Source organism: Carcharodon carcharias, chromosome 7 (genome assembly GCF_017639515.1).
Source record: "Carcharodon carcharias isolate sCarCar2 chromosome 7, sCarCar2.pri, whole genome shotgun sequence".
NCBI lineage: Eukaryota > Metazoa > Chordata > Chondrichthyes > Lamniformes > Lamnidae > Carcharodon > Carcharodon carcharias.
This window is the reverse complement of record NC_054473.1, coordinates 185,755,157-185,877,052: the sequence shown is the minus strand read 5'-3', so window position 1 is coordinate 185,877,052 and position 121,896 is coordinate 185,755,157. Positions and strand designations below refer to the sequence as shown.

The following is a 121,896-nucleotide window of genomic DNA, read 5'->3' as shown; positions in this document are numbered from 1 at the left end:
CTCTGAAGGTCCCCAGCATCACTGATGCGTGTCTTCTGCCAATTCGATTCACTCCACATTATATCAAGAAACGGCTGAAGGCACTGGTACTACAAAGGCTATGGGCCCTGACAATATTCCGACAATAGTACTGAAGATTTGTGCCCCAGAACCTGCCACGCCCCTAGCCAAGCTGTTCCAGTACAGCTACAACATCTACCGGGCTATGTGGAAAATTGCCCAGGTATGTCCTGTACACAAAAAGCAGGACAAATCCAACCCAGCCAATTACCACCTCATCAGTCTACTCTTCGTCATCAGTAAAGTAATGAAGGGATCATCAACAGTGCTATCAAGCAACGCTTACTCAGCAATAACCTGCTCACTGACGCTCAGTTTGGGTTCCGCTGGGGCCACTCAGATCCTGACTTCATTAAAGCCTTAGCACAAACATGGACAAAAGAGCTGAACTCATTAGGTGAGAGTGGCTGTCTTTGACATCAAGGCCGCATTTGACCAAGTGTGGCATCACGGAGCCTGAGTAAAATTGGAGTCCATGGGAATCGGGGGGAAAACTCTCCACTGGTTAGACTCATACCTAGCACAAAGGAAAATGGTTGTGGTTGTTGGAGGTCAATTATCTCAGCCTAAGGAGATCACTTCAGGAGTTCATCAGGGTAGTGTCCTAGGTCCAACCATCTTCAGCTACTTCATCAAAGACCTTTACTCCATCATAAGGTCAGATGTGAGGATGTTCACTAATGATTGCACAATGTTCAGCACCATTCATGACTCCTCAGATACTGAAGTAGTTTATGTCCATATGCAGCAAGACCTGGACAACATTTAGACTCGGAGTGACAAGTGGTAAGTAACATTCGAGCCACACAAGTGTCAGGCAATGACCATCTCCAACAAGAGAGAATCCAACCATCACCCCATGACATTCAATGGCATTACCATCACTGAATCCCCCACTATCAACATCCTGGGGGAGTGACCATTGACCAGAAGCTGAACTGGACCGGCCATATAAACACTATGGCCACAAGAACCAGTCAGAGGCTGGGAATCCTGCGGCGAGTAACTCACCTCCTGATTCCCTAGAGCCTGTCCATCATCTCCAAGGCACAAGTCAGGAATGTGATGGAGTAATCTCCACATGCCTGGATGAGTGCAGATCCAACAACACTCAAGGAACTCAACACCTTCCAGGACAAAGCAGCCCACTTGATTGGCACCCCATCTGCTAACTTCAACATCCACTCCCCGCACCACTGATGCACAGTGACAGCAGTGTGTGCCATCTACAAGATGCACTGCAGCAACTCACCAAGGCTCCTTCAACAGAATCTTCCAAATTTGTGACCTCTGCCATCTGGAAGGACAAGGGCAGCAGATAGATGGGAACACCATCACCTGCAAGTTTTCCTCTAAGCCACACACCCTCCTCAGTTCGAACTACATCGCTGTTCCTTCACTGTCGCTGGATCAAACTACCCCCCCCCCCCCCCCCCCCCCCCCACTAACAGTGCTGTGAGTGTTCATGCACCACATGGACTGCAGCAGTTCAAGAAGACAACTCACCATCACCTTCTCAAGGGCAATTAGGGATGGGCAATAAAAATTCTGGCCTAGCCAGTGACATCCCTGTCCCGTGAAAGATTAAAAAAATGTTGGTGATCCTCCAGCCAAACAGAAGGTACTCCTTTCTTCAGAAGTTCCTGAAGAGATCGGACTTTCTGGGCAAAGTTAAGTATATAGGATGAAGGGAAATTAAACAAACCGAAGGCAACATTGCAGATCATTTTTGTCTTGCGGAGTGGGCATTGCACTGATGTCTGCTCAGGTCAGGATAGATCCCTGTGTTGGAATAGATGGATCCAGAAAAGTTGATCCATGTAGCGTTGAACTGTTGAACACAAGCCCTTCTCTTCATGCGGCTTCCACCAGAAGATGCACGTTTCACTTATACTCCTGTTTCGTTCTGTCAACAATACTATACTATGCAGATGCAACTTTGGATCTCGCAAGTGATCCTGTCCATATATTGTTGGAAAATACCCTGGCTTATGGAAAGCCCAAACAATAACCTTTGAAAATAGTATCTTTCAAAAGATGTATGGAACATCATTAGCTTCTGGGATGTCTTCGTCAGATGCACCAACCAGTCGCCATTTTTAGTGCCGAGTTTAGAGAAAAATTTGGCATTCACAAACTTGGGGTTCAGTGTGAGAATTTTGTGAGGACATTGTTTTAGATATCTTAGGTCTAAACAAATGTGTATAGACCCATCTTTCTTAATGATGTTCATGATAGAGCTGCATCAATCTGTGCCATGTTGGACTTTTTGGACTATGCCATCTCTCTCCATCCTATCTAGTTCGGCTGTCATCTTTTTCTAGATGTAAAGTGATGTGATGGTTTAATAGACCGAGTAGCATCTGCATGTAGATGCAGTCTTGCATCACCCTTGAAACTTCCAATCCTATTGAGCCTGCCTGGGATGTAGGGATGCTAGGTCAGTTGCTGAGGTGAATGGAGTGTCCTTGTGTTCTGTTGCCTTCATCATTGAGTTGTGGACGCTATGGATGGCAACCAGAGTTAGATCCTTGCCTGTTGGTGGGCCTGCGAACATTGGACCCTTGGAGTCCATAAAATGGAATATCTGGGATGACCAGAATGAGTTTTTGCAGTAACACTCGAATGCAATGGATCCTAGAGATGGAATTTCTGAGCTATTATACATGCTGAGTTGGTTGAGTCATTGTTTGTCACTCCTGTGGGTAGACAGATTTCAGTATGCAGAGTGGAAAGATGTTTGCACCTGCAGCAGCATCCAGTTCTGTGTATAGAATATGCTGAGCTTGCACCTGTGGGCATATAATCTGGATGGTTGCAAAGGCTTCTGTTGGCACTACTGTGCCAAGATATTCTTTGATGGTCTGGTCATCCTCATCATCAGAATGTGTAAGTTGGCTAGCTATTTTGTGGATCTTGTCTTGACGCTGTTTGGCATGTGCTCTTGGTTGGTTGGAATGCCGTACCTGCCTGACCTCTGCTTGTGTCTTCCCATGATGTCAGACCACTTACTTTGGCCTTTGCTTTCTGCACTGGCACTGCCAATGTCCTCTGGTGCCTCATGCCTTGCATAGAACGTTAAACGCTGGGCACTTTCTGGGTGCATGTCTGAGACCAACCGCACTGCTTACCAGGCTTGTCTGCATTGGTTATCATGCCAATGATGGATAAATTACGCATACCCTGTAGACTCTGTCCAACCATTTTTATGATATTGAACTTGTGTCCATTTTGTAGTAGTTCTTTCATGATGTAAACCTTGGGTTGGTCCAAGAGGACTTTTTGGGATGCTTCCATTGGAGTAGATGCTATTACAAGCTTGATTATTCTGTCGGCTAGCTCAGTTGTCATGAAGTCTCAATCACATCCCTTTTCTCTGCGTCGACTTACGAATTGGTCAATATCTCTGTTGGCTGTTCCTGAAAGACATGAATTCCAGACTGTGTATTCTGAAGTTGAGCTTCACTTGTAATTGATCGTTGACCATATTTTATTTGGATTTTTAAGATGGTTGTCAGACAGCCTGATGTGTCCAGCTTCATTTGCTATAGCAATTTTAATTTTAATTGCTTGTTTACCTGGTTTGGAAATATTGAGGTCCAGAAAACGCAGCTCAATGCGTTTTCAGAACAAAGTAAACTCAGATAGGAAATCTGTTGCCTTCCAATTGAGAGTTGGAAACTTTGTGGTCATCTTTTAGCTTTATGCAGGATTTTTAATGTTATCTGGAGCTTTTTTCAGCTATTTCATTTTCTGGTTGGGGTAGACGGGGTTTGGGGATGGTCCATTCTCCCAAAGTATACTGTTTGCGTCTATAGTTTCCCAAAACCTTTACTCTCTATTTACAGCATGTATTTTCATTCATGGATCTCTACATGAGGTTGGAACTTCTCCTCCTTCCAGATCAATCTTACTTCTTAGTCATGTGCTCTGACGTTATTATTGCATCAGCATTATGTATGCTTCTGATGTTAACCCTTTGCTCTACAACAGCTATTCAAGTTTCCTCCAGTTCTTTTAGAATTAATTTAGCTCTGAGTTGCAGTAAATTCAGTGGCCACCGTGTTAGCTGTGTTATGATATGGTAGATAATGTGTGCCAGGCGGGTCAAATCCACAAGGGAAACTTGATCACACAGTCACACCAATTTTGCAATTCGTATATTTTGAGATGTGTGCCCTGAATTCAGTAGTAATAAATCTACCACGACTACAGAGATTTTTAGAAAACTAAATTAAACATTTATTAACAAAAGAAAAGATTTCAAGCACATACATAGGTCTACAAGTTACTACTATAATAACTCCTAAAACTCCTAATTAATCTGGCTTCCAGTTACACCCCTGTTAAGGCAACAGTAAAAAACAAATAGATTTTAAATAGATCCAGGCAAATCACCCCAATACCCTCGTCAGCAGAATTCAAAGTGGCTTTTCCCAGCTTTGGTTTCTGTAGACAGCAGCTTAATGCACAAATACTGGAGGCTTTTCACACTTCTGATAGATCTTGCAATGCCTTCCCCTCTGACACATAGCCTCTTCTCCTTTATACATGTTTCTCCCTGTTAATACAAACTCCATTGTTCCCATATGTCTTTGCAACTTTACCTTTCTCATAATATAGATCATTGCATGGTGCAAATACTGTCAGTAACCTTTGGGAAAAGTAAACACACTGCTTGGCCTGGCTTCTCTGGCTAGGTGTAACACCCTACCATCTCTTTGAAATCCAAACTACCCTGATTTATCTAGAAATGCAAATTCTCCTCACCTGACATTCTAAAACTTCAGTCATGTTAACGTATTTAGTATGTCAAACCTAACTTGTTTTAATGAATCAAAAGATTCCAGGTAAGTTGTCTCCAATTCAACTAAGTCCCCCACAAACGGACACACACAGAGAAATGATCCAAACCCCACTATTAACCTACCTTTACAATGAATCACAATAACATTATGGGAGTTATTATACTTTCATGACAGCTGGTAATAGGTTACTGCTTGACTGCGATGGTGATGCTGTGGATTTATTTATAATGTTTCCTGGTTGACTCTAAGCTCCACATATAAAGCAGTAGTTTAGGCCCCAAAATGGCTGCAGGGCTTCAGAAATGAAAGCCAACAGTGTAAAAAGCTTATTTAACAGGCTTCTTTTAGCAGTAATGGAGACTCTCCTGTCTGTGAGTCCTGCTTAAAGTGAGACCACCTGAAGTCTGAGGTTGAATTCCTGTTTCTGCTTTAGCTTTGCAGGAGGTAGACATTGGCTGGGATTTCCTGGCCCCCTCCTGGGCAGGGCCTGTCGTGCTGTGGGTGAGGCGGTGCCCCAGCCAGAAGCCCACTGACTTGTGGCGGGACTGAAAGGTCCCGGTGGTGGGTGGTTGTGGAAAGAAAATCCCGCCCCTTTAACTATTTAAGCAGATTTGAACAATCTTCCTGGGACCCAATGCCTGTGGCGTGGAGTGAGTTGTGACCCCAGAAGATACGGATGGTCAGTGTAGGAGTCTTGCAGAGCTGCAGTATCACTTACACACAATGAATTTTGATAGTTGTTTCACTTTCCCACCAGTTCCTTTCTTCTGTAGGGTGCAAAAGTGTTGAGGCTCGTATTCTGCTCAGCCAAATCGTCGCAACCACCCTGCCACCATGTTCTGTTCTTCTTTTCCTTGTACCGATCATACACAAAGATTGGTGAAACAATAAGGTGGGTGTTTTATTTGAAGATAAGATGATATCCAGATGGAGTTAACTGACAGGCTAACCATAGTACATCTAATCTCTACTGCTGCTGCTTGCAGTCATGAGGCTACTAGATCCTGCCCTGTCTTAGTGGTAGTACAGTCAACTCCCGTCATTCACAACCCCCTCTGTTGCAAATTTATTTACCCATGCGAACGTGCATGTACACCAAATTATGGTTTGCGGCCCTGTCATAAAGAGATATGAATGTGTATAATATTATTGGAAATCATTTTTTAAAATCTAGGTGTGTTTCTGTGTGTGTCTTAATTGGATTAAAGCCAGCTAGTCTGGGGGGGTTTTGATGCATAGTAGTTTTGAGATGTTAATTGGGTGAATAGTAAGGAGACAGTAAGGTAAAGTGTTCATTTGCATTTGTTGAATAAATCATTCAAGACTGTGGGTAAAATCTTGTACCTAGCTACCAGAAGCCAAACAGTGTGTTCATTTTTTCAGCTTACTAATAGGACTGGTGCTATGAAAGGGGTTTTATTGTTAGAAGAACTGAAGTTCAAAAGGCTAGTGAGACAATGGAAAATTTACATTCAAAGGGAAAGCTTGGTATATAAAGAAAGGAGTTGTGTGTGTAAGGGAGAGGCAGTTAAGCACTAACCAGCCTGTACGCCTCCAACTAACTTACAACGGAACCTCATTTGGAATTCGTAAGGTTAAATGTGCTTTACCTGGTATCTATTTAAAGTCTATGTGTTACTGTTGCCTTAGTGGAGATTTATCTGGGGGTGATTAAATTAGGGATTTGCTAAAAAGTTATTATAGTAGTAATTTGTAGCTATGTGAATGTGTTTAATTTGTTGTTAATTTAATAAATGTTTAATTTAGCTTTATATATAAACCATGAGACTCAGTGGTCTTATTCCTACTGAATTCAAGGTCTGTATCTCAAAATTACAAATTGCAAAACATTGGGTTATAACAGTTGTTTCAAGTTTCCATCTGGGATTTGAACAACTCAGCCTTTACCATCAGCTGTGTCATAATAGGCCCTAAAACTTTGCTTAGGCCCCAAAACCTTACTTATCCACAATTTAGAATGTTAAACTCTCACCTTTCCCACATCTTTCCCATGAAGAAAGCGTGCACTGTGCATGTGCCCTCTCTGTGTATACACAAGTTCACCATTCACAATTTCACCCTTCATGAGATTTTGCGGGAACGGAACACCCATGAGTGCTCAGACATGACTATCAGGATTTTTAAAAAGAACATTCTTTCATGGGATGTAGATGTTGTTGGCAAGGCCAGCATTTGTTGCCCATCCCCTAAACTGAGTGGCCTGTTGGGCCATTTCAGACGAGTGGGTCTAGAGTCACATGTAGGCCAGACCATGTAAGGACAATAAATTTCCTTCCCTAGAAGAAATCAATGAACCAGATAGGTTTAACAATCATGATGGTTTTCATGGTCACTATTACTATAACCTGTTTTCCTTTCCAAATTTATTAATTAACTTCAAATTCTACCAGCTGCTGCATTGGGAATTGAACCCATGCCCCCAGAGCATGGAATACTGGAGTACTAGCTAGTGATATTGCCACTACACCACCACCTTCTTCCAACAGTTGACTATGCTCCATTAAAGGTACATGTACCTCATATCACAACAGGTGGTGGTGAGTCATTATAGGGTGGTATACGGACACTTGGGCAAAAGCTTGGCAAGAAAGATTTTTAAGGAACATCTTAAAGAAAGGTAGAGGGCCAGAGAAGTTTAGAGAGGCTACTCCAGAGATCCATGTGAACTGAAGCCTCTTATAGAACATGTTGCTAAGATTCTCTTTAACTAAATTACATGCGTGAACCAGTTGGGGGGTTTTAAGACAATCCAACAGCTTCTCATGAACCCATACCCTTCTAGCCTAGAGGGTGAGAATGCTGCCCACTGAATCATGGCTGCTACCGAAAAAGAATCATTCGAGCTGTGGGGTTTTGTATAGAATAGGATGTGGTCACATGCTTCTATATGAGGTGGTTATGTTGCTGGGCAGCAGAAGCTGGCTTGGCCCCATGTGGTGTATTGTATATGGTTCTGATCACTTAATAACAGGAAGGCAATCCTTCAGAAGGGATGGACTGGGAGATGGCATGCTTCTGTGTGTCAGAAACATACGTTCTCCTTATCCTATTGCACAACTGACGCAATTATTATTGAACTTTTATAAACTTTTTATTAATAAACTTTATCTAGAAGCTAGAAGGCCTAGGTAAAAACAAAGAACCTCCAACAACAAGGTACATATTATATCACAGTTACACTGGCCACTGAACAATTATGACCTATCTTAAATGAAAAATGAATAAAATTATTACAAACACACTTTCCTCATGGGACAGGTACACATGTGAAAACCCTGTCGCTACTTGTTTCAGAATTTTTTGAAGCTACATTTAAAAATAATTTTATTTCACACATTAAAAAAAGTTGTGATAAGATCCTTTCCCTGCAAAGAGGCATAACTCTTTACATACTGCTATAGCGTATAAAATCAAACTAAAAGATAAAACGTTTAAAATGCAACTAAACATTCTAATTGCTTTGAACAAGATCTGTGAGTACAATGCGGACCAATGAGACCTGAGAGTTTCCATGGTTACAGAACAAAAGGTATGCAGAGTTGCCCACTTCATTTCTGATTGGCTGGGGTTTGAAGATTTGTAACTGGAAATCCATCCCGAACTTTAGAAACGTTCCATCATAAAAGGAGTTTTATTAAAGTAGAGCTCATCATAGCAAAGCTTATTTCACCGTTCCCCTTTTTGTGTGTTCAGATATTTTGGTGCTATTTGATCACTTTTGCAGTGGGTTTACAAGGGTTTACAAATCCAATGGGAAATTCAGGTGAAAATCCTTTATCTAGAGAGTAGTGAGAGCATGGCACTCATGACCACAGGGAGTGGTTGAGGTGAATGGCATAGATGCATTTAAGGGGAAGCAAGATTAGCACTTGAGGTCGAAAGGAATAGAAGGTTGAACTGATAGGAAGTTGGGTGAATTAGGATGGAGGGGGCTCATGTGTGACATAGACACCAACATAAACACCAACATGGACTAGTTGGGCTGAATGGCCTGTTTCTGTGCTGGAAATTCTATGTCATTCAATGTTACTGCCCCCTCAGTGCAATATCTTAGAAGGCTATGAGTACATTTCTGACTTCATCTCTGATTTTCTTTTCATGCCATCCCTATGGGAACAGTGTGAAAACATCTGTAAGCAATATTCTGTTTGTCACTTGGAAAACTGCGCTCTAATTCCCCAATGGAGAGCCTTTCATTTCATGTGGAGATGGTGGAGTGGCAGCAATGTCACTGGACTAGTAATTGAGTGACCCAAGCTAATGCTCATGGGGCACAGGTTCAAATCCCAGGTGGTGCAACTTAAAAAAAAATCAATTAATAAATCTGAAATGCAAAGCTATTCATGACTGTGCCAATTAGCAGTTGATTGTTGTTAAAAACCCATTAGGTTCACTAATGCTAATTTAGGGAAGGAAACCCCTTACATTGACTGGCTGACTTTTGAATGCCCTTGGAAATGGTCCATTAAGCCAGTCAGTTCAAGGGCAATTAGGGTCTTGCCAGCAACCCCCACATCCGATAAAAAATTATCCCACAATAAAATATAACCCTTCCCAACCCTGGGACTGCCCTGCTGAGATGAAAGGTCAGATCAAAATAACATACCTCATCCCTCCTCAACTACCTCCCTGCTCCACTGCAACCCTGCCCCTGCCCCCCAACTACCATTCTGTAGTTCAGTGCATTGATACATTGAGTAATGAAACCAAACCATGGGGCTTATCTGCATGCAATGTTCTTTATTGTATTGCAAGACAAAGTTAATGAATTTGGATGCCTACCCAGTGTTTGCCTCTCATCTTTATAATTGTGATGAATTTGGTCCTTCAGAATAGATGTTACAATGAGGTGCTGAGCATTCCTGTTCGACGCAGAGATTAAGGATTATGAAATAAAGGCAGGTTAAGATGGGGTTAAGGTACAGGTCAACCATGATCCATTTGAATAGTGGAACAGATTCAAGGGGCTGAATGGCCTCCTTCCATTCCGGCATTCCTCTGCTGTATCAACTAATAATCCAGGTAAACTTCATAGCTTCACTCCCTTCCTCCATCCACCGCTCCCCCTCCCCACCCCCCAAAAAAAACACATCTCTCTTTTGCTTTAATAATCTGAGATCTCCCTGCAAGGGTCTGATCCATAAAGCTCAGCCAACATGTGGAACCGGGGTCCCCAGTCGTTAAGGAAGTCGTAATCCTGTTCGGAGTCAATGGAGGAGACGTCCAGGGTACTCAGCGAATCAGCGACTGAATCGGCACCCTCATAGCCGTAGACGTGGAGCGTGTCATAGGGCAGTCCATCTCTGTCACCATCCGCTTCGTCCTTCTTCATCTTGACCACTGTGCCCATGTCATTGTTGGGCTTTCTGACTTGGGCGTAAACTGGGGGGCAGTTCACAGCTTTTGCCAGCCGCGGCCCATTTGTCCGGAGGGAGTTCAGCACCGTAATGTCGAAGCTGTTGGTGTCCATTTCTCCGCCTCCTTCTTCATCGTATCTCACCAGCTGCTCTCGTATCTCACCCGGGGGTTTCACCAGGCCCACAAAGGCATTCTTCTTCTGCATTTTCTGATGGACAATTAGCACGGCCAGGACTGAGATTAGAGAAAGAAAACAAATAATGCATCTTGGAAGGAAGGACAAGAAGAGGGCATATACTACAACAACTTGCATTTATCTAGCAGCTTATAACAGAAGGAACACAGAAAACAGGAGCAGGAGTAGGTCACTCGGCCCTTCGAGCCTGCTCTGCCATTCACAATGATCATGGCTGATCCTCTATCTCAGTGCCGTACTCCAGCACTCTCCCCACACTCCTTGATGACTTTAGAGTCTAGAAATCTATCAATTTCCTTCTTACATATATTCAGTGACTTGGCCTCCACAGCCTTCTGTGGTAGAGAATTCCACAGGTTCACCACCCTTTGAATGAAGACGTTTCTCCTCATCTCAGTCCTAAATGGTCTACCCCGTATCCTGAGACTGTGACCCCTTGCTCCAGACCCCCCATCCAGAGGAAACATCATCCCTGCATCCTGTCTTTCCCTGTTAGAATTTTATATGTTTCAATGAGATCTTCTCTCATTCTTCTAAACTCCAGTGAATACAGGCCTAGTTGGCCCAATCTCTCCTCATACAACAATCCTGCCATCCCAGGAATCAGTCTGGTGAACCTTCACTGCATTCCATCTATGGCAAGTATATTCTTTCTTAGGCAAGGAGACAAAAACTGCACACAATACTCCAGGTGTGGTCTCACCAAGGCCCTGTACAGCTGCAGTAAGACATCCTTGCTCCTGTACTCAAACCCTCATTCAATGAAAGCCAATATACCTTGTGCCTTCTTAAGTGCTTGCTGCACCTGCATACTTGCTTTCAGCGATAACTTCATAGTTATCCACGTTATACTGCATCTGCCATGTATTTGCCCACACACACAACCTGTCCAAATCATCTTGAAGCCTCTTAACACCCTTCCCATTGCTCACATTCCCACCAAATCTCATGTCATCAGCAAACTTGGAAATATTACATTTGGTTCCTCATCCACATCATTGATATATATTGTGAATAGCTGGGGTCCAAGCACTAATCACCTGCTACTCAGAAAAGGACCCATTTATTCCCACTCTCTGTTTCCTGTCTGCTAACCAATTCTCAATCCACGCCAACATATCCCATGTGCTTTAATTTTACACACTAACCTCTTATGTGGGACTTTACCAAAAGCTTTCTGAAAAACCAAATATACCACATCCACTGGCTCTTCATTATCTATTCTGCTAGCTACATCCTCAATAAACTCCAGTAGGTTTGTCAAACATGATTTCCCTTTCATAAATCCATGTTGACTTTGTCTAATCCCACTGATATTTTCTAAGTGTCCTGTTATCACATCCTTTATAATTGACTCTAGCATTTTCCCTACTACTGATGTTAGGCTAACTGGTCTGTAATTCACTGTTTTCTTCCCCCCTCCTTTTTTAAACAGAGGGGTTACATTTACAGTACCCTCCAATCTGCTAGTACTGTTCCATTATCTACAGAATTTTGGAAGGTGACAACCAACGCATCCACTATTTCCATGGCCACCTCCTTTTGCACCCTAGGATATAATTAGGGCCCTGGGGATTTATTGGTTTTCAGTCCTATTAATTTTTCCAGCACTTTTGTTTTAGTAATACTAATTTCCTTCATTTCCTCCTTCTCACTAGACCCCTGGTTCCTTAGTATTTCTGGGAAGTCATTTGTTTCTTCCTCAAAGAAGACAGAACTGAAGTAGTAGTTTAAATGCTGTGCCATTTCCTTGTTCTCTATTATAAATTCTCCTGTTTCAGACTGTAAGGGACCTACATTTGTCTTCACTAATCTTTTTTACTTTTTACATACTTATGGAAGCTTTTACAGTCTGCTTTTATGTTCCTTGCGAGTTTACCCTTATACTCTATTTTTCTCCTCAATCAATCTTTGTCCTCCTTTGCTGAATTCTAAACTGCACCCAATCCTCAGGCCTGCTACTTTTTCTAGCAACTTTATATGGCTCCTCTTTGGATCTAATATTATCCTTAATGTCTTTTGTTAGCTGTGGTTGGGCCACTTTTCCTGTTGTGTTTTTGCACCAGAAAGGAATGTGCAGTGCATACATTCGTTCCTTAAATATTCGACATTGTCTATCCACTGTCATGCCTTTTAATGAACTAAGAGCTATACAGCACTTTGGGATATCCTGAGATTGTGAAAGGATCTACATAAATGCAAACCTTTTTTTAACAACTATTGCTTCAGATGACTCACTTCACTAAGGGTTGTGTATTTGCCGATTTGTTCTATATTTTATATATCTCTGAGCCATGCAGAGATGACACTTGTTTTTAAGTCTGTAGCAGGTTTATTGACAGTGCTTTAAAATATCTCTGTAGTCACAAAATGTTTGTCGCCATTCTTAGCCTACCTCCAGCTTCTTGGTCATTCTCTTTACTCAAGCGCTGGGTCATCACCCAGGCTTAAACAATCAAGCACAGTGAGAATAGATCAGTTATCAGACTAACATGGTTGAACACAGAATAATTAAACCACTGAACACTACATTGACCAGTTTACTTTGATGTGAAGCTTTCCTTTTGCTGTGTCACCAACATGAAAATTAGATGTGGGAAGAGGAAAGAGTGGGAAAAATGGCAGAAGGTCCTAGTGGCATGGCTGATCGAGCTGACTCACCTATAGCAATGATGATACAAAGGAAGACAATTAGCAGAACGGTGACTGTTACTCCCGAGGTGAGTGGAGCAAAGTGCCGGCAGTTAATCGGCTTTCTCTCTCGGTCGCACGAGCACACGTTTATTTCCAGGGTATCGTTGCTGCTCAGGGATGGATGCCCATTGTCAGAGATGATGATCGGCACCAAGAACTTGCTGACCTCATTTTGATCGAAGCCTGCCTGCTTAATGGTGATGTTGGCAGTGTTATCTAGGGAGGAATGAAGGGAATACAAAAAGAGCATGTGTGAAAGAGAGAGAGAGAGAGAGAGACAGAACAAAATAAAGATACAGAAGATGGATGTGGGCTCCTCCCCAATGACCTGTGCCATTGGCATCATTCTTCCATCTCACAACAAGGCTTCCATCATATTCCACAGAGAATGTACAGAGTAGGTTTATCCTTTGCAAAATTTTCCTTTGTAAATTCCCATTTTGAAAGCTACTATTGGATCTGCTTGCACCGCCCTTCATTCCAGATCATAACAACTCATTGCTGAAAAATATTCTCCATGGATAAGGGCATTCAATTAATGTGAGGAGACTGGAGAAGCCGGGATTGTTCTCCTTAGAGCAGAGAAGGTCAAGAGGAGATTTGCTAGAGGTGTCCAAAATGATATGGGGTTTTGATAGAGAGTAGATAAGGTTTTGATAGACTGGAACTGTAGTGGCAGGAGTGTCGGTAACCAGAGGGTACAGATTTGAAAGAGTTAGCAAAAGAACATGAGGGAAGAGGGGGAGAATATTTTTATGCCATGATGTGTAATGATCTGGAATACGCTGGAAGGGCAGAGGAGGTGGATTCAATCGTCACTTTCAAATATTTGTAAAAGAAAAATTTGCAGGGCTTTGTGGAAAGAGCAGGGAGAGTGTGAGCAGAGCTGTGATACTCAAATGGCCTCCTCCTGTACTATGTGACTCTCTATAAACATCTATGTGGTCCAGGGATGCCATCAATAACAAAACAAAAACAGAATTACCTGGAAAAACTCAGCAGGTCTGGCAGCATCGGCGGAGAAGAAAAGAGTTGACGTTTCGAGTCCTCATGACCCTTCGAGTCATGAGGACTCGAAACGTCAACTCTTTTCTTCTCCGCCGATGCTGCCAGACCTGCTGAGTTTTTCCAGGTAATTCTGTTTTTGTTTTGGATTTCCAGCATCTGCAGTTTTTTTGTTTTTATGCCATCAATAATGTTGCTTGGCAACTTCACTTGCAGTTATCAAACAAAAATTAACACCAAGGCGATAAAGGAGGTGTGGGGAGTGGTGGAGTGTGGAGGGGATGGAGGATACATAAACCATGGTCAAAAAGTTGGTTTTAAGGAACATCTTAACAGTGGAACCACGTCGACCAACCACCGACCTCCCACCACCGACGCACAGTAGCAGCAGTGTGTGTACCATTTACAAGATGCACTGCAGCAACTCACCAACCTCCTTCGAAAGCACCTTCCAAACCCATGGCCTCTACCTCCTAGAAGGACAGCAGATACATGGGAACCCCGCCACCTGCAAGTCCCCTCCAACTCACACACCATCCTGACTTGGACTTTATCGACGTTCCTACTGTCATTGGGTCAAAATCCTGGAACTCCTTCCCCAAAAGCATTGTGGGAGACCATGGACCAGACGGACTGCAGTGGTTCAGGAAGGAGGCTTAACACCCAACTTCTCAAGGGCGATTAAGGATGTGCAAGAAATGCTGGCCTAGCCACACTGTGACTCCCACATTCTGTGGAAGAATAAAAAAGATGGCTGAATGGGTTCTCTGGTTATCAACTTCTGCCCAGGGAAACACTTCTGCCAAGAGAACTCTATCATTCCCTCCCAAGTTGAAGTCTTCTCTTAAACTTCCTTCTCTGGGAGATTGCTCATTGGAGAACAATCCCAGCTACACTGCTGATCACTAATGGGGGTGAATCTGTGCTATCTCATTACATTCTTTTTTCACTACTTTAACAAAGGCGTTCATCTCTTTATATTTAATGGTGAAAACTTCTAAAATCAGGCAGCTGAATTTGTTCAACATCCATTCCACTGGCGTTGCACAGTACGATTCCTAATCTTTTTCTCTTCGTGTTACTCTAATGAATTCACTTACTGCCATTGTCTTTGACAGAGAAATTGCTGTCCTTCACTGCTATACTGAAGTGAAATCTGACGGTTGGAGTCGTTTCATCGAGGTCGACAGCCGAGATGACCTGGATTACCTGGAAGAAATTAAAATTTATAAGGGGAGTGTTATATCCAGTGACACATGGTGTGATATTATATAACATGTAAAGTGTTATACCCAGTAACAAATGATATGATATATAATATATGCTGTGTTACATCCAGGATCAAAGAGTGTGATATTATATAATATATACAGTGTTATACCCAGTAACAGATGGTGTAATATCATATAATATATGCTGTTATGACCACAGAGGGTGTTAATTGCTGCGTAAACCAAATCCCAGGGGGAAACCTGGCTTATGGGCCACAAACTTGTTTTTGTTTCCTGATAACATGAGGATGGACCAATCTCAACAGTAAGAGGGTCCAGTAACACTTATGGGTTTCTAAAAATTAAAAGTAAAAGTTTTATTAACAAAAATAAATGAAAACGTAAGTACACAAGATTACAGTTATACAATTAAGGTTAGTCTTACGAAACATTCCCACAAAACTCTCTATTTGGTAATACTCACAAGTAACCACTTTCCAGGCAATACTCCCTTATAGATGTTTGAATATGAAATCCAGTAATATTACACAAGGCTGTCATTTCAATAAAGGTCTACCACATAACCTCTACCCTCTTCCACTCTGTGGTGGAATCCACTTCAGAATAAAACTGCTTCCTGCAGCCCAAGACTTTTCTGGCTTGACTGGATGGGTGATTCAAATTGTATCCTCCCCTAGCCCAGAGCTCAAGCTATCTCAACAACTCAAAACAGCTCCAGCTATCTCTAGCCATCTCTAGCTCACTCTCCAGCTCTATAGCTATCCACAATAATTCTAATATATCTTTATTCCCTTTCATCTTTGTTCCATTGTTCTCACACACCTCTTTGTCACACAAACCCTTCCAACTATAATATCTTTCATGTTTCCATCTTGTCTTTGCTTTTGGGTCAACAAAATATCATATCCCTACTACTATTTACCTGTGGGACTCCTGCAAGATATAAACATGTTTCTTTTTCCATCTGACTCCCCTTTGATATTCAAACAAACTCTCAACTTTTCTAAAAATGCAAATGTTAGATCTAACCTATTTACTTGTACCTCAACTTAGCACCTCTATCCTTTTCATATTTCCAAATCCCCAGATAACCTAACTCCTACCAAACTCTTGCCCAGCTTAATTAAATCATACACACCCAGCCTTCTTCACACACAGTAATCCCCCAAAATATAAAAAAAATTAACATCCATCCGCACAATACAGTGGCATTATACCCAGTAACACATGGTGTGATATTATATAATATTTGCAGTTTTACATCCCAAAGACTGCTGGATAGTATCAAACAGCATGTTCCAGCTGCTATTTGCAACAGGCAGTGTACAGACCATACCCAACTAGTCCGTGCTTGCAAAACTCAAAACACAGACCAGACACAGCCCTGTTGTGGCAGGGATGGGACTGTAAAATGCAGCGAGCAGTCCTAAACTGTATTGACTTTGGCGGGACCGTAAAATCCACATGTCATAAAATTCCACCCGCAGTGTCCGACATTAGATGTGATTCCACGATTGGACAACATTTGCTAAATAATCCTCAGGGTGCTAAGAATTACCCTGACAACCAATTTAAGATTGTCAGTTGGGCTCGCAGCGTGATGCATTTGCATGTACTGGGAGCTGCATATATTAATACACGGGGCCCTGTTCTTTGTAGACAGAAAGGACATGTACACACATTGTGCCTATTATAGCTAAACAAAATAAGTGACAGCCATTTGTTGGTTCATTCCTCAGGAAATGCCTTAATCAATCAGGGTCAAGCTGCCTGGTTTAAATTTCAACAATGTTTGGCAGTTTACTGTCAGTTACTATCACTGGTGCATTCTCCATGGCAATGCCACTTGCCAACCAATTAGCACTCTCTTCTCATACAGTGTAAATTGTTGTTTTCCCCTTGGTATTCTTGCAAAGTGTCTTGATGAGTGCAAGACAAAAAGCTTAGACATGTCTCTTTCTCAGCAATACTCAAGTTCTGTACTACCAAACAACTATATGCAGTTTTATATCCAGTAGCACATGGAATGATGTTGTATAATATATACAGAGGCATTATAACCAGGAATACATGGGCACAAATCTTCTGATCAGTGTCAGAGACGCTGCGTCCGACACTGATCAGTTGGAAAACTGACCAGTTACCTGGTTATGTTTAAAAAACATCCGACTTTCGATGCAGCATCCTGAAGAACTCACTCAGTGCACGAATCTAAGCAGAGGCCCACGAGGAGAATCAGCACAAAGACATGACCCCTTTTTACAGCGCTATTTCTAAAGTATGGTAAGTTTAAAAGTTCACTGTGAATGCTAGTGAATGGGTGATGGGCGAATGGGTTAATGTTCATGAATGGGTAGGGTGGAAGGGTGGGTAGGTGGGTGAGGTGGAAGGTGGGTGGGGGTGGCAGGTGGATGAGATGGAAGGTGGGTGAGGTGGAAGATGGGTAGGGTGGTAGGTGGGTAGGGTGGTAGGTGGGTAGGGTGGCAGGTGGGTAGGTTGGCAGGTGGGTAGGTTGGCAGGTGAGTAGGGTGGCAAGTAGGTGAGGTGGGACATGGGTAGGGTGGCAGGTGGGTAGGGTGGTAGGTGGGTAGGGTGGTAGGTGGGTAGGGTGGTAGGTGGGTGAGTAGGGTGGTAGGTGAGTAGGGTGGTAGGTGGGTAGGGTGGTAGGTGGGTAGGGTGGTAGGTGGGTGAGTAGGGTGGTAGGTGAGTAGGGTGGCAGGTGGGAAGGGTGGTAGGTGGGTAGGGTGGTAGGTGAGTAGGGTGGTAGGTGGGAAGGGTGGTAGGTGAGTAGGGTGGTAGGTGGGTAGGGTGGTAGGTGAGTAGGGTGGTAGGTGGGTAGGGTGGTAGGTGAGTAGGGTGGTAGCTGGGTGAGTAGGGTGGTGGGTGAGTAGGGTGGTAGGTGGGTAGGGTGGTAGGTGAGTAGGGTGGTAGGTGGGTGAGTAGGGTGGTAGGTGAGTAGGGTGGTAGGTGGGTAGGGTGGTAGGTGAGTAGGGTGGTAGGGGGGTGAGTAGAGTGGTAGGTGGGTAGGGTGGCAGGTGGGAAGGGTGGTAGGTGGGTAGGGTGGTAGGTGAGTAGGGTGGTAGGTGGGTGAGTAGGGTGGTAGGTGAGTAGGGTGGCAGGTGGGTAGGGTGGCAGGTGGGAAGGGTGGTAGGTGGGTAGGGTGGTAGGTGGGTGAGTAGGGTGGTAGGTGGGTGAGTAGGGTGGTAGCTGGGTGAGTAGGGTGGTAGGTGGGTAGGGTGGTAGGTGGGTGAGTAGGGTGGTAGGTGAGTAGGGTGGTAGGTGGGTAGGGTGGTAGGTGGGTGAGTAGGGTGGTAGGTGAGTAGGGTGGTAGGTGGGTGAGTAGGGTGGTAGGTGAGTAGGGTGGTAGGTGGGTAGGGTGGTAGGTGGGTGAGTAGGGTGGTAGGTGAGTAGGGTGGTAGGTGGGTGAGTAGGGTGGTAGGTGAGTAGGGTGGTAGGTGAGTAGGGTAGTAGGTGAGTAGGGTGGTAGGTGGGTAGGGTGGTAGGTGGGTAGGGTGGTAGCTGGGTGAGTAGGGTGGTAGGTGGGTGAGTAGGGTGGTAGGTGGGTAGGGTGGTGGGTGAGTAGGGTGGTAGGTGAGTAGGGTGGTAGGTGGGTGAGTAGGGTGGTAGGTGAGTAGGGTGGTAGGTGGGTAGGGTGGTAGGTGAGTAGGGTGGTAGGTGGGTGAGTAGGGTGGTAGGTGGGTAGGGTGGCAGGTGGGTAGGGTGGTAGGTGAGTAGGGTGGTAGGTGGGTGAGTAGGGTGGTAGGTGGGTAGGGTGGTAGGTGAGTAGGGTGGTAGGTGGGTGAGTAGGGTGGTAGGTGGGTGAGTAGGGTGGTAGGTGGGTAGGGTGGTAGGTGAGTAGGGTGGTAGGTGGGTGAGTAGGGTGGTAGGTGGGTAGGGTGGCAGGTGAGTAGGGTGGTAGGTGAGTAGGGTGGTAGGTGGGTGAGTAGGGTGGTAGGTGGGTAGGGTGGCAGGTGAGTAGGGTGGTAGGTGAGTAGGGTGGTAGGTGGGTGAGTAGGGTGGTAGGTGGGTAGGGTGGCAGGTGGGAAGGGTGGTAGGTGGGTGAGTAGGGTGGTAGGTGGGTGGGTAGGGTGGTAGGTGAGCAGGGTGGTAGGTGGGTAGGGTGGTAGGTGAGTAGGGTGGTAGGTGGGTAGGGTGGTAGGTGGGTAGGGTGGTAGGTGAGTAGGGTGGTAGGTGGGTAGGGTGGTAGGTGAGTAGGGTGGTAGGTGAGTAGGGTGGTAGGTGGGTAGGGTGTCAGGTGGGAAGGGTGGTAGGTGGGTAGGGTGGTAGGTGAGTAGGGTGGTAGGTGGGTGGGTAGGGTGGCAGGTGAGTAGGGTGGCAGGTGGGAAGGGTGGTAGGTGGGTAGGGTGGTAGGTGGGTGAGTAGGGTGGTAGGTGAGTAGGGTGGTAGGTGGGTGAGTAGGGTGGTAGGTGGGTAGGGTGGTAGCTGGGTGAGTAGGGTAGTAGGTGGGTAGGGTGGCAGGTGGGAAGGGTGGTAGGTGGGTAGGGTGGTAGGTGGGTGAGTAGGGTGGTAGGTGGGTGAGTAGGGTGGTAGGTGGGTAGGGTGGCAGGTGGGTAGGGTGGCAGGTGGGAAGGGTGGTAGGTGGGTAGGGTGGTAGGTGAGTAGGGTGGTAGGTGGGTGAGTAGGGTGGTAGGTGGGTAGGGTGGCAGGTGGGTGAGGTCAGAAGTTAGGTAATGGGGGTAGGCTGGGTAGTGAGTAGGTGGGTCAGGAAGAGAAGTCAGTTTGGGAGATAGTTAGGTTGGGTGGGGGTTAGTAGGGTGGTGGGGGTTAATCATGTTGTGTCAGGGGACTAGTCAGGGTGTTCAGGGATAGGGAGCAGTTGGGGGTGTCGGGGGGTAGTCAAGAGGTAGACGGGGAGTTGAAGGAGGTCAGTTGTATAGTTAACCAGGTGTTAGATTAGAGTTTTTCTGCCTAATATTTTCTGGGTACCTATTCAGGTGAGTAAATCAGGACTGTCTGAAGTCTCTGCCTCTAAATCAGAGTTGGAGACCTTCTCGAAGGGCCCCGGGGAGAAGGGGAATTGCCCATCAGTAGCTCAAATTTCCCAGGCAGTTTCCTTGGCAGTTTGTGTGTCAGCATCTTGGGCCACATGATCTCCGGTGATCCAGAGACCAGAAGATCTGGGCCATGGTGTGGTATTGTATAATATGTACAGAGGCATGGAATCCAGTAATGGGGCGGGGGCGGGGGGGGGGGGGGGGGGGGGGGGGGGGGGGGGGGGGGGGGGTGGGGGGGGGGGGGGGGGGGGGGGGGGGGGGGGGGGGGGGGTGGCGGGGGAGGCAGTGGTTTGGTGGTAACATCACTGGTAATCCAGAGGCCAAGGCAAATGATCTGGGGACATGAGTTCAATACCCACCATAGCAGTTCGTGGAATTTAAATTCAGATAATAAATCTGAAATTGAAAGGTCGTCCCAGTAGTGGTGACCATGAAACGATCATTGATTGTTGTACAAGCCCATCTGGTTCACTAATGTCCTTTAGGGAATGAAATCTGCCATCCTTACCTGGTCTGGTCTACACGTGATTACAGACCCACAACAAGGTGGTTGACTCTCAACAGCCTTCTGAAATGGCCAAGCATGTGACTTACTTCAAAGGCAATTAGGGATGGGCAACTATTTCTGACCAAACCAGTGTTGCCCACATCCCGTGAAAGAATAAGTCATAAGTTATGGATTCATACCTAGCACAAAAGAAGATGTTGGTGGTTGTTGAAGGTCCATCATTTCAGTTCCAGGATATAACTGCAGGAACTCCTTAGAGTAGTATCCTAGGCCCAGCCATCATCAGCTGCTTCATCAATGACCTTCCTTCCACCATAAGGTCAGAAGTGGGAATGTTCACTGATGATTGCACAATGTTCAGCACCATTCACGACTCCTCAAATACTGAAGCAGTCTGTGTCCAAATGCAGCAAGACCTGGACAATTTCCAGGCTTGGGCTGACAAGTGGCAAGTAACATTCATGCCACATAAGTGCCAGGCAATGACAATTTCCAACAAGAGAGAATCTAATCATCGCCCCTTGACATTCAATGGCATTAAAATCCATGAATTTCCCACTATCAACATCCTGGGGGTTACCATTGACCAGAAACTGTAGACATATAAATATTGTGGCTACAAGAACAGGTTAGAGGCTAGGAATCGTGCGACAAGTAACTCACCTCCTGACTCCCCAAACCCTGTTCAACATCTACAAGGCACAAATCAGGGGTGTGATGGAATACTCTCCGCTTGCCTGGATGAGTGCAGTTCCCACAACACTCAAGAACCTGACACCATCCAAGACAGCCATCTAGAGGAACTCACCAAGGCTCCTTCGACAGCACGTTCCAAACCCATGACCACTACCATCTAGAAGGACAAGGGCAGCAGATAGATGGGAACACCACCACCTGGAAGTTTCCTTCCAAGACACTCACCAGCTTGACTTGGAAATATATCGCCATTCCTTCATTGTCACTGGGTCAAGATCCTGGAACTCCCTCCCTAATGCACTGTGGTTGTATCTACACCACATGGACTGTAGCAGTTCTAGAAGGCAGCTCACCACCACCTTCTCAAGGGCAATTAGGGATGGACAATAAGTGCTGGCCTTGGTAGCAATGCTCCCATTCCATGAAAGAATTTTGAAAAATGTCCAGTAACATATGGGTCTGTTATTTTATAATATATAAAGTGTTATACCTAGTAGCTAACAGCGTGTTGGTATATAAGATATAGAGGAGTGTTATACTCAGTAATGTATCAGGGTCATTCTGTCTTTTTGCAAGTCTAAAATGAATTATAGAGTATCAACCTGTTTTACAATTTTCTATTTTTATTTCCATTGAGGATAGAGAGGGAAAGACAAAGAGGCAAAGAGAGAGAGAGAAAGAGAGAGACAAAGTTACAGAGAGAGTCAGTTAAACATGTAGTGAGACAGGTATAGGGAGACAGAAAGGGAGAGAGGAGAGGGAGACAGAGAAAGAGGGGGGGGAGAGAGAGAGGTGAATGTATTTGTGTGTGTTTGAGAGAGAGACATGAGGGAGTACAAGGTGTTAAGAGATATATAGTGAGTGTGAGAGAGAGAGAGAGGGAAGAAGGGCAGTGTGTCCTTGCAGATATACCATTATTCAAATTAACTGAATAAACTGCACTCACTGTTCCAGCTACATCATCTTCACAGACATGAGGATTATAATTTTCAGCCAAAGTTGGAGCATTATCATTTTTATCCAGCACTTTAATCGTTACTTGAGCAATGGATGTGGAATCTGTAAAACAAGAAATGGCATAGCGATAATAAAAGAGCGAAGGCTGACAGGTTTTGAAACACAAAACCCCTCATTTTACAGATGCAGACTGAGCTGATGGGTGTTTCTGTTATTGTGAACTAAAGAGGGTGAATGATGAGAAATGGGCAATGTGTGAGCTTTGCAGTAGGAGAGAGGTTATGGGTCGCAAGTCCCCACATCCAGTGTAGAGCTCCGTTCACTTGACCAGGAGGTGTGACACAACCAACACTTACACTCAATCCCTTGTAAACAAGCATGTAAAAAAAGTAAAGATTTCATTTATATGGTTTAGGGAGGGAATTCCAGAGCTTAGGGCCCAGGCAGCTGTAGGTATATAGTCAAGATGGAGATATGTAAATCAGAGGTACTCAAGGAATGGAGAGATTTCAGAGGTTTGGAGATGGAGGAGATTGCAGGGGTTGGGAGGGTTGAGGCCATGGAGAGATCTGAAAAGCAGATTGAGAATTTTGAAATCATGGCTTGCTGGACTGGGCCTCAATGTCATTCAGCGAGCACAGGGACGAGTGATGAACAGGAATTGATGTGAGTTAGAATGCCAGCAGCTGAGTTTTGGATGAGTTGAATGTTACAGAGGGTACAAGGTAGGAAACTGATAGGAGAATATTGGAATAATTGAGTCTGGAGGTAATAAAGCCTGAATGAAGGTTTCAGCAGCAGGTGAGTTGAGGCAGGAGTGGAGACTTACTGCTTTTACCGACTTCATGGGCTTCCACTGTGATGTTGTGCCAAGCAATAGCTTCTCGATCCAGCTTCATTCTTGTTGTAATAATTCCATTGTCTTTCCCAATTTTAAAATGGTTCACCCCATCTCTTAATGAATAGCTGGAAGAACAGAATGCATGTTAGAACAGCAAGTAATCACAATGCAGGGCACAAAATGCTTATTTAACTACCATAAATTATTCTTGAACTTTTGAAATTACATATTTCATAGACAATAACATTAAGCATTAAGAGTACAAGTAGAAATTATACAATAACAGATACCCGGGAGTGAGTTACAGACTGGATTCTAATCGAGTGTTTTGGGGTGGTTTTTATTTAGAATAACATATACCCGGGAGTGAGTCACGGTCTGGAATCTAATTGCGGGGTTCGGGGTGGTTTATATATAGAATAACAGATACCCGGGAGTGAGTTACAGACTGGAATCTAATTGCGGGGTTCGGGGTGGTTTATGTAGAGAATAACAGATACCCGGGAGTGAGTTACAGACTGGAATCTAATTGAGGGGTTCGGAGTGGCTTATATCTAGAATAACAGATACCCAGGAGTGAGTTACAGACTGGAATCTAATCGAGGCATTGGGGGGGGTTTATATATAGAATAACAGATACCCGTGAGTGAGTTACAGACTGGAATCTAATCGAGGCATTCGGGGGGGTTTATATATAGAATAACAGATACCCAGGAGTGATTTACAGACTGGAATCTAATCGAGGGGTTCGGGTGGTTTATATATAGAATAACAGATACCCGGGAGTGAGTTACAGACTGGATTCTAATCGAGGTGTTCAGGGGGGTTGTGAGGGAGCTGCTGACTAATTCCAGAATTCTCTGTTTTCGTTTCAGATTTCCAGCATCCACAGTTTGATTTTATTTTCGTTTAATTTATTTTCCGTGTGTATCCATGTGGATTGATTACATTTGAGCTCTTACCCGATTTTATTTTTTGTCTGGTCAGGGTCCTTTGCCAAAACCGTCCCCACCGATGTGTCAGCGGGAAGGTTCTCGGAGACACGAAAGGTGTAGTGGTCTCGGCTGAACAATGGAGGCTCATCCACATCTAGTACTTCAAATATGAGAACCGTCTTGGTCTTGTACTTCCTCCCCTTCACGAGTGTGGGATTCTCTGCTTCCACTTCAAGCCGGTGCAATCGCTGCTTCTCAAAGTCCAGGGGCTGTTAGAATATAAAGCAGAGAGTGACCAGCGGAATAAGTTGCAGCACTGGTTTACCAGTTGGTAGAAGCAAACTCAGAAGATGAGGAACAATTCAAAATGCTAACGCAGACGGCATGGAAGTTCTCGAGGGCAGAGGGAGACACACATCAGACAAGGGTGTAAAGGAAGAGAATTGGGGACACATTTCTTTTTGTGGACTGAGGGGAAATTCAGCTGAGAGGAATGTTAATGATGGGAAATGGAAGGGTCTTTCGTGCTTTTTGCACCCAATGTCGACATCAAACATCTCAGGGCATCAATAGTACAGGCGAAATACACAGTAAAGCTTCCCCAACACTATTCCACCAAACATTCCCAGGCCTGGATGAGTGCAGCTCCAACAACACTCAAGAAGCTTGACACCATCCAGGACAAAGCAGCCCCACTTGATTGGCAATCCATTCACCGCCTTCCACATTCACTCCATCCACCACTGATGCACAGTGACAGCAGTGTGTATAATAATAATAGTATTTTGTTCAAGAAATGTGTAAAATTAAAGTGTATGGGATTGGGCTAGTGTATTGAGATGGATAGAAAACTGGCTGGCAGACAGGAAACAAAGACTAGGAATAAACGAGTCTTTTTCCGAATGGCAGGCAGTGACTAGTGGGGTACTGCAGGGATCGGTGCTGGGACCCCAGTTATTCACATTATATATGAATGATTTAGATGAGGGGATTAAATGTAATATCTCCAAATTAGCAGATGACACAAAGCTGGGTGGGAGGGTGAGCTGTGAGGAGGATGCAGAGATGCTTCAGTGTGATTTGGACAAGCTGAGTGTGTGGGCAAATGCATGGCAGATGCAGTATAATGTGGATAAATGTGAGGTTATCCATTTTGGTAGCAAAAACAGGAAGGCAGATTATTATCTGAATGGCTATAAATTGAGAGGGGGGAGTGTGCAACGAGACCTGGGTGTCCTCATATACCAGTCGCTGAAGGTAAGCATGCAGGTGCAGCAGGCGGTAAAGAAGGCAAATGGTAGTCTTGCTGCAATTGTACAGGGCCTTAGTGAGACCACACCTGGAATATTGTGTGCAGTTTTGGTCTCCTTATCTGGGGAAGGATGTACTTGCTATGGAGGGAGTGCAGTGAAGGTTTACTGATGGTGGGGGAAGTCCAGAACCAGGGGTCACAGTCTGAGGGTATGGGGTAGACCATTTAGGACTGAAATGAGGAGAAATTTCTTCACCCAGAGAGTGGTGAGTCTGTGGAATTTGTTACCACAGAAAGTGGTTGAGATCAAAACATTGTGTGTTTTCAAGAAGGAGTTAGATATAGCTGTTGGGGTGAAAGGGATCAAAGGATATGGGGAGAAAGTGGGAGCAGGCTATTGAGTTGGATGATCAGCCATGATCATAATGAATGGCGGAGCAGGCTCGAAGGGCCGAATGGCCTCCTCCTGCTCCTATTTTCTATGTTTCTATGTTAAATGCATTCGCAAGCAAAAGGTTGAATTGTAGTGTAACTTATATTAAAAAATTCACATATAGTCTAAGTAATCAGGTTAGAAACATGGTAAGATGTAACAGTCATTTAGTATCAAAAATAGACAAATAAATTCAGAAGTAAAGAGGGGAATGGAGAACAGGATATTAAAAGAAGGAATATTGAATTAATATTATATTAAAATTACAAACCAATACTCCATTTCCACATTACAGACACTGAACTACATATAGATTTCATTATTTAATAACTTCATCAGGACCTGATCCATGTAAGCCTTGGGGCTACATTAATACCTTTCCATCCTGTATCCTTTGCAGATGAATTTAGTCGACGTTCTGAGGTGCCTTGATTGCTCTGTGTGCGGTGGTGGTAATCAGTTCTGAAATTGGGTAGATCGTGTAAGGGATTTTCTGAGCTTAGTGCAGATATTAACTTCTCTGTTTGGTAGAGTTTCGGGCTTTGTGACATGATATGCATTGTCATTCGTCTGGTACAGAGTGCCTAAGATCAATCTCAGTGTGTGTTTCTGTATCCTTTCAATCTGGGCGGTGTGTGCGTGTGTAAACCAGGGTACCTTATGTGAACAGCATACTCGACCAAGGGACAGATGTAGCCAGTGTACATCAACAATAGGTTGTGGGCAGGGAGTCTGACAGGGATGAGGAATCTGAGGATGAACATCTGTTTAATTGACATTTTGGTGTCATGCCCCTCCAAGTCACTCACCATCCTGACTTGGAAATATATCGCCGTTCCTTCACTGTCGCTGGGTCAAAATCCTGGAACTCCCTCCTTAACAGGCACGGTGGGTGTACCTACACCACATGGACTGCAGCGGTTCAAGAAGGCAGCTCACCCACCACCTTCTCAAGGGTAATCGGAGATGGGCAGTAAACACTGGCCCAGCCAGGGAAGCCCACATCCCGTAAAATGAATAATAAAAAAAATACGCTGCAGCAACTCTCCAAGCCTTTTACAAAATCCTTTCATGGGATGTGGGTATTGCTGGCAAGGCCAGCATTTGTTGCCCATCCCTAAGTTCCCTTGAACTGAGGAGCTTGCTAGACCTTTTCAGAAGGCGTTTAAGAGGCAACCACATTGCTGTGGGCCTGGAGTCACATACAGGACAGACCAAGTAAGGATGGCAGAGTTCCTTCCCTAAATTAGCATTAGTGAACCAAATGTGTTCTTATAACAATTGTTGTTAGCTTAATGGTCATTATTACTGTAACTAGCCTTTAATTCCAGATGTTTTTAAAATTAATTAATTCCACCAGCTGCCATGATGGGATTTGAACCTGTGGGCCCAGAAGCCTGGGCCTCTGGATTGCTAATCCAGTGACATTATATTACACCCTCAACAGCACCTTCCAAACCTGTGATCCCTACCACCTAGGAGGACAAGGGCAGCAGATACATGGGAACACCGTCACCTGGAAGTTCCCCTCCAGGTCACTCACCACCCATTCCTTCACTGTCGCTGGTCAAAATCCTGGAACTCCCTCCCTAACAGCACTGTGGGTGTACCTACACCACATGGACTGCAGCCGTTCAAGAAGGCAGCTCGCAACCACCTTCTCAAGGGCAATTAAGGATGGGCAATTAATTGTGACCTAGCCAGCAAGGCCCACATCCTGTGAAAGAATAAAAAGTACAGCTATATGTCAATTTACCTCCTTTATTGTTATAAGACCCTCTTGTGTGCGTGGATCTGTTTTGATACGAAACAAACTGTTGGGACTGACAACTGTGTACAATATTTTCGCATTCTCTCCTTCATCCAGGTCCTCTGCTTTCACTCGCCCTATCGTAGCTCCAATCCTGGCAGCCTCTGACACAGAATAGTTGTACTGACCTGCAGATTTAATGAAATTCACATTCATATGGGGTGGGGGCTTCCTGGAAAAATAACAGTATGTTGACACATGACATTAATAATGTGCAAATTGGCCAGCAGTTCACAGGAATAAGCGGTATTTCCTGAGTTGGAAAACTCCAGAATTTGCTGTGCATGCAATCCACGCACCCTCACGGTGCACTTCACATCAACCCCATCTCACCCTTAGCCTTCCAGGATCTGTTGGATTTGCCAATGAAAATTGGCTTCAAGTTTTGAGCTTGACCACTCAAGACCTATTTCATCTCTCTCTTCTCGAAGCTGGTTAATTTGGTTTGGGAATCCCTCAACAGGTAGTCATGGTGCTCATACATTGAGAGAGAACCAGAAAGATTGAGTCTAGAGTTTAGAAGAATGAAATTTGATCTCATTGGCCAGGATTTTGCCCGCGTTGGGCGGGCTTGGCGGGGGGGTGAGCGGGAGCAGCCGCAGAAGCGACTGACACCCGTGATCGGGTCCTGAGCACGATTGCATGCTGTGGTGGGTGGGGGGGGGGGGCCAATTCAGGTCCGCCCAGCGTGAAAGGCGCACTGCAGTGCTCAGCGCTGCCTGGATTGGGGTGGGAGGAGGGCAAGCCCGTGAGTTGGCGCATGCGCGGAATTGTGCGCAATGAACGCTCCCTGAGGTACAACACTGCCTTAGAGAGCTGAAGATTTAAAAAACTGAAAAATAGAGAATTTTAAAATGTTAAAAAGGACACATGGGAACACCGACATGGAACATGAGGTTTCCAACAGCAATTGAAAATTAAATTAAAATTTTAACATTTCATTCATAACATGTCCCTGCTCATGTGACTCTGTCACATGAGCAGGGACATGTTATAAATGAAATGTTAAAATTTTTATTAAATTATCAATTGCTGTCAGAAACCTCATCCCACCCGTGGATGAGGTTTCCTAAAAAATCCAAAGGCCGCTTGGCCTTTCCACCTGCCCGCCAACCCTGCATGAGTGCGGAATGATGGATGTTGGGATGCTTGCCTGACATCATTGTGCATCATTTCATGCTTGTTTTGGGCTGGGTGTGTACCTGCCCGACGAGCGGAAAATTCTGCCCATCTTCGAGCATTTTGACAGGATGGAACGCTGAGAGGCTGTTTCCTCCGGCTGGAGTGTCCAGAACCAGAGGTCATAATCTCAGGATAAGGGAAAGTCCACTTAGCGACTGAGATGAAGAGAAATTCCTTCACTCAGAGGTTTGTGAATCTTTGGAATTCTCCACCCTCAGAGGTCGGTGGATTTCGGCTGGTCGGTTATATTCAAGACCAAGATTGAAATGTTTGTGAACACTGAGTGAATCAAAGGATATGGGGATAAGGCGGGAAGGTGGAGTTCAAGAAGATTGGTCATTATCTTGCTGAATGGTGGAGCAGGCTAGATGGGTGCAATATAACTTGCTTCTATCACTTACATTCCTTTGTGTTTATAACCCTTAAATTAAGTTGTGAGCTATATACCTGATATTATGGTAGCTTAAGATACATTTTGCAGCATTGATACAGCTAAGCAGAATGATGAATTATACCATGAAAATTCACAGTTATAATTGATACTGTTAGTAGCAACTAAACATTATGGGCGAGATTTTCTGCATCCACCCGCTCGGTCCAGCCGCAATCAGTGGTCTTCTGGCTGGGGCACCACCTCACCCTCGATGGGGCAGGAAAACCCCGGCCTATATGTCCATATTTGGGTTGACTGGGGGTGGAGGGGAAGAGTGTGAAGAAAATACAATTAGAAGGGGAGGTGTTGAGCGAAATAAAGACCTTTGGCTATTTGAACCCATTGGTAACAAAATTCTAGCTTCCAGCAGTACTTTTTACATCTTGTCAATTTCCTTCACTCAAGAAGGTGGGGACATAGAATAACATCAAGCCTACAGAGATGAAACAGTCCTTTCCGCTCAATTGCTCTGTGTTTGCGCTAATGTTTTACACAAGCCTCTTTCCACCCTACTTCACCTCAGCCTATCAGTATTGTTATGATCCCTGTGGAAACAGTCAGCTGTTTAGCATGCCTGAGCTATTCACTCCACTTTTCGGATTCAGTCCCTTTTAGTTTTCTTGTACATCGCTCCCTAAGAGCTTCTGAAATTCTACTATCCTTTTAATTGCCAAACAGAAAACTGATTTTTTTTGTAGAGAGCTCAGCTTAGTCCTAAACACACCAGTAGTTTGATAACTGTGTCCGGCTCAGTACTTCTTTGTCTCTGCATCTGTTCTGACTGCCTTCTGCCTCCAGCTCTCCTTTGTATCTGCAGCTCTCCTTTATGTCTGCAGATCTCCTTTATGTCTGCCAGCCATTCAGCTTCTGGTCTTATTGCTTCCTATTGGTACTGCTTCCAGGTCAAAGTTTTCCAGGTGACATGGACCAATATTTCTTATTATACAAGAGGATTTCAATTGATCCCTTTACAGTTGATGCAAATTATTAAAAGCCCTTTTCACACATTTTTAAAAACAATGAGAGATTCCACAGACATTTTTAAGAAATTACAGTTTCCTTGCTGTACTCTTTCCAAGTTAAAGATTGTCATGGTATATCCTTCTATCCTTTTCTCTCCTCATGTGCTTATCTAGCTTCCCCTTAAACACATCTATATCTTCCTAAGATTGGAGGAAGATCATTTAGGTGGAAAATGAGGAATCCAATTTTGCACACAAAGGGCAGTTGAAATCTACAGTTCTCTTTCTGCATTACTTGGGGGGGGGTCAATTGTATTTTTCAAGACTGAGATCGATACATTTTTGTTGGGTTAAGATGTCAGGATTTAGTAATTAAGGCGTGCAAATGGGCTTGTGATACAAATCAGCCATGATCAAATTGAATGGCAGAGTGGGCACAAGGTCTTCAATGGTTTACTCCTGTTTTTATGTCCATGTGTTAGTCACCAGTAAGTTTGAAGGGATCTTACGGTGTGGGAAGTAGGGTGCGTTGTCATTGATATCAGTCAGAGAGATGTACACAGTAGCAGTTGAGCTCATTCCTCCAGGATCAAGGCCCATGTCCTTAGCTTGGACAATGATGTGATAGTCTTTTTTCCTTTCCCTGTCCAGGTCAGGGTTCTTAACTCGTAGGAGTCCTAGGAAAATAAGAAGAAAAACATTTTCAATCAATCGTGTCCTTTTCGACTACTGTGAGTTTTATATCACAGGCAAACTCTGTAAAGAAATCAGGACTTGCAACGATGTCCTGTCCTTCTCATATCTCCGCGAAATGTCCCATGAAATGTGTCAGGTTAAAGTGCGGTGACTGTTACACACAACAAAGCGCCACAGATACTCCATTTCGGTAAGGTTGGTCGAGAGGCCAGGGCACTGTGGAGAACTCCTCTGCTCTGTTTCAAAAAGTGACCCTGGGATCTTAAACATCCTACCCTGCGAGGGTAGATGGAGCATCACTTTGGTGCCTAATCTGAAAGATAGCGCCTTGAACAGTGCAGCACTCCCTCTGTCCTGCACTGGGAGTGCCAGCCTGGATTAGGTACTCAAACCTCTGGAGCGAGATTCAATGTGAGCATAGTGTCATTAATGCGTTATTGCTGTCTCATTAATGTCCTGTTATTGATTATTATTGTACGGTTATATGGACCTGAGCAGTCTCCTGGCACAGTGGGTAGCATCCCTGCCTCTGAGTCAGAATATCTGGGTTTGGGTTCCTCCCCAGGGCTTGGTGGCCAAGGACATAATGCAGCTTCAACCTGCAAATCCTTCCAGCACACACCAATGGCAGACAGTAAGAGCAGGAGAGATAATGTTGGAGCCTCTCCCATCACTGCTCATAACTCCAGACCACAACCAGCATCTAAAGGGTGCATGTTGCCATGGCAACTTGGACTCTCCAGGTGAACTATATCCACCTTATGGATCTGAGCTAGGCTGCAACTGACAGTGAGAAGAGTGGAAAATCAGAGGGTGTGCTCTCTGTGGCATTCTCACATGCTAAGGTGGCGTTCCCATGAGGGTCTTCGATTCAGGCCATTCAAACTTTGAGTCTTAAGAATCAGTGACTCAGTAACCAAAGTGTGCACAGTAATGCCCAACAGATCACAAAGGGGTAAATGATTAGGTTATTTTCTTTGCAGGGGCTTGCTGAGAGTTTAAATATTTGACCCGAGGATATTGGGGAGAATTCTCCTGCCCTTCTTCGAAATAGTGGCTGCGGGATCTTTTATATCCACCCGAGAGGTGAGGTGGTGGGTTCTCGGTTTAATGTCTCGTCTAAAAGGCAGAAAATAAAAACAGCCAAGCCAACAAAAAAAAAGAAAATGGAATGAGAGGCTGAGAAAGTGAGGGGGAAATTGTTTTTTTTTAAGCAGAATGTTGATTGCTCTTTGCTGGAATGTTTTAAACCTTTGCCTCTTCGTTACTCCAATCCAAACTGGCCCGGAGTACACACCGGCTGCTGACTTGCTCGGGAGCCTGGCTGGAGTTTCATAGCCTCCTTCGCAGCGGGGGAGGGGCTGGAAAACATGACGAAGCCGCATTGACTTCGGGCGGGATCAGAAAATCCCGCTGGCGGGAGGGGCTGTAAAATCCACCCCCCCCCCCCCCCAATGTCTCACGCTTCGAAAGAAGGCTTACTTCATCCTGACGGCTTGGGCGGGGTGAGGTTGGAGTAGATGATGAACTCTGCTTACCTGTTTCCTGCTCAATGAAGAAATTCTCCAGGTTGTTCAGGAGCTTGTAGGTTACGTTCGTGTGCTTGCCCACGGTAGGGTCATCTGGGTCGTGAGCACTCACGGTGAGAATGGATGTCCCTGAGGTGGGGGTGGGGGGGGGGGGGGTGAAAATAACAGACACGTTATCATGTGGGGCATTCAAATCCCACTCTGTCCGCAATATTAACAAATATTAATACCCTGTGCTTTTGTGCGACATTCCTCTCGCCTCCACTTTTGGTGGAAAGGCTAAACCATTCAGGTGAAAGAGGTTAAAACATGCCTCAGACCGCACAGGAATGTCACAGGAAAGATGTGAAGCATCTGTCCCTTGGTATCCCAGGCAACATCAGTCCGTTGCTTGCACTCAAACACAGAGAGTCGCCTGTTGTCCCCAACTTGGTTTTATTGTTACTCCATCTGTGCACAGTGAGGCTGAAACAAAGGCCAATATTACAGCACAAACATCAAAAATAACTAATTCCTATTAACGCTAAACACTAACTGTTTGAAATGCTGTGAGGGCCACTTTGCCTTAAAGGTAAAGTGGTGGAGTAGGACATGCTAACCCTAGCAGAAATACTCCAATCCCAGACAGTAGGGGGAGGGGGCAATTCACATGTTCAGAGGGGGTTTGGGGGAAACTGGGATTTGTGAGCGAGCTTTAGTAGTAGGTACTCATATTTAATCCCATCCTGGACCTGTTCTGGGTGTGTTTGATGGGGGCAGTGTAGAGGGAAATTTACTCTATACCTAACCCCGTGCTGTACCTGTCCTAGGAGTGTTTGATGGGGACAGTGTAGAGGAGGCTTTACTCTGTATCTAACCCCGTGCTGTACCTGTCCTGGGAGTGTTTGATGGGGACAGTGTAGAGGGAGCTTTACTCTGTATCTAACCCCGTGCTGTACCTGTCCTGGGAGTGTTTGATGGGGACAGTGTAGTGGGGGGGGGGGGGGGGGGGGCGGAAAGCTTTGCAGTACATCTAACCCTCTTTGACCCCATTGGCTCAAATTGCCTTGTTCTTACCTCTGTCAGACATCTCAGGAACAGTTCCATTAAATGGGTCTTTTGTAAATATGGGTGCATTGTCATTCAGGTCCAGTACCTGAACGCTAAAGTTGGTTGAAGGACCCATTTGTTTCCTAGTCTTTATGTCAATCACAAGTCCTTCTAGGTTATAACGAGCCTTCTTCTCTCGGTCCAATGGCCTGTAGACACCGATATTTCCATTGTCTGCATCCACCTTAAAAATAGTTCCCACTCCCTCACCACGTAACTCATATTTAGTAACGCCCTTCTTGTGCCACATTGAGTTAATCTGGAAAGGACAATAGACATATTTCACCATTAAATATTTGGATATTCACAGTTCTTTTCTCCAGCTGTGAGATTCAACATTTGGTGCTGGGAAATCCCTGCCCACCCACCAAATCTCACTCACACATCATCACCCCCACCCTCGCTGCCCCTGTGTTCACTGAAAACTCTCAATCCAGCGTAATGCTATGTTAAAATTCTCATCCTTGTTTTCAAATACCTCCATGGTGAGTAAGGTTAAGGGCAGTGTGGATACAATGTGATTAGTTTCATTGCTCGAACAAAGAGCCAGCACAGATGCAATGGGCTGAAAGGTCCATCTCTATAATGAATCTGTATTCCTCTAGGAAGAGGATAAAGTCTGCCTATTTTGAGATTTATTCCTCCACTCCATTTTTTTTATGAAGCTGCGTCTGTCATTGGCGTACAAATCAATTTCAGTGTTGTGTAGTTTCCTCTTTCTGTGCCAGCCATGCCTTCGTTGTCAGCACTCTTGCTTCTAAAAAACAGGATTCCAGGTTCAAGTCTCACTCCAGGGCTGACACTCCAATGCAGTACTGAGGGAACTGGAGGTGCCATCTTTCAGATGAGATGTCAAACTGAGGCACCTGCTTGGGTAGATGTAAAAGATCCCAAGGCACGATTACAAAGAGTAGCAGGTGAGTTACCCCTGGTGTCCTGGCCAATATTTATCCTTCAACCAACATCACAAAAAATAAATTTTCTGGCCATTATCACGTTGCTTTTTGTGGGAGCTTGCTGTGTGTAAATTGGCTGTTGCAGTTCCTTTGTTACATCAGTGACTACACTTTAAAAAGTACTTCATTGGCTGTAAAGTGCTTTGAGACATGTGGTGGTTGTGAAAAGTGTTATTTAAATAAAAGTCTTTATTTTCCCCTTGAGATCCTGCCAACTATCAAGTTTGAGGTTTATAGGGTATCTCCAGTATATGCACCATTGCTGGGTTCTTCTGGCACGAGAAAGGAACTCCGCACTGCACATATTTAAAAGCTTTATCCTTATTGCTATTTTTAATTTTTATCCTGGACTTTCCCTCCAGAACAAAAGCATTCTCTTCTCAGTTTCTGGAAGGTCACACCCCATGAAAGCCACAAAGTAGCTGGCTCAGTTCAAGCAACAGGAACCCAACAACAGAGCCTATAATGGAGATACCCTAGAAAACTCAAAGCATCCGGCAACTGATCCATTTAGTCTGACTTTCCTGGGAGATGTTGCACCTTTGCCTGCAGAACAGATTCAATCTCTACATGCCTTTTTCATCTTGCGACATCAACACCACCTGAAAAGCGGATCATACAACACCGCTCTCCAGCCAGATGAACTGTAAACGCCTGCGTGAAAGAATTCCTCATTAGACTCTGACCATGGGTCTCTGGAAATCAAATGAACCAATTTTCAGTTTTCCCGTGGTCCTTGTACTGCAAACCTCCTTTTCGATATCCCCCATTTACTGTGTGAATGCGGAGTGGGAATTTGCGGTCAATCCGTTCACAGGTTTTGGATGAGTGAGTTAAACAAACCTCCTGAGTTAATCCTAACTTGAGTTTGCTGTGGATTAATATTAAATTGGAACATATCAAAACCGAGGAGTTGGGAAAAAAATATACCACCACTTATTCATTAAAACAAACTAAATCAAAACCCATTCTGTTTATGGAGAGGTGGTAAGTGGAAATCAGTGTTGTTTGAACTGACCATACCCCACCACCATCCTGTCTGTAACACTCCAACATTGGCCCCCCCCCCCACTCCAACATTTCTCCAAATTCTTATCCCCAGATCCCAGGGCTTAACCATGTTTATTATAGAAGTTCCATGTTCCTGGAATGTTGCTCAACTCGTACCCTCCAACCCCACCAAAACTCTCCCACCAACTCAGTCCTTGGGACTCGGACCCTCCAGTAAAATTGTTGGATCCTGAGACCCCCATCACAGTAAAGCCAGATGTCGTAATCCCTTCCCACTGCTTTCAGGTCCCACAGTCATTTACCAAGGCTTGTGAGTCAGTGTCACAGTAATACTGTTTGGCAATAGACCGATATTCCAAGAAAACCTCTTCCTCAATAGGAGGCTCAACGCCATCTAGAACTACCAGCTAGAGGACAAAGGCTGACATAGGGATTTCTATCCATGGGTTCACATGCTGTGAATTTGGACCTCATTTATGATGTCAGTACGTCTATTTAAAGAGAGGCTGGAATTTATATTGTGCCTTTCATAACCTGAGGGTGCACCAAAGTCCTTTACAGCTAGCGAAGTATTTATTTGATGTGTAGTCACAGTTGTAATGTAGAAAATGTTGCAGCTAATTTGTACACAGCAAGATCCCCAAAACAGCAACTGAATAATGGCCAGATAATCTGTCCCAGCTAAATTGGGTGAGGGATAAGTATTGGCCCAGGACTCAGTGGTCAACTTCCCTGCTCTTCTTCAAATAGTAGTCATGAGATCTTTCACATCCACCTAAGAGGGAAGGCATTTAATGTCCCATTTGAAAGACAGCACCCCCAATAGTACAGCACACCCTCGGTACTGCACCAGGATTGTCAACCTGAATTGTGTGGTCAAGACTCTGGAGTGAAACTTGAACCTACAATCTTCTGACTCATAGGCTATATCTGATACCAGAATTAATGAGAGAGAGGAGCCCTCAATATATATGTAGCTGCTGGCTTCAAACTAGCACCATACCCAGTGCAGACATGTCGTATTATGAACTTTCAGTCAATATTTTTAAAAATTGGACACAAGCAAGCTGTTGAGATGGGCTGTGAGTTCTGGCATTTGAATTACTGACAGTATCAAGCCTCCAGCAAACACCTAATTAAGTAAGGACATAGGTGAGGGTACCTCACAGCCATTTGTGGAATTCACACATCTCATTGTTTAAGGAAGGATCAACATCTAAATACTATGGAGTTTCCAGACTGCCTGTATCCATGTTTCATACTGGACAAAATGAAGATTGAAATTCAATGGCCAATATCAACTTCCCATTGTCTCACAATGGCCTGCCCTATCCAAATAAGACTGGCTGGTCCTCAGAATTGTTAACCCACAATAAAGGATGTGGAATCAACATGAACATGGAAAAGAACTTGAACCTGTGAAAAGCCACATGGTGACACAGCTAAGATCAGCTAAGAGCGGTTTGCAGGCAAATCCAGTAGATCCAAAAGTCACCAGCCAGTCTGAGGACCAGACTCTGAAACTAGCTGCAAGTTATCAAGCAGACAAAACACTTAATCTGTTCCAGAACCAACCACCTTGATATTTGACTACAAGAAATCTCGCAACCTGCTGTTGAGCTCTTCACTTTACAAGACCCTCACTTCAATTTTAAATCATTGAACCAATTCAATAAAGTCAGAGGCCTGCCACATGGGAGACTAGAAATCGTAAATCAGAGACCGAATTAACATAAAAATATACAAATTAGGAGCAGGAGTGGGCCACTTGGTCTTTTGGCCCTGCTCTGCCGTTTAATAAGTTCATGGCTGATCTGATCATAACCCCAATTCCACATTCCCACCTACCCCCCGATAACTTTCACCCCCTTGTTTATCAAGAATCTATCTACCTCTGCCTTCAAAATATTCAAAGACCCTGCTTCCACCGCCTTTTGAGGAAGAGAGATCCAAAGACTCACAACCCTCTGAGAGAAAAAAATTCTCCTCATCTCTGTCTTAACTGGGTGACTCTTTATTTTTAAACAGTGGCCCCTAGTTCTGGATTCCCCCACAAGAGGAAACGTCCATTAGTGTTAGGGTATTGGTTATGGTTAGGGTTAACTGTAACCTGTAAAAGTGCAGTATCTTTATCTGTATCCAATCTTTGTGTGTGTTTGTGTGTGTGTGTGTGTGTGTGTGTGTGAGTGTGTGTGTCATTTGTTAATTTAGGGCAATTGCGTGAGAATAAATAACCTTCTTTACTATTAATCTCACAAAAGCTTGCTGCTGAATTATTTAAGTGGAATACACACTCCAAGGGTAAGGTAATACACCCCTCTTTCCATGCAAAATATACAGATTACAGGCAGTAAGAGAGCACGTACATTTTTGCTGTAAGGCCAGCTAAAGCTCAGAAACAGGAAGGAGAATGTGAAAACTTTAAGCAATCTTACCGGTCCGATTTGTACAGGCTCTGATTTGCTCTCCCAGCAGGTAAGCTGGTTCCAGATCCAGTCCGATTGGAGGTCACTGCTGTTGCCTTTCATGCTCCGCCCAGGTTGTGCTGAGCAACTCACAATGTAGCTCACCAGCATTAGGAAGAGCATTGTTCTGGGCATGTTGGTGTCCAGACCTGTAACCCAAAGCAAAGCCTATTTCATTTCATCCTGTTGGTTTAGCAGATGCAGTATACAACACAGAGTCTGGGTCATATTATGACTATTCCAATGCTCTCCTGGATGACCTCCCATCTTCCACTCACTGTAAACTTGAGCTGATCCAAAACTCAGCTGCCCATACCCTAACTTATACCAAATCCCATTTATCCCTCACCCCTGCGCTAACTGACTGCCATTAGTCCCAGTCCAGCGATGTCTCGATTTTAAAACTCTTACCCTTGTTTTCAAATCCCTCCATGGCCTCTCCCTTCCCCTCCCCCCCACCTCTGTAACCCCCTTCAGTCCCACAACGCTCCGAGATAACAGAACTCATCTAATTTGTTGAAAGCAGAGATGATGAATGATTTCAAAAGGAAATTGGATAGGTACTTGGGAGGGGGGGGAATAAACTTACAGGGGTATGAGGGTAGAGCAGGGGAATGGGGCTGGCTGAATTGCTCTACATAGAGCCAGCATGGACTTGGTGGGCTGAATGGCTTCCATCTGTGCCGAATGGCAACGATCATTGCATTAATTGTACCCTGAAATATATGTATGGGTAACTGAGAAAGAAGGTACATTTATGTATAGCGCCTTTCGCAACTTCAGGGGTTCCAAAAGACTTCTGTTGTCACTGTTGCAAATTAGAAAATGTAGCAACCAATTGTCACAGCAAGGTAGCCCAAACAGGTATGCGATAATGATCAGGCAATCTGTTTGAGTGATATTGATTTAGGAATTATAGAATAGAATCACAGAATGGTTACAGCAAAGAAGGAGGCCATTTGGCCCATTGTGTCCATGCTGGCTCTCTGAAAGAGCAACTCACCATTGCTGTGTAAAATAAAAAACTCCTCACCCCCTCCTTTTGATGTTTTGATGCAGATTAATTAAGTTACCAATGCCAGGACCTTTTGTTAGACTTTATTCTCCTCTCTCCTTCCTACAGGGATATTAAAAACACAGCTTTGGAAACAGACCATATGAATCCGCAATGAATCACACTTATGGCCTCTTGCATTCAGCTGCCTGAGCTTTAGTGGAATGCAGCAGCTTAAAAGCAGGTCTGAACTTTATATAGGCTCCTCTAACACACCCTTCCTGTCATTTAACAGGAGAAAATATCTGCTGCGCTGCTTATCAGGCATTCCTTCCCACTGGAATTGTTTGTGTATTTGGGTAAAAAGCACCATCTTTTTCCACTGAGATAGCAAAGTGAAGGGTGGATGTTCACAATGCAGGATCCAGTCCCTTAAACGTTTTCAGTGTGGATTTATTGTTGAGCAGGATAGTATGTGACTAGAGAAAAAGATTTCATTCATCGAGTGTCCTTCAGAAAACTTTCAAAATACTTTCCTTCCAGCTAGGAAATTCCCTGAACGTAAGTGAATGTAAGATTATTTTGTACACAGGAGTATAATTTTGTATATTGCCTTTCCATATCTGAGTCAAAAGGCTGTTGGTTCAAGTCCCACTCCAGACTTGATCTAGGCTGATACTCCAGTGCAGTACTGAGGGAGTGCTGTACTGTCTGAACACTGTTTTTCATACGAGACATTAAACTGACAACTCAGCTGCCCTCTTGGCTGGATGTAAACAATTTTGTGACATTACCTTGAAGAGGAGTGGAGATCGCCCTGAGGCATGAAGATTTGTTTCAGTGTTAAACTTTTAAACAAAGGTTTTTTTAAAACTTTTAAAACATGTCCCCCCATGTGACACTATCACATGAGCTGGGATATGTTCAAGAATAAATGTATAAATTTTTATTAGATTTTAAAACACTTCATGAAACCTCATCCCGCCTGTGGATGAGGTTTCATGGAAAATACAAAGGTCACCTGGGCTCTTCACCTGCCCCCCCACCATCAACCTTAAGGTTGGATGGGCAGCTCATTAATTGAGTTAATTAGGTTTTAAATGGCCTTAATAAGCCTTTGACAGGGTGTGCAGCTGACTCGGCTGCGCGTCCTCCGAACTGAATATCTAAATGATGCGCGGTGATGTCCTGCCTGACATCACCCCACGTCATTTTAGGTGTTGGCGAGCGGGACCTGCCCCCTGCTTGCCAATGGGAAAATGCTGCCCCATGTTTCTTCCATGTTTCTCACACTCCCTCAGTACTGCACTAGATATGAAACACAGCTTTGGAAACAGACCATTTGAATCTACAATGAATCACACTTATGGCCTCTTGCATTTAGCTGCCTGAGTTGACTGGGAGTCTGTGTCTCTGTGTGTGTGTGTGTATGTGTGTGTGTGTGTGTGTGTGTGTGTGTGTATGGGGGTTTAATTAATCTGGGCAAGAGGTTTACAGGCTATCTGGGTGTTTGGAAACATGAAAAGGTTAGGCATGTTAAGTTTGAGGCACAAGCCAATAGGTTAGATCTGATATTTGCATTTTTAGATAAGTTGAGAGAGTTTGTTTGAATATCAAAAGAGTGTCAGAGGTCACAAGAAACATGTTCACGTCTTGCAAGAGTCCATAGGCAAATAGTAGAGGGGATATGATTTTTTTATTGACCCAAAAACAAAAACAAAGAGAGATGGATGCCTGAAAGATCTTATATTTGGAAGGGTTTGAGTTTCAAAGGGGCGTGAGAATGATGGGATGGAGATGAAAGGGGAAAAAGGTAAATTGGAGTTACTGTGGATAGCTGTTGATATAAAGATGGCTGTATAGTTGTTGAGCTAGCGATGGCTGGAGCTGTCTGAGCTGTTGAGACATCTGGAGCTCTGGGCTGGGTGAGGATGCAGTTTGAATCACCCATCCCATCAAGCCAGAAAAGTCTTGGGCTGCAGCAAGCAGTTTTATTCTGAAGTGGATTCCACCACAGAGTGGAAGAGGGTGAGGGTCATATGGTACACCTTTATTGAAGCTACACCAGTTTGCCTTGCGTAATATTACTGGATTTCATATTTAAACATCTATAAGGGAATGTTAAAAGCAAAAAACTGCGGATGCTAGAAATCCAAAACAAAAATAAAAATACCTGGAAAAACTCAGCAGGTCTGACAGCCTCTGCAGAGAGGAACACAGTTAACGTTTCGAGTCCGAATGACCCTTCAACAGAACTAAGTAAAAATAGAAAAGAGGTTAAGTATAAGCAGGTTTAAGGGGGGTGGGACAGGTAGAGCTGGATAGAGGGTCAGTGATAGGTGTGGATAGCCAAAAGATGTCACAGACAAAAGGACAAAGAGTTGTTGAAGGTGATGATATTATCTAAGGAAAGTGCTAATTAAGAGTAGAAAGCAGGACGAGCAAGGGACAGATAGCCCTAGTGGGGGTGGGGTGGGGTGAAGGAATCAAAAAAGGCTAAAAGGTAGAGATAAAACAATGGATGGAAATACATTTAAAAATAATGGAAATAGGTGGGAAAAGAAAAATCTATATAAATTATTGGAAAAAAAGACGGGGACGATCGGAAAGGGGGTGGGGATGGAGGAGAGAGTTCATGATCTAAAATTGTTGAACTCAATATTCAGTCCGGAAGGCTGTAAAGTGCCTAGTCGGAAGATGAGGTGCTGTTCCTCCAGTTTGTGTTGAGCTTCACTGGAACAATGTAGCAGGCCAAAGACAGACATGTGGGCATGAGAGCAGGGTGGGGTGTTGAAATGGCAAGCGACAGGGAGGTCTGGGTCATGCTTGCGGACAGACCGAAGGTGTTCTGCAAAGCGGTCACCCAGTCTGCGTTTGGTCTCTCCAATGTAGAGGAAACTGCAATGGGAGCAGCGAATGCATTAGACTAAGTTGAGGGAAGTGCAAGTGAAATGCTGTTTCACTTGAAAGGAGTGTTTGGGCCCTTGGACGGTGAGGAGAGAGGAAGTAAAGGGGCAGGTGTTGCACCTTCTATGGTTGCATGGGAAGGTACCGTGGGAGGGGGTTGAGCAGTAGGGGGTGATGGAGGAGTGGACCAGGGTGTCCCAGAGGGAACGATCCCTGCGGAATGCTGCCGGTGGGGGGGGTGAAGGGAAGATGTGTTTGGTGGTGGCATCATGCTGGAGTCGGCAGAAATGGTGGAGGATGATCCTTTGAATGCGGAGGCTGGTGGGGTGATAAGTGAGGACAAGGGGGACCCTATCATGGTTCTGGGAGGGAGAGGAAGGCGTGAGGGTGGATGCGTGGGAGATGGGTTGGACACGGTTGAGGGCCCTGTCAAGCACTGTGGATGGAAAACCTCGGTTAAGGAAGAAGGAGGACATGTCAGAGGAACTGTTTTTGAAAGTGGCATCATCAGAACAGATGCACTGGAGGCAAAGGAACAGAGAGAATGGTATGGAGTCCTTACAGGAAGCGGGGTGTGAGGAGCTGTAGTCGAAGTAGCTGTGGGAGTCGGTAGGCTTGTAATGGATATTGGTGGACAGTCTATCACCAGAAATTGAGACAGAGAGGTCAAGGAAGGGAAGGGAAGTGTCAGAGATGGACCATGTGAAAATGATGGAGGGGTGGAAATTGGAAGCAAAATTAATACATTTTTCCAAGTCCAGACGAGAGCATGAAGCAGCACCGAAGCAGTCATCGATGTACTGGAGAAAGAGTTGTGGAGGGGGCCGGAGTAGGACTGGAACAAGGAATGTTCCACATACCCCATAAAGAGACAGGCATAGCTGGGGCCCATGTGGGTGCCCATTGCCACACCTTTTATTTGGGGGAAGTGAGAGGAGTTGAAGGAGAAATTGTTCAGTGTGAGAACAAGTTCAGCCAGACGGAGGAGAGTAGTGGTGGATGGGGATTGTTCGGGCCTCTGTTCAAGGAAGAAATGGAGAGCAATCAGACTATTCCGGTGGGGGTTGGAGGTGTAGAGGGATTGGACATCCATGGTGAAGAGGAGGCGGTTGGGGTCAGGGAGCTCGAAATTGTTGATATGATATAGGGTGTCAGAGGACTCACAGATTGTAAGTGGGAAGGGACTGGACAAAGGGAGAGAGAATGGAGTTAAGATAGCAAGAAATGAGTTCCGTGGGGCAGGAACAGGCTGACACGATCGGTCTGCCGGCACAGTCCTGTTTGTGGATTTTGGGTAGGAGGTAGAAGCGGGCTGTCCGAGGTTGGGAGACTATCAGGTTGGAAGCTGTGGAAGGAAGATCTCCAGAGGAGATGAGGTCAGTAACAGTCCTGGAAACAATGGCTTGATGTTCAGTGGTGGGGTCATGGTCCAGGAGGAGGTAGGAGAAAGTGTCTGCGAGTTGAAGCTCAGCCTCTATAAGGGAATATTGCCTGGAATGTTACTTGTGGGTTTGACCAAGCAGAGAGTCTTTTTGGGAAATGCTTTGTAAGCTTTGTAAGACTAGCCTTAATTGTGTAATTGTAATATTGTGTGTTTAAGTTTTCATTTATTTTTGTTAATAAAACTTTTGCTTTTAATTTTGAAAATCCCAAAAGTGTTACTGGACCTTTTACTGCTGAAATTAGTACCTCTTCTTCTCAGCTTCAGAATACAAAAACAAAGCTTATGGCCCGTAAGCCAAATGTCCCTCTGGGATTTGGGTTGTGAAGCAACCGGCTGTGGTCATATCATTATCAAGCAAGTTGCTGTTAAAGACATGATGGGCCAATGACCTCCTTGTGTGCCGTGTATCTATCTATATTAACCAGACAGCTAACACTACAACTTGAACTATTTAGAAGACAAATTACATTGCGCAAAACATGTGTCTGCTGTACCTTATTTACCGGTTGATCAGTGTTTCTTGACTCTCTGAAATGCCAACTAAAAAATATCTTGTGAGTTTAGTTCAGTTGGTAGTGCTCTTGCCTCTCGATCGTGGATTCAGGTTCCACACTCGGCCTTTGAGTTTGCAATGAAGGCTTGATACCCCATCGCTTCTATGAAGAGAATGCAGTGCTTTCAGTGATTTTAGTGCTGGAAGTGCTGTCCTTCAAATGGACAATGGTCCTATTTACATGTTATAGTAGATCAGGTAGTTAAAGATCCCATGGGACCAGTCTAAAAAGAATAACAAGTTTCCTGGTGTCCTGACGATGTTTGCCTCCCAAGCCAAAAGCAAATCGTTCATTTCATTGCTGTTTGTTTCGACACTGGTACAAAATACTGATAGATATTGGACTACAAATGTATTGTGTGTTAAGAGCTGAGAGACAAAATACAGCGCTATAAAGATGCATCTGTTTGGTCCATTGGCCCAAATATTGACCAGGATTTTGTGCTCCCACCTGCAGCTGCATCATAGCGGGCGGGAGTGGACAATATCGCCAGGGCGAGGAAGTCTGTTTCATGTCGGGGGGAAAACAGTTTGCGATCGCCTGCTCCTGATTCCAATGGGGGCGAGCTTTTCCTGCCACACCATGTTGAGATCGACATTTTAATACATTTGAATATCATGCATTCTCATTATAATGACTGCTCTCCCGATCAGAGGGCACGTTGGTGTCTAATTAAACCAATATGTTTCTCAACTGCATCAAAGCGACATGAACTTGGTGACCTGCACATTGGCCATGACTTTGAGGTTTGCTCGCCTACCTTGCGTCACACAGCATTCGAGGCACCTCAGGTTCAGTTCCAGGCTTGGCAGGCAGCACCTCATCACTTCAGCAGGGTTCCACAGGCAATGCTCTACCTAGCAGTCTAGTGGTAAGGTGGCGGTGGTTTGTAATTGTGCTGTAGGGCAAGGGCTCGACTGGGGGCTGGGGGAGGTGGTGGGTGTGGGGTGGGTTGGGTGGTGGGGAGAGTGGACAGAATCAAGGGAAGGGGCTGCAGGACAGGGGCTCGACTGGAGTAGGGGAGAGTGGTGAAGGTTGCACACACGTGAATAGGAGGGTGTGGGTTGGAAGTGTCCCCTGGGCCAGGATGGGGAAGGGTGTCTTAGAGAGGGTCATAAGCAAGCTGGGGCCAGGATGGAAGGACGATGGAGGGAAGAAGTACTTCAGTTTACATTTCTGACCTTGCAGAGACTGCCCTTGTCCCAGTCCAGGGAGGGGGGAGGATATGTCAGTCCAGTGGCTGTCGTGCCCAGCATGTTGTGTGCAGGACATGGTCGTAACATTAGATACATTGGTCCAGGGGGTTTCTGGTTTAATACTGGGTCGCAGATGGCACACTCACAATCAGGATGGGCCTCTGCAGGTTCTAGATAGGGAAAAGGTAGTGTAGGGGGATTCAAAGGCCTCATGGGGTGGGGGAGGTCGGTGTGGGGGGTTGGTCTCCATATTTCTCTGTGTAATAGGCATCAATATGGGGAGGGGTAAAGTCTACATGGGGCATTGGTGCATCCAACTCAAACAATTTAGGGGTTAACACAGGGATATCCACCACAATCACAATCAAGCATTGGAGAGGGAGGCTTGAGAGTTGGACACAGGGGAGCCTGAACATTATTCTCCTCCAGATGATGGGAGGGATTTCCACAGTCACACAGAGAGGGTCCAGGCTGGTCTGGGAGTGGGACCTCAGCACTGTCATCTTGCAACCTAAAGTGATGGTGCAGCACAAAATTAAATTGAGGGAAAAACTCTGCTGTGAGGGCCTTGAGGGCTGTTTGGAGGATTGGCGGTCTGCACTGGGGGGCTGATTATGGGGGCACCCAAAAGAACTGCATGTTCCCAAATGAGAAGAGATGCACAGCTAAGACATGTAAGGAGCCTGTCAATGACAATGCAGGGAATCAAGTGAGTGAAGTAATGAAGAACATTCATGCGAGATTAATCCTGAATCGTGGCACTCATTGATCTCTTTGTATTAACCCCTTGTTTAAAGCAGGCCAATTGCCCAGAGTGATAATGAGGTCAAGATCAATCGGGTGACTGGACAAGATGTGTCTCAAAAGCAGGAGCTCAGAGTCTTGGCACTGGTAGGTTCTCAGATGAGAAACCTCAGCCCTTCTCTCCCCCCTCAAATAATCTCAGTTCCTCAATGGGCATTAGATCTCATGTGTATTCCAAAGAGCGTAGTATTAGAGTATAGTGAATGAGGATCCCTGCTCCTGGCCAAAGCAATCTCATAGCAGTCGGTCATTTAAAGGAGTGGGGGAGGAACACCTTGAAATGTACCTTGCGCTGGCCAGAATTTCAGTAGTGGACAGGTGCTGACACTGGAACCAAGCCCTTGAACCCATAGTTGCTCATTAGTTATCGACAGGAATAGGACCTCTGCAGGCTGATGCTGACACATGTCTGTTTCTCATTGATGCTGCTGCAGAGACGAGACCTTCAGGAAGATGGAGCCTGGATTTATTGCTGCCTGCGTAATCACACACAGGCAGGAAAGAAGAAGGAGAAGATTGTGATGGGGGTGCCAGGTAACCAAGAGGAGGAGCTCCACCCCCATGAGCAAGGGGCAGGTGGACCCCCTCTGGGCACAGAGGGTGAGGCTCATCGAAACATCATGCGTAGGCGGCTCTCAAGACTGAGGATGTACAGAACACGTCTTTTCTGCAGATGAGCGAGAGACAGTCTCGCCAATGCTTCCACGTGTCCAGGGATCTGGTGGCTCACATATGCCACATTCTGCAGGAGTTGATGCCACGCGGAGTGGGAGGACATCCATTGCCAATGGCTCTGAAAGTCGCCGCTGCTCCCAACTTCTACGCAAGTGGCTCTTTCCAAGGCTCCACTGGGGACTCCGCTCAAGCATCCACACTCAAGGGAATATAGGAGATGACAGACGGCCTTTTTGCCAAAGCACACAATTATTTTGACTTTGCTAGAGGTCAGGCAAGTCAGGATGCCAGAGCACTGGCTGCAATTTCTGGATTCCCACTGGTACAGGGTACCATCGCTATGTGGCCGTAAAAGCTTCCTGGCAACAGGCGCTCCGACACATCAACAGGAAAGACTTCCGCTCCCTCAATGTGCAGCTGGTCTGTGACCACAAGAAACAAATAATGCAGATGTGTGCGAGATACCCAGGAAGTATTCATAACTCATTCAGCTTGAGTAGGTCACAGATCCCGAACATCTTTGAGGGGCGACACAGGATCCAAGGTTGGCTTCTTGATGCCAAGGGGTACCCACAAAGGACATGGCTGATGATGCCCATGTGGTGGCCACAAAATGCAGCTAAGAGAAGGTACAACAATGTTCATACTGCAACACGAACATTGGTGGAGCAGACCATTGGCATGTTGAAGATGCGATCCTGATGCTGGACAGGTCTGGCGAAGGACCCCAGTACACACCCCAGGGGGTCTCATGGATCATCGTAGCTTTCTGCGTGCTGCACAGTCTGGTGCTCCAAAGAGGGGAGGACTTGCCGGATGCCAACATGGAGGAGTTGCAGGTCTCCTCCGTTGAGGAGGACATCGATAGGGATGAGGGCGAAGAGGTCCAGGAAGCCAAGGCTGCATGTGAAGAGGCCATAGCATGGGCTGGATGAGACTGTGAGGTCCTCATAGCCACAAGATTCCACGAGGATGACAAGTTGCGGTGAGTTTCCTCTTGGACAACCACCCTCCATCATGGGCCCACAAGAACACCAGCTTTACTATCCCTCTCATTTCAACCATGCACTTCAATCTGACTGTGATTACTCACTCATTAGGCTGATCGTTGTCCAGATCCTTTGAAGGATGATGAAGCCTTGGGAGCATGTGTCCTTGCTGAGATGAGGTGCTACCTGGAGAAAGGAGTCCCAGCATCAGACGTTAGAAGATACTGCCTCTTCAAGCATTTCTCCAGCATTCCAGTCGCTATGGTGGCCTACAAGAGCCAGGAGGTGCTCTACAATCTTCAGTGCACTCGTAGCTATATGCCTTCAGTCTGACAAAGAAGGAGATCCATCTCATCCAATGGGACAACGTATTCTGTGTCACCTCCATGATCTAACTTAGGCCAAGGCAGCCAAGGAAGTTCCGCAGGTCTTAATCCACTTTGAGATGATTCGGTCCTCTGTGTTACCTTCTTCTCCATCACATTGACATCTGCCACACTCACTCAGGGCTGGGGGCCTGCATTCATCCTTAACTTTCCATGGATGTGGAGCACCTGAGGATGATGATGTTCACATACTTACCTGTCATACATAAAACTGCTTCCTCTTTAAAACATGCAGTCTGCCTTCATGGACAACCCTGGCCCTTGTGAACTCCAAAATGCTAAGACACCATCATGGCTACCATATGTGCTGCCAGAGCATGCTCAAGGGCTCCATTGACTGCAACAAATCACCATTTGGATTTATCATCACTGACCTTGGTGAGGGTTTAGGTGAGGGGGTGCAACACAGAATGTATGACCCAATGCTGCATCCCTACATCATTGTCATTCTATGCAAGATTTTAGATAAATTAAGAAGTTCTAAATGTGTTCAAATTAAGGCAGTAGTGGTATTAATGTGGAAACATACTGAGTCCTTGTTGAGTGTTTATGCAGAATTTTCACAATGTAATTCTGGCAACCCTGGCCAAATGATCCAAAGGCCCTTGTCCTTCTAGCTTGGCTCAGGAACCTTTCACAACAATAAACATTGATGCAGAATTTCAACATGCCCTTGCTTTCTTGAATATCTGGTAGTCAAGATTAGTGAGAATCATTTAACCAGAACAACCGTCCAAATTGTCCATTTTGACAGCAATGATTCTCAGTGATAATCTGTTTTTGTGGTGTCAGCTGAGGGATTCAAAGTAATGGAATGGGATCTATTATCTCCACCTGACAGGGCTGACAGGGCCTTGATTTAGTGACTCATCGAATTAAACATGACTTGGAGGAGATGGTAGTGTACTGAGAATGTCACTGAACTCAAAAACCCAGGCTAATGCTCTGGAGACATGGGTTCAAATCCCACCACAGCAGCTGGTGGAATTTAAATTCAAGTGATAAGTCTGGAATATAAAGCTTGTTTCAGTAATGGTGACCATGACAACTATAACTGAGTGTCATAAAAGCTCGTCTGGTCCATTAATACCCCTTTAGTGAAGGAAATCTGCCATTCTTACACAGTCTGGCCGACATGTGACTCTGGGTGCGCAGCAATGTTATTGGTCCTTAACAGCCTTCTGAAATGACTAAGCAAGTGACTCAGTTCAAAGGCAATTAGGGATGGGCAACAAATGCCTTTTGCTAGTGAAATCCTCATCCCATGAAAGAATAAAGAGAAAAGATAAGCACGTAGAGAAGATAGACTAAGAGAGAGCATACATTTATTTAGCAAATTTTATGATCTCATGACATCAAAGCATTTTACAGCCCATGAGGAACTCTTAACTGTAGTCACTGTTGTAATGTAGGGAAGAAAGCAGCCAATTTGCACACAGCAAGCTCCCACAAACAACAATGTGAGAATGACCAGTTAATTTGTCTTCTATGATATTGGTCAAGACACCTGAGAGAGCTCCCTCTATTCTTCTTCAAAACAGTGCTGTGAGATATTTTACAGAGCTTGAGAGAGTGCTCAGGATGTTGGTTTAATGTCATGGTTGAAAACCAGGACTTGCCAGCTGGTCAGCTGCCTGAATTCAGCTCAGGAGGAAAACCCACCCTAACAAGGCATAGTCATTCTGTCTGCAAGGACTTGCTGACAGTGAGCTCATATTCCCCAGTGTCCTTCCCATAGTTTTGAGAGAGTTAATCTGATGTAACCTGCATTATTCATCTATTTTAGTATTTGCACAATAATTGACATTACTACAGCACTGCTAATGTAGTAAAACAGCCCAAGGTGCTTCACAGGAGAGTTATTAAAAATACTAGGGAACCTTAGAAATACTAGGGATTAAGGGTCTAGTGAGAAGGAGGGATTGGGGGAAATTGGTGTTAGTTAAAGAATGGTACTGGAGAAATTAATGGGACTGAAAGCTGATAAATCTCCAGGACCCTGATAATCTACACCCCAGGGTACTAAAGGAGGTGGCCTTGGAAATAGTGGATGTGTTGGTTGTCATCTTCCAAAATTCTATAGATTCTGGAATAGTCCTGGCAGATTGGAGGGTGGAAAATATAATCCCACTATTTAAAAAAAGGAGTTAGGGAGAAAACAGAGAATTACAGACCAATCAGTAAAAGGGAAACGCTAGAGTCAATTATAAAGGATGTGATAACAGGACACTTAGAAAATATCAATGGGATTAGACAAAGTCAACATGGATTTAAGAAAGGGAAATCATATTTGACAAACGTAATGTAACTAATAGAATAGATAAGGGAGAACCAGTGGATGTGGTGTATTTGGATTTTCAGAAAGCTTTTGATAAAGTCCCACATAAGAGATGAGTGTGTAAAATTGGGGTAATATATTGGCATAGATTGAGAATTGGTTAGCAGATAGGGATGAGAGAATAGGAATAAACGAGTCTTTTTCAGAGTGGCAGCTGGTGACTAGTGGGGTACCGCAGGGATCAGTGCTTGGGCCCCAGATATTCTCAATACATATCAATGATTTGGATGAGGGAACAAAATGTAATATTTCAAAGTTTGCTGATGGCACAAAACTAGGTGGGAATGTGAGTAGTGAGGAAGATGTAAAGGGGCTTCAAAGTGATTTAGGCAAGTTGAGTGAGTAGGCAAATACATGACATGCAATATAACGTGGATAAGTGTGAAGTTATCCTTTTTGTCTCAACAAACAGAAAAGCAGAGTATTATTGAAATGGTGATAGATTGGGAAATGTTGATGTACAAAGGGACCTGGGTGTCCTTGTACACCAATCACTGAAAGCAAGCATGCAGGTGCAGCAAGCAGTTAAGAAGGCACATGGTATGTTGGCCTTCATTGCGAGAGGACTTGACTACAGGAGCAAGGATGTCTTTCTGCAGCTGTACAGGGCCTTGGTGAGACCACACCTGTAGTATTGTGTGCAATTTTGGTCTCCTTATCTAAGAAAGAATATACTTGCCATAGAGGGAGTGCAGCGAAGGTTCACCAGACTGATTGCTGGGATGGCAGGATTGTCATTTGAGGAGAAATTGGGTTGATTAAGCCTATATTCACTGGAGTTTAGAAGAATGAGAGGGGATCTCATTGAAATGTATAATATTTTGACAGGGCTGGACAGACTGGATGCAGGGATGATGTTTCCTCTGGCTGGATGGTCTAGAAAAAGGGGTCACAGTCTCAGGATATGGGGTAGACCATTTAGGACTCAGATGAGGAGAAATTTCTTCACTCAGCGGGAAGTGAACCAGAGGAATTCTCTACCACAGAGGCTGTGCAAGCTAAGTCGCAGAATATATTTATGAAGGAAATAGATAGATTTCTAGATACTAAAGGAGTCAAAGGGTACGGGGAGAGAATGGGAGTATAGCGTTGAGATAGAAGATCAGCCATGATCATATTGAATGGCGGAGCAGGCTCGAAGGGCTGAATGGCCTTCTCCTGCAATTATTTTCTATGTTTCTATGTTTGACGTTGAGTCATAGAGGGGGATGTTTGGACACACATCCAAAAGCTTGGCCAAAGATGTAGGTTTTAAGGATTGACTTAAAGGAGGAGAGAGAGGTGGAGAGGTTTAGGATGGGAATTGCAGAGCCTTGGGCCCAGGCAGCTGGGGGCACCTCTGCCAATGTTGGGGCAAATGAGGACAGAATTGCAGAAACACAGTGATTTCAGAGGGTTGTGGGGCTGGAGGAGATTATAGAGATAAAGAGGAAGCAAGTCCATGGAGGAATTTGAACACAAAGATGAGAATTTTAAATTTAAGAAGCTGTCGTACAGGGAGCCAGTATAGGTCAGTGTAGGTCAGTATAGGTCAGCAAGCCCAGTGACAATGGGCGAATGGGTCTTGGTGCATAAGGGCAGAAGAGTTTTGGATGAGGTCAAGTTTGTGGACTTGGGAGGCAGACTAGAAGAGCATCGGAATGGATGAGATAAAAACAAAAAAACAAAAAACAAAAAACAAAAAACTGCGGATGCTGGAAATCCAAAACAAAAACAAAAACAAAAACAGAATTACCTGGAAAAACTCAGCAGGTCTGGCAGCATCGGCGGAGAAGAAAAGAGTTGACGTTTCGAGTCCTCATGACCCTTCGACAGAACTTCTGTCGAAGGGTCATGAGGACTCGAAACGTCAACTCTTTTCTTCTCCGCCGATGCTGCCAGACCTGCTGAGTTTTTCCAGGTAATTCTGTTTTTGTATTGGAATGGATGAGACTGGAAATAACAAAAGCATGGATGAGAATGGGCTGAAGCATAAATGAGCTAAATGGTGTCCCTTGTTCTTTATCTTCTGTAGTGAGAGGAGATTCAAGTAATGTCAGCTTCTGCTGAATGCCAGTGGACTGGAATCACAGTCTGTTGGGTGATCAATGAACATCTTGGAAGGAGCCGGTGTAAACTTTCTTTGCTATTGAAACAAAGGTACTAATTCCTCTAATTTAAACAGGTTAGCAATTTCATCAAAACGTTGGCAAGTATTTCCCACAATGTGTTATCACGCTGGTTACTCATTGTGTAATGTGATGCCAACCCCTAAGAGACTCATGCACCAGAATCATTGCTTATTTTATTTTCAGAGCACCGCAGTAATGTCCTTGTGAAGTCTGAGGGTCAAACTCCAGCTGCAATAAAATTCCAAACATGTCTGCACTAATACAGTCGGGAGGGAGTTGCCCTGGGAGTCCTCAACATCGACTCCAGACCCCATGAATTCTCATGGCATCAGGTCAAACATGGGTAAGGAAGCCTCCTGCTGATTACCACGTACTGTCCCTCCCTCAGCTGAGGAATCAGTGCTCCTCCATGTTGAACACCACTTGGAGGAAGCACTGAGGGTGGCAAGGGCGCAGAATGTGCTTTGGGTGGGGGACTTCAATGTCCATCACCAAGAGTGGCTCGGTAGCATCACTACTGACTGAGCTGGCTGAGTCCTAAATGACATAAATGCTAGACTGAGTCTGCGGCAGGTGGTGAGGGAACCAAGAAGAGAGGAAAACATACTTGACCTCATCCTCACCAACCTGTCTGCCGTAGATGCATCTGTCCATGACAGTATCGGTAGGAGTGACCATTGCACAGTCATTGTGGAGACGAAGTCCCACCTTCACATTGAAGATATCCTCCATTGTGCTGTGTGGCCCTGCCACTGTGCTAAATGGGATAGATTTCAAACAGATCTAGCAACTCAAGACTGGGCATCCATGAGACGCTGTGGACCATCAGCAGCAGCAGAATTGTACTCATCCACAATCTGTAACCTCATGGCCTGGCCTATCCCCCACTTTATCATTACCATCAAGCCAGGGGACCACCTTTGGTTCAATGAAGAGTGCAGGAGGGCATGTCAGGAGCAGTACCAGGCATACCTAAAAAATGAGGTGTCAACTTGGTGAAGCTACAACACAGGACTACTTGCGTGCCAAACAGCATAAGCAGCAAGTGATAGACAGGGCTAAGCAACCCACAACTAACAGATCAGATCTAAGATCTGCACTCCTGCCACATCCAGTTGTGAATGGTGGTGGATAATTAACCAACTCACTGGAGGAGGAGGCTCCACAAATATCCCCATCCTCAATGATGGGGGAGCCCAGCACATCAGAGCAAAAGCTAAGGCTGAAGAATTTGCTACAATCTTCAGACAGAAGTGACGAGTGGATGATCCATCTCAGCCTCTTCCAGAGGTTCCCAGCGACACAGATGCCAGTCTTCAGCCAATTCGATTCACTCCACGTGATATCAAGAAATGGCACTGAATACTGCAAAGGCTATGGGCCCTGACAATATTCTGGCAATTGTACTGAAGACGTGTGCTCCAGAACTTGCCGCACCCCTAACCAAGCCGTTCTAGTACAGCTACAACACTGGCATCTACCCGGCTATGTGGAAAATTGCCCAGGTATGTCCTGTCCACAAAAGCAGGACAAATCCAACCCAGTTAATTACTGCCCCATCAGTCTACTCTCGATCATCGGTAAGTAATGGAAGGGCTATCAAGCAACACTTGCTTAACAATAACCTACCCACTGACACCCAGTTTGGGTTCTGCCAGGGCCACTCAGCTCCTGACCTCATTACAGCCTTGGTTTAAACATGGACAAAAGAGCTGAATTTCTGAAGTGAGGTGAGAGTAACTGCCCTTGACATCAAGGCCATATTTGACCGAGTGTGGCATCAAGGAGCCCTAGCAAAACTGGAGTCAATGGGAATCAGGGGGAAAGCTCTCCGCTGGTTGAAGTCATATCTGGCACGAAGGAAGATGGTTTAACTGGGATGAAGTCCCACAGCACCAAGGCAGGCCTTTTAAACAGCCTGACATGGCACCAGCCAGCCCTGATGGCTGCCTCTGACCTCTTTCCAGAGTTGGTAGGCCCGACTCTAGCCCACACACACACCGCCTTTGTGGGTGGGCTGAGCCGGGAATTTTCCAGACTCTTGCTACCCACCTCAGTGACGAAAATTCAGCCAATATATATATCGTAGGAATTTGCAGCACAAAAGGAGGACCATTTGGCCCATTATGCTGGTGCCAGCACTTTGAAACAGCTATCCAACTGGTCCCATTCCCTTTGCTGTTTTCCCCTATCCCTGCTATTTGTTTTCCTTTTCAAGTGAACATATGACTGTATTGACCAATCGCTACACAGCGTGGGCTACTTGGGTAACTGTAAGTCTCGAGCTGGGGGTGATTGAAGAAGCACACATGGTGTTAGTGTCCTGTTCTTAATTCCAATAAACCACTAGTGTTTGTTCAGTTAATTGGTCTCTCTGCCTGTATTGTTTCAAGCACCAAATAATGTGTTAATGTCAAGGGCACAGCTCACGTTCGCTGGACAAAGTGAACCTGATGACGAAAAACATAAAACCCTCCGAGCCACACACTATCCTGACTTGGAAATATATCGCTGTTCCTTTACTGTCACTGAGTCAAAATCCTGGAACTCCCTCCCTAACAGCACTGTGGGTGTACCTACACCTCATGGACTGCAGCAGTTCAAGAAGGCAGCTCACCACCACCTTCTCAAGGGCAGTTAGGGATGGGCAATAAATGCTGGCCCAGCCAGCGAAGCCCACATCCCAGAAATGACTTTTTAAAAAATGGACTGCATTTCTTTTCTCCATTCCTAACCTTTGTTGGACTTTTTCTTGCTCTGTAACGATAGCCTGTACAACTTGTCAAACCACCTCAGAGAAGGGCATTAGAAGTCATAGTCAGTGTGATGGAAGTCACGTAAGGGCCAGTCAGAATAATAGTTGCTGATTCACTTCCTACAGACGAACATGAATGAACCAGTTGGAGTTTTATGATACTCTGGCAGCTTTCACAATCATTATTTCTTTAGATGATAGGCTAAATTTTGATACAGTTTACTGAGTACAATTTCACAACTAACCCCGACTAACAACCAAAAGATAAGGAAGCGGGTGGGATGGTTGGTGGATACTGGACTATACGCAAAATGGGTTCACCGCAAATCAATAGCCCGATTTACACTGGTACAATCGAAAAGATGCTACACACGTGACGTGAAGCGAGCAGCTGCTTCATTGCGAGACCATGTCATTCTGCCGGGGGCTGTAAGGCTGCAAACCCTCCAGGGTTGTCCTGGAGTCTCCAGGGGTTGAACATTAATCTCCAGAGCACTGCACTGGGCAAAAACCCAGAAGGAAATTCACAAAGCCATGAAGCAATAAGGGGCTGTAATTTCCAAACCCCCCCCCAGCATCAGATTCGGGGGATACCCCAAAGATGCGCTGGGGAATCCGTCTTGGAATTTCAAAGTTTAAGGTTTGCACAGCAATTGCCCAGAAGTGCAAACATCCTCCGGGCATCTGTCTGGGAACTGTCTGAAAATGTGACTTAAATCGCAAATTTCAGATTTTTCCAACTGGGTTACATCAATAGTTACCAGAAAAAGTTAGAGGAATTAAAGCCTCTTCTAACTCCTGGGTAACTATTGTAAAGACTTGACTGACGCCCCTACAGAGCTCTCCCCACACCCTGACTAAGGATATTCCCCAATCCCCCATGAGATACTCCCCACCTGCACAGGACTCCGCTCCCCCACCCCACCATCCCCTGACCTGACCGGACTGCGCCCCCCCAAACTAACCCAACCAACTCCACACCCGACCCGACCCAACCCGACCCTCCCATCTCCCCGATATCCAATGTCCCTCCCAAGGTCCCACCTCCCCCCACCCCCAACCTGCCCCAACACCCTGCCCGCAGACCCGACACCGCCTCCCCTGATCTGGCCCCCATCAAACCCCAGAACTCCACCCCCCCCAATCCCCTGAGGTCTGCCTTCCCAATCCTTCCAAGGCTCGACCATCCCCAATCCCCGACACCACCACCACCACCACCCCCCCACCCCCCCCCCCCCCACCCCCAGGTCCAACTCCATCCAACCCGAGGTCCGAGAAACCCCCTCACCCCCTGAGGTCCCACACCTCACACTGCCCAAGGTTTGAACCCCCCCCACCCTACCTGAGGCCCGAACCTGAGGTCTGACCCCACCCCCCTCCCCTCCTGAGGGACAACAATTTATATTACAGGGGAAAAGGATGCCGATTGGTTTGCAACATGCATCTGATTGGCTGAGTAATATGTTCAAGCCTTGCGCCTTTTTTTGAATTACGTGGGAGTTTGGGGAGCCTATAGTTCCCCATTGCTTTCTCCATGGCAAAACCTCAGCCAATCGGAGTTTACCTGTCAACCAATCAGCACCCTTTTCCCCTGCAGCATAAATTGTCGTGGCTGTTTGAAATTTGGCACTCTTGTCTTTGTCCTGATGAGTGCAAGACCAAAAGCTTCAGCCACACGTCTCGCTTTTCAACGATAACAAAAGGCCGTAATTTTCCAGGCCCTCCCCACCGTTGGAACCTCCGGTCCCGCCAATGTGAATGGAGATTCCGATGTCTTGTCGGCCCTGCCCGGGGGGGAAGGTTGGTGGGAACCCGCCGTGGGAGTGCTGGAAAATTCCGGCTCAAGAACCTGTTCCCTTTCCACCAGGCTATGGGACAGCAGTGGAGGACGGGTCAATGCGCGAGTGCGCTGGGTGGGGGTGTGGGTGCGGTTTGAAGTGTGATGTTATGAGAAATGTACCTTTCACAGGCTTTCCGTTGAACAGGCCTTTTAGACTCAAGGTTGTTCATGTCACTAGTTTGTCCAGCTTGTATAGGAGACATTTTGACTACTGTGGTTACCTATTGTTTGTGGGATCACAACGTGTGACTGTGTGGGGCGCAGCTAAGAGACTGCTAGGCTTGAGGGAACATTGCAATCCAGCGCCCATGACATAGAAAGTTAGAGCATTGTCAGAGCGAGACTGCGCCACTGTGAGAGTCACTGTTTAAAAATAAGAGGCTGCCCCTTTAAAAGAGAGATGAGGGGAAATATTTTCCCTCAGAGGGTCGTGACTCTTTGGAACTCTCTTCATCAAAAGGCAGTGGAGGCAGAGTCCTTGAATATTTTTAAGGCAGAGGTAGATAGATTCTTGGTAAGCAAGGGGGTGAAAGTCTATAGGGGGTAGGCAGGAATTTGGAGTGGAGGTTACAATAGATCAGCCATGACCTTATTGAATGGCGGAGCAGGCTTGAGGGGCCGAATGGCCTACTCCTACTCCTAACTCGTATGTTTGTATGTAAAATGGGAACAGGGCAGATTGAAGTTGAAGTGAATAACATATTTGAGAGTACCGTGGATAAACACATGAGGGAAAAAGGAATAGAAGGATATGCAGATAGAGTGAGAAGATAAGGGTTCGGAGGAAGCTCACATGGAGCATAAACACTGGCATGTATCAGCTGGGCTGAATGGCCTGTTCTATGCTGTAAGTTATACACAATTCAATGTGGTTCTTGGTTCAAACATGGACAAAGGTGAGGTAAGAGTGACTGCCCTTGACATCAAGGCCGCATTTGATCAAGTGTGGCATCAAGGAGCCCTAGCAAAATTGGAGGAAATAGGAATCAGGGGGAAGACTCTCCACTGGTTGGAGTCATACCCAGCACAAAGGAAGATGGTTATGGCTGTTGGAGGTCAGTCATCTCAGCTCCAGGACATCACTGCACTATTCTTCAGGATAGTGTCCTCGGCCATCTTCAGTTGTTTCATCAATGACCTTCCTTCCGTCATAAGGTCAGAAATGGGGATGTTCGCTGATGATTGCACAACGTTCAGCACCAATCGTGACTCCTCAGATACTGAAGCAGTCCATGTCCAAATGCAGCAAGACCAGGACAATATCCAGGCTTGGGCTGACAAGTACCAAGTAACATTTGCACCACACAAGTGTCAGGCAATGACCATCTCCAACAAAAGAGAATCCAGCCAACACCCCATGACATTCAATGGCATTACCATCACTGAAGCCCCCACTGTCAACATCCTAGGGGTTACCATTGACCAGAAATTGAACTAGACTAGCCATATAAATACCGTGGCTACAAGAGCAGGTCAAAGGCTAGGAATCCTGCGATGAGTAACTCACCTCCTGACTCCCCAAAGCCTGTCCACCATGTACAAGATACGAGTTGGGAGTGTGATGGAATATTCGCCACTTGCCTGGATGAGTGCAGCTCCAACAAAGCTCAAGAAGCTGGACACCGTCCAGGACAAAGCAGCCCACTTGATTGGCACCACATCCACAAACATTCATTCCCTCCACCACTGACACACAGTAGCAGCAGTGTGTACCATCTACAAGTTACACTGCAGGAACTCACCAAGGCTCCTTAGACAGCACCATCCAAACCAACGACCACTACCATCTAGAAGGACAAGGGCAGCAAACACATGGGGACACCACCACCTGGAAGTTCCCCTCCAAGTCACTCACCATCCTGACTTGGAAATATATCACCGTTCCTGCACTGTCACTGGATCAAAATCCAGGAACTCCCTCCCTAACAACACTGTGGGTGTACCTACACCACATGGACTGCAGCGGTTCAAGAAGGCAGCTCACCACCACCTTCTCTAGGGCAGTTAGGGATGGGCAATAAATGCTGGCCCAGCCAGCGAAGCCCACATCCCATGAATGAATAAAAAAAACAAAAATGTGGTTGGAGCTGTTTGTGTGGAGGCTACAGCACAGACTGGATGGGCGGAATGGCATGCTTTTTGTGATGTAACTTCCATGAATTTATCTCTTAACTTCCTAATGTTTACATGTGCTTAACCACAGTGCGCATCAAAGCTACGTCCAATTAGCAAATCCCTTCACAGGGTTTAATTTCACCCAGTCAGTACTGTGGGCTCATTTTCAGTGGTCCAGGAGAAAGTGTAATCTTCAAGTAATTCAGTGAAGGCGTTTCAAAATTTCCTTTGGTACACCAGAACCCTTTTGGTGACTTCATATTCACTGGAGTTCAGAGTAAGGGGCATAGTGAAGGCAAACTGCGTTGTATTTAGATGATGATATTTGACCAGGCTCTGGCCATAACACAGTGTCATTTTCTTAGTCATTGGCAGTGATTGCATCATGTAGCATGAACTTGGTCCATGTGACCTCCTGGACAGCTTTCAACAACAACCTGTATTTATATGTTTATAAATATTTATATATCTGTATTATTAACAAAATAAAATGTCCTAAGATACCTTACAGGAGTGCAAAAAGCAAAATTTGACACCCAGCCACAGAAAGAGATAGTCGGACAGATGACCAAGAGCTTGGTCAGAGGGGTAGGTTTTAAGGAATGTCTTAAAGGTGCAAAGAGAGGTAGAGAAGTGGCATGGTTTAGGAAGGAAATGCAGGGTTTAGGGCTAAGGCAGCTGGAGGCACGGCCGCCAATGGTGGAGAGACTAAAATCAGGGATAACCAAGAGGCCAGAATGAGCAGAGCCCAGAGATCTCGGAGGGTTGTGGGTCTGTAGAAGGTTACAGAGATAGGGAGGGACGAAGCTATGGAGGGATTTGAAAGCAAGGATGATAATTTTGAAATGGAGGCATTGTTTAACCTGGAGCCAATATAGGCCCATGAGAAAAGGGGTAACGTGTGAACCCACTAACGCCAACCCCAACATTTTGTAAATTGTGAGAGAGATCTTAAAAATCAAGAGATGTGGTTTAGAAATCGTGAGTGAATTTTTTCCAATCAGTTGGTTGACAGTTGCTTTATAAACTTCATTAGAGTCTTTTTTAATTTCCAGTTCAGAGCTCTTTAAAAAGAACTATATCACTGCATCCAACAACACTTTACAATAAAGCCTACTTATAATGCCTGCATGTTAAAGGAGGATTGACCCTCCCACCAGAGCCACTATTGGCTGAAACACTTGCCTCCTTATAAGATGAAATCTAACCCACGTGTTTTAGCATAATGCATCAATACTTTAAAAATGCATTCATCGACTGTGTTACCACCTTCAAAATTGAGCTATTCAATATGATAATGGCAATTAAGTTAAAACAAACACATGGACAGCAAGGTTCTTTTTAAATTCTTTTTGTGGGATGTGGGCATCGCTGGCAAGGCCAGCATTTGTTGTCCATCCATAATTGCCCTCGAACTGAGTGTCTTGCTGGGCCATTTCAGAGGACAGTTACAATACATCACAATGGCCCCGAAGCCATTTCACGTACCGAGGAGTGTTAATTGGCTGGAAGCGGAACTTCCACCCCTCTGATTGGCCAGCAGCTCTGTAATCCCAGTGGCCCCAGTGGCAACAGTGGGGGCGCTACAAGCAGTCCCAGATTCGAAGTCCTGGAGTCCAGACCAGTTCAGTGTTCTGGGCCCCATGGTGGGGAGGGGAGGTGAGGCACGAGGAAGGGTGGGGAGAGATGGGCGGGGGTCTTGATGGAGAGAGTGAGGGGATGAGGGAGCACTCATGGGTAGAGAATGGGGGGGGGGCGGTGTTGGTGGAGATGCAGACAGGGAACCCCTGCAGACAGAGAGGCACCCCACCCCCTACCCACTCAAGGCCCCAGCAGGGGTGACCTGCTGGGCTTCCCCAGACCCCGGAGCTCCTCCCGCCTTCCTCAGAACTGAGGCTGCCCAAGGCCTTGTCTGCTCCAGAGAAGATTGTGCAGGCGGTGGGAAGGCCACACAGGGAATTTTACGGGTCTCCCTGCCTGCAAACCCATCGGCTGCAGGCCGTATAATTCAGGCCTTGGAGTGGGACTTAAACCCGCACCATCTGACTAGGAAACAAGAGTGATAACTACATGTCTTTCTTTGCTGTCTCCTTGAGGAGGGTTCTGGTTAGTCAGTAATCTATTCTTATCGCTCACTTCCTTGTGACCTTATTTCGGTTTTCCTTCCCACAAAATATTGGAAGTGATCCAACTATAGAATTCTATAAGGCAGCTCCTGGAAGTCACAATGTGTCATTGTATGGTACACGAAGGATCCAGTGCTCCCATGGTGTGGGCTTTTGGATCCAGGGCAATAAGCCTGAAGATGAGCAGATTAAGATTTTGTCTGCGGCACTTCTTTTTCCACTTTGCAACCAAAATGTAGGATCCTGCCCTGTATTTCTTAGTATTCAACGATTTGCAGGTTTTGGGTCAAAATCCCGGAACTCCCTCCCTAACTGCACTGTGGGTCTACTTACACCACAGGGACTGCCGTGGTTCAGGAAGGCAGCTCGCCACCACCACCTCGAGGGCAATTAGAGACGGGCACTACATGCTGGCCCAGCCACCAATGCCCACATCCCGTATAAGGGTAAAAAAAAAATAGCATTTCACTGCCCTTCGAATTGTTTCTCTCACTTTATTAAAAACTGCCATGCTCAGGATTCAATCATAGAATCTTGCAGCACAGAAGGAGGCCATTCAGCCCATCGCACCTGTGTCGACTCTTTTGAGGGTTAACCATCCCCTGCTCGTTCCCCACAGACTGTTATTTTTCCTGTTCCAAGCATTTATCCAATTCCATTTTGCAAGTTACTATTAAATCTGCTTCCACCATCCTTTCAGGCAGTACATTCCAGATCATAATAACTCGCTGTGTGAAAAAAAAAAAATTCCTTTGACTCTTTGGGTTTTTTTTTGCCTCTTTGTGTATTTGCAGGGCTATGGGGAATGATTAGGAGGAGTGGGGCTAATCGGTTAGCTCTTTCAAAGAGCTAGCACAGTCTCAATGGGCTGAATGGCTTCCCACTTTGCTGCGTGATTTTTTTGATTCTGTGATTCTGTATCCAATTCTCTTTTGAACGTTCTTATTGAATCTGCTTCCAACAGTCTTCCCAGAGACCAACAACTCACTGTGCGAAAAATAATCACCCCACCGCCCCCCCACCCCCGCCGGTTCTTTTGCTAATTATTACTAAATTTCCGACTCTGCTTATCAAACTGCCTGCCAGCAGGAGTGTTTGTTTTGATTGTCACATCTCAGATGCCACCCTCAGGCTTTTGGACATGAAGCTCTTTTTTACACCTGCCTTTGATTGGATCAGATTTGAACAATGGTTGGCAAAAGGCCAACGTGGGAAAAGGGGACAGGATAAAACCAGCAACAACTTGCACTGATATCACAGGTTTTAACGCAGTGAAATGCCCTTCAGAGGTGTGCCTTCAAACAAAACTTGATACTGAAACGCTTAAGGCGATGTTAGGAGAGATGAACAAAAGTTTGGCCAAAGGGGGTAGGTTTAAGGAGCGTCTTAGAGCAGGAGGAAGAGGGAGAAGTGGAGAGGTTGAGGGGGTGAATTCCAGAGCTTGAGGCTGAGACAGCTGAAGGCACGGCTGCCAAAGAGGGACTGAGTGAAATCAGGAATACATAAGAAACCAGAATTGGAGGAGTGCAGGTATTTAGGAGGATTGCTCTCTGGCTAGAGGAGATTAGAGAAACAGGTAGGGCTGAGAAACTCCAAAGAAAGACTGCTTTAACATGTTAGACTATGGCTACTAAGGATGTTATAAAAAAGTACAGCAACCTTGAATGGACGGTTAGTAAATCAGAGAAAACAATGACCACGCTGAAAACAATTTTTGAGAATCTTTTCATTTGTCCTTGTTGATCCATGGCTTCATTGCACAATTCAACATGTCTACGAAGCCAGATATGAAAAGCACACACCTAATAAAGGTGCATCAGAGTGGGACTAAAACACATGAAATGGGGCAGACGTATTGATCCTTAATGAAGAAGAGAACCTTTGCCATTTTTGATCATTGCCTGACATGCATTGGAAATAGCAAGGGATAGAGTCAATCCTAGTTACCAGCTAGAATAGAGGAAACTGCTCCAGATAGAGGAAGCCACCAGTCCCACTTTGTGATGAGAGCCACAAACTTCTTCCTTGTAAAGTTTTGTGCTCAAACAGGGTAATGAGAATGTTAATGCTCAGGAGGGGTGCACCTTTCTTTTCAGGGAGCCAGGGGCAACGATTCTTTTCTGAAGTGAACTTGTTCTTAGTAAATATTTTAATGCCGTGATTATATTTAAGGCATGGGGAGGAAATGCAGCACCCCAATAGCAGTTTCCCAGGCCACGTACAGACTAAAGCTCCATATGAACATATGAATTAGGAGCAGGAGCAGGCCACTCGGCCCCTCGAGCCTGCCCTGCCGTTCAGTAAGATCATGGCTGATCTGATAGTAACCTCAGCCCCACATTCCTGCCTAACCCCCGATAACCTTTTGCCCTCTTGTTAATCAAGAATCCATCCAGCTCTGCCTTAAAAATATTCAAAGACTCTGCTTCCACTGCCTTTTGCTCCCTCTAACTGTCCCCATCAAACACTCCCAGGACAGGTGCAGCACGGGGTTAGATACAGAGTAAATCTCGCTCTACACTGTCCCCATCAAACACTCCCAGGGCCAGTACAGCACGGGGTTAGATACAGAGTAAAGCTCCCTCTACACTGTCCTCATCAAACACTCCCAGGACAGGTACAGCACGGGGTTAGACACAGAGTAAATCTCCCTCTACACTGTCCCCATCAAACACTCCCAGGACAGGTACAGCACAGGGTTAGATACAGAGTAAAACTCCCTCTACACTGTCCCCATCAAACACTCCAGGACAGGTACAGCACGGGGTTAGATATAGAGTAAATCTCCCTCTACACTGTCCTCATCAAACACTCCCAGGACAGATACAGCACGGGGTTAGAAACAGAGTAAATCTCCCTCTACACTGTCCTCATCAAACACTCCCAGGACAGATACAGCACGGGGTTAGATACAGAGTAAAGCTCCCTCTACACTGTCCCATCAAACACTCCCAGGACAGATACAGCATGGGGTTAGATACAGAGTAATGCTCCCTCTACACTGTCCTCATCAAACACTCCCAGGACAGGTACAGCACGGGGTTAGATACAGAGTAACGCTCCCTCTGCACTGTCCCATCAAACACTCCAGGACAGGTACAGCACGGGGTTAGAAACAGAGTAAATCTCCCTCTACACTGTCCTCATCAAACACTCCCAGGACAGGTACAGCACAGGGTTAGATACAGAGTAACGCTCCCTCTACACTGTTCCCATCAAACACTCCCAGGACAGATACAGCACGGGGTTAGATACAGAATAAAGCTCCCTCTATACTGTCCCCATCAAACACTCCTAGGACAGGTACAGCATGGGGTTAGATACAGAGTAAAGCTCCCTCTACACTGATGTGGGTCAAGTACCACATAAGTTAAAAGTCTTGGCTCTCTGGCCCAGCAGGATGCTTGAAGCCGTGCTCCCCCAACTAATTTGCTGGGGTTTCCCTGATAAGATAGCTAAGTTGCCCCTCCAGTTCCTTCAATCAAATTCACTTACCTCTTTTTAAATCACTTTGTTGCGGTCTGATTCAGAACTCCACAAGTCCAGTTTACATCCAAAAATAAGGAATATTCAAAAGGAAAAATATGTTATAAAGATTTCAACGAGTTGACTTGTGTGGTCGTGATGTTGAGCGTGACATTCCTGCTTTCCCGATCAGTTTGTTCCTTTGCTGCTGCTGTGGGGACCCAGCCTGTTTGCCATTCAGTCATTTCCTGACATTGTCTCACACTTTTGTGATATCAGGGCTGAGGGCTGAGAGTGTCGGAAACCAGATAAATTGAACGTAATTACACCAAAGTAGCCTTTTGATTCCCAGAGAAACAAGTGACGGTTGAAATAATTGTGCTGTATGTCAAATAATGGGTTGAGGGAGCTGCCCGCAATTTGACCTGCTCATACTGAGGGTGTTCTAAATCCAATTCAAATAAATGTTCATCTGTGGCTGTTTTGCTTATTTTCGTGTTTTCAGTGCCTCTTTGAAACCTAAAATTGATTCAGTGAAGTGGTTATGTGGAAGCAGGGTTATACCGCAGAAGAAGCACAAGTTCTTAACCCTAGGGAGTCTGTCACATTTGACCCATGGCTGTGCCACTGTTCCACATGCTAGGGCCAGTCCTTCTCTACAAGTTAATCATCGATGCCATCAGCATCCCCTTTTAAAACAAAATTATCAGAAATGTAAACAGAGATAACTCTTTAGTTAGTTAAAAAAAAATTGTTGATGACATTCACTAGTGAAAAGAATGGCTGAATAATATTGACATAGAGTGAATGAAACAGGGGCCCAGGCTGGGTGTAATAAACCTGGGCGTTTTTTGATTAATCAACCCTGCCATCTAATCATGTCCCTCAATTCCATCTCATTCCAAAAACACACGCAATTATCTCCTGAATCCATTTAAACATCTGGTTCAATGACCTTCCCTGATAATTTAACCCACAACTTCCCCCTGTCCTGACTTCCTTTCTTACTTATAACTTCCTTATTTTTTAACATGTCCTAGGCAGTTCAATGCATCACCACACTCAGCAATTTGTCCCCACCAAACTTTTTATATTCTTCCTTGAGAGATGGGGGTGACTAGAAGGCCATTTGATGCCCATCTCTCAGTTCTATTTGAGAGAGTGCTGGTGGGCCTTTCCTCTGGGACCACAGGGCTCCATGCAAAGTGAAGGTCCCCCCACAGTGTTGCTGGGCAGGGAGTTCCAGGATAATGACCCAGCAATGCTGAAGGAACAGCCGATGGAGTCTCAAGTCCGCGTGGTGTGTGACCTGGAGGGGAGCTTGGAGATGGTGGCCTTCCCAAGTGACTGTTGACCTTCTTTCGAGTTGGTAGAAGTTGTGAGTTTGGAAGGTGCTGTTCCCAGGAATCTTGCTGTTGCCATGATGTGCCAGTGGCTGATGGAATGAATGTTTCAGAGGGTGGACTTAAACAATGTAGCACAATTGTGTTTGAAAGTACAGAGTGGACAATAAACAAAGTGTATTTCCTACATGGGTTGGAAGAGCATTGCACTTACGAAGCAATGCTGCACTCACACTAGTTCAGTTGAAAGGAATCAGAGGCACTGAAAAAACAATGATTTCAAAAACAGCCCGTGTAGTGCAACAAAAGTCCACGTCCCTTGGGATGACTTGCACAATCTAGATCTCACTCTGCGCGGCTCCTGATCAGTTTCTGGGACTGACAGCTGAAGGGACAGGATGTTGGTGTGAACTTCTACTTGATGAGGAGTTAAAAAAATGTCATTAAATTCAACTCACACGCTTCAGGGAAAGATAGCTTACCGCACAGCCCAACGACATGCTGTGTAAGATCACGCTGAGCCAAACAGAATTAGAGGCTCCAACGTTTGACCTCTCGGTTTCCCTGGGCTAGAAAGAGGTGAGCCAGTCAGGGTTCATGTTTCCCTCAGTCAGAAAGTCGTGGGCTCGACTTCCACTCCAGGAAGTTGACCACACAATCTATGCCGACACTCCCAGGATTAGTTAACAAACATAGGACAGGAGTAGGCCATTTGGCCAGCTGAGGGAGTGCTGCACTGTCAGAGGCACTGCCTTTCAGACGAGACGTTAGACATGAGGCCCTGTTGGCAGAAGTTCCTGTTGCACCAATTTGAAGATGAAGTAGGGCAGCTCTCCCTTGTAGGAATTAAGGAGCAGTTTAAAAGAGGAAAGGCAGAAGGGCAGAGAGATTTATGGATGGAATTTCAGAGTTTAGGACCTAGACAGTTGAAGGAATGACTGCCAATGATAGAGCGATTACGATGGGGGGGTTCTCAGTGTTTGATGGATGTGCTAGGCTATGTATCTTACAAAGAGGGACTGTAGCCTGACTCAGGTAGTTACTCAAAACTAATTTATTTACACTATGTGAAGTACATACGAGGTGGGTTACTGAGTAGGCACATCTCTGCGGAGTGCTGCCTGTCTGCTATACAGAGTCTCTAGCACATGACTGCTGATGTCACAGATACATCATTGTCTAGATCACTTGTTAGCATATCTATTCCCCCAAGTCTACTATCTACTTTTTTCACAACAGTTTTAACAATGCCTAAACTATTAACATTGCATTTATTTTAAACTTTTTAAGTTAAATTGGCTCTGCCACCTCCTGCACCCTTCCCCTCACCCAGAGTCCCGCGGTTGGAGGTCTGTGGAGCCTTCAACACTCTTCTGAACCGCGTTGTTGTGACTGCCAAGTGGGGGGCCAGTGATCTGGAAGTGGGTCCGAGGCTGGCTCAGCACCTTACAAGGCACTCGAAGTGTCCTTAAGGTCTTCATCCCACATTGTGCGGTAACCAAGTCTTGTGGCCTGGTGGGTTCCGGTCAAACGAGGGGTCTCTGGTTGTGTCAGGAAGTACCAGACAATGTCTGGACCAGGTATGAGCACAGATCCTCCGGGAAGGTTAACGCTTTCTGCCTTATGATCATGGGTCCAAAGCCTCTGGCCCGGATTGAGGGTGGTAGGGTCAGGGTCTCAGCCCTATGTCTGGAATTGTACCACTACTGGGACAGAAATTTCTCCCTCGTCAGGCGGGTGCGCGCCCAACCCAAATGAGAGTAACGTAGTGCACGATGATGTCGGGCGAGCGATATTTCGCTCCGTGGGCGCGCGCGAGTGGGGGCAGCGCCCACTGGCAAATAAAAGGCCTGTTAAGGCCCTTTAAGCAATTAATTAAATTGGATTTGTCACTGCCTGCCCAATCGTTTGGTTGGCGGGCGGGCAAATAGGCCAAGTCGGGACGAGGTTTCGACCATTGATTTAAAAAAATGAAAACTTTTAAAGCCATGTTTAACCTGCCCCTGCTCCATGTAAACTCTCCCTCACACGAGGGGACATGTTTTCCTTAATTTTTTTGATCCCTTTGTTTTTGATGTTAAAAATCTTCGGCTCCCCGAGGCCGCTCTGTGCCTTCAGGGGGCTTTCACTGAGCGCAACCCCATGTGTACGCGTACGCTTCAGCCCCCACACTCCTCCCGCCCCCACCCCGGCAGTCCTGGGGCTCCCAGGACGCGTTTCACGCTGGCTAGCCAATTAACGGACAGCCGACCTGAAACCGTGGCCGGGGCCTGATCTAGGGTGGTGGTCACTCCTGGGTCCACCCCCTGCGCTCGCCCAACGAGGTAAAAATCCTGCCCTTGGGATGTTTCTCACCGAAATCGATCTCCATATTTCTCACCCGCTTGTGTATCAGCAGGGGTAACATTAAGTTGGAGATTCCTGGGCAGTAGAGGAAGGTCCATCTTTAGACGTTGGCCCACGAGCAATTTTGCTGGAGGGAATCCATCAGCTAGAGGTGTGGCCCGGTAATGCAACAGGGGCTGAATCCCAGTCAGGATTCTTAAACACCAGGGTCTCGCTGGTCTGGACCACCCGCTCAGCCTTTGGCTTGAGGATTCAGAGGGGAGCTGGTAATGGGGGCAATCCCCCCATTGTCAGCAGCGAATTAGCGGAAGAGGTCAAGAGTAAATCGGGGACCGTGATCCGAGATGATTTCATCGGGGAAGCCATGGGGATGGAAGGTGGTACACAGCACCCCGATCACCAATTCAGCTGTAGTGGTGTTGAGTCTGGTGTTGAGTCTGCCCACTTCCAGCCGTCTGGAATAGTGATCTACAGCAACGAGCTGTGCCTTGCCCTTGATGATCAAAGAGGCTGAGCTCCAACCTCTGCCAAGGCCGATGTGGAAAGCAGGGTGGCACCAGGGGTTCGGTGGGCGTCTGGCTGTTATTGTAGCAGGTGTGACAGGGTAGGACGGAATCTTGAACAGCCTGTGTGATCGCCGGCTACCACACAGATTGCAGCGCTCGCTGTCTGCACTTTGCAATGTCTAGGTGGCCTTCAAGGAGCCTGTGGAGGATCTCTTCTCACATGGACTTAGGAATGACTAAGCAGTGATCAAAAACCAAGGGCTCACCCCCCAGTGGTCCAGTTCCTGTGTTGCTCATGTTATTTCCTGGTGAGCTGGTCCACAGGACTATATTTAGAGCAACCTTGCAGGCGGAACTCTCATCCTCCAGCACATCCCACATTCTCTTCTTGTGCTTGTTGGACATCTTAGAGCTTTGTGGCTGAGAAGGGCAAAAAGCCCATTACTGTCGAAGAGAATGCTTCCACTTCTGAGATGAGTGTGAAATCCAAGGGGATAGCTTGGCCTACTGTAGCTCTGAAGAGAGCATCTGCCGTGAATTGTGACTTTCCTGGAAGGTAGACGGCGCTGTATTAATATCACATCAGGTGAAGGCGAAACCATCGAATGTATATGGGTCATTTTAATGGTCGCTGTGGAATTCATGAGGGTAATGAGGAATCTGTGATCTGTCTCTGTGTGGAAGGACAAGCCCATCAGGCAACCTGAGAGCCTCTCAAAGGCCCATGTGACAGCTAGTTCTTCCTTCTTGATGGTGACATAGTATCATTCTATTTCTGTTAATGCTCTGGATGTGAAGTACACTGGCTTCCTGTCGCTATTCTTCAGGAGTTAGTTAAGAACAGCACCAAGGTCAGTGGAGGGAGTGTCAGCAGTCACTACATTGGGGAATGTTGGATTATAATGTCCAGCACATCTGAAGAGACCAGCCTGTCTTTAACACATTGAGAGGCAGCGCATCAAGGTTCTGTGGTTAAGTTCGGGATAAACTTGCCCACACGTTTTACCATCCCTAGGGACTACTGGGCGTTTGTGATACACGTCAGTTGGGGAGAGTTGGTAAAGGCTTTTGTTTTGTGAGGGTCCACTATGATCCACTGTCTCTGGAGAGTATGGTTGAGAAATTTGACGGTGGTCCTGGTGAATCCACACATGTCATTCGGAATGAGACCTGTTTCCTGAAGGGCCTTAAGAGGCTTCTCAGACCCTGTTGTCATGCTCTTCTCTGGTGGAGCCATTGATGAGGATGTCCTGCAAGTGGCAGATGACTCCTTGTTTGCCTTCTGGGATGGTGGACATAGCACGCTGGAATATCTCCGCGGTTGACGAGATGCCAGAACAAAAGCGGCCAAACGGCACGATAGAGGTTGTCAGCAGCCTGGACTCCTGCTTGACAGGTATTTGCCAAAACCCACTATTAACGTTTTGTTTGATGAAGAGGATGCTGTTGGCAATCTTCTTCAGGCTGTCATCTACAGGCGCAATTGGGTGGACTTCCTCCTGGGCTGCTTTGTTTGATTGCATGAGGTCCACGCAGAGCCTGAGTTGACAGTTGGACTTGGGAACTGTCACCAGCCTAAAACAGCACCGGGTTTACAAGAATGGTTCCAGGGATGAGAAACTTCAGCCATGAGGATAGATTGGAGAGGTTGGGACTGTTCTCCTTGGAGAGAAGAAGGCTAAGTGGAGGTTTGATAGAGATGTTCAAAATCGTGAGAGGGCTGGACAGAGTAGATAGGGAGAAGCTGTTCCCACCCGTAAAAGGATCAGGAATGAGAGGGCACAGATTTAAAGTGATTCGCAAAAAAAGCAAGTGTGACATGAGAAAAAACTTTCTCACAAAGCGAGTGGTTCGGGTCTGGAATGCACTGCCTGGTAGTGTGGTAGAGACAGGTTCAATCGAGGCATTCAAGGGGACATTAGATGATTATTTGAATAGAAACAATGCGCAGTGTTATGGGGAAAAGGCAGGGCAATGACTTGACCTGTAGTTAGTCATAATGCTCATTTGGAGAGCCGGTGCAGACACGATGGGCCGAATGGCCTCCACCTGTGCTGTTAAGATACTGTGATTCTGTGGTTGTGTGCCCAGTGAAATGGCAACTCTGTGCAGAATGCAGTCAATTCCCTCCTTGACTTTTGGTGGTAGAGTATGTGGTACCCTCCTGGGGGTAAACAGGGACACCGGCATGGCATCCGGGAGCAGCAAAATGTGATATTCATTTCATAGCTTACCCAGTCCCTGGAGGAGCTGTGGAAATTCCTGGCAGAATTCAGCCCTGTTGTCAGGTGAAAGGACCTCATCTACCTTCTGGAGGAAGCCCAGTTGTAAACGCACATTCCTACTGGGTAAAGAGATGTTTTGATTATGCAGATTATAGAGGGTCTCTGTGATCTGTTGCTCCTTGTGGTGTAGAGTGGCTGTGATCTGACCCTTGACCTGCAGTTAGTCCACCCTGGACCTTGGAGTTTAATATTTGATGCCTGGACAGGAACTGTGTGAAGCCCTGCTATATGATCAGCCAGTATGGATACCCCAGGACCCTTATCGAACTTAAAGCAGGTTGAAAATCCTTTGACTTCTAAAGTCACCAACCAGAAGTCTTGGCAATGGTCTTGTACTTCTCCCAGGAAGTCCGAGATTGCATTTGTCTGTTTGTGGTCTATGTTCCGGGAGAGCTGTGAGCTGCAGTAAGTTGGTTGTTTTCTCCACTTATTAGAGGTTTTAAATGAATAGAAGTGCTGGAAATGCCCCAGCCTTCCACATTGGAAGCATTGTGCCCCCTGCTGGGTAGCCCTGCCACCTGCACCGTCTCTTTGCAATGCAGCGTAAACACTTCAAAATGGCGGTGGTGCAGTTTCCCACCTCTTTGGCTAGTTTGGCAGACTTCTACATGAGCAGGGCTACCGCCTTTGGGCCTAAATGATGAGTTGACCTTGCCAATGTTTCGTTGTGCTGGAGAGCAATTGGCCAAATGCATGTACTTGAGCTCGCCTGACTAGTGCCGAGAAATGGTTGAGTGAGAACGCGATCATCTGCTGTGGGCTCGTGTTTGTGAGGACTAACTACTGTCAAAGGGGTAGGAAGCGATTTGACCGATTCCTGTGGTTTGTGGGACCAGTGGTTGAAGTACGTTGGGCCAGCAGTGGTATCCTGAGACGAAGTAAAGAAAGGCTTTGAACAAAGAGTCTTGTCGAGACCCTGGCTGTGAAGGATGTGGTCGGTGATGAGCCCTATTAAATAAAGAGCAAACTGACCTAGAATTGCTGTTCTTTAGTAAGGAGACCGAAGGCTGCTTGGTACCTCAAGAGGTTATTGTGCCCCATCTTCCAATACCGGGCTCTGAGCAGTCCCTCAGATGGACAGGGTAGGGGTAGTGACTGCTTGTCCCGTGCTGCCATCGCTACCCCTTTCAGTTAGCCTCTTGCTTAGGCACACGTGCGGGGTGATCGGTCTGACCAGGGTTCATTGCCATCTTGGGCTGTGGGTGTTCTGTCAATGGCACCAACTCTTGCTTAGATTGGTGTCACCACCACTGCGACCATGTTTGATGGATGTGCCAGGTCATGTATCTCATAAAGACAGACTGTAGCCTGACTCAGGTAGTTACTCAAAACTAGCTTATTTACAAAATGTTTAATATGTACAAGGTGGGTTACTAAATAGGCAAATCTCCCCTAAGTACTGCCTGTCTGCTAGACAGAGTCTCTAACCCATGACTGCTGATGTCGCAGGTACATCACAGTCTACATTACTCGTTAATCTATCTATTCCATTAACCCATTACACTACACTCAAAGGCCAGAATTGGAGGATCTTGGGGTGTCGTAGGCTGGTGGAGATTACAGAGGCCATTGAGGGCTTTGAAAACACAGACGAGAATTTTAAATTCTGCTGGATAAGCACCAATGTATGTCAATGAGCACAGAGTAAAAGGCTGTCCATGGAGGAGAGCCTATTAAAATTACCCCATATGCCTCATTGCCAATCTTCTTCTAGAAGACCGGTAGGTTTTCAAGTTAGACACTTGCCAGTTGGTCTCTGTGAATAAAAGGTTTAATGAGTGGGCACATTACTCCTTCACCACCCACCCACTTAATCTTGTTTAACTTTAACATGCTTATTGGAATGAGTTTGAGAGCAGGAGGCCACATTAGCTGCTTATTCCAAATTCATGTATAACTTGGCCATCAACTAGAAGGGAGCTGGAGCATTCTAATGATTATATTGGACCATCTAAAGATCCCCAAGATTATTGGGGATTTACCGCCCAAGTTACACAAAAGCTATTCTTACTCAAAAGCTGGTTTGTGATCTCAAGGGGAATTCCAATCTGCCATCCCTCATGGTTGAAATTAACTCAAGCAATTTCACAAGTGTAAGTTACTGCAGTGCTGGGGATCTGAAATCAAAACAGAAAGTACTCACTGAAAATACTCACCAGGCCTGGCAGAGTCTGTGGGGAAGAGAGCAAACGTCTCCACTGCTGCTACCTGACCTGCTGAACGTTTCCAGCATTTTCTGTTATTAACTTGAGAAATTAGGGCCCGAACCTTAATCAGAAGCATTGGTTCTGTTGGCCAGCTGAAATGTTGGGGGTGAGCCTGTCTCCTCAGGGCTGGGAAACCAGGACAGGACGTTATGACTGTCAGACAGTTAGGTGGCTCAGGTTGTAGCTTCCGACCCCAGTTGGGAGGGAGTCCCACCCCCCTCTCTCCCCCCAGACCTGCTAGGGGAGGCGGTGGCGTAGTGGTATTGTCACTGGGCTAGTAATCCAGAGACCCAGGGTAATGCCCTGGGGACCTGGGTTTGAGTCCCACCCTGAATCAGGAATTAAAAGTATAATGATGACCACGAAACATTGCCAGATGTCATTAAAAACCCATCTGGTTCACTAACGTCCTTTCGGGAAGGAAATCTGCCATCCTCACCTGGTCTGGCCCACATGTGACTCCAGACCCACAGGAATTGACTCTTAATTGCCCACTGAACAAGGATAATTAGGGTTGGGCAATAAGTGCTGGCCTAGTCAGCTATGCCCACATCCCATGAACAAACTTTTCAAAAGTGGAGTGGTGGCCCCTGCTGGGACTGCACCCAGAGGTGCAGCTGGGCCTAGTCAGGCAGGCTCTGGTGATGGCGGGGGGCTGTGTTTGTGAGGCCGGGAGGGAACAAGTTGGGGCGATGATCGCTGGTGGGGTTGTGGGGGGCTGCTGGAAAGGATGCGATCTTCATTGAGCATACAGTGCCCGAGCAGGTGGAGCCTCCCTCTTCCCACCCCCCAGTTCACACCTAGTAAAATTCCAGCAGAGGCAGGTAGGCCACAGGCACGACACACCCTGCCAGACCATCTGATTTTATGCCCTCCCCGTCCATGTTTGCCAGCTCACTCCTAGATTGGGCATAAAACCCGACCTGGTCATAGGACCAGGCATGTCTCCAAAGTTCATAAGAGAAGTCAAGGTCAGGTTGAGGTAATGTTGTTGGAGGAGGCTGAGAATGCTGGGTAGGCAAGCCAATTCCGGTTAGACATAGTCCAGGACGTTTCATTAGATGATCGGATGCCTGCAACTGACCCCACCCCCTCACTTGCCATCAGTTTTCCAATGTGTCTATCCTCCTGGCACATGCCCTCCCCAGGCCAATGGAAAGCAAACTCCACTCATCACTCAAATGAGCAATTCTTGACTTTTGCCTCCTGTCTAATACTTATATAATCAATAAACAGAAATTTTCAATGAAAAGGAACTGAACATCTCTGTCATTTCACTCTCCATGACCAGCTGATAGCAGTGTCCTGGAAATTCATCACCTGGAGCCCCCAGGGCAATGCAGGAGAGCTGGAAGCCCCTGGTACCAGACCGTGGCCAGTAGAACACCTAGAACATTGCCAAGAGTTGGCAGGGAGTCTCAACGATTGAAGAGTTAAGGTGTACTGTGTTTGCAAACAAAGGTTGGCAGGTTGAAAAACTGTGTGTGTCAATGGATGAAACAAGCTATGGAGAGAAATCAATGAGTTAATTAGTTAACGAGACATCTTTTGGGCAAGGAAAAGTCCATCGTTAGAGAGTTTCCAGGTGGAGTTCATCCAGTGTGGGAGAATGATTAGAGATTGGGCCTATCTCTCTATCTCTGCAAGCTCCTCGAGCCCTGTAATACTCTGAGATCTTTAGACTCTCCAATTCTAGTGTTCTGCCAATTTTCATTGCTTCCCAAAACATCTCCACCTCTCTACCTCATCCTCTCTCCTCCTTTAAGATGCCCCTTGAGGTTACTAGTCCTAATATCTCCCAATGTGGCTTGGTGTCAAATTTTTGTTTGTTTACTTAAGTCTGTAGTATTTTGGGACGTTTTACTATGTCGTTATGAGGATTGCTTTTTTTTTTTAAAAAGATGCAGTTTCTAATTTTTCTTTTTCTGGCTGGATTTAAAAAAACTGAAACCCTGTAAAGAACATTGGAGGCTCCCCGGCGGCTAAAATATACAGGAGCGTGAAAGACTCCCTCCCCCCCATCTCCTGTTGGCTTTATATTACCCTGAAACTTTTCAGATGGTTCTGAGATAAGACATCAAAATGCAATTACATGTACTAAAACAATGACTGAATGTTATGTCACAGCCGATGGTAAATGGCCACAATGTGGAATCACTGCATCCAGACCAGCCAAAGAACAGCTAACCGTATACTCCTTTGTTTTATCTTCTTCATGCACTGTAGAAAAATCTTTAAGCCTATCCTCTTATTCTGCCATCTGTACTAATGTGTCTGTTGGCCCAGGGAATGTGTATGACGCATGAATGGTAGTTGCGATTTTTAAAATTCAGGAAATAGTTTCAATAAACTTATATTGTTCTTTGTTTAACCTAAGAAAACATTTCTGGCTCATTCTTCACAATCTGAAAGTGTAAATAGTGGAACTCCAGCAGCATTGGCAAAATACAACCTCTCTAACTTCACAAAAAACCCAGTTCCGGACAGACCTGGATTGGGCTATTAGGGGAGTCATTTCACCCCTCCTCATCTGGTTGTAACAATGTTAAAGGCACTATATAAATGCAGGTTGGTTGTTTTTGTTGAATCATCAGTCAGAGGAAGCAGCTGTGGAAATCTGTTCCCATGAGCAACCTCCAACAGGAAGCCATTGATGAAGCAGAGGTAACAAAGAGACTGGACACAGATGCACACAGCCTCCTGTGTGGGGGTCAATGTTCAGCAAACATCGTTAGGAGTTTTCAGCCTTGAATCACCCTCATTATTTTTTGCCCAGTGCATCAATGCCATTTCAAAGTTGCAAAACTCAACGTGACAGATGTAAGCTTGACAATGGATTATAGAGAGAGGAATAAGAGGAGACCACTCATCCCTTTGAGCCTGTTCTTCCTTTCACTGAGATCATGGCTGACCGGTATCTTAACTTCACTTACCTGCCTTGGCTTCATTTCTATTTATACACTTGTCGATCAAAAATCTATTAACCATTGATTTAAAATGACTAACTGAGCTGGCATCCACTGTCTCTTGTGAGGGAGAGTCCCAAATTCTTATCACCCTTTGTGTGAAGGAGTGTTTCCTAGCTTCTTTCCTGAAAGACCTGTTTCTGACTTTAAGTTTCCTTGTCCTGGATGCCTCGAGCAGTGGAGAACATTTCTCCCTATCTACCCCATCAATTCTACTGAAAACCTCAAAACCTCAGCTATATCCATCCCTTAACCTTCCATATTCCAAAGAATAAAAACCTCTCTGTAACCTCTCTTCATAATCTAACCATTGCAGCCCTGGCTACATTTCCTGTTACAGAGGGTTAAAGCCACTGGTACCAACTTGGATCAAATTCCCCTTGAGATTTGGCTTGTTAACAATGGACTCACGTTGACCAAAAACTGTGAGCGATTGGTTCATGATCGCAGCTTAATATTTCTCCCCTTGATCTTCAAGCACTCACTTGTTATATTCTAAAGAGTTTATTCTGCTTACGATTCCAATTGCTCACTGTTCATGTTAAAGTCCATCTGCTGCCCCAGTGGAGTTTTCCTGGATGAATTTGAGAAACCATGGCAACCATCGCTTGCCTTTTAGAACAAGATCACATCATTACAGGAAGAATATAAAAGCAACAGGGTAAAGGTACACTGTAGCTGGACTGGAATTCCACCGGGGATTGGGAATTTGTGTTATAAAGTCATGGCCAATACTGAGCAAACTTAAAGGTGACCCAATAGAGGACTTTAAAACAGTAATGTCAGATAATGACAGAAAGAATTAATGGGTATGTTTTGAGAAAATGGAGAGACTGGAGAAGCTGTGATCATTCTCCTTAGAGTAGAGAAGTGTACAGGGAAATTTAAAAGAACTATTTAAAATTGGTGAAAAAAGAGACATGTCTAAGATTTTCGATCTTACAGTCATTAGGACACTCACAAGAATAGCAATATAAGGGGAAGACAACAATTCATGCTGTATGTGAAGAGAGTGCTGATTGGTTGGCAAGCGGCGTTGCTATGGAGAATGCACCACTGATAGTAAGCTGATGTTACCATTGAACAAGTCAGATCCCAGGGTGGAACCCGGCTGGATAGATCCTAATTTTTATTTTTTGTTAGATACGTGGGGAGCGGCTACTGAACAGAGTCACAGGAGTCAGCTGATGAACTTTTAATAAAAGAATAAAACATTTCTTAAACAAGAAAAGCTGATCTATATTACAATACTTCTTCACCCACAACCATACCTTACAGGTATATACAGATGTGTAAAGATAACACGAGTTACAAAAACTATCTGAGACTCTAGTGTTCACAATAAGTACACAGTTCATGTAAACCAATAGGTGACCTGTGGTAAGACACGCCACACTCTGAAACCAAGTGATGCCACCTCAACCAGATGCTATGGATCTTTCATCAACTCCCCCCAGACACTTGTCACACTGTGAGCCAACTGGTATCACTGAACTCCGTCTTTCACATGAGGGTTTCCAATCTCCACTCTCCAAGAACTCGCTTTGAAATTTTCTCCCAAACCGATGCTTTCTCTCAGATGCCTTCTGCAAGGGTTCACCTCCAGGGTTTCAAACTCTCCTTCTGATGTTCCTCTTCCCTGGGTCACCAGATGCATTCAAGCTTTCTTCCGTGCACTTACTCTCGCTGGTTCAGCTGTCAACAGTACATCACTGCTTTACATGCCCATAGCAAAGAGTTACAGACCTTCATTTATCACTTTGGACCTTCTGGCTTCTCACCAGCATTTATATCACTTTGAATTTGCTTCCTGCAGCTTTTGTCTCTTTAACCTGAAGCTTAGAGCCGTTCTCTCTGCCCCTCACTTTTAACTTCACTCACCAGGGCCTTTTCCAGGCTCCTGTCCTTCCTTTGACTAGAAGGTCTGCTTGGGACTTTCTCCTGCTTCTGTCTCAATCTTTTGGCCTTGGTACCTTTTGGCTCTTTTGGGAAATCTACTCTCTCTGTAGTTTCCTCTTCCAGTGTCCAGTCTCTCCTGGCAACTGACTTCAAAATTATGAAGGGGTTTTATGGCATAGATATGGAAAAACTATTCCCACTGGCAGAAAAATCAATAGCCATGAGAACACAGCTTTAAGATAATTGGCAAAAGAACCAGAAACGGAGGTATGGGGATTTTTTTTTAATATGGCAAGATGTTATGATCTGGAATGTACTGTCTGAAAGGGCAGAGGAAGCAGATTTAATTGTAATTTTCAAAAGGCAATTGGATAGATACTTGAAAGGGAATATCTTGCAGAACTGTGGGGACAGAGCAGGGAGTAGGATTAATTGAAACGCTCTTTCAAAGAGCCAGCACAGGCATGATGGACTGAATAGCCTCTTTCTGTGCTGCACAGTTCTTTGAAGATGTACACAGTGGGTGGAATTCTCGGGTAGAAACCTTTGTTAAAGTAGTGCTCGTGGGGTAGATTTTCACCTGCAATGCCAGGTGCAAATTAATGTCCAGACAGAGCAACAGATAGGGGAAAAAATGAGTGTGAAGGACTGCTCGTCCATAAAGAAAGCTGATGGATTTTCTTCCTATTGTCAACACCCTTGTCCGAAAGGAGAATAATATTCAGAATTCTACAATATGCCAAGATTTGGATATAAGGACTAACTCTATGATCCAGACACCCCAATGGGAAGTTGTCATCACAGCCAGCAAGAGGGTCAGAGAATTGAACTCAAATGTTATAGACTTAATCTCAAGTCCCACTACCTTATGAGTGAGCTTTCCCCCATCAGGAACATGAGAGTGTAATGGTCTATCACTGGACTGGTAACCCAGAGACCAGGCTGATGCTTGGGGGGGACATGAGTTCAAATCCCACCGTGGTAGCTGGTGGAATTTCAATTCAGCTAATAAATCTGGAATATAAAACTAGTTTCAGTAATGTTGACCATGAAACCAACTGACCCCTTTAAGGAAGGAAATCTGTCATCCTTACCTGGTCTGGTCATGTGGCTCCAGACCTACAGCAATGTGGTTGACTCTTAACTGATGCCTAAGAAGCCAGTAAGGGCAATTAGGAATGGGCAACAAATGCTGGTGTTGCTCAGATCCCATGATAGAATATGGTATGAGATTAGTGTTTCTCATACCTTCAGGTATGAGATTAGTGTTTCCACCAGGCTGCAGTGACTTTGTAAAAGCTTAAAGACTTTCAAGTGCAAGTTACATCTGGTGTCGAGCCTCCAGGTTGAATTAGTGATTGCTGTGAGGTTTCTGCTGGCCATCCATAGAGTCATAAGGTCATTATGGCACAGAAAGGAGCCATTCAGCCCATCAAGTGCATGTCAGTTCTCTGTAGTGCAATCCCCTCTATCCCGTAACCCTGCAAGCTCATCTCCCAATTTCTTTTTGAAATCACTGATTGTCTCCACTTTCACCACCCTCGTACACGGCGAGTTCCAGGCCATTACAAATTGATGTGTCAAAGAGTTCTTCTTCACACCCCCTGCAAATCTTGCCCAAGATCTTAAATCTGTGCCCCCGCACCGTCCCCCCCCCCCCCAACAAGACTTCATACCAACAGCCACTGGGAACAGTTCTTCTTTGTCTATTTCATATTAACTCGTCGAAATCTTGTAACCTTTTATCACATTTCCCCTTGCTTCAGAGGGCACAAGAATATTCAAAGTGGATCTGTAAATGAAACTGACTTTATACATGTAAGGGTGCAGAATGGAACCTGTTAAAAGTTTTTAAATGTTAAACAAAATTTAATTCACCAATAAACTGAATAGTGTGCAGCAATGAAGCTTGCACTTAGTACTGTGATTTCAGTGATTTTAAAATCTGGTCACTCAGGTGGAGAGCTAGACACTCATACTAAAAATGCTTATTTATTTGATAAACCCTCTTTCAGCTGTATTAATAAAACTGCAGCAGGTTACTAGGGAATAGCTTAAAATACAAGGAAAAATATAAACAATAATGTTTTAACATTCTGCCCAATTGTGCTGGCTCATGGAAGGTTTTATGTTTTTATCTCTTCATGCGATGTGGGTTTCTTTGGCTAGGCCAGTATTTATTTCCCATCCCAAATTTCCCTTGAGAAGGTGGTGGTGCGCTACTTCTTGAACCGCTGCAGTCCCTGTGGTCTAGGTACACACACAGTGCTGTTAGGGAGGGAGTTCCAGGATTTTGACCCAGCGACAGTGAAGGAACGGTGATATATTTCCAAGTCAGGATGGTGAGTGACTTGGAGGGGAACTTCCAGGTGGTGGTGTTTCCACATGTCTGCTGCCCTTGTCCTACTAGATGGTAGAGGTTGTGGGTTTGGAAGGTGCTGTCAAAGGAGTCCTGGCTGAAGTGCATCTTGTAGATGGTACACCCTACTGCCATATGCGTTGGTGGTGGAGGGACTAAATGTTGAAGGTGGTGGGTGAATTTCTAACTATACAATTTGAGTTTGAATGGAAACATGAACCACAACTTCACTTCACAATGCAATTATGCCCAAAGCAGGAAATTCTTTGTAGGATATAAAAATCAGACAATGAAAATACTTTTTAATACCCTCAATTGATTAAGTGATATTTCAGTTTGTGATATTTCAGCTCCAACAATTGTCTGCTTGTTTTTCAACCTTTTTGAACCTGCCGCTTATATAAAGAATCTGCTGCTCCTGTTTTTTAGCACTGGGCTCTGTCTCTCTCTCTCTGTGTGCTGCCCTATAACACAGGGTCAGCCAACAACTCAGGCTCTAGGCTTCCTCTTGTCAAAACAAAGCCTGGCACAATCTCCAGCTCACTTTAATTATGCTCCAATCTGTGGAGTTCACTGTGACCAGACACATCACAATATGAAAGAAAGAAGAAACTTGCATTTCTATGAGTCCTTTCACGAACTCAGGGTGCCCCGAAGCACTCCACAGCCAATGAAATGCATTTGTAGATAAGCCACGTGTAACCTAGGAAACACGGCAACTGTAATTTGTGCACAGTAAGCTCCCACAAACAGAAATCTGATGATTTCCGGATCATCTCTTTTAATTGCTGGTTGAGGGATAAATATAGACACAAGAGCCCAAAGATTTTTTGTTCAGCCCTTCTGACATCACAAAAACTCAAAACAAGGGTGACCGATGAAGAACAGCCAATTGAAAAGAAATAATTTGCATTGTATAACCCATTTCATGACTTCAGGACACCCCAAATCTCTTCACGGCCAACGAAGTACTATGTGATGTGCAATCATGAATAAAATATCCAAAGGATCCAGTTAATTGTATGCTCAAATTCCTGATGAGGAAAACTCACTCAAACGTAGTGAGGTTGGAGGTTGCATGTGGTTCTGATTCTTTCACCATCTTGCTCTCCGTGATGACAGCTTCCCATTGGGAGGTCTGGATTATAGAATTAGCCCTTCTGGGCTAATTGAGGAATTCTGAATATTGTATGGGCATAGGTGCTGGTAATGGAAAGAAACTCAGGTGGGGTTTTCTTACCGATAAGCATTGCAATTCTTCATGGCCTCACTGTTTTCTCCCTCTGTTGCCCTGTCTGGGCGTTAATTTGCATCTTTGGCATCCAAGTCGAAAATCCACGCCACAAACGTTTCTGGCTGAGAATCCCACCCACTTGTACACCTTCAAAGATTCATAAGGCACAGAAGGAGGCCATTCAGGCATTGTGCTTTTTGCTGGCTCTTTGAAAGCGTAATCTAGTTAGCCCCCTCCCCCATAGCTCTGCAACTTTTTCCTTTACAAGTCCGATTCCCTTTAGAAACTTACTACTGAATCTGCTTCCACCTCCCTTTCAGGCAGTGTGTTTCAGATCAAACAACGCGCTCCATAAAAAATTATCTTTATCTCCCCGCGGGTGCTTTTGTAATTATTTAAATCTGTGTTCTTTGGTTACTGACCCTCCTGCTAGTGGAGACAGTTTCTCCTAATTTAGAAATCTAAATCCTTCAAAATGTAGGGAAGCACATGGCTAATGTGTGAACAGCAAGCTCCCAAAGAATTGTGATAAATAAGCAGAACATGTGTCGTTGCAGACTCAATGGGCCGAAGGGCCTCTTCTGCATTGTGATTCTGTGAAAATCTATTTTCGTGATATTGGTTGTGAGATAAATGATGGCCAAGACACTGACGACAATTACTTTGCTCATCTTCACAATGGAATCCTCCACATCAACACAAGAGGGCAGATGGAGCCTCGGTGTAAGGTCTCACCTGAAAGTTAACCTGCTAAGGTAATAAAATAATGTGGGATGAGAGTCACACGTAGGCCAGAGCAGGTCAGGCTAGCAGGTTCCAACTCCCTGAAGAGGCGTTAATTGGACATTTGCAAGGAAACACTGGCTTTATATTATCAATACTCATCACTCCATGGCCTCACTGCCTCCTTTATCTCTCTAACTACCTCCCAGCCCTACAACCTCCTACGACCATTCTGTTAAAGGGTCATACGGACTCAAAACGTTAACTGTGTTCCTCTCCGCAGATGCTGCCAGACCTGCTGAGTTTTTCCAGGTATTTTTGTTTTTGTTTTGGATTTCCAACATCCGCAGTTTTTTGCTTTTAACCTCCTAAGACCGCTGCCTCCTTCCACTTTTGGTCTTTTACGCAGTCCATGTTTCCTTTGTCTTGCCTCTGGCGATCATGTCTTTGTTTGGTTAGAGCTCAATCATTAGCATTGCCTCCCTAAATCTCTCTGCCTCTACCTCTCCCTCAATTTAAGAACATCAGGATCAGAAACTGGAGGAGGCCATTCAGCCCCTCGAGCTTGCTCCACCAATCAATAAGATTATGGCTGATCTTCTACCACAACCCTACCTTTCCGCCCTATCCCCAAAACCCTTATCTCAATTAGTGCCCAAAAAGCTGTTGATCTCAGTCTTGAATATAGTCAATGACTGAGCATCCACAGCTCTCTGGGACAGGCAATTCCAAAGATTCACAGCCCTTAAAACCTACCCCTTTGATCAAGCTTCTGGTCACTTGACCTAATATCTCTTTATGCAGCGCAGTGTCCAATTATGCCTGTTATCGCTCTCCTGCAAGGTGCCTTGGTACATTTTACTGCAGCAAAGGTGTTATATAAATGCAAGTTGTTGTTGCTGTTGAAATTGATGTAAATTACAGAAAAAATGATCCACAAAGCGTCATTTGAAACCCAACATGTAGCATGATGGTCACGGACAGTTCTGAAGGAAAGTCTCAGTGAGCAAGGGGCAGATTTGGTGACCTGATCAGAAACTGGAAACTCCGTTAAGAACATAAGAAACAGGAGTCACCTCTCACTCAACCTCAAGTGTGAAACTTCTCTGCCCCAGTAAAATGTTTGATTTCTAGAGTCAAACACAACGTCTGCTCAACACCCGCATCATCTAAAGAGACCACATTCCATTGATCCCTGCCTGCAGCTAGAGACTTGCATTTCCGATCAGCTCCCTTCCTTCCTCTCTTACACTGGGGGTTTCAAGTCTAGAACAATGTGCATGTGACTCACTTCCTTCATTTCCTTTTGCCTTCTGAAACAATGCAGCAAATTTGTGCAGACTGCGCTGTTTTGTCTCGTTCAACCCCAGGCATATCAACTTTCCAAACTGGCCTCTGGAAGACTGAACTTGATATTAACTTTATAACAGAACAGCAGTGATACTGCAGCATTTCTCTATTTCGAAAGATAGAATTATACTTCATAGAATGAGACCATTTGACCCAATGTGTCTGTGCTGGCTCTTTGAAAGGGATATCAAATTAGTCCCACTTATCCTGCTCTTTCTCTAAAACCCTGCAAATATTTTCACCAATGATAACTTTCATTTATGTAGCACCTTTAATGTAATAAAATGTCCCAAGGTGTTGCACTGGAGCATTATCAAAGACTATTTGACCGAGACACATAAGGTTATATGTTAGGACAGGTTGTCAAAAGCTTGGTCAAAGAGCTATGTTTTAAGAAGGAGGAGAGAGAGATGGAGAAGTGGAGAGGTTCAAGGATGGAATTCCAGAGCCTGGGGTCCAAGCAGATAATGGAACCACTGCCAAGGCTGGAGTGGTTTGAAAGCAGGGATACTCAAGAAGCAAGGATTGAGTGAGCGCAGAGATCGGCAAACATTGTAAGGTTGGAGGAGGTTACAGAGAAGGTGAGAGGCCAGGCCATGGATTGATTTGAAAACAGGGATGAGAATTTTAAAATGGAGGTGTTGCCAGACTGAAAACCAATGTTTGACATTGAGTACAGAGGGTGATGAGTGAATGGAATTGCTAAACCCTGAAGGCAGGAATTGGACAACCCTGACACACACGCAGGAAAGGGAGATAGCGCCTTGAAGAGGCTTTTAAGATTATGAAAGGATTTGATTGTGCAGAGAAGATAATTCTTTGAAATTTGGCATTTTTGCATTTGTCCTGATGAGTGCAAGGTGAAAAGCTTCAGCAACTTGGCCCTCTTTTCAGCAATATTCATATTTCCACTTGTAGGGACCTAAAGATCTTCTTCAGTTCTCTGCCCAGAGGCAAGCCCTTAGCGATTATTTGTCGAACCACGACAGAGTGCTGGATTTTATTTACTAGGAGTGGTGTGTAGAGGCGGGCCCCATATCCATCTCAGCTATAACAAGGATTAAACCCTACACTGCTGGTGTTAATCTGATCCACATACCAACCACCTAGCCAACTGAGCTACCCCACACCCGCCCACCAAGTATAAACTAGTCATTAATAAGTCCAGTAAGGAACTCGGGGAAAATCTTTACTGGGAGAATATTGAGAACGTGAAACTCACAAATGCAGTGTGTGGTTGAGACAAGTAGCATCGATACATTTAAAAGGAAGCTAGATAACCACATGTTGGAGAAAGGAATGGAAGGATGTTTTTTGCTGGGATTAGATGCAGAAGGGTGGGAGGAGCCTCATGGGGAACATAAACACCAGCACAGACCAGTTAAGTCATATGGCCCGATTCTGTGCTGTACATTTATTGTTTAAGAGAGGATTGACTGAAGTTGAGTCAGGAGCTTTCTACACACAGAATCACAGAAATGGGGTGTAGAAGGAGGCCATTAGGCCCATCAAGTCTGCACCGGCTCTCCAAATGAGCAACTCACCTAGTTCCATTCTCCTGCCTTCTCCGCATTACCCCGCACATTCTTTCTTTTCAAATAACAGTCTAACTCCCTCTTGGATGCCTTGATTGAACCTGCCTCCATCACAATCTCAGGCAGTACACTCCAGATCTTAATCACATGCTGTGTGAAAAAGCTTTTCCTCATATCGCTTTTGCTTCTTTTACGAATTACTTTAAATCTGTGCCCTCTCAATTTCAATCCTTTCACAAGTGGGAACAGTTTCTCCTTATCTACTCTGCTACTCTGTCCAGACCCCTCATGATTTTGAACACCTCGATCAAATCCACTCTCAGCCTTCTTTCCTCCAAGGAAAACAGCCCCAACTTCTTCAATCTATCTTCATAACTGAAGGTCCTCATCCCTGGAACCATTCTCGTGAATCTTTTCTGCACCCTCTCCAATGCCTTCATATCCTTCCTAAAGTATGGTGCCCAGAACTGGAGACAATAATCCAGTTGAGGTTGAACTAGTGACTTATACAATTTCAGCATAGCCTCCTTGCTCTCGTACTCTATGCCCCTAATAATAAAGCCTGGGATGCTGTATGCTTTACTAACTGCTCTCTCCACCTGTCCTGCCACCTTCAATGGCAAGGCACACATACACCCAGATCCCTCTTCTCCTGCACCCGCACTTAGAATTGTACCCCATATTTTATGCTGTCTCTCCATGTTCTTTCTACCAAAATAAATCACTTCACATTTCTCTGTATTGAACTTCATCTGCCACTTGTCTGCCCATTCCAATAACTTGTCTATGTGCCTTCTAAACTACCCTCCTCACAGTTAACAATGCTTCCAATTTTTGTATCGTCCGCAAACGTTGAAACTGTGCCCTGTACACCAAGGTCTAGGTCATTAATGTAGACACGTCGGGAATGACTGGAAAGTGTCTTCCTCTAGACCAAATGGTTGTGACTGGGGCAGTCAGGAGGGAGGGGTTTGGTGCACTGGGATGTTAGAAGGTGGCCAATGGAGTTGGAGAGGTTTAATTTTACTGTTCAAAATGGTGAATTATGATTTGTGTTTCCTGCTTTGATATTCTTTGTGTTTTGGAGTCCAATGAATTACGCATCCTCAACCTCATAAAACTGTCCATAGAAAAGGCAACCATCACACTGGGGAACACTCTTACTCCCATTGTACTGAGGAAATTTCTCATTGGGTAACTCTCAGACTAACACGGTACCAGGTAACCAATCACTAACATTACACCAGGTAACCAATCACTAACATTAAACTGGGTAACCCTCTTACTAACATTATACCAGGTAACTAATCACTAATATTATACTGGGTAACACTCTCACCATTATCTCCTAGCTCTGTTTCCTATTTAAGTTGGTTAAGCAGCAAAGGAACTGAGACAAGGCATTATTGTCTCTGTCCAGATTATGTTCACGTCCACAGGATATCCCTGGGAAAACAAATCTTGAGCACCGAGGGCAGGAAACAGGGAATGCTACAGGAGTCCAGTCTGGATGATGCAGCGCACCTTTCACATTGTCATGCCCTCTGCCTGTGATCACTCAGAATAGCAGCTTTTCTCAATGATAGCTGGAGCCTGGGGCCGCTCTGATCTGCATCACAGAGTCAGTCAGTCTGTACAATAAGAGTGAGTGGGAAGTGGTTTAATGCAATAGGTTTCCCTACAATGGGAATTATGGAAAGTTGTTAACTCATTTTAAGTCACAGAATCACAGAATCACAGAATCACACAGTGCAGAAGAGGCCCTTCGGCCCATCGAGTCTGCACCGACACGTGAGAAACACCTGACCTACCTACCTAATCCCATTTACCAGCGCTTGGCCCATAGCCTTGAATGTTATGACGTGCCAAGTGCTCATCCAGGTACTTTTTAAAGGATGTGAGGCAACCTGCCTCCACCACCCTCCCAGGCAGCGCATTCCAGACCGTCACCACCCTCTGGGTAAAAAAGCTTTTCCTCACATCCCCCCTAAACCTCCTGCCCCTCACCTTGAACTTATGTCCCCTCGTTTTTTTTTGTGTGGTTGCGCACACTCATTATTTATAACAGAGCAAGGTCTGTGTGGTGCATTTCGAGCTGCTGCCCACTGCTGCAGCTTTGTGGGGACATTGGTCAGAAGGTTTCAGGTTCTCCAGGACTTGGGTGCCGAAATCAAGTCTGACACTCCAGGGCAGTGCTGAGGGAGTGCTGCACTGCCGGAGGTGCTGTCTTTTGGATGACACATTAGGCTGTCCCCATCTGCCATCTCAGGTGGATGTAAAAAATCACACGGCCATTATTTCGAAGAAGAGCAATGGAATTATGTCTCGTGTCCTGGCCAATATTTATCCCTCATTTAACATCACAAAATCAGATTACTTGGGTCATTGTTGCTTCGTATCTGTAGATTCTTGGTGTGGTTCTTAGTTATGGGCATGTGTGACCTGTCTTCCTTGAGCACACTGTAGTCTTACTCTGGTACTTGCTTTAAACTGGTTTATTAACACTAGATAGAAACAGGTTACAGAGTAGCTATGGTTCTCCTGAATACAGAGTGTTCCAGACTATCTCTCTCTCTCTTGAGTCTAGTACATGACTGCCTGATGACCCTGATCTACATCATTATCTACATCACTCATTAACATAACCATTTGAACCACAGAACCATAGAAAAGTTACAGCACAGAAGGAGGCCATTCAGCCCATCTTGTCTATGCCAGCCCGAGGACACCCAGGTGCCCTTTCTAATCCCACCTTCCTGCACCCGGCCCATAGCCCTGCAGCTTACACCACTTAAGGTGCAGATCCAGGTACTTTTTAAAAGAGTTTAGAGTTTCTGCCTCTACCACCAACTTGGGCAGCGAATTCCAGACACCCACTACCCTCTGCGTAAAAAAGTTCTTCCTCATGTCCCCCCTACACCTTCTGCCACTTATCTTGAATCAACGTCCCCTGGGTCTAGAATTCTCAACCAAGGGAAACAATTTTATTCTGTCCACTCTATCTATTCCCCTCATAATTTAGTACACCTCCATTCTATTAACTAATTACAATACACCTCCCCCCAAGTATTCTACCAACTTCTCAACAACAATATGAAACTATGGCTGGGATTTTTCGGCCCTGTCACGGTGGTCCCCACTGTGGGGGATGCGGCAGCTCAGCCAAAAGTCCATTGACTTCCTGCAGGGCCGGATGATCCCAACAGCAGTGGAGGGGGCCCCAGAAAATCCCGCCCTGGGCTTTTCACTATTGACATTGCATTTCTGTAACTCCCTTTTATAAGACCATAAGACATAGGAGCAGAAATTAGGCCATTCGGCCCATCGAGTCTGCTCCGCCATTCAATCATGGCTGATAAGTTTCTCAACCCCATTCTCCCGCCTTCTCCCCGTAACCTTTGATCCCCTTACCTATCAAGAACCTATCTATCTTGGTCTTAAATACACTCAACGACCTGGCCCCACAGCCTTCTGTGGCAATGAATTCCATAGATTCACCACTCTCTGGCTAAAGAAGTTTCTCCTCATCTCTGTTCTAAAAGGTCTTCCCTTTACTCTGAGGCTGTGCCCTCGGGTCCTAGTCTCTCCTACTAATGGAAACATCTTCTCCACGTCCACTCTATCCAGGCCTTTCAGTATTCTGTAAGTTTCAATCAGATCCCCCCTCATCCTTCTAATCTCCATCAAGTACATCACTGCAGATTCTCCTCAACTTCTACTCCTACTCTTCCTCCTCCCCAAGTCACAGTCCTGAGGGACTCCATCTCCCACAGTGTTCGCAGCCCCTTAGGGAAGATGCCTTGGGGACATGCGAGCTTTCTCCTTTGGGGGACTTCATCATCATCAGCGAATTGGGACAGCAATTGTGCAGAACGGCTGGTAAGGGGAGAGTAGACTTCAGCACTGCTGAACTGTAAGAGCAATAACCGCTTGTCAACGAAAGACTGACACAAAAGAAAAGACTGGAAAACATCAACTTCCAGGCTTTCCCGAACTAGAGGGGAAAAAAATTAGCCAGCTCAGGTCCAGAGGTTTTCATGCAGCTGGACACTGTCTACTGCAGGGCCTTCTGTGTCTGCCAGCTGTGCCCTCGGGTCCTAGTCTCTCCTACTAATGGAAACATCTTCCCCACGTCCACTCTATCCAGGCCTTTCAGTATTCTGTAAGTTTCAATCAGATCCCCCCTCATCCTTCTAAACTCCATCAAGTACATCACTGCAGATGTAAAGAACTGAGAGATCCACAACCTCAATACCTCCCTGGGGCCTAGTGGCTGGTGTCTCTTTGATGCAAAGGAACTCACCGCTGATTGAACAAACCTCCTCAGCCTCTGTAGGCTGAAGATCCACTGGTTCTACATAAAACTTCAAAGAATGTTCCATGAAAGTATTGAGTTGTTCAAATGCTGGTTATCGGCTGTTTTTACAGAATTCCTAGTACCACGCTGACATCTCCACTCAATAAAGACGTGCGTTGATTGTGAACAACATAGAGACAATCAACGATCTGTTACCCATTGGAACAAAGAGGAGCGATTACCGTGCCTTTAATTGGAACGTTGCTACCACCTGAACCTGGCAATTTAATATTTGATGGATGAAGGGGCATGGATTGAAACCAGCCTCGAACATTTGGTAGTATGTTAACGCCAGCTCCAGTATCAATTTCAAAGTTGATATTGAAGCCTTTAACTTGCACTATAACTGACCAATCGTCTTGATCAAGACCATTCACTTCCCCTAGAAACTCTGGAGTTTCGTCTTGGCCTTGATTTCCAGTTTCTTGGATGGAGTGTGTTTTGTGAATATTCTCTTGTCTTCTTCCTCGATTAAAGTTCTTAGATTTGCAGGAATGCTGGAAATGTCCAGTTTTGACGCACTGGATGCACTCTGCGCCCCCTGCTGGGCACTCTTGGTTTCTCGCACCACAACATAAACATTTCAAAATGGCTGCTGCTGCGGAGTTTCCAACCCTTTCGCCCATTTTGGCGGGCTTTTGCGTGGATGGGGCCACTGTCCATGGGCCTCTTCCATTAATGGACTCATCTGGGAGCGTAAGTGTCAGGCCGAATTATAACCTGGTCTATTTCTCTGAATTTGGCCTGCTTTGCATACTGAGCCACTTGTTCCTTGGTCTGTAGAAAGTCATAGAGCTTTTGATCATGCATGCCCACGACTTTGCACTCATGGATCAACTCATCCTTCAGCGCTCCTTATCGGCAGGAACTCGCTAGGCACTATGGGTTAGTCAACTGATTGCCCTGGTCCCTGGGACCTTTAGTTAAAATGCCATTGCTTTTATCACTGAGATTTGCTTCAGGCTAAAATACATGTCAAAGGTTTTGGGAATGGTGCCAAAGTTTGCAGTGGACTCCTCCACCCCCCACCTCAGGAGAACATCTTCTGCTGCTGGACCCACAGCATAAAGGAATGAACTGACCTGGTGCTTCTGCTCCTTTACATGAAGGCCTGATCATGCTCGATATTGGAGGAACTGCCTCTTCCATAACTTCCACTGTTGGCTTCTCTGTGGACTGCTGAGACATTCCAACAGAAGGAGGTGGGGCAGGGACTGCACACCGGGTACAGGCATCGTTACCTCTCTCCACTTTGAAGAAGAGTCATACGGACTCGAAACGTTAACTCTGTTTCTCTCTCCAAGGATGCTGTTTTTATTTCATGTTACCTCTCTCCAGTTTGCCTCCTCCTTCTGTATAATTGTAAGTATAAGCTGCTGCCAAACTTTTCTACACTCTTTTGCTGTGGTGACATCGTTGGCACCAGTCTCTGGCTAGATTAGTGTCACCACTGCTGCTGCTATGCTTTGTATTGCCACCATGATCTGTGGGCTCTTGGTGTTTTTCTTGATTATTGGTATGCATGGCTTATCTTCCCTAGACAGACTGGTACTTGCTTTAAACTGGTTCATTAACACTATATATAAACAGGTTACAGAGTAGGTACATTGGTCCTGAGTACAGACTGTTCCATCCTCTGTCTCTCTCTCCCTCGAACCTACCATATTACTGCCTAATGTCACTGATACATCATCATCGACATCGCACATTAGCTTATCTATTCTATTAACCCATTACAATGGTCATATTGCTGTCTGTGGGAACCTGCTGTCTGCAAAGTGGCTGCTGCATTTCCTACTTACAACAGTGACTACACTCCAAATGTAGTTTGTTCTCTATAAAGTGCTTCGGAACATCCTGAGGCTGTGAGAAAAGCTGTATAAATATAGCTTGGGATATTCAGCTTCACACTTGACGTGCAAATCTGTCACTCATGCTCATCTGGTGGATCGATGGAGTAAATCCTATCAGTAGAGTTTTGGTTATGCTGGGGTTTTTTTAAATGCAATTTGTCCCAAATCAGCATAAACCATATAAGGTGATTGCAGAACTTAGCGCTGATTATGTCCAGGGTAAAATTCTTGTGAATTTTTGCTCTAGTTTACAGTCATCATGCTAGAAGCAGGTCCCACTCATTAAACTGGCCTTGACTCAGGTTGAATTTCCGCTAATTACGTATGTTTGAAGGCTACATACAAACACACATACAAACGTATGAACAAGGAGCAGGGATAGGCCATTCAGCCCCTCGAGCCTGCTCCGCCATTTAATAAGATCATGGCTGATGTGATGAAATCTGCATCCCACCTGCCCCCGATAACCTATCACCCCCTTGCTTACCAAAAATCTATCCACCTCTGAACTGCTTCCATCCTTCTTTAAAATTTCCTTAAATAGATAGGAGCCTATGAAATCCAAGGAAAAGTGGCACGTTGGATCCAAAATTGGCTGAGAGGTAGGAAGCAGGGGGGTGATGGTAGAGAGATGTTTCTGTGGCTGGAAGTCTGTATCCAGTGGGGTTCCACAGGGCTCGGTGCTGGGGTCCTTGATGTTTGTGATGTACATAAATGATTTGGACTTAAATGTAGGGGGTATGATCACGAAGTTCGCAGATGACATGAAAATTGGTAGAGTAGGTAAATAGTGAGGAGGATAGCTGTAAACTGCAGGAGGATATCAATGGACTGGTCAGGCGGGCAGAGCAGTGGTAAATGGAATTCAACCTGGAAAAACGAGAGGTAATGCACTTGGGGAGGGCTAACAAGGCAAGGGATTACACTAAGAATGGTCGGACCCTGGAAACTACTGAAGATCAGAGGGACCTTGGTGTGCAAGAACTGAAGGTAGCAGGGCAGGTTGATATGGTGGTTAAGAAGTCCTATGGGGTACTTGCCTTTATTAGTCAAGGCGTAGAATACAAGAGCATGGAGGTTAGGCCAGAACTGTATAAAACCCAGGTTAGGCCACAACTGGAGCACTGTGTGCATTTCTGGTCACCACATTATAGGAAGGATGTGATTGCACTGGAGAGGGTGCAGAGGAGATTAACCAGGATGCTGCCTGGGCTGGAGTGTCTGAGCTATGAGGAAAGATTGGATAGGCTGCAGTTATTTTCCTTAGAGCAGTGAAGGTTGAGAGGGGGGCCTGATGGAGGTGTATAAGATTATGAGGGGCACAGATATGGTAGGTAGGACGGTACTTTTTCCATTAGTAGAGAGGTCAATAACCAGGGGGCATTGGTTTAAGGTAAGAGGTAGAGGGCTAAGAGAGGAGTTGAAGATAAATTTTTTCACCCAGAGAGTGGTGGGAGTCTGGAACTCACTGCCTGAAAGGGTGGTTGAGTCAGAAACTCTTGTAACATTTAAAAAGTATTGAGATATTCACTTGTGTTGCCATAGCCTCCAGGGCTAAGGGCCAAGTGCTGGAAGTTGGGATTAGCGTGGTCAGATGTTTGTTGACTGGTGCGGACATGATGGGCTGAATGGCCTCCTTCTGTGCTGTAAACATCTATAAACCTATGAGCCTACTGTACACAGTACTCCAAATGCGGCTTCACTAGTGCTCTGTCAAACTGAAGCATAACCTCTCTACTTTTGTATTCAATTCCCTTCGCAATAAATGATAACACTCTATTAGCTTTCCTAGTTACTTCCTATACCTGCAAACTAACCTTTTGTGATTCATGCACTAGGACACCCAGACCCCTCTGCACCTCGGAACTCAGCAATCTCTCACCATTTAGATAATCAGCTTCTCTTATATTCTTCCTGCCAAAATGGACAGTTTCACATTTGCCCACATTATACTCCATTTGCCAGATCTTTGCCCACTCGCTTCACCTATCTATATATTTTCGTAGCCTCCTTATGTCCCCTTCACAACTTAGTTTCCTACCTATCTTTGTGTCATCAACAAATTTGGAAACCATCCTTTCATCCAAGTCATTTAAATAAATTGAAAACTGTAGAGGTCCCAGCACTGTTCCCTGTGGCATACCGCTTGCTACATCTTGCCAACCCGAAAAAGACCCATTTATGCCTACTCTCTGCTTCCTGTTAGCCGGCTGATCTCCTATCCATGCCAATGTGTTAGCCCCTATACCATGAGCTTTTATTTTTCACACCAAATGTGGCACTTTATCAAATACCTTCTGGAAATCTAAGTACAGTACATCCACTGGTTCCCCTTTATCCACAGTATATGTTACTTCCTCAAAGAACTCCAATAAATTGGTTAAATACGATTGCCCTTTCGCAAAGCCAAAATTTTCGAACCAGAAGTTGAACCTGGAATGAGCAGACTGCATGTTCTAAGCAATGACTCTGCTCCCTGAAATCCTGATACATTCTCCCAATCATCTCAAGTCTGCTGAAGAAATTCCAATGAGATTCAGGGTCCAAGTGCTAAATGTTAATAGTTAGGTAAGCCCCAGGATGTTGATAAGGAGTTAGCATTGACCAGAAACTGAACTGGATCAGCCATATAAATGCTGCAGCTACAAGATCAGGTCAGAGGCTTGGAATTCTGTGGTGATTAGCTCACTTTCTGACTCCCCAAAGCCTGTCCACTGTCTACAAGGCACAAGTCAGGAGTGTGATGGAATACTCCCCACTTGCCTGGATGAGTGCAGCTCCCACAACACTCAAGAAGCTGGACATCATCCAGGACAAAGCAACCCGCCTGATTGGCACCACATCCATAAACATTCACTCCCTCCACCACCAATGCACAGTAGCAGCTGTGTGTACCATCTATAAGCTACACTGCAGGCTCTTTCAACAGCACCTTCCAAACTCTCTATCACCTAGAAGGACATGGGTAGCAGACACATGGGAACACCACCACCTTCAGGTTTCCCTTGAAGTCACTCACCATCCTGACTTCAAAATATATCCATTCCTTCGCTGTTGTTGGTTCAAAGTCCTGGAACTCCCTCCCTAACAGCACTGTGGGTGTATCTACACTACATGGACTGCAGCGGTTCAAGAAGGCAGCTCACCACTACCTTCTCAAGGGCAACTAGAGACAGGCAATAAATGCTGGCCCAGCCAGAGAGGCCCACATCCCGTGAAAATAATCAAAAAAGGTACAAAATAATAATCAAAAATATCAATGAAATGTTAGCCTTTATAACTGGAGGACCAGGATGTACAGGGGAGGAAGATTTGGTGCAGATATGCAAAGCCCTGGTTGGACCACATCTGGAGAGACTGTGCACAGTTTTGAACATCGCTTTGTAGAAAATGTACATTGGCTTTGGAAGGAGTGCAGTGCAGATTCACCAAAATGCTATCAGGGTTTCAAGGGTCAAATTATGAGGAGATGTTATTTAAACAAAACTTGTACCCCGTGGAGTATAGATGGTTAAAGGGTGGTTTGATTGAGGATCTAAGGATTTTGAGATGAATTTATGGGGTAGATAAAGAGAAACTTTCTCCGTTTGTGGTGGAAACTAGGACAAGGGAACATCACCTTAAAATCAGAGCCAGATCATTCAGGAGAGACGTTAGAAAACACACCTTCACACAAAGGGTGGGAGAAATGTGGAATTCTCTCCCACTAAAAAAAACAGTAGATACTAGCTCAGTTGACCAGTTTATATCTGAGAGTGTACAGTTTTGCTGGACATTGGGCGTAAGGGACATGGAGCCAAGGCAGATCGATACAGTTAAGATAAGGACAAGCCCTGATATCATTGAAAGGTGGAACAGGGTTGAGTGGCTGAATGGCCTCCTTCTGCTCCTAAGTTCTTATGCATTGTTTTAATTAAACTGTAAGATTTGGCACTGCTGTACATCGTATCAGCTGTGGCTCAGTAGATAGCTTGCTCAAAAGGTTGTGGGTTCAAATCCTCCTCCAGAGCCATGAGGACAACTCCAGGCGGACACAGCAGAGGAAGTAAAGTGCTGTCTGTCAGCTGAGGTGTTAAACCAAAACCCCATTTGCTCTCTCAAGTGGATACAAGATTATTTCGAAGAGGAACAGAGGAGATATCTCTGGTTTCCTGGCCAATAGTTATCCCCCAATCAACTTTGCTAGAATAGATGGTCTGGTAGCCAGTGATCACATTGCTGTTTGTGGGAAGTTGTTCTATGCAAAATGACTGCCATGTGTCCTTCATTACAGCAGTGCCAACTCTTCAAACAAAAGCTCCTTCCTTGGTGATCATAGCCAAGTTAAGCACTTTGAGATGTCCTGAGGCCATGGAAAATGCCATATGAATTCCTTTAGGGAATGAAATCTGCTGTCCTGGCTGGGCCTGGGCTACATGTGACTCCAGACCCACAGCAATTTGGTTGACTCTTAAAAATGCCCTCTGAACAAGGGCAATTAGGGAGGGGTAATAAATGCTGACCTTGCCAGAGATGCCCACATCCCACAAACAACTAAATTGAAGGGTCATGAGGACTCGAACCGTCAACTCTTTTTTTTCTCCACCGATGCTGCCAGACCTGCTGAGTTTTTCCAGGTAATTCTGTTTTTGTTTTGGATTTCCAGCATCCGCAGTTTTTTTGCTTTTAATAAAAAAAAGATGTTTCTTTCCGTATGGATTTCCTGACGTGGCTCCTTTGAACCACAAAGGCAAATGAGTCCCTCTGGTGGCGACACTGCTCCTGTTACAGTCAGAGATTAACTTGGATGGAAAGAAAGTGTTGAGGAGCAGACCAGTCAGTTCTGTTCACACTGGTGGCCAAGGCAAGTCCCCACCCTTGCACTCCCCATTCAGCGATCAAAAGCACCCCCAACCCCATTCCATCCTGAGTCAGGTGGTCAGCCCCTTTTACCATCAATATCCCACAGGGCGCTGACTGTTGTATGGGGAGAATTAGGAGGGTGGAGATTGCCCTGCTCTGCCCTGTCCTGCGCACACTCTTGCTGTTATTGTCCGTTGCTCCAGATGAAGATATCCCTGTGGTGATAGTGTTTATATTTGTGGGTGATGCCGTGACTGCACTATTGCACCTCCAAACCCCAACGACAGGCTGCAGACCCGGGCTTTGTATGCAATCCCGCACCCCAATCTCATTTCCACTCTACCCAGCACCTTCCTGCTGCACTCGCCAGCCTCCTAGCCCTCTGACGTTCCTATATTCTAAAGAAGAGACACACTGCCGAAGCTTTTTGGTCTTGCCTCAGGGCAAATGCAAGAATGCAAAATTTCAAACAATCACAAAAATTTGGACTGTAGGAGAGAAGAGTGCTGATTGGTTGGCAAGTTGACGTTGATTGGCCAGGGTGTTGCCATGGAGAAAGCAGCGGGGAGCTATAGGCTCCCCAAGCTCCCGGGTAATTCTAAAAGAGGTACAAGGTTTGAATATGCTCCTTCTGTTTATTTTATTTATTAATTTATTTATTTAATTAATGGTGGGCGCGCGTCTCGCTCCATAGCGCCCCCGCCCAGCTAACTATCGCGATGCCACATGCTGATGTTGGGACGCTCGCGTGACATTTTAAGCGTTGACGTGCAGGCTCCTCCACCCACGCGTCAGCCGGAAAATTCTGCCCAATGGGTTGTTGTGATCTACAATGTCCTGCCCGAAAGGGTGGTGGAAGCAGATTCAATGGGAACTTTCACAAGGGAATTGGATAAATACTTGAAAAGGAAACTTTTGCAGAGCTATGAGGAACGAGCAGTGCTCAGGCCTAATTGGATTGCTCTTTTGAAGAACCATAAAGTCATAGAGTCATAGGGGTCTACAGCACAGAAAAAGGAACTTCAGCCCATCGAGTCTGCGCCGGTCCAACAAGTACCTAACTATTCTAATCCCATTTTCCAGCACTAGGCCCATAGCCCTGTATGTCATGGCATCGCAAGTGCACACCCAGATCCTTCTTAAATGTTATGAGGGTTTCTGCCTCTACCACTCTTTCAGGTAGTGAGTTCCCTATCAATGCCCCTCATAATTTTATACACCTCAATCATGTGCCCCCTCAATCCCCTCTGCTCCAGGGAAAATAACCCCAATCTATCCAATCTCTCCTCATAACTAAAACTCTCCAGCCCAGGCAACATCCTGGTAAATCTCCTCTGCATTCTCTCTAGTACAATCACATCCTTCCTACAATGCGGACTCCAGAACTGCACGCAATACTCTAGCTGTGGCCTAACCTGTGTTTTATACAGTTCCAGCATAACCTCCCTGTTCTTATATTCTATGCCTTGGCTAATAAAGGCAAGTGTCCCATATGCCTTCTTAACCACCTTATCTACCTGTTCCGCTACCTTAAGGGACCGGTGGATATGCACAACAAGGTTCCTCTGATCCTCGGTACTTCCCAGGCTCCTACCATTCATTGTGTATTCCCATGCCTTGTTTGTCCTGCTTAAGTGTATCACCTCACACTTATCCAGATTAATTCCATTTGCCACTGATCAGCCCATCTGACCAGCCCGTTTATATCCTCCTGTAATCTAAGCCTATCCTCCTCACTATTTACCACCCCACTAATTTTCGTATCATCCATGAAATTACTGATCAACCCTCCTACATTCAAGTCTAAATCATTTATATACACCACAAACAGCAAGGGACACAGCACCGATCCCTGTAGAACCCCACTGGACACAGGCTGCAGTCACAAAAACACCCCCTCGACCATCACCCTCTGCTTCCTGCCACTCAGCCGATTCTGGATCCAATTTGCCAAATTGCCTTGGATCCCATGGGCTCTTACCTTTGTTATCAGTCTCCCATGCTGGACCTTATCAAAAGCCTTGCTGAAGTCCAAGTAGGCTATGACAAATGCACTGCCCTCATCTACACACCTGGTCACCTCATCGAAAAATTCAGTCAATTTTGGTCAGACATGACCTCCCCTTAACAAAACCATGCTGACTGTCCTTGATTAATCCCAGCTTCTCCAAGTGTAGATTAATTCTGTCCCTCAGAATTGCTTCCAATGGTTTCCCCACCACTGAGGTTAGACTGACTGGCCTGTGGTTCCCTGGTTTATCCCTTCCTCCCTTCTTGAATAACGGTACCACATTGGCTGTCCTCCAGTCCTCTGGTACCTCTCCTGTGGCCAGAGAGGTATTGAAAATTATTGCCAGCGCCCCTGCTATCTCCTCCCTTGCCTCACTCAACAGCCAGAGATACATTTCATCTGGGCCTGGAGATTTATCTACTTTTAAGCCTGCCAGACCACTTAGAACCTCTTCCCTTTCTATGCTAATTTCTTTAATTATATCACAGTCCTTCTGCCTGATTTCCGTACCCACATCATCCCTCTCACTTGTGAACACCGACACAAAGTATTCATTTAGAACCCCACCTATGTCTTCCGGCTCCACACACAAATTACCACTATGGTCCTTAATGAGCCCTACTCTTTCCCTAGTTATCCTCTTACTCTTAATGTACTTGTAAAATAACTTTGAATTTTCCTTTATTTTACCTGCCAACATTTTTTCATGCCCCTATTTGCTCCTAATTTTTTTTTTAAGTTCCCCCCTACAAATTCTATACTCCTCTAGGGTTTCCGCTGTTTTGAGCCCTCGGTATATGCCATAAGCCTCCCTTTTTCTCTTTATCCAATCTTGTATATCCCTCAACTTCCAGGGTTCCCTGGATTTGTTGGTCCCACCCTTTGTCTTTACTGGACTATGTTGGCCCTGTATTCTCCCTATTTCCTTCTTGAATGAATCCCACTCCTCTGATGCAGATTTACCTAAAAGTAGCTGCTCCCAAACCACTCTGGTCAAATCATATCTGATCTTATTAAAATCAGCCTTCCCCCAATTTAGAACTCTGATTTCTGGCCCATCCTTGACCTTTTCCATAACAACCTTGAATCTAACGGAGTTATGATCGCTATCTGAAAAATGCTCCCCCCACTGATACCTCTACCACCTCTACCGGCTTCATTCCCTAAAATTAAGTCCAGGGCTGCCCCCTCTCTTGTTGGATCTTTTACGTATTGGCTTAAAAAGTTCTCCTGGATGCATTTTAAGAATTCCGCTCCCTCTAAACCTATCACACTAATGACTAACCCAGTTAATGTTGGGGAAGTTGAAATCCCCCAATATTCATACCCTATTATTTTTACACATCTCTGAAATTTGCCTACATATCTGCTCTTCTATTTCTCTGACTGTTTAGGGGCCTATAGTACACTCCCAGCAATGTGATTGCTCCTTTTTTGTTTTTCAGTTCTACCCATATTGCTTCATTTGAGGAGCCTTTTAAGATGTCATCCCTCCTTACTGCTGTAATTGATTCCTTGATCAATACTGCGATAGCCCCTCCTCCTTTACTGCCTTTCCTGTCTCGCCTGAGACCCTATATCCTGGAATGTTGAGCTGCCAATCCTGCCCCTCTCTCAACCATGTCTCTGTGACAGCAATGACATCATACTTCCATGTGTTAATTTGTGCCCTCAACTCATCTGCCTTATTCGTTAGACTCCTTGCATTAAAATAAATACCATTCAACTTTGCCAAACTCCCTTGTGCCTTAACTGGCCTATAATTTCTATGCCTTCCAGACTCACTTGCTCTCTCTTCTAATTTTGGCTGTGCATCTCCCCCTGCTGAACCTCCTCTCAGGATCCCATCCCCCTGCCAAGTTAGTTTAAACCCCCCCCATCAGAACTAGCAAACCTCCCCGCAAGGATGTTGGTCCTATTCCAATTCAGGAGCAACCCATCCTCCTTGTACAGGTCCCATCACCCCCAGAAACGCTCCCAATGTCTCAGAAATCTAAAGCCCTCCCTCCTGCACCATCTCTCCAGCCACACATTCATCTGGACCAACCTCCTATTTCTATACACACTAGCGTATGGCACCAGAAATAATCCAGAGATTACTACCTTTGAGGTCCTGTTTTTTTAATCTGCTTCCTAGCTCCCTAAATTCTGCTTGCAGGACCTTATCCCTCTTTCTACCTGTCATAGTACCAATATGTACCACAATCTCTGTCTGTTTGCCCTTTCCCTTTAGAATGCCCTGCAGCCGTTCAGTGACATCCTTGACCCTGGCACCAGAGAGGCAACATACCATCCTGGAGTCACGTCTACAGCCGCAGAAATGTCTGTCTGTCCCCATTATTATCGAGTCTCCTACCACTATTGCTCTTCCCCTATTTTTCCTCCCTCCTGTGCAGCTGAGCCACTCACAGTGCCATGAGCGTGGCTGCACTCCCCAGAGGAACCGTCACTCTCACCGTTTTCCAACACAGAGAAACGGTCCTCGAGCGAGATGCACCCTGGGGATTTCCTGATTACCTGCCTGACACCCTTCTTCTGACGGATGGTCACCCATTCCCTCTCTGTCTACACTTCCGTAAGCTGTGGGGATGACCATGTCTAAAAATGTGCTCTCCACGAAACTCTCAGCTTCGCGGATGCACCTCAGTGTCTCCAGCTGCTGCTCAAGCTCTGAAACTCAGAGCTCAAGTAGCTGCAGCTGGTGGCACTTCCTGCACACGTGGTCGGTCAGAGCGCAAGGAACGTCTAGGACTTCCCACAAGTTGCAGGCAGCACATAACATGGGACTGAGCTGCCCTGTCATGCCTCTAGTTGAAAGAAAAGACTCTTACTTTATGTTAAATACAATTAAAAATGTTGAATTATTTATGTACTTTAAATAAAAACTAGAACCCTTACATTTCCTTAGCTTAATCTATTTTAAACTGGAGAAAATAACTGGAGAAAAACCTTTATCCACTACTCACCAATCAGCTCTCACCTTTGTGCTGACATCACTTTTTGAAGCTTCCTCGCGCTGATTCTAATCTCTCCACCGCTCTCTCACACTGTCTTATGATGTCACTCTTGTTATTTTCAACAAGAACTGACTACAGGACACTCTGCCCTAATTCTGCATTTCTGTTAGTTGGGAATGTTGTGTGATAGATATTGAGAGGTTGGATGGGTTTGGTGGGTATGGGAGATGATGATGGTGCTGCTGGTCAAAAATTTAATTCTAGTGTCACAGTATTTTCTTATCCTGGGAGACTTCTTCATGGAACCAAATTAACATTCGAAAAAATAATCAAAAAGGCTTATGGAATGTGGGCCTAACATTACAAGAGTGAAAGAGCACAAAGAGGAGGAAAGGATGTTCCTGATGTACTGGTTGGGATCCCCATCTAGAATATTGCATCAATTTCAGAATTGTAGGAACTAGAGGAATTATAGGAATCTAGGTTTTGTTTCTAGGATTATAGAATTGAAAAGCAGGGGTATTATGGTAAACCTGTACTAAAGCTTGGGTTAGACCACACTTAGAAAGAGTACTGTGCACAGTTCTGGTCCTCGTAGTATAAAAAGGTTATAGAGGTATTGAAGATGGTGCAGAGGAGATTTACATGGATGGCATCAGGAATGTGTGGGTATACATATCAGGAAAAGACTGAAAGACTGGGTCTCTTTTCTCCAGAAAAAAGAAGGCTGAGTGGTGACCCAATAGAGGTCTTCAAAATGATGAAAAGTTTTGATAGACTGGATGCAGAGAATGTTTCCTCCTGTGGGGAACTAGAGGCCGTCAATATAAGATACTCACCAAGAAATCCAACAGGGAATTCAGAAGAAACTTCTTTACCCAGAGAGTGGTGAGAATGTGGAACTCACTATCGGGGGAGTGGTCGAGGTGAATTGTATAGATGTATTTAAGGGGGAACTGAACAGTATCATGAAAGTTTAATAATTTTGATAATATTTCTCTGGTTCATTGTGAAGCAGGTCTGGGGGGTAAATATAGTTGGGTCTGTCTGTGTTTGACTTAATTACATTTGTAGTCAAACAGACTGCAAGCTTTAACTCATCAAAAGAAACTTAGTGCTTGACATACTAATGAGTAAACATGGATGTTGACTTAGCATGTAAGGTGTGAAGGGAATTTGCATTTTTAGATAAATGAAGGGATATTTGGATTTCAAAGGGACCTCAGTCTGTTTACAACTAGCCAGATAAGCAAGGCTAAGGAATGTGTTTACTTTTCCCAAAGGTTACTGACAATATATAGTGACAACATGAACATTTTTATATTATGAGAGGGTTACAGTTTCAAAGACACATGGAACATTAGAATTTACATATTAAAGAGAGAGAAACATTTCTAAAGGAGAATGAAGGGCTATGTGAAAAACGAAGGCCACGTAAATTCTAACAGGAATGTGTGAAAAGCCTTAATGAAGCCTCCAGCATTTGTGCATTAAGTCTGTTGTCTTACAAAGCTGAAGTTAGGAAAAAGCCAAAACAAAAACAAAAATACCTGGAAAAACTCAGCAGGTCTGGCAGCAGCTGCGGAGAGGGACACAGTTAACGTTTCGAGTCCGTATGACTCTTCAACAGAACTAAATAAAAATAGAAAAGAGGTGAAATATAAGCTGGTTTAAGGGGGGGTGGTGGGACAGGTAGAGCTGGATAGAGGGCCAGTGATAGGTGGAGATAACCAAAAGATGTCACAGACAAAAGGACAAAGAGGTGTTGAAGGTGGTGATATTATCTAAGGAATGTGCTAATTAAGGGTAGAAAGCAGGACGAGCAAGGAACAGATAGCCTAGTGGGGTTGAGGTTGGGTGGGGTGAAGGAATCGAAATAGGCTAAAATGTAGAGATAAAACAATGGATGGAAATACATTTAAAAATAATGGAAATAGGTGGGAAAAGAAAAATCTATATAAGTTATTGGAAAAAAAGGCGGGGGGGATCGGAAAAGGGGTGGGGATGGAGGAGAGAGTTCATGATCTAAAATTGTTGAACTCAATATTCAGTCCGGAAAGCTGTAAAGTGCCTAGTCGGAAGATGAGGTGCTGTTCCTCCAGTTTGTGTTGAGCTTCACTGGAACAATGCAGCAGGCCAATGATGGACATGTGGGCGTGAGAGCAGGGTGGTGTGTTGAAATGGCAAGCGACAGGGAGGTCTGGGTAATGCTTGTGGACAGACCGAAGGTGTTCTGCAAAGCGGTCACCCAGTCTGCGTTTGGTCTCTCCAATGTAGAGGAGACCACATTGGGGGCAACGAATGCAGTAGACAAACCTATCACTGGCCCTCTATCCAGCTATACCTGTCCCACCCCCTCTCCTTAAACCAGCTTATATTTCACCTCTCTTCTATTTTTACTTAGTTCTGTTGAAGGGTCATTTGGACTCGAAACGTTAACTGTGTCCCTCTCCACAGATGCTGCCAGACCTGCTGAGGTATTTTTGTTTTTGTTTTGGATTTCCAGCATCCGCAGTTTTTTGCTTTTATTTTAGGAAAAAGCCATTTGTAATTCCACTATTCAGGGTATTGTGTTAACTTGCTGAGTTTGTTTTAAATCTAAAATCCATTGTGGACAGTTGCCTTAAAGGGAGGGTAACAGGGGGTAGCATTAATTAGGAATTTTAGGAGTTATTATAATAGTAATTATGGTCTTATGTATGTACTTGACATCTTTTACTTCGCTAATAAATATTTTAAATCTCTAAAGGTATTGGTGGACTTATTACTTCTAAGTTCAGTGCACACATCTCATAATAAATACAAATTGCAAAACCGTTGTGATAACGTGACCAAGTTTCCCCTGTGGATTTGGTCCACCTGACACACATCATCAGCTGAGTCACCACAACAGGCACGTGGGTGAGAATGGAATAGAAGGTTACAGTGATAGGTTTAGATGGGGAAAGGTGGGAGGAGTCTGGTGGAGCATGAACACTAGCATGGACTGGCTGGGTCGAATGGCCTGTTTCTGTGGTGTAAATTCTCTGTAATAGGAACAGGAGGAGAACATTCAGCCACTCAGCCGTGACTGGGATTTCCAGGTCAATGTGCTCCTGGTCGCTCTCCAAATTCTCCGGTCCCGCCCGCGATGATTCTCGCCACTGGAGGGATCAGAAAATCCCGGCCCATAGCCCCTGCCATTCAATCCGGTCATGTCTGATCTGTAGCTCGACTCCACTGACTCGTCTCTGCTCCATATCGCTCGACACTCTTACCCAACAAAATCCCACCCAGCTCGGTCTTGAAGTTCGCAATTGGCCCCCGGCTTTCAGTTTCCTGGGAAATGGGTTCCGGATTCCCGGGTTCCTCTGTGTGAAGGAGTTTGAGGACACTTTGTGAAGGATAAATTAGCCGCAAAAAGGTGTATCTAATTTTTGCATTTATATAGCGCCTTTCATGAACTCACGACAGTCCAAGCTATTTTACAGCCAATGAAGTACTCCTGATGTCCAGTCATGTTGAAATCTGGGAAACACAGCAACCAATTTGCACATGAAAAACTCCCACAAACAGCAATGTAATAATCTTTAAAAAATTCGTTTCTGGGATGTGGGCTTCGCTGTCTGGGCCAGCATTTATTGCCCATCCCTAATTGCCCTTGAGAAGGTGGTGGGTGAGCTGCCTTCTTGAACCGCTGCAGTCCATGTGGTGTAGGTACACCCACAGTGCTGTTAGGAAGGGAGTTCCAGGATTTTGACCCAGCGACAGTGAAGGAATGGCTGATATATTTCCAAGTCAGGATGGTGAGTGACTTGGAGGGGAACTTCCAGGTGGTGGTGTTCCCATCTATCTGCTGCCCTTGTCCTTCTAGATGGTAGTGGTCGTGGGTTTGGAAGGTGCTGTTGAAGGAGCCATGGTGAGTTGATCATTTATTTTTCTGATGTCAATTGAGGGATGAATATTGGCCAAGACACTTCTTCTTCAAAATACTGCCAACGGGATCTTTTTACCTCCGTCTGTGAGAGCAGGTGGAGCTTGGTTTAATGTCTCATTTCAAAGCAGAGTCTGAGATAACCCCCCCTTCCCCCACCCCCCCAGGTTCATGGATGCCTGGCTGTAATATTCCAGTGACACCCCCCACTGTCCCACCCTCACCCTCCCCACCCCCTCCCATCCCCAAGACCTTAAAGTTTGGAAGGGTCAGTGCTGGACAACCATTGGCCACTGAATTTCCATGAATTCTCCTCTCTTGTTCTTCCTACCAATACCTATTCTCTTTCTCACGTGCTGTCTCTGTCAAAACCAGAATCCATCCTCCATGAATCACACTCTTGCATCCGAGTCAGAAAGTCACAGGTTCAAGTTTAGAAACCTGGGCCTCAAATCCAGGCCGACACTCCTAGCGCGGTACTGAGGGAGGGCTGCACAGTCAGAGGTCTTGTCTTTTGAATGAGACATTGAACCAAGGCCTCCACCTCCCCCTCAGGGTGGAATTGGAGACTCTCACGGCACTGTTTCAAAGAAGAGCAAGGGAGCGTCACCGATGTCCTGGCCAATATTGACCCTTCAACCAGCATCACTGAAATGCAGATTATCTGGCCGTTATCACATTGCTGTTCGTGAGAGCTTGCTGTGTGCAAATTGGCGACTTGTGTTTCCTGTCTTACAACAGTGGCTGCACTTCAAAAAATACTTAATGCGCCTGTGAAGCCCTTTGGGATGTCCTGAGGTTATGAGAGATGCTCGGGGAATGGCAGAACTAAATAACGTGTTGCTTTCTGAAAAGCAGACTGCTGGGGTACATGCTGCTTTGGGCCTAAGCACCACCAGAGGGCAGTCCTCCACCACCTTACAACACGTCTCTCCTGACACCCTCCCCTTGTGAATGAAGCCATTGGCTCTGTAACTGATCCTCCAACTACCGTCACCGGTGTTCAAACTTACGATCCTGTTACTCTGTCACAATCCATCACTTAAAGAAAATATATATTAAAAAAATTGTAAGATTTCTGTTCAGTGCCTTGACCACAATCCAGTACCTTACCTGATAAAAACAACACATTAAATCCCAATTTATAACCTGTCAATTTGATTTGCCAATGGCTATTTATTTTAGTTGTGATTTTTTTAGCCAAGGGGAGGAGAGCATCTTTTATCCATTGGTTCCTTTAGGCTCAGACAGGCCAACGAAGGTTGAGCTCAGAGAAATTGTAATCTGTCGGTGGGATTTAAGTGAATGGTTTTTAATGTGACTGGATGAATTGTTGGATATAGATCTGTCCATCGCTGTGACTTGTCTTCACGGGGAGACAGGGAGAGAAAAGGGTTTGATATCAGGCTGGCATCTTCATTGAAAGAAGGCGGGACCTGCGATTCAAAGCATGATGCACCTCACAAGGAGGCCATTTGGCCCACTCTGCCTGTGCTGGCTCTTTGAAAGAATCCCATTCGTCTAACTTTCCTGCTCTTTCCCCACAGCCCGGCGAATATTTCTCCCCTTTGAGTATTTATCCAACTCCCCCTTTTGGAAGTTATTATTGAATCTGCTCCCATCACCAGTTCAGGCAGCACATTTCAAATCGCAGCAACTCACTGTGTGAAAAACAGTTCTCAGGTAGCATCCTGAGGAACCAGACCAGGTAAGGACAGCAGATTTCCATCCCTAAAGAGTTTTTACAACAATTGTTCCATGGTCATCATTAGACTTTTAATTCCCAATTTTTACTAAATTCAAATTCTACTATGTGCCTTGGTGGGATTTGAACCCAGGTCCTCAGAGGATTACCCTAGGTCTCTAGGATACTAGCCCAATAACAATACCACTACACCACCACCTCCACACAGTGGCTCAATCAGATAGAGGGGGAAAGGCACTCGGAGTGCAACCCTGCCAGGGAGAAGGTGGGAGAATGGCACTAGGGTAAATTGCACCTTGGGAGAGCTGGTGCAGACATGATGGGCTGAATGGCCTCTCTCTGTACTGTAACAATTCTGTGATTCTGTGAATGGTCTGTTTCAGTGATGTAAATTCTAGCTAATGCAGCACAGAAGGACAGGAGGTTGTGGGGGTGGGGGTGGTGCGGGAGGGGGAGAGCTGCAGCAGGTAAAGGGGCAATTGGTTCCAGTGACCTCTGGTTGAGGGAGGGCGGGTGAACGAGCGTGCAGTGTCTAGGCCTGGGACATGATGCCAGGGCGGGATTGGGCCTCAGGCGTGACTGGCCCACCATATTCACTGACATGAGCAACCGCATGGTGAGTGACGTTGTTCACTCGAGGATTGGCACCTTCAGGAGGTAGCGGAGAGACTTGGACAAAGAAGAATAGTTCCTGATTGTGAACCTGCCTGTTGAACAAGGCTGGATATAATCTTAGGGGTTGAAAAAGCAGATGAGTGTCCCTGGCTTTACAAGTGGAGGCATTGGAGGGTGAAAATAAGCGAGTTATGTTAAACGTTTATAATTCACTGCTTGGGTCTCAGCTGGGGGTAGAAGCTTCAGCTCTGGGCACCACATTCTGGGGAGGGAGCTAAGGCTTGGAGGAGATTTTACCAGAACAGGACCGGGCATGAGGAACTTCAGTTGATGTGGAGAGACTGGAGAAGCTGGGATTGTTCTCCTTGGAGCAGAGAAGGTTAAGAGGAGATTTAAGGGAGGTGTTCAAAATCATGAAGGGGTTTGTCAGATTAGAGAAGGTGAAACTGTTTCCACTGGCAGGAGGGTCGTTATCCAGAGGGACAAAGACTTAAAATCATTGGAGAAAGAACCAGAAAGAAAGAAAGATTGCATTTCTATAGCACCTTTCGTGACCACCCAGATTTCTCAAAGTGATTTACGGCCAGTGAAGTATTTAGATGTGTAGTCACTGCTGTAATGTAGGAAATGCAGCAGCCAATTTGTGTACAGCAAGCTCCCCACAAACAGCAATGTGATACTGATCAAATAATCGGTTTGTTTTAGTGATGTTGATCGAGGGATAATACTGGCCCCAGGTTAGAAGGGTAACTCTCCTGCTCTGCTTTGAAACAAAGTAAGTCAGAGGACAGATAAAGGGATTCTTACTTTACCCAGCAAGTTGTCCCGATGTGGAATCCACAGCCTGAGAGAAGCAGATTCCACTTGAGATGAAGGCGCTCCCCAAGGGTAGAACATTCCGGAATTTTGACCAGCGATAATGATAGAACTGCCGATCTATATGTCCAACTCAGTATGTGACTTGGAGGAGAATGCGAGGGATGATCTCACGACAGGAGTTCCTCTGCAGGTGAAGGTGGGAACAAAGTTGGTCTGTTGGATTTTTGATTTGAACGGCTGTAATTCTGAGGTTTTGAGTGGAAGATTTCAGCTAAATTGGAGCCTGCTGAAAATTCACATCTTTCAAACTGTTTGTGATGCCCAGACCCATGGCATCTACAAATTACATCATCGGGTTTCTCGTCCAGAGGAATGACTAATGCTTTCACAACCAACTCCTCACGCAATTCACAAGGCGAAAGCCTTAGATTTGCTTCTCTAGTTTTTGTCAGCTGGTTTTAAAATTATGTTTCAGATCCTTGCAGGTAAACACGGGATACAATTCTGTACCAAGTTTCAAACTCTAAACCTTCATTTCGAATTCCTCCATGACCTCGTCCCATTCTCCATCTCCGTATTCCCCTTCGGACCCACAACATTCTGAGGTACCCACGCTTCTTCAATTCTGGTCCCTTGCACATCCCCGATTTAATCGCCCCCCCCCCGCCCCCCCCCACCACCTCCCCCCCCTCCCCCCCCCCCACCGCCCCCCCCAACCCCCCCCCCCCACCCCCCCCAACCCCCCACACCATTGGCTGGGAGAGGTTTAGCAAGGGAACCGTGAGAGGAGAGGGTTAATGAGGGAATTCCAGAGCTTAGGGCCTAGGCAGCTGAAGGCACAGCCAACAGTAGTATAGGCAATGCAGCACTCGCTAGAGACGAGGCTACTGGGGTCCCTAAAGTGGACAGATTTGCCAGACAGCCAGGAGCAGGAAATCACACAGGCTTCAGCATTACCCCCCTGGGTGGGGGGGGGAGAAGGGAAGAACGGACCCGATGAGGTAAATCTGAGGTTGAGGCACTCGAGGAAACCTTGGCCCAGGCCTCTACCCACCTAGTCTGCAATTGGTGGGAGATTTCCTCCCTGTGCGAGTTTTAAGGTTGTGTTCATGGTCTGAATGATATCATCAGAACCCAACCATTGAATATCGTCAAGGTTGTTTTGTGCCTGGGGTCCAAATGCCCCATCCTCTAACAAAATGGCATGGGGTGCACACAGGACACCATCGAGGTGAGTACCCCGATGTCCTCGGGTTGCCAGCTCTGGTTGGGTGCATACATAGAAACGTAGGAGCAGGAGTAGGCCATTCAGCCCTTCACGCCTGATCCACCATTCAATAAGGTCACGGCTGTGTTCTCAACTCCACTCTCCTGTCTGCCCCCTATAACCCTTGACTCCCTTGTCTATTGAAAATCTGTCTAACTCAGGCTTGACCAAATTCAATGAGCCAGCCTCCACTGCTTTCTGAGGAAGAAAATTCCACAGACTAACTGTAGTATAAAGGGTTAACAGATGGGACATGCTAATGTTCAATGTAGATGATGATGTGTCACTGACACCAATCAGTTATGTGTTAGAGTCTCGAGACAGAGGTTGGAATCATGCCTAAGAGCAATGTTTCTACTCTGCACCCTATTTAGATGTAGTACTAGTAAGCAAGTGTTAAGCAAATACCAGAGTATGTCTACAATCTATCTAAGGACCAAGTCCCATGCCTAGGGTCCAAGGCAGAAGAACCCATCTCAGAACATGGTGGCAGCCATGGAGACATCAATGTAAAAGACACGTTGGTGTTATCGAAGGAACCACTGAGTGAAGGAACCTTTAAAAGTAGCTGGAGAAATTTCAGCAGAAGGAGGAGGAAGCACACACTGGGGAGAGGTAACGATGACCGTACTTGCTGAGCAGGCCCTTCCCTTGTCCTAAAAGTAAAATACCACAGATGCTGGAAATCTGAAACAAAAACAAAAATAGCTGGAAAAACTCAGCAGGTCTGACAGCATCTGTGGAAAGGAAGACAGAGTTAACCTTTCGATTCCATATGACTCTTCATCAGAACTGAAGAGAAATAGAAATGTGGTGAAATATAAGCTGTTTAAGGGGGGGGTGGGACATGTGGAGCTGGATAGAGGGATAGTGATAGGTGAAGGCAAAGGAGAGATTGCCAAAGATGTCATAGACAAAAGGACAAAGGGGTGTTGACGGTGGTGATATTGGCTAAAGGATGTGCTAATGGTGACATTAAGGGTAGAAAGCAGGACGAGCAAGGTACAGATAGCGCTAGTGGGGGTGGGGTAGGGGGAAGGGATCGAAATAGGCTAAAAGGTGGAGATGAAACATTGCATGGAAATAAATTTAAAAATAATAATGGAAATAGGTGGGAAAAGAAAAATATATTCCCCTTCCTTATCCTGCCTGTTTGACTGCATTGAGGGCCCCCCCTGGGAGGCCAGAAATGGGAGACATGGAGGTGACATTTCCTCTAGTAAGAGCAAAAGCTTCAAGTTAGTTCCTTACTCTATGCAGTAGGTCCAGTAGCAGACGATGTTCTCCAAAGGCAGGGTGCGTAGGAGGCCACCACAGATTTCGATTCCATTATTAAAGCCTTTGACGCCTATATGAGCCTGAAGCAAGTTTAGTAATTGAACGAGCACGCTTTGCAAAGGACTGGGAAATCGATTGAATGATTCTTAACCGACCTGTATCACCAGCTAGTTCATGCGGATACGGGATGCTGAAGGATGAGCTAACCCGTGATCGTGTAGTCATGGGTGTTCAGGATGAGCAACTCCCCGACTTCCTGCTGGCCAAAGGTGACCTTACACTGGATAAAGCGGCCTAGTATGTGAGGCAGGCCAAGCTTAGAGCTTTTCATTGGGACATAATTCAGGGTGACTCTGAGGCTCCACATGACTCTATAGATTGTGTAGGCCCACGGGCAGTGGCACCACCCATGCAAAAACCTTCCAAGCAAACAGAAAGAGCTGGAACCTTCGTGCTGGCAGCCATTTTGAGATGCTTGCGTTGTGGCACAATAAAAGCCAGCATAGACGCCAAGGCTGCCCGGCTGGGGAAGCAGAATATTTCAAGTCTGGCAAAACTGGACGTCTCAAGCATTTCTGCAAATCCAGCAATTTTAATCGAATTCACAGACCAGCAACTGTTTACGAAACATATTCCTTCCAAGAAATGATAAGTTCTGAAAACAATGACCCTACAGAGCTCCGAGCAGAAGTAGTCTTAATCCAGACTATTGGTCAGTTACTGTCCAAGTTCGAGGCTATGATACTTTCAAAATTGATACTGGAGCAGCTGTAAACATCTTAGCCGATGACATCAAATTACAAGGTCCAGGTGGCATAAACCTTCCAACTAAAGGCAGGATTATTGCTCCTTTTTGCCACAAGGGGTGACAGATCATTGATTCTCTCTATGTTCTTCCCAACTGATGTTCATCCCTACAGAGTGGTGATGTTGGCATACTTCGATGGGCCAGGTGGTTTACTCATGCTCCTAATTTGAATTTTCTAGGAATCTTAGAGAAAAAAGAAGATGCCCATCATTTGAATGACTTTCGTGCAACAATCTTCAACCTTTTATTTAGAAGCAGTAGAAATCCAGCCTTCAGAAGCTGAGGATGTTTATACCCTCAGCTGTAAGTTCCTTCCTTTCACAGAGACACGATCCACTAGACCATGGGCAGAGAATAAAGTTATGAATCACTCAGTTCTTCATGAAGTAAGGTCAGGGTTGGCGGATACAGAAGCCACTGCAGCAGATGGTGACCATCCCCATGAAGAGCTGCTGGACCTGAATTGGCTCTTCCTAGAGACTGATGAGGAAGAATCTCTTGGATGTTGAGGTCCTAGAGAATGATTCATCTCTCCCATTGATGGATACACCTTATAAAGTTTCTGTTGTCTTTTTAGAAGAGTCATCTGTGCTTTTAGTGGCTGAGCAGCTTTCAAATCTTAGTTCCATTGAATCTACCAATGTAATGCGTACTTTCTCTCCTGTTGTTCATGAAGAGTCTTTCACGGAGAGTCTTTCAGCCTTTCCTGAGTCCAGGTCAGAGTCCACAGAGGGTCACACTGTTAGAGAGCTGGTACAATCCCAGGGTGAAAGTCAATTGGCTTCAGTCCCAGCTGAAAGTCTTCTTCTCTTCAAAGATGGAGACCAGCACAGAAGTTGCAGCAGAATACCGAGCATTTCTGAAGCTGCCGAATCCTGTACAGCCATCTTGTCCCTGATTAATTGTCGACAGGGAATTCCTCTCCTTACAGAAGATGGGGCTGCATTGTCTCCATTGGCTGCATTGCTCTCCTTACATTGCATTGCATTGCATTACATTGCATTGCACTGCATTGCTCTCCTTACAGAAGATGGGGCTGCATTGTCTCCATTGGCTGCATTGTCGACAGGGAATTCCTCTCCTTACAGAAGATGGAGCTGCATTGTCTCCATTGGCTGCATTGTCGACAGGGAATTCCTCTCCTTACAGAAGATGGGGCTGCATTGTCTCCATATCCTCAGCAGTTCTTCTCATCGCCCGGAGTGTTGGGAATACATGTCTCCAAGAACTAAATGATTTTTTTTTTAATTGGAAGGACATTTAAATATTTGGACACTTACCTGGGTTTTTTAATAAAAAGTTATAAGTTCACTTTAGACTGTGAGCAAGCTGCTTTTGCGAAGACTTCACATGACCTCAAGCTAAATGACCAGCAAGGCACCTGGGCAGATGAGAATTATTTGTTTGCTTGCGTTTTAATTTCTGGGCAGAAGAAATAAACCTGTTGTTTATTTTCAGGCCGTGGAGCTGCCGGACTGATTTTCCAGAAAACACCTGGCCTGAGGTGAATTTTCTGTTTGAACATTTTTTTTGGACTCAAAGTATTTTGGAAGTACACCAAAAAGGAAGTTTGGCGAACTATCTCTCCCTGCCTTGCCTAGTATTCAGCGTGGTTATCAACCTCCAGCCAGAAAATCCTCATCTCACTATAATCCGTCTGCATTTGGAAGCTTGAGAAGCTGAGACGAGAGAGAGGTCCCCAGGACAGCCATTCACCAAAACTCCTTTCCAAACAGCTACTGTAACCAGTCAGGACCACCAGATAAACAGCTTCAAAACCCTTTGAGCTTTATTCTTTTATCATAAAGTTCTCCCATTGGGAAAAGGTATATTTTTCCCTTAAATGCCAGTCTCTGCAGAGACCCTATTTGTTTTGTGCTTTGTTTTTGTGTGTGTGTGTGTGTGTTGGGATTTAAAGGGGTAAATAGTCACACTTTGGGGTTACAAATTATATGTTAACCAATATTTGCAACTTGTTTCTTAAAAAGATGTTTTGTTTCGTAATAAATCAATTATTCTGAGCTTATTGAAAGAAACCTGGTTAAGGTGTCTTCTATTTTGGTTTTAGCAGTAGCGAAAGTAAACAGTTGGCCATTTTGGTAAGTGAATTAAACATTTACACTTATGGAGTGACAGTGGAGTAGTGGGGCTAGAAAAACTGCCAACTCCTCTCATCCTGGCTGTAATAATAGTGGAGTAATTTTGTACAGAGAGAGGTGTGGATCTGTTACCATTGCCCGCAGAAAGTAAACGGTGCTGCTGAAATATCATTGGGAAATCACCTCTTCTTCTTTCCCTGAGAGTCTTACAGAAAGTTAGTTGTCTTTTTCCTTCATTGTCTAAGTTCACTGAAATCTCAGATCTTCAATGCCTTTTCAGTCTTCAATACAGCAGCTGATGATTTTTAAAAATTTATTCACAGGATGTGTGTGTCACTGGCTAGGCCAGCATTTATTGCACATCACCATTTGACCTTGAGCAGGTGGTGGTAAGCTGCTTTCTTGAACCACTGCAGTCCATGTGGTGTAGGTACACCCACAGTACGGTTAGGGAGGGAGTTCCAGGATTTTGACCCAGTGACAGTGAAGGAACGGCGATATATTTCCAAGTCAGGATGGTGAGTGACTTAGGTAGAAGCTTCCAGATGGTGGTGTTCCCATCAATCTGCTGCCCTTGTCCTTCTAGGTGGTAGTGGTTGTGGGTTTGGAAGGTGATGTCCAAGGAGCTTTGGTGAATTCCTGCAGTGCATCTTGTAGATGGTACACACTGCTGCCACTGTGCGTTGGTGGGTGGAGGGAGTGCATGTTGGTGCATGTGGTGCCAATCAAGCAGGCTGCTATGTCATTTAGGACTTAGCCAGCTCGGCCATGGGCATTGAAGTCCCCAACCCAGAGTACGATCTACACCCTTGCCACACTTAGCGCTTCCTCCAATCGGTGTTCAACATGGAGGAGCACTGATTCATCAGCCGAAGGAGGGCGGTACATGGTAATCAGCAGGAGGTTTCCTTGCCCGTATTTGACTTGATGCCATGAGATCTGGAGTTGATGTTGAGGACTCCCAGGGCAATTGCCTCCCTCCTGTATACAACTTACAGATAATGTCCTGCCACCTCTACTGGTGCCTGGGACATTATCTGTAAGGTATGATTCATTGAGGATGACTATGTCAGGCTGTTGCTTGACTAGTCTGTGAGACAGCTCTCCCAATTTTGGCACTAGCCCCCCCCCCGATGTTAGCAAGGAGAATTTTGCAGGGTTAACAGGGCTGAGTTTGCCATTGTCATTTCCAGTGCCTAGGTTGATGCCAAGTGGTCCTTCTGGTTTCATTCCTTTTTTGTGACTTTGATACAACTGAGTGGCTTGCTCTGCTATTTAAGAATCAAACACATTGCTGTGGGCCTGGAGTTACACGTAGGCCAGACCAGATAAGGACAGCAGATTTCCTTTTCTAAAGGGAACTAGATGGCTTTTTACAACAATTGACATCATCATTAGACTGTTAATTTCAGGTTTTTATTGAATCCAAATTCCACCATCTGCTGTGGTGAGATTCAATCCTGGGTTCCCAGAGCATTACCCTGGGTCTCTGGAATACCAACCCATCGAAAATACCACTGCACCATCTCCTCTCTCTGTTGCCCAATCTGCTGCCCTTGTCCTTCTAGATGGTAGTGGTCATGGGTTTGGAAGGTGCTGTTGAAGGAGCCTTGGTCAGTTTCTACATTGTATCTTATAGGTGGTACACACTGCTGCTACTGTGCATCGGTGGTGGAGGGAGTGAATGTTTGTGGATAATCAAGTGGGCTGCTTTGTCGTGGATGGTGACAAGCTTCTCGAGTGTTGTGGGAGCTGCACTCATCCAGGCAAGTGGATATTCCATCACACTCCTGACTTGTGTCTTGTAGATGGTGGACAGGCTTTGGGGAGTTGAGAGATGAGTTACTTGTTGCTGGATCCCTAGTCTCTAACCTGCTCCTGTTGCCACAGTATTTATATGGCTAGTCCAGTTCAGTTTCCACCGAGACTCCCCTTGTAATGAACAGGGAGATTATTCAGATAGAATATGCTAATATATGATGTAGATATTGATGAACCACTGACATTAGTCAGTCACATGTTAGACTCTTGAGAGAGAGGTTGGAATCATGCCTAGGAGCTACATGCCTACTGTGTAATCTATTTAGAAATAGTACTAATAAATAAGTGTTAAACTGAGACCAGAGTATTTCTATAATCTGTCTAGGAACCAAGTGCTACGCCCAGAATCCAAGACAGGAGGACCCAAGCTCAGAACACTAACAACCCTCTGAGAGAAGAAAGATTCTCCTAATCTCAGTCTTAAAAGGGAGGCCTTTAATTATTAAACTGTGTGCTATAGTTCCAGTCTCCCCCATGAGTGGAAACATGCTGCTGATATCTACCCAATCAAGTCCCCTTAGGCTCTTAATGTTTCAATAAGATCACTTATAATTCATCTAAACTCCAGTGGGTATAGACCACAACTGTTTAACCTTTCCTGATAGTTTAAGCCCTGTATCCCAGTCTTGACAAGCTGGGCATGGAAAGGATGTTTCCTCTTGTGGGTGAGTCCAGAACTAGGGGGGCACTGTTTGAAAATCAGGGGTTACCCTTATAGGACAGAGATGAGGAGAAATCTTTTTCTCTCAGAGGGTTTGGAACTCTCTGCTTCAGAAGGCGGTGGAGGTGGGGGTCATTGAATATTCTTAAGGCAGAGGTAGATGATTCTTTTTGGGCAAAGGAATCAAAGGTTGTTAGGGGTAAATGGGAATGTGGAACTCGAAACATAAACAGATCAGTCATGATCTTATTGAATGGCGGAGCAGGCTCAAGGGGCCTAATAGCCAACTTCTGCTCGTGTTTCGTATGTGCGTATGTTTGAATGAGTTGAGTGAACCTTTCCAGTGATGCTACCAATGCAATTATGGATAGAATCTTCGGCTTGGCGAGTTGGGGCGGGGCCTGCTCGCCGAGGCGTAAAGTGACACGCGGTGATGTCTGCCGGGCGTCCCGATGTTACCGCGCATCGTTTCCATTTTCAGTTCGGCGGGCGCGCAGCTGACTTGGCTGCACACCCGCCAGACTGTCAAAGGACCATTAAGGCCATTTAAAAAGCCAATAAATGCCTTTGCATTTTTCATGGAACCTCATCCACGGGCGGGATGAGGTTTCATGAACATTTTTAAAGTCTTTGAAAATTTTAAAATAAAATCAATGAGCATGTCCACTTTTTTTTTACCTCTATTCTACGTTTTGTAAGTGAAACAAATCACCTCTGTGCCTCAGGGAGATTTCTGCGCTCTTTCGCATTCATCCCTGACTCAGGCAACCACCACACCCCCCCTCTCCCCCCTGCTGTCCGCACAGGGAGCGCTCAGCACTTCCGGGCGCAAGTCACGCTGGGCCGGCCTTAGTTGACCTGCCTACATAAAATGGCGGTGCCCAGCCGATCGGCTGCGCACCCACCCCTGCACAACCCCCTGGACGGGGAGAAAATTCTCTCCTGTATCTTTTTTTTCAAATAAGGAGACTGAAAGTGTACACAGTAATCCAGATGTGGTTTCTTCCCTACTTTTATATTCCATTCCCCTTGCAAAGACCACCAACATTATCTAATCACTCGCTATTTCTGCATACTAACCTTTTTGTGATTCATGCACCAGGTCACCCAGATCCCTCTGTATCACCCAGTTCTGCAATCTCTTCTGCATTTAAATAGTATGCTGCTTTTTTATTCTTCATGCCACAGTGGACAAGCTTTCCCACATTCTACTACTTCTGCCAAATTTTTGCCCACACACTTAATCTGTCTCTATCCCTTTGCAGACTCTACCTTTTGACAACTTACCATCCTACCTACCTTTCTCTAATTATTTCTATTTTTTAAATATATTTTTCTTTTCCCACCTATTTCCATTATTTTTAAATGTATTCCCGTCCCTTGTTTCATCTCCACCTTTTAGCCTATTTCGATCCCTTACCCCCCCACCCCACTCCCACTAGGTCTATCTGTCCCTTGCTCATCCTGCTTTCTACCCTTAATGTCACCATTAGCACATTCCTTAGCTAATGTCACCACCATCAACACCCCTTTGTCCTTTTGTCTATGACATCTTTTGGCAATCTCCACCTACTACTGGCCCTCTATCCAGCTCCACCTGTCCCACCCCCCACCCCCCCCTTAAACCAGCTTATATTTCACCTCATTTCTATTTTTCCTCAGTTCTGATGAAGAGTCATATGGACTCGAAACGTTAACTCTGACATCCCCTCTGCAGACGCTGTCAGACCTGCTGAGTTTTTCCACCTATTTTTATTCTTGTTTCAGATTTCCAGCATCCGCAGTAATTTTGCTTTTATTTTGCTTTCCTATCCATCTTGGTGTTATCGGCTACCTTACATCTGGTCCCTCCATCCAAACCATTGATGTAGACTGAGGCCCCAACACTGATCCTTGTGGCACTTGTTAAGAACAATCTGTAGCTTTAAGTTTAATTTATATTTGTATTTATGTTTTAAGGAAGTTGGAACATCATTCTAGTTTCATTTCGGGTTATTTTGTGAGCTTGAAGTCTGGAGGTTCTGTTTTACATTCATGCATTTTAATAAGATTTTACAGAGATAGGTTATAAAGGAGTTAGAGAATTGAGGAAAAAAAACACAAAGTAGAAAAAAACTGTGCTGTTGCCTAGCAACAGCGGTCCAGGGACACAGAGAGACATAGGGGAAGATGGAAGGGCAGTTCAGTCAGTATGTGTATGCTAGAGAGATCTAAACTCTCTAGTAAAATATCTGCAAGACTGCTGGGGAACTGAGTTTAGGGAACTCATGTTTTGCTTTGAAGTTGAATTAAAAATGAGTTTAGATTGTGGTTCTTGGGTGTCTTTGGGAGAGATACCAGCTAGGGAAAAAGCATCTTAGTGAATGCTCAGAAATCTGCCTGAAGAAAAACTATTTACAACTGAGCCAGCCCAAGGAAAAATTCTTGTTATTGAGATGGTAGTAAATCTTCACGGGGGTTTTGTGTCTGTAAGAGTGTTGCCGGGATCAAAGGAAAGCTGTGACTTTGAACAGTTTTGGGTGCTTTTATTGAAATCTTTCCAACCTTTTTGTTTAGTGTAATATAGTTCACTTTTCTTCTTCAATAAACATTTTATTCTTTGTGTTAAAAGTACACTGGCAGACTCTTGTGAATCTGTTCAGTAACTGCCATCCATGGTTTCTAAAAAAAAGTTATGATCTATCAAGCCAAGTATGTGACTGAGGTGGTGCTGCAGTGTCAGAAGTACTGTTTTTCAGGTGAGACGTTAAACTGAGGCCCTGCCTGCTCTCAAATCATATGGTCAGAAGTGGGAATGTTCGCTGATGATTACAAATGTTCAGCACCATTTGTCACTCCTCAGATACTGAAGCAGTCCATATCCAAATGCAGCAAGACCTGGACAATATCCAGGCTTGGACTGACAAGTGGCAAGTAACACACAAGTGTCAAGCAATGACCATCTCCAACAAGAGAGAATCGAACCATCACCCCTTGATGTTCAATGGCATTACCATCACTGAATCCCCCACTATCAACATCCTGGGGGTTACCTTTGACCAGAAACTGAACTGGACTAGCTATATAAATACTGTGGCTCCAAGAGCAGTTCAGAGGTTAGGAATCATGTGATGAGTAACTCACCAACTGACTCCCCAAAGCCTGTCCACCATCTACAAGTCACAAATCAGGAGTGTAATGGGATATTCCCCACTTGCCTGGATGAGTGCAGCTCCCACAACACTCAAAAAGCTTGACACCATCCAGGACAAAGTAGCCTGCTTGAGTGGCATCACATCCACAGACATTTACTCCCTCCACCACCAACACCTAGTAGCAACAGTGTATACCATCTACAAGATGCACTGCAAGGCTCCTTAAACAGCACCTTCCAAACCCACGACCACTACCATCTAGAAGGATAAGGGCAGCAGATAGAAGGGAACACCATCACCTGGAAGTTCCCCTCTAAGTCAACTCAACATCCTGACTTGGAAATATATCGCCGTTCCTTCACTGTCACTGGGTCAAAATCCTGGAACTCCCTCCCTAACAACACTGTGGGTGTACCTACACCACATGGACTGCAGCAGTTCAAGAAGGCAGCTCACCACCACCTTCTCAAGGGCAATTAGGGATGGGCAATAAACGCTGGCCCAGCCAGTGAAGCCCACATCCGATGAATGAAGAAATTTGGCCCAGAATGTTCCCTTGTTCTGAAAAATAATTGGAAATTTGTTGTTTTAATGGGTTCTTGTCGGGGTTTGAAGGGATGGAGGGACCGGTGGATGAAATCTGTTCAAGATGTGGAGCGCAGGCTTGGCAAGGATCAGGTTCAGAGTTAAATATGGGCTTGTCGAATAAAATTAGAATCCAGCCCGTGTTGGAATGAAGCCAGCTGGGCAGGGTTCTTGTTAAGGTAGAAAACAAGAAAATCGTAATTAGGCAGTAATGTGCTTTTAAAATCCATGTCAGCCTATTCCCAGGGATAATGTAGAGAATGTTATACTCTCAGCCTGTAACACGATCCAGACATTAACGGCAGTTGGGGCAGTATTTCATGTGGAAACACGAGAAAGACAAATTGGAAGCAATGAGTTCTTAGCTTCTGGATATCCCATTTATATGGCTCTGCTAATGCAGCCTTTCTGGTTAATTGATTTACTTGTGTTTCTATCATTTGGTCCAATTTGCACTGGCAATATAAGAAACTGTTGCTGGACTGATAAGTATCAGGTTACACCTAACACAGTAATGCTGGGTATGCAAGGGGGTACCACCATGTGACTTTGTCCGTGTTCCTAGACATATCCGTCTCCACTTGGCCCCGCAACATAGAACGCTTTTGTCAGGCAAAGGCTTTTGATTCATTCTTGGACTATGTGTGTCACTGGCTGGGCCAGCATTTATTGCCCATTCCTAATTGCCCTTGAGAAGGTGGTGGTGAGCTGCCTTCCTGAGTCGCTACAGCCCATGTGGTGTAGGTACACCCACCATGCTGTCAGGAAGGGAGTTCCAGGAGTTTGACCTAGTGACAGAGAAGGAATGGTGATATAGTTCAAAATGAACCTGATGTATGACTCAGAAGGGGACTTGCAGGCGGTGGTGTTCCTGTGTGCATTCTATTCTTCTAGGTAGCTGCAGGTTTCTGAGGTGCTCTTGAGAGTCCTTGGCTGATGTTACAGAACCAAAGCGGGTAGATAGGGCTAAGATATAGATCACCCATGACTGAACTGGATGAGACGAACATGCTGGAGGGAATGAATGGCCTCCTCCTGCTCGTATGTCCCAAACAGCTTCATTGTCCAGGGAACACCACCACCTGGAAGTTCCCCTCCAAGCCACTCACCATCCTGGCTTGGAAATATATCGGCCATTCCACCTGGGGTCCACAGCCAGTTCTCTACTTACAAGACCAGCTGCAAGGCGGAGGTGGATTTTCAACTGCTGCAGGACTAGGGCTTGCTTAGGGAAGGAGGAAAAGTGACTTCAAGCAAGGGAAGAGGCTGCAGGACGAGGGCTGTACTTGGGAAGGAGGGTACCCCAGGGTGTGTGTGTGGGGGCACATGTTGATCTGCGCAAGTGGCCTCAAGATGGTGAGGGCTGAGGAGGCAGTCTCCAGAGGAGATGGGGTCAGATGGACATGTGTGGGTGTGAGTGAGTGGTGGTGTCCCTTGAGCTGGCAGTGAGTGAGATGCTAGTGAATGTGTGATGGGCTTGTGAGTGAATTAGTTTAGAGTAATGAGATGGTTACCTTTCCTGGCAGCACAAACAAGATCATTCATCCTCTTTCTGCACTGGATGGCCAAACTCTT

At 45.4% G+C, this 121,896-nt stretch overlaps 1 protein-coding gene across 2 annotated transcripts; it reads right to left on the bottom strand.

Moving 5' to 3' along the window:
* Nucleotides 1-7,961: 7,961 nt before the first annotated feature.
* cdh5 (cadherin 5) lies at nucleotides 7,962-65,097 on the bottom strand. 2 transcript variants are annotated; one of them, XM_041192096.1, is made up of 12 exons: nucleotides 64,874-65,097; nucleotides 38,115-38,293; nucleotides 33,680-33,971; nucleotides 32,633-32,752; nucleotides 30,908-31,075; nucleotides 27,768-27,949; nucleotides 24,354-24,595; nucleotides 23,380-23,516; nucleotides 22,540-22,652; nucleotides 15,243-15,351; nucleotides 13,105-13,353; nucleotides 7,962-10,481 (listed from the first exon to the last, which is right to left on the bottom strand). In XM_041192096.1, the coding sequence occupies exons 2-12, from the start codon at nucleotides 38,277-38,279 to the stop codon at nucleotides 9,994-9,996; spliced, it is 2,265 nt and encodes a 754-aa protein (XP_041048030.1). In that variant the 5' UTR covers nucleotides 38,280-38,293; nucleotides 64,874-65,097; the 3' UTR covers nucleotides 7,962-9,993. The 2 variants fall into 2 exon arrangements, with proteins under 2 accessions (XP_041048030.1, XP_041048031.1); XM_041192097.1 differs by lacking the exon at nucleotides 64,874-65,097 and adding an exon at nucleotides 43,984-44,108.
* Between the last annotated feature and the right edge of the window lie 56,799 nt (nucleotides 65,098-121,896).

Bases quoted from the DNA above. Each gene is read 5' to 3' on its own strand.
- cdh5 (XM_041192096.1), bottom strand. From the start codon at position 38,279: ATGCCCAGAACAATGCTCTTCCTAATGCTGGTGAGCTACATTGTGAGT. The intron at 15,352-22,539 runs GTGAGTGCAGTT...AATTTCTTCCAG, and splicing joins AAGATGATGTAGCTGGAACA to GTAATCCAGGTCATCTCGGC. The intron at 10,482-13,104 runs GTGAGTCAGCTC...CTCTAATCTCAG, and splicing joins TTGTATCATCATTGCTATAG to TCCTGGCCGTGCTAATTGTC.